Source organism: Callorhinchus milii, unplaced genomic scaffold (assembly GCF_018977255.1).
Source record: "Callorhinchus milii isolate IMCB2004 unplaced genomic scaffold, IMCB_Cmil_1.0 Scaffold2, whole genome shotgun sequence".
NCBI lineage: Eukaryota > Metazoa > Chordata > Chondrichthyes > Chimaeriformes > Callorhinchidae > Callorhinchus > Callorhinchus milii.
In genome coordinates, this window is record NW_024704743.1 from 99,861,162 (window position 1) to 99,990,287 (window position 129,126).

The 129,126-nt window shown below is 39.9% G+C and overlaps 1 protein-coding gene across 2 annotated transcripts; it reads left to right on the top strand.

Moving 5' to 3' along the window:
- Positions 1–12,881: 12,881 nt before the first annotated feature.
- Positions 12,882–106,521, top strand: smchd1 (structural maintenance of chromosomes flexible hinge domain containing 1). Of its 2 annotated transcripts, none has more exons than XM_007900936.2 (48): positions 12,882–13,075; positions 17,178–17,253; positions 18,393–18,554; positions 19,870–19,952; positions 20,040–20,173; positions 23,658–23,772; positions 24,747–24,866; positions 25,425–25,591; positions 25,915–26,008; positions 28,466–28,676; positions 32,172–32,289; positions 33,569–33,752; positions 35,077–35,274; positions 36,504–36,617; positions 38,046–38,152; positions 38,538–38,620; positions 39,944–40,057; positions 40,919–40,996; positions 41,081–41,200; positions 41,311–41,455; positions 42,980–43,079; positions 43,388–43,460; positions 43,675–43,814; positions 45,834–45,968; positions 46,946–47,173; positions 47,396–47,544; positions 48,540–48,628; positions 56,030–56,148; positions 58,743–58,910; positions 60,221–60,346; positions 61,428–61,507; positions 74,464–74,621; positions 76,950–77,065; positions 79,348–79,409; positions 81,245–81,326; positions 83,489–83,620; positions 86,094–86,246; positions 89,237–89,369; positions 90,386–90,505; positions 92,294–92,379; positions 92,815–92,937; positions 95,730–95,920; positions 96,718–96,827; positions 100,675–100,745; positions 100,970–101,141; positions 103,616–103,774; positions 106,016–106,127; positions 106,249–106,521. In XM_007900936.2, the coding sequence occupies exons 1-48, from the start codon at positions 12,887–12,889 to the stop codon at positions 106,355–106,357; spliced, it is 6,108 nt and encodes a 2,035-aa protein (XP_007899127.1). In that variant the 5' UTR covers positions 12,882–12,886; the 3' UTR covers positions 106,358–106,521. The 2 variants fall into 2 exon arrangements, with proteins under 2 accessions (XP_007899127.1, XP_042202823.1); XM_042346889.1 differs by lacking the exon at positions 12,882–13,075 and adding an exon at positions 13,335–13,355.
- Positions 106,522–129,126: the final 22,605 nt, after the last annotated feature.

A 129,126-nucleotide genomic window follows, 5' to 3' on the forward strand; every position in this document is an offset into this window, starting at 1 on the left:
TAGCATTCGATAGTGATCCTTTCTACTCAGGAACCTAAGATGTTGTCACTGAAGTCTTTTCTGCCTTAATAGGGCACTAAATTGGAGAGATTTCAATTCAATACAATTTACATTTATATAACTTTATTACCAGATTTATTTATAATCTATTCCAAATAGATAGTAGAGTCCTGTAGCTCAGTGGTTAGAGCACTAGCCTTGAATGCGAGACACCTGGGTTCAATTCCAGGCAGGGCGAAACTTTGGGCATGTTTCCTTACTCCACATGTCTAATAATAATCCCTCCAAAAAAATAAATAAATTGGTCATTTTTAATCCACAACTGTTTGTGGGACACTGCTGTACGCAATTGGCTGCCGCGTTTCGCCCGCAAATATACAGTTAATTCACTTGACAGTCTATTCTGTGAAGCGCTTTGAGACGTCTAGAAGACGTGAAAAGCGCTACATCAAATGCAAGGATTATTATTATTATTATTAACTTCTTTGACATCAGGAAGATATCTCCAAGCACCAAACACTGCTGATTGAGCACCTGATCCGAGGGTCGGGGTGGGGGGGTGGGGGGAAGGTGGAGGTGGGGAACCTGAAGAAGGGGAGTAGGGAATGACATTCAAAAGTGAGGTCAAATCTAGGATGGAGTTCCAGAGAGCATAAGCAGAATGGTTCGAAGTCTGCCTGCTACTGGTGGTAAGAATCAGGTGGGGATGTGAAGCTATTTCAAAAGACACGTTAACACCGTTCATTAAATGAAGAATGATCCGTGTTTAGGAATACCACAATTTTGACTCCAATGTGTACAAACAGCTCTCAGATGCAAACTGACTGAATCTCCTGTGATCTGGAACTGTGCCCTCTCTTGGTTGACCCAATCTTCCTGGTTAGCAAAGCCTTCACCAACCTCACAATTCAACATTTACTAACTGATGTAATATATGGATTTTAAAAGATCCATCCATTTCAGTGAACGTTACTTTAGAGACACAGAAACTTCACAACCAATCAGAAATAGATTTATTGAACTGAGATAGATTTAAATACATTGATTTAGCAAATATCTATAACACAAGAGAATAACAGTCATTTAACAAGAGTAATATAAAATATAATACAAAATCACATTTGTATAGTGCCTTACACATCGGGAGGACGTCCCAATTTCAAACTTTTAGTTACTTACTAAAGTGTCCAAATATCTGTCAGCTTGGATCAGTTGAGAGCCCTCTCAATTCTGAGTCAGAAGATTGTGAGTGTAGCTTGCCAGTATAGCTTAACACTCAAATGCAGAGTTGGGGGGTACTGCATTGTCAGAGATGCCGTCCTTCAGGTGATATTTTAAACCAGTTCTGTCTTTTAAAGATGGATATTCACAAAAGCTGGTGAAAAGTTTCTCCCTATGTCCTAGCCAACAATCTCCCATGTAATGTTAATCATTCTCTTCATGGCTGTTTGAGCTGCAACGCACATTGGCTGCTGTGGTTGTCTATAAAATACAGACACTACGCTCTAAAGTAAAGTCCTGTGAAGAGCTTTGAGACATCTCGACGATGTCTCAAATACAGGAATTATTATTATAACCATTTTAGAAGTAAGTGGAGGAGGGAATGGGGGAAATTAGAAACAATTAATTGTACACTAAAGACTAAATTTAGATTAAAGAAAGTTGGGCAATCTTAAAACTTACGACAAATTAGACTTGGTGATTAAAACTATGACTAGCTGGAATTTCAAGCCTCATGTTGGCAGAAAGCAGCCACACTGTCTATTTGGAAATCTCCCACCTTTGTGATGCCCGGGAATTAAGCTCCTGCCACAGAATTAACATTTCTGTCAGATTCCAATATCTTATAATATAATAATAATAATAATCCTTGCATTTGATATAGCGCTTTTCACGTCGGGAGGATGTCCCAAAGCGCTTCACAGAACACACTGTAAAGTGAATTGACTGTATATTTGTGGGCGAACGCGGCAGCCAATTGCGCACAGCAATGTCCCACAAACAGTTGTAGATTGAAAATGACCAATTTATTATTGTTTTTGGTTTTGGAGGGATTATTATTAGGCTCTGTGTGGAGTAAGGAAACTTGCCCAAGGTTTCGCCCTCTGCCTGGAATTGAACTCAGGTCTCTCGCTTGCAAAGCGAGTGCTCTAACGACTGAGCTACAGGACTCCACAAAGTCCTGTAGCTGTGATCTTAGCTGTGATGTCACGCAAAATCAGATGTTTCTGTTTGCCATCCCAATACAAGACACATGGAATCTCTCCTACTTACCTCCCAGCACAATTCTGCATGTAATACTCCTCAAAGGGAAGTAAGCAAAAACTCTACAATGTTCATGTGCCCATCTCACCGCTAACTTGGCTTGCCACCCTCTGCAGTCACCAATGCTAAATCCTGCTTCCACCAACAAACTTTAATGCTAAACCTAACCCTATTCCACTGATATAGAAACATATGATGAAATGTCAACATTCCAACCACAATATGCTGCTGAGTATCCCCAATGATTATTATTATTATTTATTATATTTTATCTACACTCAGCCTGACTCAGTTGGTAGCATTCTCACCTCTGAGTCAGAAGATTGCAGGTTCAACCACTAAGTCAGCACTTGAAACTCATATAATCTTAGCTGACTCTCCAATGCAGTTCTGCAGGTGTGCTGCATTGTTGGAGGAGTCATCCTATGGATGAGATGTTAAACTGAGGTCCTGTCTGCCTGTACAGTTTGATGTTAAAGATCCCATAACATTATCCAAAAAGATAAGGGAGTTTCTCCCATTGTTCTAGTCAACAATCCCCAAATAAGATTAATCATTCACTTCATGGCTGTTTGTTGGACACTGGCTTTACACAAATTAACTGTTGCATTTGCGTACAAAACACAGTTACTTTATTTCAATTCCAGGCAGGGTGAAACCTTGGGCAAGTTTCCTTACTCGACACACCTAATAATAATCCCTCCAAAAAATAAAGCAATAATAAATTGGCCATTTTCAATCCACGACTGTTTGTGGGACATTGCTGTGCGCAATTGGCTGCCGCGTTTCATCCACAAATATAGTCAATTCACTCTACAGCATATTCTGTGAAGCGCTTTGAGACATCTGGAAGACGTGAAAAGCGCTATATCAAATCAAGGATTACTATTATTATTATAATTATTATTTACAGTAAATCCTGTAAAGTTTTTTGAGATGTCTTGACAACACGATAAGATTATTATTATATATCTTTGAATTGTTATCCTTTTTTTCTCTGGAGTTATTTAACAACATCATCTGGAAATAATGTCATAACTTTTTGCCTAAGCTTCATTTTGTTCTTTAAATGTGTGAAACCTCTGTCTAGTCTGTGAGTGGAAAATATCTATTTTTATTTTGCCAAATTGCAGAATTATCTACTTAGCACAGAACAGAGGACACCAAACAGGAAGTGTCTGACAAGAGGAAGTGGCAGAGTTATGCACATCAGTGTTGCCGCAGTTCATACACACAAGTCCAATGATAAAATCAGCTGAAATCTAAGTTTGCTGATATTTACAATAATAATAACCCTTGCATTTGATATAGCGCTTTATCACGTCTTCAAGAAGTCTCAAAGCGCTTCACAGAATATACTGTAAAGTAAATTGACTGTATATTTTATGGGCAACATTTCGCCCTTCGGGGAATCGAACCCATCAACAACAACAAAATTACACTTATGAGCGCCTTTCATGTCGGGAGGACGTCCCAAAGCACTGAACAGTCAGGTGTCAGGGCCTGAGCATGCGGGAGGGGTGGTATAGGGGTGAGGGAAAGCAGAGAGGTGGGAGGGAGACCAAAGGCACAGTCGAAAAGATGGGTCTTGAGACCGACCTTGAAGGAGGCAAGGGAGGAAGCGAGGCGAAGGGATCGTGAGATGGAGTTCCAGAGTGTGGGGGTAGAGAGGCTGGAAGCTCTAACCACTGTGCTACAGGACTCCTTCACTTATCGTTCTTTTTCCTTCTCCCTTTCACTATTAATCAAAGCCAACTGTTACTGCTGTGGAGTCACTGCTGTATGTGGCAAGCTCATTGACTGATAGGTCCCTGAGAGATCTAACTAAGCCTTTCATAAATTCTTCTTTGAATCATCCCACTGGCCTGGGAATAAAATGAGAGTGTGTGCAAGATACTCACAGGCATCTTGACATTAAGAGCTGCAACAACAGCAAATGAACAACAATGATGAACAGATGGTTGGTATGTTGACATTTCATCATATTATGGGAGAAAGACAAATGAGATGAGCTTGACTCCCAATATACCATGGGTCTCTTGTGATCTATAATCCCTATTCTCTTCCTCATTTTTAATATATAACATTTGTATTGTTAAGAAGTGTGCAGTGAAGCTTGGATTTAATCATGGAGCTGGGATAATAATAATACTAAACCACAAGAGCAAAGCTCCAGGTCATTAGGGATGACATTTGAAACTTGAAATTAAATTGTAGTTTTACTTACTTGCAAACATTTGAGGTCTGAAATCTTACATAATCTTAGCCTGGGAGACCATTTTGTCTTAAATTAAATATTGTGCAGAATTGTAGAAATATAGAAGTTTTTCTATTAAGAACTGCAGAAAAACAGCTTCCAAATTCAGACTGATTTTAAACATTTCTAAAATGGTGCAATACAGAATTTCCCAACCACCCAAATCCAACGGAAAACAAGCTGGAATTCCTTCTGCTGATCCCTCTATAGCACACATAGCACACAAGAGGAGTCGGACTTGGCTGTGAAGCCCTTGAGAGTCAAGTACCCTGCTACCCTCACTGTCAAGGCAACCTCTTGCCAGGACCTCAAAACAGGCTGGGTATGAGCACATCATTTCTCCACCTTGCAACCCAAAAGCCATAAGGATATTATCTGAAACCCTGCTCTCCTTGCTCTCCATGTCAGCTCTCCAGAAAATCTGCACTCTGCAGGTGTTTTACTGAACAATTCAACACAAAATATTCAATCATATTATCTTTCCCATGGGCTTCTCCAGTTATGGCATAGATGCATCTCAGAGGCCAGTGAACAAATAATACTTGCATTTTATATAGTGCCTTATCACATCATTCAGATATTTCAAAGCACTTCACAGGATTCAGTGTAATGTTTAGTGACTGTATATTTTGTATATTTCAAATTCAAGATCCTCATCCTCACCTCCAAGGCCATTCACGGCCTTGCTCCCTCCTACCTCTCTGATCTACTATCCCCCTACTTACCTGCCTGTACCCTCCATTCCTCTGGCTCCGGTCTGCTCCACATCCCCCGCCCCAACCGCCCTACCATCATTGGCCAGGCCTTCAGCCTCTCAGCCCCTAGGCTCTGGAACTCCATCTCCCAGTGCCTTTGCCTTGCTTCCTCTCTTTCCTCCTTCAAGGCCGGTCTCAAGACCTTTCTCTTTGACCGTGCCTTCAGCTCCCCTCTCGACTCTCTACCCCCTCCTTGCTCCACTCACCCTGACCATTTCCCCCTTGCTCGGGTCCTGACCCAACTGTCCAGCGCCTTGGGACGTCCTCCCGACGTGAAAGGCGCTCTATAAATGAAATCTTGTTGTTGTTGTTTGTGGATGAAGGTGGCAGCCAATTTACACACACAAATATCCCACAAACAGCCATTAAGTGAATGACCTATTTCAGCTGAGGGATTATTGGCCAGGACACTGGGAGAAACTCCCTTCACTTTTTGAATAGTGACAATGCAATCCATAATGTCTATCTAAACAAGCAGATGGAGGCTCAGTTTAATGTTTCATCCAAAGGATGGCACCTCCAACGAGGCAGGGCACCACCAGCACTGAACTCACTGTGTGAGTTCAAAATCCTGGTACTTGAATCCACAACCTTCTGACTCAGAGGTGAGAGTGCTACCAATTGGGCCAGGGTGATGCACAATCCAGGGGAAAAGAATGTCATGAGGGCAAAACCCCCCACCCCCAGTGTGTGAGTATACAACCTTCTGACCCAGAGACAAACGTGGGACAGTGTACTGTGATCTTGTAAATTAAAAGTGTTCAGGCCACCAGGTGTGATTAAAGAAAATATCCAGCAGTCAACAGAAGGGGCTCCAGTCCATCTGGTCAAACTCAAGTGTGAACATGTTGAAAGTTAAGATAGCCACAGGTAAAGCCTGAGTTCTTTCATACCTCTACTTGATTAAGTCCCTTGAAACCCTGACAAACCGTTTTGGTTCATTAAGAGAAAAATCTTTGTTGAGGTGTGAATACATTTCAGCAATAGTTTAACTTGTGAGGTTCTGTGTCTGAATGAAACTGAAACCAAGAGAGGAACAGAGAAAGAGGAGTCATGACTGTTTTGTTGTTTGTTTGTTGTCTTTTATAAAAGAAAACTTTGCTGCTAATAAGTTTGAGTTAATTTCCAAGAATCCTGAGTAAAACGTGTGAAGTAATTTTCATTCAAAGAGTGGTAGAAACCTGGAATTCTCTCCCCCAAAAGGCTATGGGTGCTGGATCCATCGACACCTTCAAGAGTGAGGTTGATAGATTTTTGGTAGGTCAGAGTATTAAGGGATATGGGGAGAAAATGGAACTGAAAGGATTAGTTGAGATACAGATCAGCTATGATCTAACTAAATGGCGGATCAGGATTGAACGGCTGAATGGCCTACTCCTGTTCCTATGTCATATCAAAGGAATCTTGCTTCTCCAGCTGGTATGTGCAGTTCAATGATTTCTTCATATTCTGAACAAAAAGAAAATCATTGATGCTTTTATTACAGGCTAGAACTAGCAGTAATTTATTATTTTTAAAAAAACAAGGTAGGATCTCAACCATTCAAGGACAGAATCATGAATGTTGAGGTGAGAGGAGATGCAGTGAATGAGAATAGAGTGGTCAATGGTATCGAAGACAGAAGAGAAGTCAAAGAGGATGAGGTAGGCAGAGGGAGCTCTGGTCGCAGATGGACTAAATGTCATTTGTCACTTTGACTAAAGCTGTTTCTGTGCTGTGGGTGGAAAGGAAATCTGATTGGAGGGGTTTGTGAAGGGAATGGTGGGAGAGGAAGGAGCGAAGCTGGACCTTGGAAAGGGAAGGGAGGTTGGAGATGGGGCAGTAATTTGAGAAGCACGGTCCAGGGAGGGTTTTTTAAGGATAGGAGTGATGACGGTTCATTTTAAAGGGGTGGGAATGGTGCCAGTGGACATGGAGAGGTTTATGATCTCTGTGAGAAGAGGGGCAAGGAGGTGGAGCTTGGAGGTAAAGGGGTAGGGATGGGGTTCAGGGAACAGGTGGTCGGTTTCATGTGGGTTATAATGGTGGTGAGAGAGGAGTGGGAGATGGTTTGAAGGTGTGGAGAGAAGGATGGGTAGGGGCTGGGGTGGGAGGGGTAGATGGGGAGGGGGTAGTCGACAGAAGGGCAGAGGCAGCTGAGCAGATCCCCTTGATTTTGGTTTCAAGGAAGTCCAGCATCGCCTCACAGGTGGCGTTGGAGGAGAGGATGGGCAAGGCGTGAGAGGGTGGCAGAGGAGCCGGTTGGTGATGGAGAAGAGGAGCCTGGGATTGTCGTATATCAAATGCGTTATTATTACTCCCTTTTTATCTTAAGCTTTTAGCTGCAAGCTTTGTGCTTTGCACACAAATTCTTACTTTTCTGCTGATTCTCCACTTACGATTACTAGCCTTTTATATGCCCTGTAAATATTTATTTTACAAAATGAGTCTAGCATTTTAATCCTTGCCATGCCTTTTGTCTGTTGGTACATCGTAAATGTAGCATGTAATAACAATAATAATAATCCTTGCATTTGATATAGCGCTTTTCACGTCGGGAGGGCATCCCAAAGCGCTTCACAGAACACACTGTAAAGTGAATTGATTGTATATTTGTGGGCGAATCCATGTAACATGGATTTTATACATCAAATCAATTAATCTTATTTTCCTAAAACACACATACATTACAACAGTTGTCCTTACAGAATGTCTGTCAGACATCAAGTCCTGGATGAGAGCTCACCTCATACTCATGTTCAAATCCATTCACTCCCTGGCACCTCCCTACCTCTCCGACTTCCTCAATCCCCAATTACCACCTGGCGCCTCCGCTCGACTGGCACCGGCCTCCTACTCATCCCTCACACTCTCCGTTCCATCATCGGAGGTCGCGCTTTCATCCATTATGCCCCCAAATCTGGAACACTCTTCCTCAATCCCTCCACCTTGTCCCCTCTCTCCCCTCTTTTAAGTTCCACCCGAAAGCTTTCCTTTTCAACCGTGCTTACGGTCCCGCCTCCCCCCGGCTCGGAGTCAGGTTCCGTCACTGTTAAGCCACCGAGACACTACCCTGCGTGGAGGACGCTATATAAGTGCAAGTTGTTATTGTTGTTGTTGAGCTAACCTTCTTCAGTTGAATGTCAATAAGACCGACGCCCTGCTGATTCGCTCCTGTCAGTGCCACCACACCTCAGGCGCGAGCCAGTCTGGAACCTTGGCGTCTTGTAAATCCTGAGCTTGATTGTCCAGCGCCTTGGGACATCCTCCCAACGTGAAAGACACTATACAAATGTAATTTTGTTGTTGTTAAAACAGAAAGTAGCCATTAATGAGCAGAATGCGCATACCAGGCAAGAGGACCCGGGTTCGATTCCCAGCAAGGCGAAACATTAGGTAACTTTCCTTGCTCCACACACCTCTGTTTACCAGCAGTAAGTAGGAACCCGTTTGTTAGTCAATTGGCGGATCGCTTTTCTGGGCTTAAAAATCCCTTCGAAAACGTTTTTTTAAATAATAAATTGCTCCTGGTTCTAGCCAGTGGTAAAAGCAATCAATTATTTTCCTTTTGTTCAGAATATGTGGAGTCCTGTAGCTCAGTGGTTAGAGCACTCGCTTTGCAAGTGACCTGAGTTTCAATTCCAGGCAGAGGGCGAAACCTTGGGCAAGTTTCCTTACTCCACACAGTGCCTAATAATAATCCCTCCAAAAAACCCAAAACAATACTAAATTGGTCATTTTCAATCTACGACTGTTTGTGGGACATTGCTGTGCGCAATTGGCTGCCGCGTTCGCCCACAAATATACAGTCAATTCACTTTACAGTGTGTTCTGTGAAGCGCTTTGGGACGTCCTCCAGACGTGAAAAGCGCTATATCAAATGCAAGGATTATTATTATTATTATAATATGAAGAAATCACTGAACTGCACATGCCAGCTGGAGAAGCAAGATTTCTTTGATATGACCTCACACATCATTGCTTTTGCTTCCACAGGTCTACTTATTATGTACATTCTGATGACTTTCTGTTTTATTGAATGAGGATAGCTTGTTCCAATTTTAGCAATAATTCAGGGAACATTCTCTGAAAACGAGTTTAGGACCTTGGTGTTCAACTCGCTGCTAAGGTTGAAGCAAAAAAAAAGAACATTTTCCCTTCTTCCCCCAGTGTAAAATACTCCATATCTGAGGTAAGTGGATATTTTTATTATTGTATCATTCTATGTAATAATTCAAGCAAAGACTTGTGCAGTATGTACTTAGTTCATCCCTATTTATCAAGGTGATCCAAACTCTTCCTTTCACAAGCTGCAGGTCATCCAAAACTGTGCAGCTCGTGTACTTTCACACATCAGACTCATGACCCTATTACTCCCATCCTAGCCTGACTCCACTGGCCTCCCCATCCCCCACAGGATTGAGTTCAAGATCCTCGTCCTCACCTTTAAGACCATCCTTGGTCTTGCCCCCTCCTACCTCTCTGACCTGCTGACTCCCTACCAACCTGCCCGCTCCCTCCATTCAGTGGGCTCCGGTCTGCTCCATGTCTCCCACCCGACCCGCCCTACCATCGGTGGCCGAGCTTTCAGCCTCTCTGCCCCCACACTCTGGAACTCCATCCCATGGTCCATTCGCCCCGCTTCCTCCCTTGCCTCCTTCAAGACCAGTCTCAAGACCCTTCTTTTCGACCGTGCCTTTGGTCTCCCACCTCTCTGCCTTTCCTCACCCCTATACTACCCCTTCCCCACGCTCAGGCCCCGACACCTGACTGTTCAGCGCTTTGGGACGTCCTCCCGACATGAAAGGCACTCTATGAATGTAATTTTGTTTTGTTGTTGTTTTTGTAATAGGACACACCTGCAATGAATGAAAATGTTCAATCCAACTGAGTGATTTTCTAATTCGTGTACAACTTCAGATGAATCTATGTTCAAAGTTAATGACCAGAAAATCTTGTTTGGCTGTGCCTTCAATAGCAGGATTTTCTTCGATATTCCACTGAGATTCTTGGACTTGTTAAAAACAGAAATAATAACAGGATATTTAATGTTTTACGTTGCAGCACCACCTCAGCACTGGACAGTCAGACTAGATTAAATCTTACCGTGGATCTTGAACCCAAATTTATTATAAATACAATACTTCAGGTTGATAGCATTCTGAAAACACACCTCTAAAAAGTGTTAACCAAACTTTTTTTGTTTAGTGAGGGAAAGAAAGTAGAAGAGCTGTATAACATTTCCATTATAATATAAGAATACTTGCATTTGGTATAGTGCCTTTCACATTGATAGGACATCTCAAAGCATTTCACAACATTTACTGTAAAGTGCAGTGATTGTATTTTATAGGCAAATTGATTTACTAAATGTCATAATGTATTCAACATATATTGAGTTACTACATTTTATAATGTATTCCACACAATACATATATTTACACATTATGAAAGACCACTTAGATCCAGCTATTCCTAAAGATTGACTGTATGGCATCCCTCCAAACGCCAACTTCCACACATTAGATGCATTACTTTCATGCTGCAGTCAAACACCAATCTCCACAATTGAGAGCAGCACTATTGCAGTGGGAAAATCCCCAGTTTCAGCAATTGCACTGAGGCTGCATGGTATAATGGCTGCACTTGGGCTCATTATTTTGCACATGAAACCAAGAGCATGTGACTTCCTGTGGCAGCTTTTCAAAAGCATTAATTACTGTGGATTGTGGTGATCCTCCCACAATTTCCTGCTATTAGGTGGGATGAACTCAATCTCATCTCAAAAGTGCTACTAAACGGATGCTAAAAATGCTGGTCATTGAAGAACCAGAATGGAGTCACTAACACATAAAAATAGATTAGTGTATATATCATGATGAAATGATGAATTCCTCACCACAATGGATAATGTGGCATTGGGTCTTAATTACCTAAATACTCTTATTATGTTGAACAAGAATTCCAGTATCCCAATGAGTTAGCATACCGTAGATTTTGAATTCAAAGTCCCAACATGAAAGGCGCTATAAAAATTTAATTTGTTGTTGAAGTTATTGAAGTTGTTGTTGTTGAAGGACATCCTCCCGACATGAAAAGTGCTATACAAATGTAATTTTGTTGTTATTGTTGAGAGAGAGATGAAGACGCCATCGAGTAGAACCATTAAAACCAACGGCTGAGCTAAGCCCTGAAGATGCTCCTCAGACACTTCTTGTCAAAGAAAAATGAAATATTCTATGAATGTAATAATCTTCAAAGGATTTCAAAGGTAACGTTACATGGACAGTTAAATGCATGAAATAATCTAAATATTACAATTTAATAATGTGCTCACTCAATCCACAACTGTTCATGGGATACTGCTGTGCGCAATTGACTGCCGTGCAAAACACACAGTCACTACACTTTGCAGTAGATTCTGTGAAGCGCTTTGAGACGTCTCGAAGATGTGATAAGGTGCTATATCAAATGAAAGGACGATTGTGGCGGAGCCTGACCCTGAGCCGGGTAGCGGTGGGTGGGAGGTGACCGTAAGCACGGCCAAAAATGTTTTCAGGCCGGACTTGAAAAAGGGGAGAGTGGGGCAAGGCGGACGGATTGAGGGAGTGTTCCAGAGTTTCGGGGCGCAGTGGTTAAATGCACCACCTTCAATGGTGGAGCGGAGGGCACGAGGGACAAGCAGGAGGCTGGTACCAGTTGAGCGGAGGCGCTGGGGGGGGGAATTGTGGAGTGAGGAGGTTAGAGAGGTAGGGAAGTGCCAGAGAGCGAAGGGATTTGAACACGTGTGGGAGGATCTTGACGTCAATCTGTTCGGTGATTGGGAGCCAGTGGAGCCTGGCCAGAACTGGTGAGATATGGGTATGGAGTTTGGTCCGGGTCAGTATGCGGGCGGCAGAGTTCTGAATGAGCTGAACAGTGGAGCTGGGGAGACCGGTGAGGAGCGTGTTGGGAGTAATCCAAGCGGGAGGTGACAAATGCATGCACGAGGATTTTGGCTGCATTTGGGGTAAAGTATGCGCGGAGGCGGGCAATGTGGAGTAAGGCGGTCCAGGTCAGGGATCGGATGCGGAGGAGGAAGGACGGTTGGGGGCCGAGCCGGACGCCCGGATCGCGCCGCGCACTGGTTCGGCGAGTCTTGAGGACGTGCCGAGAGAGCTGGAGGAGTTTCGAGCCGCAGGAGGAGTGGGGACGTCGACGGGAGCCGAGGAGAGTGGCTTCCGTCTTGTCCACATTCGGCCGCAGGAAGTTTGCACTCATCCGGGGCCTGACGTCTGCCGCACAACCTGACGGCACAGCGACGGACCCGGAGTCGACGCCGGAGGAGGAGGCAAAGCAGATTTGTGCGCCACCCGCGTACGTGTGGAAGTTTTCCCCGGGGCCTGCGGGTGACGTGATAAGCCGCTGTATCAAATGCAAGGATTCTTCTTCTTATTCTTCTTATTATAATAATAATTATAATGACAGTGATATTTATTATTATTATTATTATTATTATAAACCGCCCATTCTGTCTGCGGGACAGAAAGGCGATCAATTGTGGCGCGGGCGGAAGTGACGCAGCGCCCCCTCCCCCTCCCCCTCCGGACAGGAGGCGGCGCCGCGATCGAGCGGCTCCTGTCCCCCCCTAATGAAGATGGCGGCGGCCGCCGAGAGCCAACCGCCCCCACCGCAGCCAGAGCCAGAGGCAGAGCCAGGGCCAGGCGGCAACCAGAGGAAGGTCTTCATCTTCGACCGGCGCCTCGGCAACTCCTCGGAGAAGACGGAGGACGTCGGCGAGCAGTGCACTTACCAGGAGTTCAGGAGCTCCGTGTGCCGGGTAATGAACGCCGCCCCCGCGCGCGCCCCTGACACCCGGCACCACAGCAGCCGAGACAGGCCTCTCCCTCACTCCCTCCCTCACTCCCTCCCTCCCTCCCGGCGTCCAGTGTCCCGCCGAGCCGAGCCCCGGCCACCACACACACACAGCCCCGCTGCGGGCAGGGGGAGAGGGAGGGGGGGAGGGAGGGAGAGGCCGCGGCTGCTGACGGGGGAGAGGCTTCTCGGAGGCTCTCTGACAGCGCCGATGTGGAATTACAATTGCGCAGCATAAAATGGAGGTGTGTCCGCGCGCGGGTCCTGGTCCCCTCTCCACACCCGTGAATGTCTTTACACCGCGGGGGGACGGGACGGGGACGGGGACGGGGGGGAGAGAGAGCAGTGACTGACTGTTAACTCGTGCCTTCGCCTCTGCCTTTACACTGGGGGTTGCGGGGCAGGTGTTTGCCCGTTTCTTCCGTGTCACTGTCCCGTGTATACCTGCCATAGGGAGGGAGGGAGGGAGGGAGTGGCGGTGCGCCGTGGGCTCCCGAGACAGCCACATTGGCTCTAAAATAGGGAGAGAGCCCCTTCATTAATGAGAATAAGAGGCTTTTGATGGATCAGTTACCGGGTGCACTTTCCTGATGGACCAGTTACCAATTCAAGATACACTGTCTTGACTGGACGGTTGCAAGGTGCGCTTTCCTGATGGACCAGTTACACATACATTTTCCGAATGAGTTAGTTACCTGCATGGCTGTGCTTTCTTCAAGAGGTGTGTGCACCCATTAGTTTCTTTGAACAGGCTTATTTGCATTTCTTTATTCCTTGTAAATGTTGTGAGGCAGGATACAACAAATTGAGTTTGTACAGCGCTCTTCACTTCGGGAGGACGTCCCGAGGAGCTGAATAATTGTCATTTGTAGTTGAGCTTTAACCCGATGAGCCAATATGCATTCTGTAGACATCAATGACATATTTATTTAACCTTCTCCAACTCCTCTCAGGCTTTATTTTCTCTCAATGGATATGGTCTTAAGAATACCCAGCTTCCATGGTGTGATGTGAAGCAGAGATGTTTCATTCTGTCTTCCCATCCAGGCACTTGCATCTTTTTGCATAACTTTAAGAAAACATGAACTAATTGTGGTTTACGTACTTTAATACTCAAATTATGTCTTGAGAATTTGGAATTCTGTTGTAGTGTCTTTGTTAGTATTGGTGCGTTTTTAACATTTTAATATGCAGTTAGTTACTGAACAATAATAAAACATTTTGGTCAAAAATTCTCGCAGAACAGTGTCAGTATCATAGGAGTAGATCATTTTGCCTCTAGTGAGCTCTGATATTTTCTTATGCCATGGCTGATCTGTAACTCAGTGTCAGTTGCTTGCCTTTTCTTCATACCCTCTGATACTATTTCTAGCTGAGTATTTTATCTACTTTCCTCATGCATATTCCCATAGATTCTGCAATAACAGTCATTTGAGAAAGTGAATTCTATAATACCACAATGAGTAAAGAGATGTATTCTGATTTCACTACTAAAATCAAATTTTTAGATTATGCTATCTTGTGTTTCATCTTTGTGCAGTGGTAGCACTTTCGTCCCTCAATCAGAAGTTTAAGCCCCACGTCAAGACTTGGAATCACACAGACTAACGTTCCAATGCAGTGCTGGGGGAATGTGCATCGTCGGAGGTGCCGTCCTTCGGATGTGTTGTGAAATATTAATCCCTCCAAAACCAAAAACAATAATAAAAAAATTGGTCATTTTCAATCTACGACTGTTTGTGGGACATTGCTGTGCGCAATTGGCTGCCGCGTTCGCCCACAAATATACAGTCAATTCACTTTACAGTGTGTTCTGTGAAGCGCTTTGGGATGTCCTCCCGATGTAAAAAGCGCTATATCAAATGCAAGGATTATTATTAGGATTATTAAGTATTGAATAATCAGTTCCTGGTGAAAGTATAAAATAATTGAAATTAAAATGGATTTTGCATTGAAAGCTAAACTAAAAAATAAGACCTATGACAAGAAGTTTGACCTGTTTATAACCTGTTTCAATAGACAGATTATAATTCCCTTCCAGTTTTGTTTGGGTTGATTGCAAAGGGATGAAGAGAAACTGTAAATTTCTCATCTGTAAAATGAAATTGACATGTACTTCATGGGAGATGTACACTATTTATGCATTTTTAGCAGCATAAAAGTGGGCAGATAGAATTTTACAGCAGGAGGATTTGTTTCATTGTGTTTGCCGGCTCTAGTTCCACTTACGTAATAATAATAATCCTTGCATTTGATATAGCGCCTTATCACATCCATGAGACGTCTCCAAGCACTTCACAGGATATACTGTAAAGTGGATTGACTGCATACTTTGTGAGCAAAATATGGTAGCCAGTTTGTGCACAGTAATGCCCCCAAACAGCCATGGAATAAGTGACCAATTTTACTTGGGGGATATGTTGGCCACTGGGAGAAACTCTTCTCTTTTTGAATCGTGCCATACTCTTATGTGTTTTCAAATGTACTTTTCAAAAATTTGTCTGATTCTGTTTTTAAAGCTGTTGCAGAATCTGCTTTGATCACAATTTTTGTTAGTGCATTCCATGTCTTAATAACTTTCTGTGTGTTTGTGCGAACATTTCTAATCTCTGCCTTTAATATCTGTCCATTTGTTTGGAGAAAATAACAAGAAGCAGAACCTGTTTTATAGAATAAATGCCATGAAACATTTCATCCCTCATCCAGGATACCTGATGGATTATATATCTACACTCATTGCATTTTTAAAGCACTGGTATGGATGGCTTTTCTTTGTATCCATATCCTTGCTAGCTGGCTTACATTTGCCTGATGTATCTTTATTCTTTTTATCCTATCCTGCACATTAGAAGACAATGTTGGTGACCCATTATATTTTTATGTGAATTGATTGTTTTAGTAACATTGTAGGATGCATAAACCTAGGCTATCATAACATAAATGTTAGTTACTGTAGAGATCAGGAAAACAAGAACAAATTACAGATGATAGAAAACCCAGAATTGGATGCCAGAAAACGGGGTTTCAGGAGAAAGTTGAGCAAGGATCAGGCTCACCTTCGGCTGCTGTATTCTGCTATGCATATCAGGAAGATGTATAGTTTGTGAAGATGACACTGTGAGGGAAAATACTCAATTTCTCCTTCATGAAATCCATAGAAAGTGCCTATTCTTGAATAAATTTTGCAAATGTATGACTTGAGTAGTTTGACTTTGTGCCCACAGCAGGCCTTAGGGATATCAATCCCCAAATGGGAAAGCCCTCTAACTGGTTGGTGTTGTCATATAAAAATATGTTCCCGGTTCTCTTTAATATTAAAGTTTCCATATCAAATGCATGGATTATTATATGGAGTTAACTTAAATTATATGCATTGGATTGGTAGTGCATTCAATTGATGTTTAACTTAATATCACTAGTAGTAATAATAATAATAATCCTTGCATTTGATATAGCGCTTTTCACGTCGGGAGGACGTCCCAAAGCGCTTCACAGAACACACTGTAAAGTGAATTGACTGTATATTTATGGGCGAACGCGGCAGCCAATTGCGCACAGCAATGTCCCACAAACAGTCGTAGATTGAAAATGACCAATTTATTATTGTTTTTTGGTTTTTGGAGGGATTATTATTAGGCTCTGTGTGGAGTAAGGAAACTTGCCCAAGGTTTCGCCCTGACCTGCCTGGAATTGAACTCAGGTCTCTCGCTTGCAAAGCGAGTGCTCTAACCACTGAGCTACACAGACTTGCACTGATAAATGCTATCGTCCCCATCACTAATATGGATAGTGTATATTTTGCAATATGAGATATGTACGAGCAGCCTTTGTGCCACAACTCTGTAGTGTAAATTCATGAGTGAGATTCAGTTATGTCCCACAGCACCCCTTGATGTATTCTGCTCACTTTACGCCCTGAGGAAGATTTTAACTATAGAGCTTACTGTGAACTTCTCTCTCACATGCCTCCATGTTATTTTGTATAGAACTTGGATTAACTCATGGCAGTGCATGACTCAATTAAATATTTCGTTTTAGTTTGACATGAATTTTTATTTCTTCCTCAGCTTTTTGACATTAAACCAGAAGAAACATTTGTAATTACAACAACTACTAGGAACGAAATCAAAGATAAAAATTTCGGTAAGTAATTTAATCTCGTTCACATGTGAATAAAAGTTGATATGTGATGTAATTTCTTCAATAAGATGCAACAATAAGATATTGCAGATACATTGCATCCAAGTTCCTGCTGACAATGATTAAAATATAGTCATTTGTTTTCTGGTCAGCCGATTGTCTGATGTATGCAGAAGCCCATTACTATGTTCAACAGTATTCAAACCAGATTCAGAGCTCCACATATGGAAGCCACCTCTGCATGGAACTTTCCTTGTGTCTGGAATGGAATGTGCATTCTCTCCCTTCTTTCCTAATTCCAAAAAGTATTAGGCTCAGATTGGTGAGAGGCAAAGTTTAGGGATAGTTCTGGAATTTAACTAGTTTGGAATTTGTCTGACACCAAATAATAATAAAAATAATAATCCTTGCATTTGATATAGCGCCTTACCACGTCTTTGAGACGTGATAAGCTCAAAGAGCTTCACAGAATATACTATAAAACCAAATGACAATGATATGCCAATGAGAACACTGTTTGGCAAGATTCTTGCTGCTTGTCCAAGAAGGGCCACCATATGCATTAGAGCATTGGCTTCCAGGGTTAACAGCAGCTAGTTGGCAAGATCCCTGCCCCAGTAACTGTGTCTACCCCTCCAAATCCTACCATCAAGCCAGGCAGCCTGGTCTGTCATCAGCAGTGCCTTCGAGTACAGTGGATCTGTCTGATTCAGAATTTGAACTACTGATACTACCAGTGAGGATTGATTTAATTCTGACATTCTGTTGCCAAGCATATCATCTTGGAGCCAGCTTAGCTCCAAGCCGACACAGCTTAGCTCTCCAAAAGAGGATGGTCACTGGTTGGTCATTTGACATCTGACATGTACAGGTTTGAGTCCCCTCCAAGTGAACAATGGGTACCAGGAACTCTCTTACGACACTAACCCCCATGGTCCATATTATCAACATAAGTTTGAAACCTCTTATTTTCTTTTGTACAAACAATTCACACAATAAACTAATTACAGCGTTATTGACTAAAGCACTGTATATTAAATATGTATTTGATGGAAAAACTAGCTTGTTAAATTGTACATAAAAATGCATTTTAGGTTGGAATACCTTAATCAGAAATGTGTCTGGAAACTTTTTAATCTTAGACAAAAGCGTTCAGAATGGCACAACTTTGTATGTGCTTCACTCAGTGGACCAAATGCTGCCATCGGCAACAAGAGAACGAATTGAATTTCTTCCTCACTACGATACATTGGTTAAAAGTGGCATGTATGAATACTATGCCAGTGAGGGCCAAACTCCTTTACGTAAGTATAAAATGCGCTTAGTTTGCAACATGCATAACTTTACTATGTAAACTCCCTGTTTGACGGTCTCCCCAACTCCTCCCTCCATAGGCTGCAGATCATCTAGAACTCTGCAGCCAATGTCCTCTCCTGCACCAGGCTCCGTGAACCTATCATTCTCATCCTCTCCCGACTCCACTGGCTTCCCATCACACAGAGGTTACAGTTCAAGATCCTTGTCCTCACTTTCAAAGCCCTCCGTGGCCTTGCTCCCTCCTATCATTGCCACCTCCTAACCCCCTAACAACCTGCCTGCTCCCTCTGCTCAGCTGGCTGCAGCCTGCTTCACATCCCCTGCCTCGCCCTCCCCCCATTGGCAGGCGGGCCTTCAGCTACTCCACCCATACCCTCTGAAACTCCATTCTGCGGTCCCACCACCTTGCCCCCTCCCTGCCTCCGTCAAGAACTGTCTCAAGACCCTCCTCTTCGATCATACCATCAGTCACCCTCTTGCCCCCCACCCTTCCTGATCCCGACCCCCAGCTCGCGTCCAAAACTCTGATTGTCCTTGGGACGTCCTCTCGATGTGACAGGCCCAATACAAATGTAATTTTGTTGAGGTTGAATGGGTGTGAAATTTTTGCTTGAATCTTAATTGTGACAATCCTTTCAAATTTGTGTTTGAGAGCATTTTGAGTTACGTAAGTTTAAGTGATGTTAATGTTACAAGTTATTAATGGGAACAATTAAGAGTAACTGGCACAATATAAAGGCATTTTCCCCAACTCTCGTTGAACCTCTTGGATTGGAAAATTTGTTTATGAAAATCTAGCCTCGCGAGTTAGAGAGATGCAGGAAGGAAGTCCAATGGAAATAAGTCACTGTGGATTTATAAAATGTTTGCAATATTAATATTTACTCTCGACTTCTTAAATGCCCGCTTTGCTGGTCTCCCCAGCTGGAGCTCAGCTTGGGTTCGGTGTCATGCTCTGCCACTGTCAAGAACTCTGGGACGCTACCCTGCATGAGGGGCACTATATAAATGCCAGCAGTATACTTTCTATGTTCTTGTGAATGTGTGCTATTTGCTGACCTTACGTTAAGAAAAGATGTTGGTGGCAACCTGGAATATGGCGATTTTTCGCTCTTTTATAATGACTCTGGATATCGAACCCTGAGAACTGCATTATAATGGTTTTCCCTGTAGAAGTACTAAAATGAACTTAGTATGAAGGTGGAATGTAGAAGCAAGCACATTTGTGGCATGTTAATTTTATCTTAAAAGTAAAGCTATGAATATCTACCTGAAATAACTTTTTGTGTTATTTTTAAACAGCATTTGCCTTTGCAGAATTGGTAGATAATTCTTTGTCCGCAACAGCGAATACTAAAGGAGTTAGAAACATACAGATCAAGCTAGTGAGTAAAACTACTTTATTTATTGAATGGTCTTCTGTATTTACATCAATATTCTAGTCTTAATGGTTTGTTTTCTTTTTGTTCTAGTTATTTGATGAATTGCAAGGTAAACCAGCAGTAGCTGTAATTGATAATGGGAGAGGAATGACATCTAAACAGCTTAATAACTGGGCAGTGTATAGGCTTTCCAAGTTCACCAGAACTGATGAAGACATTGAAAGGTTTGTTTGATTTTACTTTCCCCAAATGGATCAAATAATTTTGTTTTTAATATATGCTTTTGAACTGCTTTAAATTCTTAATTACACCTTGAATATGTAAACTTGAACAGCTATTGTATAGCTAAGCAATTATGGCAAATTACTAAGGGAACGTGTACTGTGCTGGATTTCTTCTTCTTGTGGTAAAATTGAAGCGTAACCTATTTTGTTATGTTTGGCTAGCAGTTAAATGTGTTTCCTTGTGAAGTACTGAGCCTTAAAGTTCACATCACTGTTTTCATGTCTGCTGAGTTAATTGAACTCGAGTTGTGTGGAGGGCATTGTGGTTAGCATCAGCAGAATGGGGATTAGAGGAAAAATTACCAGGGTTCTTGCTCGTGATTGCCCTGCAATGAGCCCTGCTGGAAAAAATGTGTATGGGTAACTGGTGGGGATTGATCTTGTTCTGGGCATCTATCTATCTTAGTTAGTCTTTTGGCACTTGCCATCACATTGTGGACTGTACTGGGAGTTGATCTGTAGTACCTTGGCTCCAGGAAGCACTGTATGTTCCATGTATGCCACCTGAAATGTGTAAATTCCTGTGTCTGGAATGGAATGTGCAATCTCTCCCGCAGGGATGCACCCTGCTTGCTTAATATTGGAGAATTTTAGGCAAAGATTGGCAAGAGCCAAGGCTTGGAGAACCTAGAGTTTATTCAGCTAAAACTGCTAGCTTGTCATTGAAAGCATTGTCTGGCCATCTTCCTGTTGTTTGTCAAGCTAAGACCATCCTATCCATTAAGGGTTTGGCTTACATGGTAAACAGAGGCTAAGTGAGGAGAGTTCCTGGTGACTGATCTGCCCTTTCCGAGACTGGCTAAAGTCATCAGTAACTGTAGACCCGTCTAACTCTAGAACCAACTAACAAGATGTCATAGAGGATTCTGATATTCTGCTGCCACACATATCACTTTAAATCCAATCCAGCTTCAAGCAGATCCCACCAACACCCCCCCCCCCCCCCTCAAAAGGATAGTCACTAATTAGTTATTTGACAAGAGTTGATGAACAAAGAGAGCACCAGGTTGGCATGGTTGAAACATTTGGCACAGGTAGATTGCAGAGGTAAGTTAATAATTTGACAGGCGATGGCAAGAGTATAGTGTTTATACAACTAATATCCACTATATATATTAAAATATATATATATATGACAAACCCAAAGTTCAACAAACCCAAAGTTCTGTATTCAAACCATATGACTATATAACAACACAATAGTCCTCAATATACAAGAATATGGATATACATATCAAATAATAGAGAAACAACAGCATGCACTCAGGAATTGCTTAGTACTCCAGACAAAACAATAAGCCCGAGAATGCACCTCAACATACACAGCAGAGGTCAGACCCTGGAAATCTCTCAGGGACAACTTGATTATGCAGTTCAACACTTAATAGGGACTGGTGCCCTGTAAACCCTCAGACACAACCATTCCTATAAAAACAATACTTAATCACAGAACTATCACACAGAATCACATAGTGGCTCCTGTAAACTCAACAGAAACAATCAGCTCTTAGTCCAGCACCTCATTCGTGGTGCCTAACTTCTGCGTTTCAAACGGACCAACCACTACTACTGTTATTACTTCTCTGCCTAACAAACAGAACTGAAAACGTTACCCACTACTCCTCGTCTCACTTTTAATGGTCACTTTCTTCCTGGAGGTAAATTCCCTCACCCCTGTACATATACATAGATACAGTATAATTGATAATAATAAATAATAATAATCCTTGCATTTGATATAGCGCTTTTCACGTCAGGAGGACGTCCCAAAGCGCTTCACAGAATATACTGTAAAGTGAATTGACTGTATATTTGTGGGCGAACACGGCAGCCAATTGCGCACAGCAATGTCCCACAAACAGTCGTAGATTGAAAATGACCAATTTAATTATTGTTTTTGGTTTTGGAGGGATTATTATTAGGCGTGTGGAGTAAGGAAACTTGCCCAAGGTTTCGCCCTTCCTGGAATTGAACTCCGGTCTCTCACTTGCAAAGCGAGTGCTCTAACCACTGAGCTACAGGACTCCACATTGATATTGATTCCACTGGGAAGTGTGCTGACCCTCTACACAACTCCAACTATTTCAGAGTTACATCTTTTATGTGTTTCTAACTCCACCTCCCCTTGTCACAGAGATAGCCCCACCCTTCACAGGCTGCTTTGCAAAGAGAGAGAGAGACGGACAACTTCTGGGCAGCTTTCCACAGCCTGCTTGCTTCTCAGCCTTGAGATAGGCAGATGTCTGAGGCTGCAGCCTTTTCTTTCTGTGGTCCATTGCTCTTACATCTGTGTTCAAGGACCCGATTGCTCATTATCTCAGAACATCTTCCCAGGAAAATGTAATCAGCAGCTGACCTCAGCCCGCCCAGCAGTTACATTTAACTATCCTTCTGGAACACTCAGAGTGTTGGTGTTTGAAATATATCAAGGCACCCTGAAGTGATAGTCGGTATATTTCCACATAAACTTGCATAGATTACAAAACTACTGGTCAATTTAAGGACAAGAATTCCTTGTAAAGTAGGTTGATTTTCAGCATGTTCAAAAACAAAATCATTGTGAAATTGGGGTTGAGCTGTACAATCTGGAGTCCTGTAGCTCAGTGGTTAAAGCACTCGTCTTGCAAGTGAGACACCTGGGTTCAATTCCAGACAGGGCGAAATCTTGGGCAAGTTTCCTTACTCCACACGCCTAATAATAATAATAATAATCCTTGCATTTGATATAGCGCTTTTTACGTCGGGAGGACATCCCAAAGCGCTTCACAGAACACACTGTAAAGTGAATTGACTGTATATTTGTGGGCCTAATAATAATCCCTCCAAAAAACAAAACAATAATAAATTGGTCATTTTCAGTCCGTGACTGTTTGTGGGACACTGCTGTGCGCAATTGGCTGCCGTGTTTCGCCCACAAATATGCAGTCAATTCACTTCACAGTCTATTCTGTGAAGCGCTTTGAGACGTCTAGAAGACGTGAAAAGCACTATATCAAAAAAAGGATTATTATATTTATTATTAAACCCAATCCTGCTGAAGCTCAGCTGCCAAGTCTACTGAAGGATGTGGTGTTGACAGGACATTAGTTTCACACCACTGCAGAATAATTTAGACTGTAAATTCAATTCAGGATTTGCTCAGGTATATTAAATGTTATGGTCCCAATTGATACAACTTATGTGAATTTTACTGTCTAATACTAAAGGTGTAACTAACATTAGAGGGATAGAAGTTCTTTCAGATATTATGGGGGAATTTGGAGATCTGAAATATTTTTTGTCTATAGATTTCAACCAGCTATAACGTTTGTGTTTAATTGTCAATGTTCCACTTATCAAACTATATAAATAATTGACTGAGCTTGATCGCCTTTTTACTTGTTTTTGTATACAATCAATTACAAAGAAAAGCTTTTTTCCTCAGTGACCATTCAGGGTATGTTCGTCCACCTATGGTGCCTCGAAGCCTCAATAGTGACATTTCCTACTTTGGTGTTGGTGGGAAGCAAGCAGTTTTCTTCATTGGTCAATCAACTAGGGTAAGTGTATACATTTCAGTCAAAAATAACAAGACTTTGCTATCCTTAATATATTAACCTAGTTAAAGATAGCTTGTTGTCAAAAATAAAATGGTGATAGTCAATGTTCTTTCATGAAATTGGTTTGCTGATCTCTTTCTCATTTCATTGCTGAATAACAAACTTTTATACTAATAGGCAAATTATAACCAGAACACAAGTCCCAGGATTTTGATTGCTGCAATCATAAATACGCATGTATAATTTGTTTCAGGATTTCTGGAGAGAAGCCTAGCTAGGCTCGTCTCCTAATACATGATAAACTATTACACGTGTGGAGAAATATTATCTATAAAACCTTAATTTCCAATTTCTCGAGACTAATGAAATACGAGGAAGGAGATGAGGAGGAAAGTCTTGAGCTTATCTCAAGCTGTGGAATTTAGTGTAAGGCATAATGGAACAATTAAAAATGACAAGTATTCCTATTTTCCTTAAGCTTGTTCTGTGATTAGCATGAATTCTATAAAGTGATAGTTTTGAAAAATACAGTAAATTCTGATGACACCACCGCTCTTAACTCGTCACTGTCACTTAAGTCATCAAATATCATGACTGCTTGCCATATAAACTATTAATAAGAGACATTTCTTTACTTATCAATCCGCTTAACATGTAACCTGTCGCATTATAAAATACTACAATATATTATAACAAGGTTTCCCTGTGGAACTTAATGTCTAAAATCTTTTGAGTCGGATTCTTTGATTCATGTTCATTGTTCTAAAGAATGGAATTGCAGTTGGTTAGGTACAGGGCAGTGTAGCTCATGAAATAGGCAGGAAATGAAGAGGAAATTCTCAAGTCTGTTGAAGTTGAAAAATCTAGCGTCTGAGAAAATGTTCAACTGAAAACAAATTATATGTTTTATAAGATATTTGCGTGTGTATCAGTTCGTTACTCCAGTAATGTGTCCTGTAATTTTTTTTCTCAAGATGATAACCAAGCCTGTAGATTCCCAAGATGTGCATGAATTCATACTTTCCAAGGATGATTTTGAAATGAAGGAAAAAAACAAAGAAGCTATATACAGTGGCTTTATCAGGAACCGAAAGGTAAAGTAGCATTTTAGAAGTAAGTATGTTGACACAATTTACTACAAACCCTTTGTTACTTCACTTAAAGGGGGTAAAAAAAAATTGTGTTCAATTCTCTCTCTTTTATAATTTGGCTTTGCTTGTTGCACAAAATATATGCTGAGAGGATTTTTTTCTCAAAAGTAGAAAACTTGCATAAGTAGGTAACACCTAACTGAGTTGTGTTATCTATAGCTAATCTCTCCAGAGCTGAGTATTAGTTCTTCCAGGGAAAGAATGGATATTGCATTTCAAACGAAGGGAAATTTCAATGTGTAGGTGGTGTGTATATATGTGAAACTTTTGGGATTCTATTAAATAAAATGATGGGTTTTCGCACTTGTCAGATATTTGGCTGCCAAAAAAAATGTATTCAAGTAATTTGGGTAAAACTATGCAAGAGATGTGCTTGAAAGTAGCTGTGTTGGTTTAACAAACAAAAAAGCCTTTTCAGGTAAATTGACTTGGGTTTAAAATAAAGTGCTGAATCTTATATTTCTGAATTTGTGAACCTTTTTTTCTTTTTTAAAAAAACAGGCAACTGATTCATTCCATATCACCAACGATGATGAACGATTCCTTCATGGCCTCATTTTGGAAGAAAAAAATAAGGAGAGCTTTACTGCAGTGATTATCACAGGTGTTCAGGTAGTCCATATACAGTATCTGAAGAACTACTTTCATCTCTGGACAAGACAGTTAGCGTAAGTGATTTTGTTTCAAAACTGCAAGAAAGTTTTTGTATGATCTATCTTCAACCTTTAAAAGATGCTTAAATACTGTACATACAAGACTGGCATGAAACCTAAAATATAGCAGAACCCCATTATAATGCACTATAAGTATGTTGGTGCAGATCAGATCCTTCGGAGAGGGTACTTTAATTGTAGAGTTTATTTTTAAAGGACTATCTTTGCACTTCTTTATTCCCTTCTACTCCAGCTTCACCACAAACCACCGCTGAGTGGATTGTGCATCACTTGTTGCAACTTGTACTTAAGCCAATGATGCTTTTACTTCATTTTAGCCACATATACCACTACTACATTCATGGACCTAAAGGAAATGACATGAGGGGTACAACAAAAGAAGTGGGATCTTACAACAACATCGATATAGAGGTAAATTAAACATTACTTTTGATTTAATATTTTTCATCAGTAATAGGAAATAATTTTACAGCTAAGTTATCTATTGCAAGCCAGAGCATTTTTAAATTAATATGTTGCTTCATAGAAGAGTGGATCACGAGTGAGGATTTTTTTCTCAAATGTTTTTTCAAGAATTGATGCTTAATAGATTTCTCATTGCTTCTTGTCCCAAAAAGCTGAGTAGTTTGATTTACTGTTTGTTTAATCTTGAATACTGATGAACTCCAGGAGGAAAGAGGTATTGGTCTCAACGATGTATTAAAATACCTTTAGTTAAAATTGATTGAACGTGAAATAAAAAGCATTTGTTATTCCTAATTCTAACTACAGTAAAAAACATTATAACACCCTGTATTATAATGACCTGCTCTGCCTTCTGCCACTTCCGCAACATCGCCTGGCTACGCCAATGCCTCTCCCCTCAGGCCACCGAAACCCTCGTCTACGCGTTCGTTACATCTAGGCTCGACTATGCCAACTCTCTGCTTGTCGGCCTTCCTAACTCTTCCCTCCACAAGCTGCAGATCATCCAGAACTCTGCAGCTTGTGATCCTATCATCCCCACCCTCACCCAACTCCACTGATTTCCCATCTCCCAGAGGATAGAGTTCATAATCCTTGTCCTCGCCATCAAGGCTCTCCACGCCTTGCTCCTTCCTACCTCTGTGATCTACTAGCCCCATATTAACCTGTCTGCTCCCTCCGCTCAGCAGGCTCTGGCCTGCTCCACATCCCTTGCAGGGCATGCCCCACCACCGGTGATCCCACATTCACTTTGCCTTGCTCCATCCCTTGCCTCCTTCAAGGCACGTCTCAAGACCCTCCTCTTCAATGGCGCCTTTGGCCACTCCTATGTGCCCTGCCTCCACTCTCCCTGATCACAACCCCCTGCTCGGGTCCAAATTCCTGACTGTCCAGTGCCTTGGGATGTCCTCCTGACGTCAAATGTGCTATACAAATATAATTTTGTATTGGGATTAACATACTGGATATCAAAACAGTTAAATATTTTTATATCTGATGATAAAAGGCCAATGTTTTGATAGATAAACATTGTTTTTTGTATGACAGAGTGGCCTTGTCCTCCACAACAGTTTATTTGTTAAAGCCCGTTTAAGTTAAGTACAGTATAAGTTTATTTAAGTCTATAAAAAAACTTTTTTTTAATTTTGCTCATATTTACAACCTGAATCACTCAGACTTTCGCCATCAGAGAACCAACAGTTAGAACCTCACAGAAGGCAAGGCTGTTTTGACTGTTGTGACAAGATCTCTGAGTAGAAATTTTAGATCTTGCCTTCTGTGAGGTTCGGCCTGATTGTTAAGTAAGTTCGTTTGGATGATATATCCAATATTTTACTTATTGCGATGTATAGAATGTGACTTTATATGTTCTAAGCGAGTGGTGAAATAAAGAGGAGGGGGGAGGAGGGGCATCCTTATTCAACAACAACAACAACTTGGATTTATATAGCGCCCTCCATGCCGGTCGGAGTCTCAGAGCGCTTATTCACATTGTGCATAGGAAGCGGCTGGGATATTGACAGCATAATGATATAAACCAGGGTGGTCCAACCTTTTGGTCCAAGCAGATTCCCTATTTGAGAAAGTTCCAAGGGCTCCATAAATAATATTTTGTGTTTCCCTTCCAGAAACATAACATTCATATACCTTTTTCATATTGGAAGGACATCTCAAAGCACTCAACCCTGTCGGCTAGGCACCTGAACTAGAAGTAGGAGCTGAGAGAGGTGGGATGGGGAGGGGAAAAAATTACCAAAGGAGAGGTCAGAGAGTTAGGACTTGACATGGCTTGAAAGAGGGGAGGGAGGGAGCGAGATGGAGAGATTCCAGGAATGGACGTTTGCTAGGGTTTTCCCTTCCAAAATGTTGAAGTTCAGTCCAAATTGCATAACCCTTAAATTATTTACTGGCTCTTGACTTTTTTGGGAGTTCCTAATTTAACATTAGTGCAAGTACATTAATTTGAGCAAGGTTCAGGATGACCACATTATTATTAAGCATATCATCAGAAAGCTGATTTGCTTATAACAAGGTCTTCTATGGTAGAAGTTGTTACTGGAAGTGTGATACACTTTTGGCGCTGGCTTCCTGTGCATTCGACCTGCCTGATCAACAGCAATATTTTTGTAACTTAATCATTATGTTATAAAGAGGTTGATTTGTACGTTCAATCTTCTTTTCCTCTGATTAGTTACACTGATCATTCTATTGTTGTTTAGCGTCCAAACAGAATGTTTAATTTAAAAGTGAAGAAAACTAAAGTAAATGAAAGTATATATTGATCAAACCTTGTCTGGAATTATTTCCTTTTTCTGATGGATATGATGGTGAGACTGCCTCTTTAATTGTGTTTTTTCAATGTTTACAATTCTGTTGTGCTATTTTATATTTTCTTTATATCAGATCTCAATGTTTGAAAAGGGAAAAGTTCCAAAGATTGTGAATCTAAGAGAAATAAAAGACGACATGCAAACTCGCTTCATCAACACTGCTTCTGACAGCTTTGAGTTTAAAGCACACGTAGAAGGAGAAGGTGTTGTAGAAGGAATAATACGTTATCATCCTTTCCTCTATGATAAAGAAACTTATCCAGAAGATCTGAGCTGTCCATTGAGTAAGAGTGTTTTTTATTATTATTGAATGGTTTAAAGTAAGATGGTCGAATTGCAGAGAGGAATATCAATCTGAACCTCGTTGTAGATCAGTTTAAACCAAATTCTTCCATTTGCAGGCTTCATGAGGGAAGGAAAAGAAGTTACGAGTATGCTGATTTACATGTTGATCAGAATCTTCTCCTTTATTTTCCATCCCCCTCTTACCTTTGAGTTTTGATATCTGCATATATGGTTTGTTGATCATAATCCTAAATACTGTAATGTAGTTTTCAAAGGTTAATTTCCATGGTTTCCCTGGTCTAAATAATGAATGTGAAGTACAGTTGCTTGTACAACAACATTTCTGAAATATGAAATTGTTTAGGGATTTTTTGCTTCTGGCTAGCCTACGCAGTATTAACCAAAAGAGGTGCTGCTCCCAAAGTAAGGTTGGGGAGAAATTGTCGATGGGCAAGAATTTTGACCTTAAATCGCAGCTTTACATGAATTAACACACTTGTGCCTGCTATTCACTCTTCTGATAAACTTTAACACTTATAATAATATGATGGCCAACACACTGTGTGACCTTGCATTGAATAAAACCATGGACTAAATGCACTGAATGGGTGATGGAAGCATTAAAATGGTTTGTGATTTTGGAGATTTTTTTGACTCTTGATCTCCAAATACATTTTTCTGCTGACATTTTGATTTCAATGTATGCCGGCATACAGGAGAATTTAGAGTTTAATTTTGTGTTGTTGCAAGAATTTTTCTTAATTTAGGGCATACTTATTTACACAGATTTGTTTCAAGTCCCAAGTTGTGGAAGGGAATGAGAGAAAATGAAGTACATAAGAACATAAGAATTAGGAGCAGGAGTAGGCCATTTGGCCCCTCGAGCCTGCCCCGCCATTCGATAAGATGGCTGATCTTCAGACCTAACTAATTCCCTTCCCTATCCCCATATCCCCTAATCCCTCTATTTTTTAAAAATCTATCAGTCTCAGTCTTGAAGATGTTCAACCCTTCTGGGTTAGTGAATTCCATAAATTCACTACCCTCTGAGTGAAGAAATGTATCCTCAACTCTGTTCTAAAAGGCTGACCCTTAATTTTAAGACTGTGACCCCTGGTTATAGATTCTCCTACCAGGGGAAACGGACCCTCAGTGTCTACTTTATCCAGCCCTTTAAGAATCTTATGTTTCAATAAGATCTCCCCTAATTCTTCTGTACTCTAGAGAATATAGCCCTAGTTTATTCAGCCTATCCTCATAGGTCAGTCCCCTCATCCCAGGAACTAACTTAGTGAATCTATGCTGCACCCCCTCTAGGGCAAGTGTGTCCTTTTTTAAATAAGGAGACCAAAACTGCACACAATACTCAAGGTGCGGTCTCACCAAGGCCCTATACAGTTGCAGCAAGACGTCCCTACTCTTGTACTCTAAACCTTTTGCAATGAACGCTAACATGCCGTTCGCCTTCTTAGTTGCTTGCTGCACCTGCAAACTAACTTTTTGAGACTGGTGTACAAGGACACCCAAACCCCCTGAACACTAACACGTATCTAATCTCTCCCCCTCTAGAAAATAATCTGTTTTTCTATTTTTTCTACCAAGGTGAATAACTTCACACTTCCCCACATTAAATTCCATCTGCCACCTACTTGCCCACCTCCCTAGCCTATCTATATCCCGTTACAATCTTTTTGCATCATCCTCAGAGCTTACTCTCCCACCTAGTTTAGTGTCACCGGCGAATTTAAGTACGTTACATTCAATGTCCTCGTTTAGATCATTGATGTAAATTGTAAATAGCTGAGGCCCAAGCACTGATCCTTGTGGCACTCCACTAGTCACATCCTGCCAATTTGAGAATGACCCGTTTATCCCTACTCTCCGTTTTCTACCCGTTAGGCACTCTTCAATCCATACTAATATGTTCCCATTAATCCCGTGGGCCTTAACCTTGTGTAATAGCCTTTTGTGTGGCACTTTGTCAAATGCCTTTTTAAAATCTAAATATACTACACCTCCTGGTTCCCCCTATCTAACCTGCTATCAGTGGAGTCCTGTCGCTCAGTGGTTAGAGCACTCACTTTGCAAGCGAGAGACCTGAGTTCAATTCCAGGCAGAGGGCGAAACCTTGGGCAAGTTTCCTTACTCCACACAGAGCCTAATAATAATCCCTCCAAAACCAAAAACAATAATAAATTGGTCATTTTCAATCTATGACTGTTTGTGGGACATTGCTGTGCGCAATTGGCCGCCGCGTTCGCCCACAAATATACAGTCAATTCACTTTACAGTGTGTTCTGTGAAGCGCTTTGGGACGTCCTCCTGACGTGAAAAGCGCTATATCAAATGCAAGGATTATTATTATTATTATTATTATAGATACATCTTCAAAAAACTCTAAAAGATTACTTAAGCATGACTTCCCTTTTGTAAAGCCATGTTGACTCTGCCTAATCTTGTTATGGTCTTCCAGAAATCCCATAACGACATCTTTAATTAAGGACTCAAGAATTTTCCCTACCACTGATGTCAGACTAACTGGTCTATAGTTCCCCATCTTTTCTCTCCCACCCTTCTTAAATAGTGGTGTTACGTTTGCAATCTTCCAATCAAAGGGAACCGTTCCAGAATCCAGAGAATTTTGGAAGATCAAAGATAAGCCATCCACTATCTCAGTAGCCACCTCTTTTAAAACCCTAGGATGTAGGCCATCAGATCCAGGAGATTTATCAGTTTTAAGACCTGACAATTTACCTAAAACCATTTCTTTACTAATATTAATTCCCCCAAGTTGCTCGCTAACATTGTTTTCTTGGTTCTCCTCTACTCTTGGTAGGTTTTCAGTGTCTTCTAAGGTGAAGACAGTAGCAAAGTACTTGTTTAATGACTCTGCCATGTCTTTGTCCCCTACTATAATTCCCCCCGTCTCTGCCTGTAGCGGACTCACATTTACCTTTGACAGCCTCTTCCTCTTTATATATTTATAAAGACTTTTGCAGTCTGTCTTTATGTTCTTCACTAGTTTGCCCTCATATTCCATTTTCTCCCTCTTAATCACTTTTTTGGTTCTTCTTTGTTGATCCTTAAAGTTCTCCCAATCCTCAGGTTTACTACTCATCTTAGCTGTTTTATAAGCTTCTTCCTTTAACTTTATACTTTCCCTAACTGCTCTAGTTAACCACGGTTGGGCCACCTTTCCCGTGGCATTCTTATTCTTCAAAGGAATACGTGCTCGCTGGGAATTTTGAACTATCTCCTTAAAAGTCTGCCATTGCTGGTCTACTGTCAAATCCTTAAGTCTAACTTCCCAGTTTATTTTGGCTAAATCCTCTCTCATACCAGCAAAATTGGCTCTACTTAAATTTAAAACCTTTGCTTCGGACTTAACTACTTCTCTCTCACTTAATGCTAAATTTTATCATATTATGTATTAGTATCTCTAATTTAAATTCTTTAAACTAGTAGGTGAATATTTGTGTCTATTTTTGTCTCAGATGTGATGGATGATGAAGATGAAGACTGCTTTTCTGTTGATAAAGCTGCAAGAGGGAAAAGGCCAATATTTGAATGTTTTTGGAATGGAAGATTAATTCCGTACACCACAGTGGAAGAGTAAGATACTTTGTTACACCAGTTAATTCAATGTCTTGTTTTAATTGTATGTTTGATATTAAAAAAATTGGTCATTTAATCCACGACTGTCTGTGGGACACTGCTGTGCAAAATCGGCTTCCGCATTTCTCCTGTAAAATATACAGTCAATTCACTTTACAATATATTCTGTGAAATGCTTTGAGACGTCTCGAAAATGTAATAAGACACTACATCAAATGCACAGATTTTTATATATTATTTTAAATTTTCCCCTTTGTAGATTTTAGTTGAGGATGGGCTCCCAGACCTCTGCCAGGACAATTATGTGCACAAGAATCTCTGGGTCATTTCATTTTAAATTGAGAGGATTCGCTCTGCTGTCTCTATTTTTTGCAACCTTCCCACATTTTTAACCCAATCTCCTTTATCCCTTTCCTCCCTCATCTGCTGTATAAACCCAAAATATGCTCCCTGCTGATGGACATCCTAAACCTGTCTTTGTCCACCGGTACAGTTCCCACATCTTTCAAAACCGATGTCATCAATGACGCCCACGCACCACCCCCACCCCAACTCCTTTCAAAAAGTCTTCCCTCGACCCATCCTGGTTCCCTTGCTACTTATCTATCTCCAAATTCCCTTCCCTCTCATAGGTACTGGAACGAATCGTTGATTCTCAGCTTTGTTCCCATCACTCCCTGCAAATCGTTTCCTTTACTCCCAGCATGAGTTCCCACCAATCATCCTCTTTGACCACGCCTTAAATCATCTTTATTTGACTAGATCAGAATTGGATTTTTCCACTCCATAGTATATTTTGAATTGTTAAGTTGTTTGCAGGTTTTATTAGTGTATTTCAAAAATGTATTGTGGATATGAAATCTAACTATCATAGTCTGCAGCCTCACACTTTAGTTAAATGTAGTTAGAAGATGCTTTTGGATTAAATAAATCTAATATAATCAGATTCTGCTCCATAAGGACTACTGGAGTTGTAACATTTTAATAACCTGGAATTTGTATGTTTTAACAATTTGTGTTCATGGATACAGTACTTGATGATTACCCAATGTTTTTGAGAGGGAGAGAAAGAGACAAATAGATTCTAAAATACTGTATTCAAGTTGCATGTTTGTAAAATGTTATAACGATAAAATCATCTGGAAATAATGTTGTATTCCTGATAGAATATTCTTCAAAATTGTTACAAAGTGTTTTGTATATGTTATGAAATGTATTGGTTGTTGCTAAAAATTGTATCCTAAAGTTAAGTGGACAATTGTTTTTCTTTTTCTAGCTTTGAGTTTTGTGCTCCTCCCAAAAAAAGAGGATTGGTACCACTAGAATGTTACAACAGGATCTCGGGTATACTTTTCACCAATGATAAATTTCAGGTCAGCACCAACAAGTTGACGTTCATGGATCTAGAACTGAAGCTGAAGGATAAGAACACTCTTTTCACACGTGTTGTGAATGGCCAGGTACTGAAGTTTATTTCATTTTCATTCTTAATTTAAGGCAAACAAAAGTACTAAATTGTGGCAAATTTTATCAGGTCTCCCTGTTCAAGTAAACATTAACCATCGCATGATAATTCAAAAAAGGGTAGGTTCTCTTTGGGTTTTGGCTAACAATGCTCCAGATAAATGGATTATTAATTTTGTGACAATCCGTTCAACCTTACTTTGTGCAAATTGGCTGCTGTTAGCCTAACAGTCAACTAAACTGACAGTAATTACTTACAATGTGATTTAAGGTGTTTCAACTTTAAAGATACTATATCAAATGAAGGGATTATTATATATTGCATCTTGAATACCTCATGCATTAACATTTGTATCAAGATGAAGTTTCTTGGGCAATATTGGTATCGATGGATGCCATGATTAGGGTTAACTCCCGCATAATGAGACTCATGGACTTGTACTTTAAACTGTATTGGTAGCACTGTGACCTGTCTTAAGAGCCCTTTCGATTTTCTTGATTAGTCTTTCCACAGACCTTTGTGAGGTAGACAAGTCCTTGATGAAAAATGTTCCTGTTGCTCGCCACTCTTGCTTATAACTCCATTGTGTAGAGACTTCAAGCAAGCTTGTTTCTTTTGTTAGCTAAGTTCTTTAAAATAATAGCTATCATTAAATATCAGACTTTCAAATTGCTCATTAGTGTTGTACAGATATGTTCTCTGGACTGCAGGTTCTTTGCTTGTGGATATCCTAAGAAAGAGGAGATGGGGAAATGATTTAACTTTTTCTAGATCCATGTGGTTGTGCATTTTCCTATTTGCTTGCATTCTTTTAATAATAATAATATTCCTTGAATTTGATATAGAACTTTTCACATCTTCTAGTTGTCTCAACTGAAACTGTAAACTGAATTGACTGTATATTTGTGTGAGAAATGCGACAGCCAATTGCGCAAGCAGTGTCCAACAAACAGTTGTGGATTGAAGTGACCAATTTTATTATTTTTTTACTTTATTATTGAGGCTCTATGAAGCCCTTTGAGACTTTCTCCTGATATGAAAGGCAGAATATCAGTGTAAGATTGTTGTTAACTAATTAAACATCACCTCCTATTTGTGTTTGGTAAACAACAACATTACATTTGTATAGTGTCTTTTGCTGCACTGTTTTTTTAAGCTTTATTGCCTAATCTTTACATTACTATTGAATTTTAATTCTGATTTATGTTTAAAAGTAATTCACAATTTTTCAACAGTGATTTGCATACATTCCATGCTAAAGGTTTTTTGCACAGGAACATTTTAAATTTTTTGTTGTAACTTGCCATTTAATCTTTTAGGAGCAACGGATGAAAATAGACAGAGAATTTGCTATGTGGCTCAAAGAATGCCATGAAAAATATGACAAGCAAATAAAGTTCAGTGGCTACAGAGGCACAATTGTAAGGTCTGATTTGCCATCTAAAAGAATGCAGGCTCCTTGGGCTGTATATGCAGCGATTGAGTGGGATGGAAAAACATTCAAAACAGACCAGTTGGTGAGTTATATAATTTGAAAAGGCTGAAATGCTCAAGTTTTGACAGTAGTTGAAACTGGAAATTACTGATCTTGTTCCCTGAAGTCTTTTGAAATGCACAATCATTAGCAGTGATTTGCCATTTAAAGGAAGCATCTTGGCACAGTTATTGAATGGGGCAGGAAAATATTTAAAACGGGATCAATGATGAGTTATATAATGTAAAATGGAAGAGAATGCTGGAGCATGGAAATCTTAAAATGCTTCTTGTATTTGCTTGGTGCATTTTCAATGTTAATTATTGCCACGTTTAGTTATTTTAAATGTAAAATAAAATTGTAGAAGTACTTTTTTAAACGGAAATTTGCAGTTTAGACCAACCATAGATATGATCATGTGATCATTTATTGACTGTAGATGTTTTTAAAGTTAACTGTATGTTTAAAGTAAAAGGATGTGGGGGAGTGGGGGGCGGATGAGGTAAGTAGGGTCTCCTTGGAGCTAAACTGGGGCGGAGGGTGCGAGCAATGAGCAGGAGCCCGTTGCCATTCAAGCAGAGTCGCTGGGTGGTGGAGTGGGGAGGTTGGCGGTCCTAGCTGGACAAGCAGCAGGAAAACTTGTCAGACATTGCTATCAATGGCAAGCTATGCAGTTTTAGCTGAATAGACTCCAGCAGTACCCCAACACACACTCTGAAGTCCCCAAGCCTTGGCTCTTGCCAACTTCCGCCTAATGCATTCCAGAATTAGGTACGTAGCATGTATCCCTCCAGGAAGAAAGTGCACATTCCATTCCAACAATCTACCTATGGGATTTCCATGTGTAGGTGGGATGCATGGAAATCTCAGCTTGGGTTGGATACTCTTAAGCAGGTGATGGGTTTCCGCATGTGTTAGACATCTGGCTGACCCCCCAAAAAGTAAAAGGATGTTTATCATACCTGTACAAAATCTCTATTACTGTAGTAAATACTGTAGTCTATTTATGAATACCTTTGCTTGAAAACAGGAAAAATCTTGTTTTTGATACTGATTACTTCTGAATATTAAAGTATAGAATACAATTTTTATTTTAGAATGTAAACATAGGCTGTTAAAATTAATTGGAAATCTGAATTTAGTGGACATCTCCACTGTCTGATCAACTGGAGAATGAGTGTGAAATACCAATGCAAGTGTAGAGACATTTTAAGTGCTCCTTTTATTATTTAAATGAACTTCAGGATGTAATGCTACATTTCTTTTTTCTAGGTTAAAACCATTAAAACAGTGCCAATAATCTATGGAAGCATAGTTCGTTTTCTTCTTTACGGTGACCACGAAGGTGATGTGTTTTCAACTGGAGGAGAAGTTCAGATAGTTGTGGTAATATATGAATAACAATCTGACAGAATTTCATAGTTTAATCATGAAACTACTGTGTATATAAACTTTGTCATTTATTTTAATCCATGATTTAGATAGCAACCAAATGAAAATTTATGCATTCAGCCATTAATTCTAAAAAAATACATATTGTAGCTTTTGTTTTCAAACAAATCAGGAAAATGTCATTATTTCTAAACTAGTGACGCCATCAATTAAAACCTGTGGACCACCTCTTAATTCCAAAGACTTGGGAGAAAGCCCATGCCTGAAGCTGTAGAGAGAGAATCCTAATAAACAGCCTTTTATGTGGGAGAGAAAAAAAATTCCTCTGTTTCTCATCTCACTTGAGGCTTGTTATTTTAAACTTATGTCTTACTCAAACTTAGTTCTGCTCTTCTTTGAATAGTCTTTCTATTGTACCACTGCCTCGATTTTAAAGGTATTATTGTGTCTCCTTCCCCCCACTAAACATGATTTTCGTTCAGATTTTTAGAATTTAGAGCTTTAAATCCCTGAAGTATCCTTACACTCTAAACCTTGCTTTATCCAATGGATCAATATGTTGCCCAAAATAATGTTTTTTTTTCAAAATGTGATCTATACAAGGTTAGAATTTCTTTCTACTTTCATTCAAATGCCTTCAAAGGACACTAGAAATTGATTCGTTTTAACAACTGCGGCTATTGGTGCATGATAAACAATTCTTCAAATTATTTTCCTCTCTTCCATTACTAACACACAGCTCTAACAATCATTTTCCTACATTTACCTACTTTAAAAACAATTTGCATTATTGGTCCATGTCTTTTTGAATTTTATTTATCTTGAAAATTTTAGGAGGACTGTAAATTAAATGTTGGCAATAATATGAATTTCATTGGCCTAGGTGTTGACATGGCTGTTTTACTGTAGGAGCACAACATCTAAGCCAGATCTTGCAAAGGGCTCACTTGATCTTTTTTGGGAGCCGTCACCCTGGCTGACTCTTAGTGTGTGTGTATTTGAGTGTCAGTCATATGCATGACAGTTTGATGTTTGTTCTCCTGACTGGACCTGTTTAAATAATGATTGTGTAAGCAGAAAAAGGTCTTGGCTCAAAGATGCCTGATGTTTAGGCTCCACTCCTGATTCAACAGCAACCAATCATGACAAACAGTGTGTATGATATACATACATGGAATAAAAGCCTGGGAACATAAGGAATTTTAAAACATAATGTTTAGGCTGCATATAACTGACATTCCCAGGGTTGGCACTGCCAATTGATTGTGGTTCATCGTATAGCAGACGACTCAACATGAACCCAACAGAAAAGGGATTCAACAGTTTTTCACGACTTTGTAGTGCAGATTTAAACGTAATATGTGGATATGGTGACTAAGTTACTGTGGCTTAGTGAACTATTTACTTTATGTTTCCACCTAGGAACCCAAAGCCTTATACGATGAAAAGAAAACCATTCCAATTTCTAAACTGGATAGAACTGCAGCTGTTTTTATGATCAAGAAATACATAGAAGATGAAATGGCAAGGTGCTGCACATTTATATTTATCGTTTATTATTTGGTATTTGAAAGGAGTCTTTATGGCTGTCTTGCCTTTGGGTCAGAAGATGTGGGTTTAAAGATCCATGTTGGACTTAATCTCATAGTCTAGGCTGATGTGAAATGTTATAGGCACTATAGACCCAAAATTTCATCAGCTCTTAGTCTATTGAAATTACATTGTCTTTAAATTTAAATACTTATTAAATTTGTATTCAGATTGATATATGTACATATACGTTTTGCCCACGAAATATAGTGAATTCACTTTACAGTATATTCTATAAAGCGCTTTGAGACGTCTCGAAGACGTGATAAGGCACTATATCAAATGCACGGATTATTATTTATTCCTGGCATTTGTTTAAAACAGGCTCCCTGACAAACTGTCTGTAACTTGGCCAGAAGGAGATGAACTTAATACAAATGAAACCAGACCAGCAGGGGTACCCATAGGTAAGTAGAAAAATTCTTGCAATTTTTTTTATTTCATAACTTCTCCAAGTAAATGTGGTAAAAGTTTGAGCAGCATAGTCACAGATTTACTTCTGTGGTACCCTACATAGTTCACTATATTTAATTTTAGATGTTTCAGTGTATCTGATGTATGTGTATGCAAAATTGCTCTATCATAGAATTACATATATTACATATAATTATGTAATGTATAGATAATTATTTGGGGAAGACAAGTTTGCAGGGGTATGGGGAGAGAGCGAGAGAGTATGATTGATTTGGATAGCTCTTTTGAAAAAGCCAGCACAGACACAATGGGCTGAATGGCCTCCTTCTGTGCTGTATAATCCTATGATTCTATCAATCAGCAACAACAACAACAATATTACATTTGTATAGCGCCTTTCACATTGGGAGGACAAGGCACTGGACAGTATACAGCATTTCAATCACATAGAATATACAGCACAGAAACAGGTCATTCGGCCCAACTGGTCTATGCTGCCGTTTATGCTCCACATGAGCCTCCTCCTGCTCTTCCTCAACTAAGCCTATCAGCATAACCTTCTATTCCTTTCTCCCTCATGTACTTATCTAGCTTCCCCTTCATCAATGCATCAATGCTATTTGCCTCAACTACTCCTTGTGGAAGCAAGTTCCACATTCCCACCACTCTCTGGGTAAAGAAGTTTCTTCTGATTTCCCTATTTGATTTATTGGCGACTATTCTATATTGATAGAATAGCCCCTGGCCCCTGGTTTTGGTTTCCCCCACAAGTGGAAACATCTTCTCTATGTCTAACCTATCAAAACCTTTCATAATTTTAAAGATCTCTATCAGGTCACCCCCTCACCCTTCCCTTTTCAAGAGAAAAGAGTCCAAGCTTGTTCAGCCTTTCCTGGCAGGTGTAACCTTGCAGTTCCAGTCTTATTCTTGTAAATTTCCTTTGCACCTTTTCCGGTGCCTCTATATCCTTTGTATAATATGGGGACAAAACTGTACACAGTACTCCCAAGTCTGGTCTAACCAAGTTCGATATAAGGTTAGCATAAGTTCCCTGCTTTTCATTTCTATCCCTCTAGGAATGCACACCAATGCTTGGCTTGCTTTTTATGGCTTTATTAACCTGCATCGCTACTTCTAACGATTTGTATATCTGTACCCCCTACGTCCCTTTGCTCCTCTAGCCCATTTATATTCTTATTCTTATATCAGAACACTATTGTGCAATTCCTTAAGAGAACTGGCTACATTGGAACTGACCGATATATCTACTCGTTTAAAATTTTCTATCTCACTTTACAAATACTTTTTACTTGCAGGTGCAATGAGGATAGAAATTTTAAATAAAAGGGGTGACACTATGCAAAAACTTCCAGGAACAGTCCAGGGTGGATCTAAAAAGCTGCTGGTTGAACTGAAAGTCATCTGGCACTGTAAGTATGACACAATGATTGAAAGCTTGACACTGGGTTTCCTTGGATTATTACAATTTTGCATGTAATTAGTTTCAGATTTTATAATTGTGAATGACTGTACACCCTGGTTTCCTCAAACTACTAAAATCAATGATACTCACTATATTTAAACATTTTGTTTTATTCTGTACACGACTCACAAATTGTTCCCCTGTGAGGAACACAATATCAATGCAAGTTGTTTGAATTTTTTTTGAAAATTGTGTAGAAGTATGAATTTCACTATGGAATATCAACTGATTGAGCAAGTATATTCTGTGGGAAATGCAAGTCAACTTCATTTTCCTTGAATTGTTCAAATCATTCTTGCCAATTCTTTCAACCTCTTGATTCAAATAGAAGTTATATTATTTACCCAGTGGCATCATCTCTAATATTCCTTAAAGAAATTTAACATAATGAGTCCATTGTCTAAAGTGACCCCTAATTCAGCAATACATTTCTTCTCAGAAGGCACAGTTTGGCTACCCTTGTATTGCTTATCCGTGCTTACTGTCTACCTTTGGTAGCAATGTTACTCGGAAAACCTGTGCTATTTAGATTTGTGAAAAGTAGCAGAAAAATATCCTTCATTTGGCTGACATTTTGCTCAGAATGGCATTTAGTTGCCAGACGGAAGTAATGCAATGCTTCTCCTTCAATATCCATAGGGTAATGCATCTAAATTATATAGAGCATCAACTTTATTTCAACAGTGGAAAAGGCCATCTTTTACTCAAGTTACACATTATGAAATTGTGCAATAATATTGCTAAGGTCAGTAATTAAGCTTCTGTTACTTTTATAGATGAGGTGACAGATTTTGTTATTGTATTATAGCTTCCACCGGTGACAAGGAAATAGTTTCTCACATCAGTCAGCATGGTGGTAAATGGCCATACTGGTTCAAAAAGATGGGTGAGTATTCTTAAGACATTTTCAATAAATGTTCAACATTTCAATATAGTATATTTATTCAAGGAATATTCTTCGATTTTTCAGAAAATATCAATAAACTTGGAAACTATATGCTGAAACTGCAAGTGGTGTTGAATGAAAGTAATGCAGACAAATATGCAGAAAGGCCACTACCAAATAGGATTTTCAAATTCACTGTCACAGGTAAAGAAATTCCATTGTTTCATTTGAAACCATACATCATCGCTTTTTGTTTAATTAGGTTATACTGTACGATGGAGTTAATGCTTAATCTTTTTTCTTGTTTTTGTAAGAGGGCAAACCTGATAAATTTACAGTCGGATTGCTGGATCCTCCGTTTCGGATTGGAGTTCCTTTCAACATTCCTCTGGACTTGCAAGATGAATTTGGGCATTCCACAAAAATGTCTTTTGGTATCAAGCCAATTCTGGAGGCAAGGTATTATAAATATCAGAAATGTACAATTTAAATGGTATTATGAATACATTTCAATTCAGTAACCATATTGCTTCTCTAGTTAGTTTGTTCCCTTCTTCAAGTGTCTGAATTTCTGTACCATTTTGGTGTAGAAGAAAATTGGAAGGCTTAGAAGGAATTCCTTTACTCAAAAGAGTTTGAAATTCATTATTAGAAGTTTCCCGTGAGGCTATTGATAGAATCTTTCAAAAGGGAATTGGAATAAGCAGCTGAGCAGTAAACATTTAGTGATATCGGGAGAGAGATGAAAAGTGAGATTAATAAAAGAAGATTCAGAAAAATAGGTAACAGTTGCACAGACGTGATGTGCTGAATGGTCCCTTCTGTTCAGATCGTTTCTGTTCTGAAAAGTACATAATATAGAAATGTTATATTTAAAGCATATGTAGTAATTACCATCATTGTATTTACCTAACTAAACAACTGTAAAACTAGCCACCATTCTCCCTGTAGATTTACGCTTACTGTAATCTATATAATGTTAGTTGGATAGAGCTGAAGTATATACTAATAAAGACTAAATGGCTGTCTGTGTGTCTGTCTGTCTGTCCGCTAAGAACGCAATAACCAATTGACATAGAGCCCAATTGACGTATACCTCATTGGAATGGTCTTACATGGACATATATGTTTTTGGAGATCTCCTATCATTCATGAACTATGTTAAAAAGTGTTTTAATTATACCCCAAAATATGAGGTATGCATAGTATTCTGCATCAAAGTAGTGACAGGAAGTCACACACCCTTCTAGAGAGATACATCGAGAGAGGGAAAGAAGGGATTGGTGGAAAAATTCAATGCTACATTTTTTAAATTAAATCTCTCCCCCTCCCCCCAAAAAATATGCTGAGTCCCTCAATCTCTCGAGGGTAAGGGTGAGAGAGGGTTTTTTGGGGAGGGATTGGGGAGAGAGGAATTGTTATATGAGTGAGTGTTTCGGGAGGGAGGAGAGAGGGTTAACGTAAAGCCTGAGGCCTGCTCAGACTGACTACGTACCAGGAGCTGAGAGAGAGATCCCAGCACAGCTCACACAACGCACGTTTGTCCGCCAACAACCGATTGACGTTATATTATCTCATTTATACCTCAATAATTTATATCTCATCGTAAAGATCTTGCTTGGGGAAGTGTCATGGGCATATTTTTGGGGGAGGATCTCCCATCGTTGATGAGCTATGGCCTAAACAAGCTCATCACACATGTATGGCAGTTTTGCTTAAGGTGTACACACCGTGTTTATGGAATGTTAAATGGTTTGTGAGTTGCACTGAAATCTACATTCCATATTGGACCTTTGATTGCAAGCTGCAATGGGTACAGATAGTTGGTTATAAAAATTGTTCAATGTCAACTCTTAAATTTTCTCTTTTTGATCTAGTAAGCATATACTTTACCATCAAGAACAACTTAAATGTTGCAGTGATTGCTACAAACGTTTGTGTATAAGGTGACAATTTCTTTATATTAAAAAATATATCTTGCAGTGGATTGGAGCTGCGAAATGAAGGCTTTATGTCAAAAGGGTCCACCTACATTATTAAAGGTGCAACAGCCAAGGGCCATGTGAACAATTGCCAAGGCAAGGTATGTTGAATTAATGAAACCACTAAAATTGGTCTTATTTTTGTTCAATATAATAATAATACATGCATGTGATTATAGTACTTTTCACGCCTTCTGAACGTCTCAAAGTGCTTCAAATATATATTTATTATATTGCAAATAGAACACTGAATGTTGGTAAGAGTAGTCCAAATTTATAATTTTTAAATGTACTGTTGATTGTCTTTATTACCACTGAAAGTGAGTAAATGCTACTCAACAATTTCAGTAAACTGCTATCTGTATTATGAACATATTATCCTGTTTATCGTTGTATTATTGTTTTACAGAACTTTAGTCTTAAAGTAATTTTGCCTGGATTGAAAGAAGATTCGCAAACATTAAAAATTAGGCTTTTGCCTGGTAAGTTTTTCAATACTTATAGTGACTTAAAATAATCCTTACATGTCTATCAAACTGTTCTGGAATATAAATGGATTATAAAAATAATAGTTGAGAATCATTCTGATGTGAATGATTGAATAGTTTTTAAATCTTCTGGGGGAACATAGCTCAAATTGGAAGGAGTTATTCATTGCTGCTTCAGACCTATAAACCTAATAACTGTTCATTACAGGGCCACCTCGTGAGCTCAGGGTACACCCTAGTTCTAGCAAAGTAGTCATTGAAAATGGCACAGTCTTTCCTTTCCAAATTGATGTGTTGGATCAAGCAAAAAATATTACAGCACAGCCAAAGTTGGTGATTCATTGTAAGGTATGTTAGTTTAAATTTGAAGAGTTATTTTTAACTTTTGATTTGCTACTTTTGTTCGCTTTTCCTCACTCCTCTAATGGCCTTCAATTTTATATCTGCCGAAGTCCCTATTTAAATTTCCTGTTAAATCCACTTACATTTCTCTGCACTAGTCATATTAACAATTCTCAACTTGTAACACCGATACCGAACTTGCCGGCTGTCGGTCAAAACTTTGTTTCCCGTGCCTACCTCAAATGGAAGACCGCACATTTGCACCCCGACGCTCTTCATGCCTTCCCTCTCAGGTGTGTAACTTCAACGTCATAGTGAAAGTCAGCGGGGAGACAGGAAAGAGCATTACCTGATCACATTGGAGGGGGTAAGGAATCTCTGATCACATGGAGAGTGAAGAGGACCCTTCACCACATACGCACTTGTCAGCTTTGAAGCAGTATACGCAGTGCTCCAAGCGAGACAATCGCGGAACCTAGCTCCTTACCCATCCTGCGCACTTGCCGGCTGCAATGCCGAAGGACCTCACAAACAGTACAGAACAATGAACAAGTACGAAAGGCGAGGTTTTGGCCAGACATCAGGCAACTAAACACAAATTAGTGACAAGGACCTATCAGGAGAAGTACCAAATTCTCCCAATTTTGCAAGGCAAATCATGAAATGAAAAAGGACATTGCCTCCAAATTTGATTTGAAGCCACAGACTTTGAATGGTTACCTCTAGAACAAGAAGAACATTAATTATGCCACTGAAACATGCTTGATTGTACCATTCATTGTATAGTACATGTTTTCTGCACACTGCAGTACTGTATATGGAAAGATTGAGCTACCATAGCTTTACTATGCATGGGTTAAACATGGTACATAAACCTTGCCTTAATGTCACCAGCCAGTTCAGAACATGTGGTGTATTCGTTATGTGTAAGTCATATGAAATCCGACTTACACATAACTTTACATAAGTCATATATGATCCAATACAAAATTACATTTGTAAAGTGCCTTTCATGACGGGAGGACATCCCAAGGCGCTGAACAGTCAGGGATTAGGAACCGAGTGGTGGGGTAGAGGACAGAGGTTAGGAAGGTGACAGAAGGCATGGTAGAAGAGGAGGGTCTTGAGGTGAGGTGTGCCTTGAAGGAGGCAAAGGAGGGAGCAAGGCAAAGCGATTGTGGGATGGAGTTCCAGAGGGTGGGGGCAGAGAGGCTGCAGGATCGACCACTGATGGTGGGGCGGGCCAGGCAGGGCACTTGGAAAAGGTCGGAGTCTGCTGAGCGGAGGGAGTGGACGGGTTGAAAAAGGTTTAGCAGGTAGGAGGGGGCAATGCCGTGGAGGGCCTTGAAGGTGAGGACAAGGATTTTGAGCTCGATCCTCTGAGGGATGGGGAACCAGTGGAGCCATGCAAGGGTGGGTGTGATGGCATCATGGAGCCTGATGCGGGAGAGGACACGAGCAGCAGAGTTCTGGGTGATCTGCAGGCCAGTGTATGGTGATAGGACTTGTGCAAGTTTGACATAACTCATACTTTGCATAAGTCATATTAAATATATGGTCCCAACTGATACAACTTATGTCAGGTTTACTGTACTTGCTACATTAGTGGTTGTTCTTTTTAATTAATTGGAATAAAGGAAATTGAGAAGTCATGCAATTGAAATCCTGTGACATTATTTAATCGTTAATTTGGATGCATTGTACAAGTGGAAACCGTTTAAGTATTGTTTGTTGTTAAATGCTGCAATCCTATTCAAGACAACTTTCAGTTTTTCAAGAAAAATTAATTACAGTAAAGAAGCAATTATACTAATTGGGACCAGCCACATTGTTGATATGCGAACAATGTGGATAATTGATCAGGCAAAATACAAATGGGCTATAGTGCTATCCAAACAATTCTTCCAACAAGAGTTATGCTGTTCGTATAATTCCACATTCTGTTGGTCTATTTTCTATTTTTCTCAATCTCCCGCCTTTGTTCTTATTTTGTTTCTCATGTAATTGTACATTATTTTCTTGCAGTTTCTGGGTGCACCAAACCTGCCTGTTTATACAGTGGACTGCAGCAACACTGGTACAGGAATCTTAACTGGCCCCGTGATACACGTACAGAATATTAAGAAGGACCAAACATTGAGAGCGAGGTTTGAGATTCCGGTAATAAAATATTTTGTCTAAAGACTCTTTAGAAACTACAACAACTACTTGCATTTATTATAGTGCTCTTTAAGCTGGGCAGAGTCTCAGAGCGCTTAAAATCATTTGGTTCAAACTGCAGTCAAACTTCTTAAAGCAACCACCTCTATTCAGCAACCATCTGATGTCAACAATCACCCTAGCACAGTCCGGACAGATTTTCCATAATAAACAACCTTTATTCAGAAACCACTTGTCTAACGCAGCCAGTGGACATTCTTTTTTAGCCCAGTCGGTATACAGACACCCTTTTTAGCAGCTAGTTCCAGTCCGATGGGCTGCTCAGTGTGGTGTTGGCCCATGCTAGGACTTCAGTGGGAGTCTACACGTGGGGTCCCTATGAAAGTTTTGGCCCATGGAAGCAGTAACGATTTGGATTTTGTAATTGATTTATTACTATATTAAAACTAGTTTGATTTAGGAGTTTGCATGCACTGAATTTTTCTATACACTTACAAATTCTACACAACAACAAACCCTTACTCAGTGGCCACCCTAATTTATAGGCCACTTTGGTCCACTCCCATAAGCAGTGGTGAAAACAGGTTTGACTGTATAAGATTGTGGATTGTATTTAAGTGGTTGTGATCTCTTTTATAGGACTTTGAACGGTAAACTGGAAATAGTTTTGCAAAACTATTGCAAAAAGTAGTTTTGCTGGCTACTTTATTGGAAATTGTGTACAACAAGTGATTTGGCCTAACTGGTTGTTAAATAAAGGATAAATAAAGAACATTAAATTGTATACAACAAGTGATTTGGCCTAACTGGTTGTAGTGGTGTTTATATTTCATTCCTTCCTAAACCAAGTTCCTTTCATATTTATGCCCCTCCCTGCATCTTGGACTCAACAAGTGGAAACAACCTATTAATTCCCATCTTATCAACTCTTTTTCTTATCTTACAAACCTTTAAATTTATATCTGTTTATCCCATAGAGCTGTAAAGATGTGTCACCAGTGGAGAAGATAATCAAATTGCTTCCTAGCACTCATGTAGCCAAACTCCAGATCTTTGTCCAGGATGGAGTGAAAGCTGTTCCCATCAAACATCAGGAGGAAATCAACTGGATTGCTGCTGACATCATTCACCATCTTATCTTTCGAATGTATGATGAGGGTGACCGGAAAATTGTAATAACTACAGCACTGGCTGAGAAAATCAAGGTAGCTTATATGGTTTTTTGTTAAATTCCAAAATTGATTGGAAAATTATGATTTTATTCTTGTGGGTTTATTATTCCCACAAAGTTTGCTAAATTAAAATTCCACCAAAGTCATTGTTTTTTTACAGTAAAATAAGCCAAAATTTCATACGGGTTTTGTTGAACCCCTTTTTTCCTAACATTTCAGAAAACAAAATAGACTATTTAGAATTTTTTATTTTAGGTCAACTGGACACCACGGATAAATAAAGAACATTTGATTCAAGGATTATTGCCTGACGTAAAAGTGCCAAGCTCTGTTAAGGATGTACGATACTGTCAAGTCTCATATCAAGATGATCATGTTTCACTGGAAAGTGCCTTTACAGTCAGGTAATAGAAAAAGATCTTGTCTTTTATTTCCAGACGTTCCTGCTCTGTTCCTTAAGAGCGGGTCAGGCAAGCATTCTATGTCATTTTAATTTGTAGTTTAATGAAGGTATTGGTATGCGATGTATAGATAACCGATACTTTCAGTTATTTTTAGAAAACTATGAGAAGGTTAAAATGATCTTTACCTCCTCCCCTACTAAACATAAAGGTGTTGCTCTAAGACATGCTTTGACATCAATGATAACTGAGTGCCTAAGAATCGAGGTAACTGGTACCTGGCTATATAGAAAAGAAAGAAGGATTCTATCCTACATGTATAGCTTTCAAAAATATAACTAGTGGGTGAATTTGAACAGAAAGTACTCCCACTACATTAGAATTTTCTTCCCCTTTTTAAGCGGGGTGTAGATTAGTCGTGTATACAACAACAACACGATTACATTTGTATAGTGCCTTTCATGTTGGGAGGATGTCCCAAGGCGCTGAACAGTGTACAGCATTTCAGTCCCAAGCTGGGGTCAAGGGGGAGAAGGGAGGGGAGGGGAAGAGGGGTGACTGATAGATAGAGAACCAATGGAGTCGGGGGAGATGGGGGTCACGGAGTTTGGTGTGGGAGATGACACGGGCTGCAGAGTTCTGGGTTGTCTGCAGCCTGTGGGAGGAGTTGGAAAGTACGCCAAGCAGGTATAAGTGTATAAGGGAAGATTAGATTAGAGGAATGATTGAGGGAATAAGTATATATTGAACAGGTTGATGCTAGAATATATTATTTATTTTCAGCAGTGGCACCTGCAACTTAATCCCTTTTAAACTTGCATGTAAAGTATAAACGGAATATCTATCTGGAAAGGGAATCTGTCAGACAAAGCTGTAAAGATTTTTGTGTTCAGAATGATAGAATATTATTGCAAATAGTATAACCGCTTAAAAGTAAGCAGCTAAGACATTTTGAAGAAGCAATGTTTTTTAATCTGCAGTTTTTAAATCTTTTTTAGACCACAGCCAGATGATCCCAAGCTTCTGAAATGTACCTTGAAAGGATTAAGTACTGTGCAGATGGGTGAACAATTACAAGGAGTAATATGTAAGTGGATTTCAGTTTTGAAATAAGATGAAGTGGTGCCACTGATGATGACCTGCTGCTATACATAAGCATTGTTTTCAGGAAATGTAATAGATTTCTCTTGAAGAGCATTTCCCTCAAATAATGTAGTCCAGGTGACTGAAGGAATAGTTGAAGAGGTAGGTTTTTAAGGCGATTGAAAATGGGGAAGGGGTGAGATTAACATAAGAGAGGATGTTTGATGGTGGGTCAGGGTTTCTGAAAGCTTGACCATTGATGGTGGCCCAACGAAGTACAGAAAACACAGTACACCTAAATTTGCTGAGCGTGGGGAGCGAGCAGGTGAGTGACATGGAGAAGGTCATAGCTAGGGAGATGCAAGGCCCATGAAGAGATTTGTCGCACCTCAGGCGCTGACACCATCAGCATCCAAGGCTGCACTCTCCACCTCTCAAAGCCGGTCAGGAACCTCGGTGTTTTGTTCGACCCTGAGCTGTCCTTTCTCCCTCACATCCGCACCACAACTGGCACCGCCTTCCATCACCTCCGGAACATCGCCAGACTACGGCATTACCTCACCCCTCACGCTGCTGAAACCCTGGTCCACGCCTTTATCACCTCAAGGCTGGACTATGGGAACTCTCTCCTCGCCGTCCTTCCCGCCACCTCCCTCCACAAGCTGCAGTTCATTCAGAACTCTGCAGCTCGTGTACTGTCCCGCACCAGGCTTCGGGACCACATCACTCCCACCCTCGCTCGCCTCCACTGGCTCCCTATCCCCCAGAGGATCGAATTCAAGATCCTCATCCTCACCTACAAGGCCATTCACGGTCTTGCTCCCTCCTACCTCTCCAACCTACTATCCCCCTACCTACCTGCCCGTACCCTCCGTTCCTCTGGCTCCGGTCTGCTCCACGTCCCCCGCCCCAACCGCCCTACCATCGGTGGTCGGGCCTTCAGCCTCTCAGCCCCCAGGCTCTGGAACTCCATCCCCCAGTGCCTTCGCCTTGCTTCCTCCCTCTCCTCCTTCAAGGCCGGTCTCAAAACCTTTCTCTTTGACCGTGCCTTCAGCTCCCCTCTCGACTCTCTTCCCCCTCCTCGCTCCCTCCCTTCCCTCCCCTCACCCTGACCATTTCCCCCCTCCTTGCTCCCTCCTTTCCCTCCCCTCACCCTGACCATTTCCCCCCTCCTCGCTCCCTCCCTTCCCTCCCCCTAACCATTTCCCCCCTGCTCGGGTCATGACCCAACTGTGCAGCGCCTTGGGACGTCCTCCTGACGTGAAAGGCGCTTTATAAATGGAATCTTGTTGTTGTTGTTGTTGTTGTTGTAATGCACCCGAATTTTGAAGTGAGGATTTTGATGTTGATCCACTGGAAGACTGGATCCTGGTGAGGACACGTGTGATGGATATACAAGCTGTTTTGCTGGTGAGGATGCGACAATACAGTTTTGTATGAGTTGGAGCTTGTCGATGGTGGAGCTGGGGAGGCTAGCAAGGAAGGCTCTTGAAAAGTCTAGCCTGGAAAAGTTAAAGGCGTGAATGAGGGTTTCAAAAGCTTTGGGTGGGTGTGAGACGAGTGATGTGGTGAACTAGTGGAGGTTGTACACTAGTTCAATGAGTTGGAAAGAGACATTGGGTGGAAATTCTGAGTCGACTTTTAGTTTCTGCAGCTTAGTAGGCTTTCATGTGGTTTAAGTGAATGAAGTAAGTTTTGATTTATCTATAGTTACTTATTCTTTGTAAATGGACATGAGACTTCAGTCAGAGTTCCTACCTAACCTATTCCTTTTTTTGTAACCTGTTCTTGGTTTTGAGTTGCTATATTTCAGTGCTTTTGCTGTTTCTTATATGTTCAGTGTCGTCTTTCATAATGGAGTCAGAAGTGGTCAATTTTAGACAAGCATAGGGTTTTTGATGGGACAGTAGGTCTTAGTGAGTTGTCCCCATATAACACCTGTGGAATAACCTAATTCCAGCTGTACGTGAAGTTTGGAGCCAGGAAGACCATACTTTGCTGTTGACGTTTGTTGTCATTCATTGCAATACAATTATGCCTTATTTTTAATAGCTGCAATACAGCTATATTTCCTGTTGGTGGTAGTGTTAAGCTGATCGAAGTAATTCCAGTTAGTGGTCACAGTTTATCTGGTGAGTTAATAGTACTGAACACCCAAAGCACCAGGTGAAATAGTTAATGTGTGAGATATAAATAACAGAACAATCCAGTCATTTGATGTTTCTAGGGTTTCTGCACACATTAGGGTATTGCTTGTCATTCGACAGGGAACGTTTTCCTTAAAAAAAGATTTAATTCTTTGGAAGCCAGATGACTTTTGCTCTCTTTATGATATTACTTTTAAACTTTCATTAAGAGTTATTTTCCAACTAATTTCGGCAACAATTTTATGGCGTTTGCCTTGAGTTAATTATGAATGGCTTCCTACTATGGCACTTTATGTGCTTACAGGTGCTTTTTTCCTTTAGCAGGAACTTTTATTCTTCCAATTTTGTTTTCACTGTTCAAGGTAGTTCTAACATTCAAGGTGATACTATAGTTAGCTTTACTGTTCGTTTATGTCATGAATATCAACTTGTTTTAAACCAGCCACATTTCACTGCAGCATTGATTGCCATAGAGACTTATTTTGTTGTTATTGACCACTTTAAGCTGAAGCATCAGCTAGTTTCATCGGAGCATAACTGAAAAAGTGATTTCAATTGCAAATATGCTTGCAATTCATTTATTTCACGAGATCTCAGCTAAATATGGTGTGAAATCCTTCCAAGGGTAGGAACACTCTACAGCTGTATATGAATAGCTTTGTTGAGAGCAGTATATCCAGCAATTCACTTGGATTACCTCACAATGAGCCAGAATAGCTGGTTAATAATAATAATAATAATAATAATCCTTGCATTTGATATAGCGCTTTTCACGTCGGGAGGACGTCCCAAAGCGCTTCACAGAACACACTAAAGTGAATTAACTGTATATTTGTGGTTAAGATAGTTTGGGGATTTTTACCCTATTTTTTCTGGCCTGGATTCTCGTATTTTCAACTGATTTCTTAAGTGCGTTCCTTTTCAAGTTCCAATGACTTCCAAACAATTTTAAGGAGCATGAAGAGAACTTCCAGGTTATTACAGAAATTATTTTAAAATTGGCATAAGTGATCTTGAACTGCTAGTTATTTCAACAGTGTCAGCTAGTTACATTAGAATCCTTTGAAGGGAGAAGCTTCTGTGAGTCTGTTTTTCATTTAAAACAAAATGCTGCTGGAATTTATATAATTTTGAAAGATTGGTGAACTATGCATTTTCTGGTGATAAATCTACATATCTTGAATGGCTTTCAGAAGTGAACATTTCTAGGCAGCAACTCTCATTTCAATTAAAGACAAATGAATTTAATTTCTTGGTGCTGAAGTTCTGCTGGTCATAATACTATTTCTACTGAGAGGAAATATTGCCTTTCAAAGAACATTGGTGTGAAGTACAAAGTTTTCATTGGTCTAAACAGTTGTGTCCTAGAGCTGTAGCTGTCCACATTGCAAACCATAAGTTAGCAAATTGCGTAGTGAATTACATCTGCTTGTATTCTTCCTTGGCAGGAAGGGACCCACCAGGGAAAAGTTAGAACGAATAAGATGGATGCTTGGGGCAACATGCAAGAAGCTACATCTGGAAAACATTTTAGGAGGTAGCAATTGAACCAAGTGTGATTGTCTAGGCTAGTTAGCTGAAGATAAATGCTTTGGGACAGTAGGGCTTCCTCTTGATAAAGGAAACATTTGGAAACTCACCATCAAAACTGCACCATTTAGTTTACTTCTGTATGTGTATGTCAAACAAATAAAAGTTGTAGTCTTCATTCTTTTAACATGTTGAACCACCCAGCCCTACCATATTTCTCTCTTCTGACCTGCTGGGCTTTAGATCTCCCTTTGTTTTGATTTTTCAAGTTTTCGGTGCTCTCATTAGAACTTTATGCTGCTTGCTTCTAGATAAGTCACAAAGTGAAGCTACATTAAAACAGTCAATGAGCGCCGGGCCGCTGAACTTACCTGCCTCAAATCTGGCCTAATGGTCCACCGACAAATCTGGCTGGACCTCCTCAAAATCTACCACTCCACTCTAGCCTCGGCCAAGTCGTCCTTCTACTCCAGGATAATCCCAGAGGCGAAGAACAACCCCAGGCTTCTGTTTTCTACCACATCCCGGCTCCTCCGTCCCCCCTGCCACCCCGTGCAGGTCATCTCCTCCAACCTTTACTGCAAGGAGATGCTGGATTTCCTTGAATCCCAAATCAAGGGAATCCGCTCCGTGGTCACTCCCCCTCCAACTTCCACCCACCCCCCACCCCTTCCCTCCCACACTCCGACTCCTACCCATCCTTCCCTGCACACCTTCGTACCCGTTTCCCCATCCTCTGTCACCAAACTCATCCTGTCCCTGAAACCCACCACCTGCTCCCTTGACCCCATCCCCACTCCACTCCTTATCTCTCAGCTCCACCTTCTTGCCCCACATATCACAGATTTCATCAACCTGTCCCTCTCCTCTGGCTCTGTTCCCATTCCCCTCAAAACTGCCATCATCACTCCCACTTTGAAAAAAACCCTCCCTTGATGCATCGCAGCTATCAACCTACCGGCCCATCTCCAACCTCCCCTTCCTGTCCAAGGTCCTTGAAAGAGTTGTCGCCTCCCAGCTGCGCTCTTTCCTCTCCACCCATGCATTATTCGAACCCCTTCAGTCGAGTTTCTGTGCTGCCCATAGCACAGAAACCGCCCTGGTCAAGGTCACCAATGACATCTTGACCATCTGCGACCAGGGCTCCCTCTGCCTCCTCGCTCTCCTCGACCTATCGGCAGCATTCGATACGGTCGACCACGCTATCCTCCTCCACCGCTTGTCCTCCCACCTTAACCTTCAAGGCCCTGTCCTTGAGTGGTTTAGGTCGTACCTCTCCCACCGTCTTCATTTTGTTTCCACAAACGGCTTTTCCTCCACCCCCCGCACTGTCTCGTGCGGTGTCCCTCAGGGCTTTGTCCTCGGTCCCCTCCTCTTCACCCTCTATATGCTCTCCCTTGGTGACATCATCCGCAGACATAGGGTTAACTTCCACATGTATGCGGATGACACCCAACTCTACCTTTCCTCCTCTACTCTCAACTCCACGACCACCGATGTCCTGACAGCCTGCCTGTCCGACATCGAGTCCTGGACGAGAGACAACTTTCTTCAGCTCAACGTACGTAAAACTGAGGCCCTCCTGATTGGCTCACGTCAGCGCCTCCGCACCTCAGGCGCTGACAGCATCAGCATCCAAGGCTGCACTCTCCACCTCTCAAAGCCATCAGGAACCTCGGTGTTCTGTTCGACCCTGAGCTGTCCTTTCTCCCTCATATCCGCGCCACAACTGGCACCGCCTTCCATCACCTCCAGAGCATCGCCAGACTATGGCACTACCTCACCCCTCACGCTGCTGAAACTGGTTCACGCCTTTATCACCTCAAGGCTGGACTATGGGAACTCTCTCCTCACCGGCCTTCCCGGCACCTCTCTCCACAAGCTGCAGGTCATTCAGAACTCTGCAGCTCGTGTACTGTCCCGCACCAGGCTTCGGGACCACAACACTCCCACCCTCGCTCGCCTCCACTGGCTCCCCATCCCCCAGAGGATAGATTTCAAGATCCTCATCCTCACCTACAAGGCCATTCACGGCCTTGCTCCCTCCTACCTCTCCGATCTACTATCCCCCTATCTACCTGCCCGTACCCTCCGTTCCTCTGGCTCCGGTCTGCTCCACATCCCCCGCCCCAACCGCCCTACATTCGGTGGCCGGGCCTTCAGTCTCTCAGCCCCTAGGCTCTGGAACTCTATCCCCCAGTGCCTTCGCCGCCTCCTCCCTTTCCTCCTTCAAGGCCGGTCTCAAGACCTTTCTCTTTGACCGTGCCTTTAGCTCCCCTCTCAACTCTACCCCTTCCTCGCCCCTCCCTTCCCTCCCCTCACCCTGACCATTTCCCCCCTCCTCGCTCCCTCCCTTCCCTCCCCTCACCCTGACCATTTCCCCCCCTCCTCGCTCCCTCCCTCCCTTCCCTCCCCTCACCCTGACCATTTCCCCCCTGCTCGGGTCCTGACCCAACTGTCCGGCGCTTTGGAACGTCCTCCCGACGTGAAAGGCGCTCTATAAATGGAATCTTGTTGTTGAGAGCATCTCAAAAGGGAAATATCCCCAGGTTATATTTCCATGTTGTATTGCAGTCAGTATGTTACCCAATTTTGAAGATTGAAGAATCGAGAAGAAAATACAATTTCTTACTTTAGGTTTTGTACGTTGTCTGGTACCATCCGATTTGTTTTTTTAAGTAATAGATATATGGTATGTGATGACCTTTGGAAGGCTAGAAAGATTTGTGATCTGGAGCTTGATCTATTTGTTGTCTAGACACTATGGGGAAACCCCATGATAATGCGTTTGTCTATCTCCAAGCCAGTATCTCCAAGCAAGGTTATAACAAAACTTGAAAAAATGACTGTCGTCAGGACCCCACTGTCATGACCTGGAACATTGTGCAATGGATCATTGTGAAATTGAGCACCTCTGTTGACCATAGGAACATAGGAATTGTGAGACGATCAAAGACCAAGGTCCATCTAGTCCGTCTTCTACTATCCTGGTAGTTGCATGCTACAATAATGGAGATGTTGACAGCATTTAATGTGTATGAATTTGTCTACCAACACAGGGGAAAGCTTTGGGAACCTTAAATCCAAAGTTACCTAGTTCTTCTAGGTGCCCCTTACATCGTGAAATGGATTGAGCAATTCTCCCTGTACTAAACACACATGTGCAGCTGACATAAAGTGATATCAGCAAAAGCTTCTTGTACCTATGTCAAGAGTAAATTGTGCTGCAAATTCAGTAGACCCACACTGTCAGAGAAACCTGTGCTCAACCTGGGTGCTATCAGATTGGCTTCCCTGTGTAGCTGTATTTGGTGTTGGACAAACATCATCTATGATATTAGGTTTTGAACTTTTCAAACATATCTGGTCATATAGATTTTATGCACTGAGACCATAATATGTCACCCAATTAATTATGCAGCATTTATAAAGTACCCTAGCTGTGGCTTTTTGAACAGACCCTTGCAGTTAATGAACGGGTAAAAGATCAAAGACAGAGGACTAGATCAATCTAACAATGTTTTGCAACTAAACAAAGAGTAGAGCCCACATGCAAATATCCGCATTAATCCATTGAGATCATCAGAATCTGAACGAGTGAACTTTTCTGGTCAAAACATTTTTGTAAGCATGTTTTGTAAGTTTGATGTTGATCTAACTTCACATTCACAATTTAATATTTTTATAAATTTGTAAACATGAATGTAACATTTTCCCTTTCCTTACAGATGCAATAGTCACTGATCGCCATGGAAATCAGATTCAGTCACTGAACTCCTCCTGTATAAATGTATTGGGAATAGCTGGAGATGGACTTGACAAATCTAAACTGAATGTTACTTGGCAGGTACAATACATTTTCATTGTTTGACAAATCTATTTAGAGTCCTGTAGCTCAGTGGTTAGAGCACTCGCTTTGCAAGCGAGAGACCTGAGTTCAATTCCAGGCAGGGCGAAACCTTGGGCAAGTTTCCTTACTCCACACGCCTAATAATAATCCCTCCAAAAAAAAACAATAATAAATTAGTCATTTTCAATCTATGACTGTTTGTGGGACATTGCTGTGCGCAATTGGCTGCCGCGTTCGCCCACAAATATGCAGTCAATTCACTTTACAGTGTGTTCTGTGAAGCGCTTTGGGACGTCCTCCCGACGTGAAAAGTGCTATATCAAATGCAAGGATTATTATTATTATGCTTAGGAGCAGATGTACAACCAAACTGAAAAGTTGATGCTGCACAACCCTTTCCAGAATTTGCCTTTCCTAATTATAATCTTAAAGGAATTGATATTGTCATTTTATTTATTCATCTGGACTGGGGGGAGGGATTTGGGTCAGTCCTCATTTGATATTAATAATAATGCTTACATTTGATATAGTCTCAAACCACTTCATTGAATATATTGTAAAATAGAGTTTAGTACATATTAAAACTTTCAAGTTGTTGGGTCCAGGATCTTGGGTTGGGTGTACATCAGACACTTATTTCTTGTCTTGATCAACTTAAAAGTTCTAACTGTCTTGGTTTTGATTTTATGGTTCCCTCTACGAAAGGGAAGAGTTGTTTACTGTTTAATTTATTAATTCCATTCATTATTTTAAATAACTCAATCAAATCACTTCTTAATCTCCTCTGCTCTAAGGCATCTAAACCCCAGTCCACCAAATTGCTAATCATAGCTAAGCCGCTACAGCCCAGGTATTATTCCAGTGAACTATCACTAGACTCCTTCCAAGACTTGTAGATGTTGCTTAAGACTGAATGCAGTAATCTAAATGAGTTCTGACCGGCATTCTTAACGCCATAAGAACATAAGAAATGCTAGACGAAAAAAGACCAAGGTCCATCTCGTCCACCTTCCTGGCAGTCGCATGCACGTATGTCCCAAACTACCTATACTATATCCCATAATGTTATTTCGTGGAGTCCTGTAGCTCAGTGGTTAGGGCACTCGCTTTGCAAGCGAGAGACCTGAGTTCAATTCCAGGCAGGGGGAAACCTTGGGCAAGTTTCCTTACTCCACACGCCTAATAATAATCCCTCCAAAAACCAAAAACAATAATAATAAATTGGTCATTTTCAATCCACGACTGTTTGTGGGACATTGCTGTGCGCAATTGGCTGCCGCGTTCGCCCACAAATATACAGTCAATTCACTTTACAGTGTGTTCTGTGAAGCGCTTTGGGACGTCCTCCCGACGTGAAAAGCGCTATATCAAATGCAAGGATTATTATTATTATTATTTCCTAAAAGAAAACTATCTAATCTGTGTTTGAAAGAATCAACACTTACTGTTTTAACCGTCTCCCTAGGGAACCTGTTCCACAGGTTCACTATTCGCTCATTGAAATAGTATTTGCGTAGATTTATTCTGAATTTACCCCCCTTCAATTGCAGGCCGTGTCCTCTGATTTTACTGTTCTGGACAAGTTGAAACAGCCTGTCATGATCTGTATTGTCTAGCCCCTTCAGAGTTTTAAAGACAGCAATCATATCACCTCTCAGTCTTCTCTTTTCCAGCATGAACATGCCCAAATTACTTCGTCGTTCCTCATAGCCCAAGTCGCTCCTCATAGTATAACTCCTTACTTCCATTATTCTAGACAACAACAACTTGCATTTATACAGCGCCCTTCATGCGGGTGCAGCACTTGGGACGCAGACCCCTTGTAATAGAAGTCAGCATCACATTTGATTTATTGACTGCTTTCTGCACTGGTGAATTCGATTTTAATGACCAATGAATTTGAACCCTTAAATCTCTGTGGATCCACTCTCCTTGAGCTTCTCCATTTACAATGTATTCCCATTCACTGTTCTTCTGTTCCAGATGCTCCACTCCACAACTTGCAATTTTAAACTTCATCTGCCATAGTTTCATCCACAAATATATAGTCAATTCACTTTACAGTATATTCTGTGAAGTGCTTTGAGAAGAGCTATATCAAATGCAAGGATTATTATTTTAGCTTTGCCTACCTGCTTAATATGCCTGTCTCTTGGTATTTTTTGCCTGTCCTCTTCACAATTTGAAACACCTCCTATCTTAGTGTCATCTACAAATAGTCCCTCTATGCTTTAGATCTATCTCCAAACTAATTTTAGCCTTCATAGTTAAATTCCATTTTTATACCATACTCTGATCCTAATGCACATGAAGGATAAATAAGGAATACATTCTCATTTTTATTTCCTACTTGAGTTTTATGACAAACTCTGGAAAAGGTTTTGCTCTTACTTTTCAGTCTATTGGCATTAAAATATAATGTTTTCATCTGTGAAACTGGGAGAATTAACTCCTGTGCAGACATTTTAAGTGAGTAATGAAATAATTTATTTGATATTGTTGGACTTTGGTAGTTCTCTTAAAATGTTTCTCTGCATGTAAACAGCTTTTATGCAAGCGTTATTACTTTGCATTTTAAATCATCTTAATAGGAAAGTAACCAATCCATGGTTATTCGAGGAATAATGTTTTCACCTGGAATCACTGGTCAAAAAGAACTTTGCTTTGCTTGGCGTGACTTTGTGGATTATGTAAGAATTCATCTGACTGCAGGACCCCCAACCCAAATTACTGTCCTGGAATGGGAAGATGTAGAAGAGGTAAGATCTGTGCTTTTGTACTGAGATTGGAGTATTTTTAAGTCCTTTTATTGTTGATTATTAGTCCACTGTTAATTTTACAGCGATAGTCTCAGTACTGGGATAATGAATTTGGTTGGGGATGGGGTGAAGCTAATCTTAATCTGTTAACTCAACGCTACACAGATTCTAAAATGATGTTCCTATTATTAACAGTGGTCACTGCACATGTTAGTAACACAATGCTGACTGGGAAATTTTGTTTCAATAGATCTGAATGTTGGCTGGTCTATAGTAAATCTGTGCAGACAAGATTTGTCATAACATGGCAAATTCAAAATAACAAATTCCTTCAAAATCATCATGTTCTTGTTTTTGGGTGTTCAGAAGTTTGGTTTAATGATGCATTTCATGAAAAAAAAACGAAATCTTGCACCTCAAGGTAATGACCACTTTATTGCTTCTGTAATCTAAGATAGACTCAGTTTTCGCACCCTATTTTGGCATAAAGGAATTTGGAATATCTCCTCAGAAGGTTCAACTGAACCAGAATTCTGATATGGGTCTGGACATCCATTACTGCATCTTTGCCAACTTCAGTATTGATTTTAGTTAATTTTAAGACCATATTCTCACTCAAACTAAACTCGACATTCCCATCACCCCAGTCCTCACCAGGCACTGCTCACTCCCTGATTCCCAACGGATCTATTCTAAGGCCATCATCTATAAATCTCTTCATTCCCTAGTGCCTCTATATGTCTGTTTCTCCTACCCCACTCTTTTGCTTGCTGCCTCTCTGTCTTTCAACGGCACCTTAAAAAAAACTTACTGTGGGATGGCACCTATTGTCTCCTTTACCCTTGCCCTTGCTCGACTTCGTGATATGCTCCAAGAACTTATCCTATGTGAAGGGTACTATATAAATGCAAGTTGTTGATGATTTGTCCTGGTCTTCAAATGCTTTGGATTTATTTTTCTGACCTGAAAAGACTGACTTGGTATAAGATGCTACCTCTTTGAAAAATATGGAAGGCAATGAAAAGGAAAGATTTTGTTTGCAACCTAAGGAAAACTATGTTCTCACGTGACTATTGTTAAGGCTCAAACTTTTGAAGAGCACTCACCTGTTTGTGTTTGGGTGCCCCCCTATTTAATTGTATAAGGTGAACTATATTCAATTTATGAGGAAAACTACACTTAACGTTACTTCATCTGACAATTAATTGATTATTTTTATCTGTAAGAAGAACTTGTTTAAATACCAACCTCTAGTAAAGTATTGTTTTTCTTTACACATTTTTGATTTATGTTTTTTCTGTTTTTTTTAGCCTGTCACTGTTATAAATGGTAAGGCTCTTGATCAGGTTCTTGTGGCACAGCTTTGTGATACGTGGGGGAATCCTTCTCCTGAACCACTTATTAAAGTTGTCCTGATAAAGGACTCCGGCTTAAAGGTAGGATATTTATTGAGAAATGAGTGGTGCTTTTCATATTGGTTACATAAGTGTTTGTAGAAAAGCAGTTTTTAGAATTTTAACAATATACTTTTATCCCCGAATCAGATGGGCACTTTCTGCTCTAATATGATATTTAATTTCCTCCTGGTGGTATATTTATTATTTATGATTTATTCTATCTTATCTATCAATGAAAAACCTAATTTAGGTGACGTAAAATACCTGGGGCATTATCCCTTTGGTAGTTTGCAGAACAGTTATGTGTTCTTCTGCACGTAAAACTGTGATTGCATTCATTTGCTACATTTACAAGCTGTTATGGGGAAAAAAGCAGAAGAATAGAACATAGGAGGCAGAATTGGCTGACTGGCCTCCTTCTGTGGTATAAATTTTTATGTGAATACTTGCCTTCAGTTGCAGAAACATAAAACAACAGCTGGAAGTTCAATACTGAAAGCCAGTTTTTATTTCTGCAGAATAAAAGATTAACTAGATCTAAAATTCCATAGTTAAAGTGGAGAGGGGATTGGAAGATCTCAACAGCTACTACCTGCTGGTTACAGAGGATATGGAGATCTGATATTTAGTGTTCCCTCACCTTGAGGGATCACAATTTTCTCCAACTGGGCTACTTCCAAAGCTTGTTGCCATAGCATTATCACACAGAGACCGCTGATGCAGTTCTACTTCTGTATGGCGTGATCTAATCAATCCAGCTGAATATTGAACTGTTTAAAGCATACAGCTGAATTTTACTAGATAAATGAGGATGTCTAAAATAAACAGAACAGGGTTCTAATTCTCATATTCCTTCTATCAGTCAATCTCTAGCATTTCATCTATTAAACTGAGCCAGAATATTTGTCATGTGGTGAAGGATTGTACATTGACCTAATTATAGTCAGCTGAAGGTTGTAATTTTTAAGGCTACCGTACAGATTTTGTGAGTCATTCAGACACCCTTGCCAAAGCAAAATTTTGCACCAGGCTACTTTGAGAGAATGTGATGAATAGTTCTGTATATTTCAATGAAAAATTAATGCATCTTCTATTTTATAAACCGATTATTTCCCTTCAGCTCTTGCCATCGCCACAACAACAAAAGACTGATGAAAATGGTAGAGTGAACTTTGGCACATTTCAGATCTTTGCAGCAAGGTGAGGTTATTCAGACACTAAAACAACAACTTGCACTTATATAGCACCCTCCGCGCAGAGTGGCGTCTCAGAGCACTTAAATAATTACTTTGTGTGGTCTTTGATCTTTTTTAACACTGGGAAATATTTTCAAAACTTCTCTTGATTCAATTATGCAATTATCCAACTCTACTTCTCTGTCTCCACCCTTGACTCCAGGACCACTGCTGTGCTGACAGAATGTCTGTCAGACATCAATTCCTGGATGAGAGTTAACTTTCTTCAGTTGAATGTCAACAAGACCGAGGCTCTCCTGATCGGCTCCCATCAGCGCCTCCTCACCTTAGACACTGACAGCATCACCGTCCATGGTTGCACACTCCACCTTGCTAAGCCAGTCCGGAACCTTGGGGTCTTGTTTGATCCTCAACTATCCTTTCTACCCCTCATCTGCGCCATGAACCACTCTACCTTCCCTCACCTCCACAACGTGGCCCGGCTCCACCACTGTCTCACACCGCAGGCCACCGAAACCCTCATAAATGCTTTCATTTCATCAAGGCTCGACTATGCAAACTTATTGCTTGTCGGCCTCCCCAACTCCTCCCTCTACAGGTTGCAGATCATCCAGAACTCTGCAGCTCGTGTCCTATCCCGCACCAGGCTCCGCAAACCTATCACCCCCATCCTTGCCCAACTCCACTGGCTTCCTATCACATAGAGGATACAGTTCAAGATCCTGGTCCTCACCTTCAAAGCCTTTCACAGTCTTGCTCCCCCCTACCTCTGGGACCTCCTAACCCTCTACCATCCTGCTTGCTCCTTCCGCTCAGTGGTCTCCGGCCTGCTTCACGTCCCCCGCCTCGCTCGCCCCACTATTGGCGAGCGGGCCTTCTGTCACTCTCCCCCTACTTTCTGGAACTCCATCCCGCAGTCCCTCCGCCTTGCCCCCTCCCTTACCACCTTCAAGACCCATCTCAATAGCCTCCTCTTCAACCCTGTTTCACCCCCCACCCGCCATCCACTCTCCCCGACCTACTTTATATATTAGTGGGGGGTGGGGTGGGAGTATTTGAAAACGATTGGAAGAAATGAGTGATGAGCTTTTCTCCTATCTTCTGAAGTTGTTTTTATCAAACTGCCTGATAATATGCCGACAGCATTTTAAAAAGTTGTGAGCAATATTTGTTCTACGTACTCTGAAGAGAAAACGTCGATACATATATATTCATGCGCATACAAGGAGTGCTCCTTTGTGGCCTCTGGCTGCCAATCAACTATTCTCAGTTATTTCATTTCAATAATTAGAAATTGGTGTTACAAAGAAACACCAGGAATTTTATTATTCGTTTCTAATTTCAATAATGTTATTTTCTCAAAAATATTTTAAGGTCAATTTTTAAAAAAAAACTTAATTGAAGGCTCCCTGCAAAATGAGTGTTTGAAGAACGTTTTACCATCAATGTTTGTACATATACTATATATAATTTCCCTATGGAGTAAATTATGTTTTTTCATCTAATTTTATGGTGTAAGGTAAGGCTGTGCAAATTAAATTTAAAATGTTTTCTTAAGCATGGTATTGTGGCTGAAAGTAGTTTTAAATATTGGAATGTTTTGTGCAGTAAAGTAGCTGTATTAAAATGCTAAGAGCATCTATGTACGATATAAACATTTATTTACATACTACTAAGACAAGCCCAGGTTACTAATTGAAAGAAATGGGAGTGATGCCCTTTTCTCCTGTCTTCCGAAGATGTTCTTTCCAAAGAAAAAAAATAAACAATTACTCATTGGTTGGGGGAGATTGCTGTGCTGCAAATTGGCTGTCATGTTTGCCTACAAAATGCACAGTCACACCTGTTTATAGTAAAACTTGTGGAAACCCTTTGAGACATCACGATGTCTTGATAAGGTGCTGTACCAAAAACAAAGATTATTATGTTTTATTGGCTGATAATATCCCTCCTGTATTTTTTTCCAAGCAGCAGTTGTTTGGTTGTACCCCAAGGCCCAATCCCTTTGGCCCTTTCCTCATTTACATGATCCCTTTCAGCTATATCATCCGCAGACATATTTGTATGCAGATGATGCCCAAACCTACTTCTCATCTAGGGGTGACTCTTCCACTATGCCCCAAAACTTTGGAACTTTCTACATCAATGCCTCCTCCTTGTCCCCTCCTTTTTCACATCATGCCTGAAAACCTTCCTCTTCGAACATATTTATAGTCAACTCCACCTTTTTGGCATCAGGCTCCGCTGCTGTTAAGCACTGCCAAGACGGTACCCTGCGTCAAGGCTATAAAATTGCAAATTGTTGTTCATTTGTGAGTTTCAGTAGTGAGTACTTGCAGTAATTTAATTGAGGTGGGTATGTGGGTGGGCAAAACATCAGAGCTCTACCTGTGCATGTTCCTTTAGAACATTCTTACTGGCTACTGGATAATGACCCTGAGAAAGAATTTGAGATGAGTTGAATTCCTGGTGTGGATGACTCCATACCACATCAGGCACTGCATAAACCTCCAATTTTGGTATCAGCCTGAATACACAAAGCAGACAAGTTAATTGTTGATTAAATGCAGTTCCCAATTGATCAAGATCTGTTCTTCGAGGAGTTCTGGTTTCAGATCACTCTGGCCATAATTGGGAAATTGGGTATAGGTTATACTATGCAGGCAACTCACCATCTTTGTGATTGTAAATGCAAGAGTGTTAATGAGATTGCAACTACTACAACAACAATTTGCATTAATATAGCATCCTTCATCCAGGGTAGGTCTCGAAGTGCTTAATTTAAATCGGGCTGGGACAAATGTCCTAGCTAAACAAATTAATAGGAGGTAAATAGGAATTTAAACTAGTAAAGGGGGGGGAATATATAGGTAAGAGAAACCATAAGTTAGCATTAGAAAAAGGAAAGATGACAGTGCAGAATAGCATGCCAGATAATATGTTAACTAGGGGTAAGAAGCTTGGCAAAGCAAATAAAGAATCAGAGAGTAGAGGAAATGGTAGGAAATTAAAAATGTTATATCTGAATGCGCGAAGCATTCGGAATAAAACTGATGAATTAAAAGCACAGATAGACACATATGGGTATGATCTAATAGCCATCACTGAAGCATGGTTACAAGGAGATCTGGGGTGGGAGTCAAAGGTTCAGGGTTCTCAGTTTACAGGAAAGATAAGCACTGTGGGAAACGAGGTGGGGGGGTAGCCCTGTTAATTAGGGATGAAATAAAAGCAGTGGAGAGGAAGGATCTGAAATCCGATGACCAGGAGGTAGAGACAATATGGATGGAAATAAAAATACTAAGGGGTAGAAAATACTAATGGGAGTGGTTTATAGACCCCCAAACAGTGATCACAATATAGCACAAGGTATTAATCAGGAAATCAGTGGAGCATGTAGGAAAGGTAAACCGATAATAGTGGGTGATTTCAATCTCCACATAGATTGGGAAAACCAAATCGGCAAAAGTAGGTTAGAAGAAGAGTTCATTGGATGTATGAGACATAAATTTCTAGAGCAGCATGCCGAGGAACCAACTAGGGGACAGGCCATCCTAGACCCTGAAAACAGGGCTAGTCGGCAGTGTAGGTATTAAGATTCCTCTAGGGCAGAGCGATCACAATATGATTGAATTCTGCATTAAGTTAGAGAGGGATATAGTTAAATCCGAGGCAAGTATTCTGAATTTAAATAAGGCCAATTTTGTAGGTATGAGGAAAGATTTAGGTAAAATAGATTGGAGAATAAGATTAAGAGGTAAGAATGTAGACCAACAGTGGCAAATATTTAAGGATGTAGTGCATAATTCTCAGCGGTCGCATATTTCCTTGCGGAATAAGAGTACCGCAGGGAAAGCAAGTCATCCGTGGCTAACTAGAGCAGTTAGGGAAAGCATCAAATTAAAAGAAAAAGCTTATAAAACTGCCAAGAAAAGCAGCAAATCTGAAGATTGGGAGAGTTTTAGAAACCAGCAAAATAAAACTAAAAAAGTCATTAAGAGCGAGAAAAAGGAGTATGAGGGTAAGCTAGCTAGGAACATTAAGTCAGATTGTAAACGTTTTTACAAATACATTAAGAGGAATAGGCTAGTGAGGGTAAATGTAAGTCCACTTCAGTCAGAGATGGGAGAAGTTGTAATGGGGGATAAGGACATCGCAGAGTCCCTAAATGGGTACTTTGCATCTGTCTTCACCCTAGAAGACCCAACAAGTCTGCCATCAATAGAGATGGACCAAGAGAATAAGGACAGGGAGCAACTCTAGGGAAATTTTCATTAGTAGAGAATTGGTGCTAGGGAAACTGTTAGCACTAAAAAGTGACAAATCCCCTGGTCCGGATGGCTTGCATCCCAGGGTTTTAAAAGAGGAGCTTATGAGATAGTGGAGGCGTTATGTCTGATCTTCCAAAATTCCTTGGATTCTGGAAGAGTCCCCATGGATTGGAAGATCGCAAATGTCACACCACTATTTAAAAAAAGGTGTAAAGGAAAAGATGGGGAGTTATTGGCCAGTTAGTCTAACATCAGTGATTGGAAAAATTTTAGAATCATTGATTAAGGATGTGATAGTTCGGTATTTAGAGGAGCACAATATAATTAGGCCAAGTCAGCATGGCTTTACAAAAGGGAAGTCATGTGTGACAAATCTCATAGAATTTTTTGAGGATATTTCGAGTAAACTAGATAAGGGTGAATCAGTGGATGCGGTCTATTTGGACTTCCAGAAGGCATTCGATAAGGTGCCGCATAAAAGGTTAGTCCAAAGGATAGAGGCCCATGGAATTGGGGGGAGCATATTAACGTGGATTGGGGAATGGTTAACAGGTAGGAAACAAAGAATAGGGATAAACTGGTCCTTTTCTGGTTGGCGGGATGTGACTAGTGGAGCGCCACAAGTATCAGTCCTTGGGCCTCAGCTATTTACCATCTACATCAACGATCTAGATGAGGACATCGAAGTTAATATATCTAAATTTGCGGATGACACAAAACTAGGAGGAAGTGTCAACACAGAGGATGACATTAAAAAAATGCAGCGTGACATAGATAGGTTAGGTGATTGAGCAGGTAGGTGGCAGATGAAGTATAACGTAGGGAAGTGCGAAGTCATCCACCTAGGTAGCAAAAACAGTAGAGCGGGTTATTTTTTAGAAGGGGAGAGACTGGAATGTGTTAGCGTCCAGAGGGACTTGGGTGTCCTTGTATACCAATCACAGAAAGTTAGTCTGCAGGTGCAGCAGCAATTAGGAAGGCGAACGGTATGTTAGCATTCATTATGAAAGGATTAGAGTATAAGAGTAGGGAAGTCTTGCTGCAACTGTATAGGGCCCCGGTGAGACCACACCTGGAATACTGTGTGCAGTTTTGGTCTCCTTATTTAAGGAAGGATGTTCTTGCCTTGGAGGGGGTGCAGCATAGATTTACTAGGTTAGTACCAGGGATGAAGGGGTTGAGTTACGAGGATAGGCTGACCAATTTGGGCCTATATTCTCTCGAATATAGAAGAATTAGAGGGGATCTTACAGAAAGCTATAAGCTCATCAAAGGGCATGATAGAGTAGATAGTGGGAGATTGTTTCCCCTGGTTGGAGAAACTAAAACCAGGGGTCACAACCTTAAAATCAGAGGCCAGCCCTTTCGCACTGAGTTGAGAAAGAACTTCTTCACTCAAATGTATGGAACTCGTTACCCCAAAGGGCTGTTGACGCTCAGTCCTTGAACATATTCAAGACTGAGATAGATATATTTCTTATTGCAAAAGGGATTAAGGGATATAGTGCAGGGTTATGTTATTAACTGGAGTTAGATTAAAATCAGCCATGATTGAATGGCGGGGCAGAGGCTCGAAGGGCCGAATGGCCTACTCCTGCTCCTACATGTTATGTTAACATTGGCAAAGCTGGACACCAAACTAGAAAGAGGGGAAGTAACCATAGGCATGGTCAAAGAGGAAGGTCTTCAGATGTAATCTAAAGGTGGAGTGAGGGGGATGAGGGATGTGTAGAAGGTCGTAGCCAACTGAGCGACGAGGATGGTTGGTGGAGTGGGTTCTAAACTGGTCGGAGAGGAAGGGAGGTGCTCGCGCATGTTAATTTTTTATGTTAATTAGGTTTCCAGTACTTTTAAGGCAGTGCATTATTATTTTAAATAATATTGATAATCATCCTTGGCTGTGTGCGTGTAATCATGTGTTTAAAGTAAAATGGTTTGACAATAAAACATGTTACTTCTGCAAAACAAATCATGGTGCCCATTAAGACAGGAGAGAAGGGCATGGAATAATATGACAGAACCTTGAAGGGGTTTTTCTCTTGCAATTTTCTTTTTTGTAACCTGGTCCTATTTTAATGGAATGTAGAGGATGCTTTCAATGTAAAGAATGAAGGTTGCCCTATCAGGTAGTTAGTCTGCTTTCTGTTGTAAGTAATGTTAATATATATGACTTTACAAAGTGCAGAACAAGAAGTTACATACAGGGTGATGCAATAAAAGGTAGCCTTTTTAGTTCCAGGATTAGAATGTAATTTTAAATGAATTAAGTCTTTTTTAGATGAATGTGAATAAGTCTTGATCTATGAAACAAAATTAAGTTTAACAAACCTTTCTACACCCTCTGATTGCTTTAAAACCACCTTTTTTATGCTAACATCAGTAAAATTAGTTGGATTTGCCAAAAAGGTAATATTAATTTAGGTTCTCGCAGAGTGAAGAAAACATGAATTACATTAGTTGGTTACTTCCAGTATTTCAGTCTATGTGTTGTAGTGCAGAAGTACAATCCAAAACTAGATGCTCCCTACTGACCCAAGTAATAATAATAATGCTTGCATTTGATATAGCGCCTTATCATACGTTTGAGATGCCTCAAAGTGCTTTACAGAATATACTGTAAAATGAATTGACTATTTTGTGGGCAAAACATAAATAAAAGTACGTAAAGGGCCTTATTGTAACACTGAGCCATCCTATTTTATCTTGGGAACAATGTTTTTTAACAGTTGGGATGCTATATTTCATTTTAGCACCCAAGGACTAGTTGGGGGTAAAATGGCCAGATTTTCTATTCTTGATCTCACTACAATGATGCTCTGGTAGAAATTGACATGTGGATGTTGAATGAAAGAATCTAATGCCCTCCAATTGAATAGCCAAGTAATCAATTCTCTGTCTATTCATTTGCTTGCATCTGAAAACTGTCCACTTGGGTGAGTCCCTGAAGGTTACTTTAGCCCTAAAAGAGTCTTACAACTTTAGCCCTAGAAGAGTAAAATGGCACAAAAATGTTGGGAGTTTTCACCTCGCATAAACAAAACTGATTTTGAGTGGCTACAACAAGTGTTCCTTCCATGAAACCGATTTTTCTTTTCACTTTAGAACACATATGTTCCCCACATTGATTGGGGCCCTAATTCAAAGCCACAGCTGGACAGCATTATATTGGTGCTGTACCAGTTTAATTTGTGTTAGTTTTATGGGAATTTGATTCCCAGTAAAGGAGCAGATTGGTGTAATTCCTACACTGCTGTAACATAGTAAGATAGCAATGTCTCCCCCCACCCCCCCAAAGAAACTCGTCTGTTTAATGGTCAACCATGAAGTTGCAAAAAAAAGACGCAAAGGTTGTGATGTGTGTAAAGAAAATAACATGGTTATCTATTTTTAATATGGAGAAATATGGAGAAACCAAAGTATATTGGGTTCAATGCAAAAATACTGTATTGAGAGGCTTCAGTTAATACGTTTATTGCATGGTCAACACTTTGTAATAATTGGGGGATGTAGCTACTTTAAATGATCATGAAGATTACAATTTTATAAAACCATATAAATTTACAATGCAATAGAAAGCCCTTTGACCAGAAATGAGGAACAAGCACCAAAATTCTACCTATTCTAATCCAAGTTCCTTGTTCTTTCCCATTTCTTCCAATACCTTTCCTCTGCATGTGTTATTTAATTAACTTTTAACTCTCCAGATCAACTCTGCTTACATTTCTTATTTTACTGTTATTTTAGGAAGGAATATATTCTGGATGCCCTTCAAACCATACATTCTGGGTTGTCATTCACTCTGCTTTCTCTCACCTCCCCAACATTGCTTGCTTCCACCACAATTACTCCCACCCTCCCCAATGCTAATAAGACTCTAATCCAGAGTCAGTTGGTAGCACTTTTGGCGCTGAGCCAGAAGGTTTTGGATTCAAGGCCCACGTCGTGACTTAAAACTCGTATTGTCTAAGTTGACACTCCGGTTCAGTGCTGCAGATAGACTGCGTTGTTGGAAGTGCTGTCCTTCAGATGAGATGTTAAACCTGTCTGCTTGTTCAGTTGGACGTTAAAGATCTCATGGCACTATTCGAAAAGAGAAGTGAATTTCTCGCAGGGCTTTGGCCAACAATCCACAAAAAAATTGTTCATTAACTTCATGGCTGTTTTTTGTAGAATATTGGCTGCCGCATTCGCCCACAAAACACACAGTCACTGTGCTTTACAGTATATCCTGTGAAGTGCTTTGGGACGTCCTCCTGACTGAAAGGCATTATACCAAATATGAGAGTGATTGCTATTATTGTTGATAATAATAATAATCCATGGTTTCAGGACATCTAGGGTCAATTCTTTCAAGAGCTGCAGACCACCTAGAGCTCTTTTGCCTGTCTCATCTCAAACATTAAACTCCATGAACCCATTACCTCCATCCTCACTTGGCTCCACTGGTGTCTTTTTGAAAAAAAAAACTGCTTTTCAAATTTTACAAAAATCAGTCAGGACATTCACTGCTGATCATTTGTTCTGTGTTACTCCTAAAAACATGTACTTCTAACAATCCTTGCATTTGTGGATATAGGGTGAGAATAAGATTGGACATGAGTGTCAGGTCGTGAGCTAACATTCACTGTAGCCACAGTTGTGAAGAATAATTGACTGAAAACGTTATTAGCTTTCTTGGAAATGTGCCTTAGCCAGAATCAGCATCTTCAGGAGGCAATTATCGAACAAAAATTCAACAAGTTGGCAAAAAAAACTTCATTAGTGGGTAGCTATTAAGATGATAAAATTGTACAGGGTCCAACCTTACCATACCAAGAAAATCAAGGCTATATTATCAGGTTTGTGACCAGAAATTTGGAGAAGTAAAGGTGAGTGAGAGACTGGGAAAGGGTTAAGGAAATTTGAAGGATCTGATGGAAGTTATGAAAAATGAAGGTACTCTTAAATAAAGTAATTTGAGAATATTTAACTTTATTATTGGGAAAGATGCTTACTAGAAAACTGTTTTTAATTAAGTGCCTTACTGAAATAGAACTGAGGTCAGGAAGCATTATTTTACACACTATTGTGAAGATATGAAATATCGTGCCCCAGAAAGCTGTAATGGCAATTACTAAGGATGTTTAAAAGACAGATGGACAGATACCTAGATAGTAGAGGTGTTTGTGGCTATGATAAAATGCCAGAGATTGGGAATAAGAAATCTACTAAAATCTCAGAAATCAGTGAAAGACTTGATGAGTAGATTGACCTCCTCCTTATCTAGAAGATGCTCATTGTTGGAAGTGCCAATTGAGCAGGGTTTGGAATCTGCTTCCCCAATGATAACAGACCCAGTAACATGAGGTCAAGTCTAAGGGAAAGTGAATCCTACTGTTTGTTGGTGGCTTTCAGGGACTCTTATCAGAAGGGTTTGAGCTGAGAAAACAGTATAGAATATGTGCAGTACTGTGACTGTTTGTGGCGAATGCTAACAAAACATTGACCAAAGATTCTAGGACGGTTGTTCAGATCTGGAATGCATTGCCTGAAAGGGTGGTGAAAGCTGATTCGATAACAACTTTTAAGAGAGAAGATAATTATTTGGGGAGGTTAAATTTGCAGGATTACGGGGAGAGCGCGGAGGAGTGGGATTGAATTGGATAGCTCTTTTCAAAGAGGCGGCACAAACACGATGGGCTGAATGACCTCCTTCTGTGCTGTTCAATTCTATGACTGCCCTACCGCACATTCAATATTAATCCTTTCACAAGTACTGATTGCTTGTTTTTAAACCAATTTCTTATATAGTTATGTGTTCTACCCTTCAGTGGCTTTTACTGAATTAACAGCATCACAGGGAACCTTATTGAAATGCTTCTGAAACCACTTTATAAATCATACGAAAATCCATCATCTTTTATAATTCCAAGAAGCAGCAAAAAAAAACAGTTACTGAATATGGATTATTTCATTATTTGCTTGCCTTGGCATGACTTCACTGGAAGTAAAGGTTTCCATTTGAATACCATATGTCTCTTGAATTTGCCAACATAGTGCTAAATTGTAGACATTTTTGTTATAGATCCATATGTTAGGCTTATTTGATACTAGCAGAAAATTTAAAATAATATTTTTCAGCTAAGAGAAAACATTTTTATTGCATTAATCTGGTCTGAATTTAAACACCTTTCTTTGAAATAAAAGAGACATACCAACTGGACCCCATAGATTCTGAAACTAAAAGCCCAGCTAGTATTACCTGGAACCTAAAGACATGTATGTGACTACTAAATTAGATGGCTTTGATTATTATCGTTATCATAACATTGATATATGGTATTCCCGAATGCTTGGAAGACAACAGTTTAATTTCCCACAACCAAAATCTTTTTTACAGGATTGAGCAACCAAATGAGCTTTAATGTTAAATTAGAGGTAACCAGTGTTGGTTGTCATGTACAATGAGCAGTTGGCACTAAACTGCAACGTTGGCAATTTCAATATTTTTTTGCCAAATTAGATGATTTCAGTTATTTCATCCACAAAATACATATTCAGTCCACTTTAGATTATATTCTATGAAGTGCTTTGAGATGTCAACAACGTGATAAGGCTCTATATCAAATGAAAGGATTATTATTTATTGTCTCAGATTACATTTAATAGCACAAGATTTGTGAATTAGATTGGATATTTAAACAGACCACTCCACTATCTCCCTTTCAGTGGGTTAATCCTTTGAGGATTCACTGAAGAAACCTTCAGTGCCTTGTTGCAACTTCAGGAATTGCATGAAATTAGAATTCTGGAGTTGAGTTTTAGGAAAGGTCCACTAAATATGCAGCATTTATCTAGAGTTTGTACCATCCACTAGTAAAATTGTTTATTTGACATAAATTGTTCTTTCTAAGAATGTACAGTAAACTCCTGGTGATAAGACACCGACTTCAATAGTCGCACAGCTTAAATCACTAAGCTAGCAATATCTCTGCTGCTTTCTGTGCAAAATGTGATGAAGGGACTCTACTTTATTCATCACGCCACTTAAAATGTAAGTAGTTACATTCTAGAAATTCCCATAATTAAAACAGATTGGATAAATTGCTGGAACTCAAAGCAAACTAGTCTGTACTGCGGGAAAATATCACTGATCCTGAAGCAAACTCACGATGAGCGGCCTGGCGCAGGGAGATGTGGCTGAGTCATTCAGCCAGCCGCTAAGGATTAATGCTCCCAAGTTGTATATGCTTAAAAGGAACACAGTTTTGAAATCTTTAAGCAAACATATTAAAAACACTTACTAGAATGGACAGAACAAAATAAATGGAAGTGATTATTATTCTCATGGTCATACTAGCTCGCTGGAGAAAAACATCTTCAGATTGCCTTATTGGCTTAGCCTTAGAGAGTAGATTGCAAGCCAGTACAATAAATACTGAGTCAGTTGAAACTTTCTGAAGGAAACTCAACAGAGAATTAAGGGATGTGTGTTTAGGATATGAAAATACAGCAACAGAAATAAGCAATAGAAAATAAGCACATTTATAGACCTGTGGAGTCCTGTAGCTCAGTGGTTAGAGCACTCGCTTTGCAAGCGAGAGACCTGAGTTCAATTCCAGGCAGGATGAAACCTTGGGCAAGTTTCCTTACTCCACACAGAGCCTAATAATAATCCCTCCAAAAGCAAAAACAATAATAAATTGGTCATTTTCAATGTATGACTGTTTGTGGGACATTGCTGTGCGCAATTGGCTGTCGCGTTCGCCCACAAATATACAGTCAATTCACTTTACGATATATTCTGTGAAGCGCTTTGGGACGTCTAGAAGACGTGAAAAGCGCTATATCAAATGCAAGGATTATTATTATTATATGCCTGTACATAAACATACTGTACTTAAATGAGTTTTCACAAATAAACTGACAGTCTTGGAGCCGGAATTGCTCTGTCACACTGACAACTCTCTCTGCACAGGTAGAATTTTGGGGTGGGCCACAGCACCCCCTTGGGGACCCTGGACCACAAGGACCCTACCCCACCCCTCCCCCATGCTTGGATTCTGACCCCTGACTGTCCAGCGCCTTGGGACGTCCTCCCGATATGAAAGGCGCTTTATAAATGTAATTTTGTTGTTGTGGAAGACTTGTGCTTAAATAGTCACTTCAGATAAATGGTTGCTGAGCTGTTTTCACTTGGAGTGATGATTTATCAGGAGCTTATTGTATTTCATAATGTATATGATCAAATATAGATAATTAGTATAAATAGTTGTCTTTTTTGCATCACCCTGTTTTTAGTTTTCACTGGGGTCTGTTTGTTGAGTTGTGTGAACCATGTATACAGAGAGAATAGTTGTTTTGCCAACAACTGATGAGACTACAGTAGATTCTGTAAAGCCTCATTGATTGTAAACCTGTTCATTGGTGTTAATTGCATAATTCACTTTACATGTGTAGGAGTCGCATAATAAACTGAAATAATTACATTTTTAAAAATCACTCTTAATATTTGAAGTTTGTCTTTTAATTTTATAACTTTATAGTTATAACATTGGATTTTTTTAAAGAAAATGTACATGAATAGTATGGGTTTGCCTGCAGTGTCTGGGTAAAATCACTTGGTATTTTTAGATTTTAGCATTTAAGGGGTAATATTTCTCACATTTTGAAAGGGAACGACTATATGGGTATACGTTTTGTATTTCAGGGGAGAATACACATTGCAAGTTAAAGCCTTCATTAATAAAAGTACATTGGATGGTCCGGTATTCAGATTGAATATAGTACCAGATCCTGAGAAACCTGTCAGCTTGCTTGTAGACTACGACAAAAATGCAACTTTTGTTGCTGGTGGAATTTTAACAGGTATGCAAAACATTCTCATTTATAAAAGGTACAGTAGACCTCAGGATGATATACTTTGGTCAGCCAAAATAACGCTTGCAGAAATCCAGCGCCATTAAGTATTTATACTATTAAATAATTTTATGTGACGAAAATACAGACTAGAAGATGATATTGCCCACTTTAAACCAAATCTAATCCAGATTATTAATGTGAATAACCATTATTGTATCTACATTCTGAGTTTAAGTAGTGTAACAGCTGTAATCTGCTTCAACCCTAATTGGGTATGCACATGACATTGTCTAAATTCGTTTTTCGTATAAAAATATATTTTTGTTGAGTGAATTACTAAATATTTTTACTTTACTTTTTAGTTTGTATAGTCTATTCAGCTATATTTATTATTGTATAGCCTTTTAAGATGTCGTAATTGTATTTTGTCTCTACCCATTCAATTTCCGAGGCTCTCCAAAACAGTGTAAGGCAGCAATAAACGAAGCAAATGGGATGTTGGCTTGTATTGCCAATCAGATCACATCAAAGGCTCAATAGTCATACTTAAAGTGTATAGTTCTCTGGTCAGGCTGTATCTACAGTGCTCGATACAGTCCTGATTGCTGTGACACAGGCCATATTAGGCCCTAAAGGGAGTGCACACGGTTGCAAAGGGAAATTTCAAGATGGATACCAGGAAGTATTTCTTTACCTGGTAGGTAATTAACATTTTAAATAGTTTACCAGAAAGGGTGATTGGGTCCAGGACATCAAACTCATTTTTTAAAAAAAAAACAGTTTGGTAACGTAGTGGGAGAATAGAAGAGTTGAGTATTCTGGAAGAAAGATCAAATACGTCAAAGAGCCTTCTTAATCCGAACCTCTCGTGATCACATTGATGGCTTTTAGAAAGTGGATAAGAAACATATACATGGATGATGAGTAAAGTAGATGTGTGCATCTGTTCTCAACCATGCATAAGGTAATGAATAATGTTATCCAGATTGTACATATGGGATCCAAACTGGAACCCATAAAGAATACAAAATAATGATTACAAAACAAAGTTAGATAGATGTGTATAGTTTGTAAAATGCCTTCAATTTTGTCCAGTTCTTTGGTCTCCAGTATACTATAGTGGATGAAGAAAAGATGGGCTGCACATGTACACTGCATAAGGATAGTGTGTACTGGTAGTTCATGTTTTATTCCCTTTTCCCAAGTATACTTGTGAGAGTGGTAGTTTTCATAGTTTAATTAATACAAGTGACATATATGTATGTGACTTCAATTTTTTTTAAAGTTGTGCAACTTTTGTGTTTTTATTTTGTTTGAATACATTTTAAATATTTATAATTCATTTAACCGATGGAGATGTTTAACCTGAAAGGAAGAGCAATGTTTTAATTACCCTTTAATTGTGCTCCTGTATCTTTACATTCTGAGTTTAAGTAGTGTAACAGCTGTAATCTGCTTCAACCCGAATTGGGTATGCAAATGACATTGTCTAAATTTGTTTTTCTTATAATAGTATATTTTGGTCCTAGTGTCAATTCTATATTCTGATGCTTTCAATACTTTAATGTAATTTAATGTAGGATTGAATTATTTGTAAATGAATGGAACGCAGAGAGCGTCTCCTTGACAGATATTGCTGTATTTTCACAATTCTGATCTAGCTAGTCACAGTGAACCCTTTTAAGGTTGTTACTCATGAGAAATGTAGCAATGTCATATCACTGATTTTTTTTCATGGCTTCCAAAATACATTTTTTTAAAGAGAATATGAGTCCAAATACACTCATTGGTCATGAGTAACAACCTCAAAAGTTAAAACATAGAACATTACTTTCTGCAAATAAATATCCACCTAATAATGGAAGGGGCATGCTTGGTAGATTGAACAGAAAAAGTGCATGTGCCTCCTTAAGGTCAGTAACAATAAAATAATCCTTGCATTTGATATAGCGCTTTTCACGTCTTCTCGACGTCTCAGAACGCTTCACAGAATAGACTGTGAAGTCAATTGACTGTATATTTGTGGGCGAAACACGGCAGCCAATTGCACACAGCAGTGTCCCACAAGCAGTCTGGATTGAAAATGACCAATTTATTATTGTTTTGTTTTTTGGAGGGATTATTATTAGGCGTGTGGAGTAAGGAAACTTGCCCAAGGTTACGGTGGAGTCGTACAAAAATGCCACTAAAAGAAACAAAATACTTATTATTTAAGCTTATTAAACTGCCAAGTATAACTCACATTTTTTGCATAATATTGTTCACATACTTTACTAAAATTTGTTTGAAGAATGAGACCACTGTTTATTACACTCTTGTTCTGTTGTTTTCTAGAATTTGTGGTTAGTGTTGTTTCTGAAGATGATACTGTCATGAGGACCATCAGTCCAGCAGGACTTACCATGAGAATGTGGAGGGGACAGAGCTCCACTCAAAGACCTCCTGCCAATGTAAGTAGAAAGAACCTCACTGCTGCTGTAGTAATGCGCATTAAAGTAGTCGGTTCTGACAGTCACCCTTCACTGACAAGCATGACTAGTATTTTGAAAAGGTAAGGTCTTTGGATGTCACTGCAATCCAAAGATATTCCATTTTATGCACAATATAAGTCAAATTCGTTCTTGCCTTTGATATATATGAGCAGAATATGCTGCTTCAGTATGTTGATGGAAACTGAGTAACAAGATATCTGATGAGGAAGATGTGCAGTTGATTTGCAGTCAACAATGAATTCTGCGGTGCTGAATATTGAATAAAACTCATTCTGTGTCCTGGGGTCTCTGTATGTCTAGAGGGAGAAGGTTTAAGAAGACTGCGTATTTAGATGATCAACTGTCTAGATCAGCCACTCAGGAAAAATATATGAGTTATCCGACAAAACTTGACAGTGGGCCTATTGCTTAAACGTGGAATATCTCAGGAAAAATCTTTATGAATGTTGCTTAATAGATATCAGATTCAGACTTTCGGAAGTAATTATTCTACCAATGGAACCCCTTACTGGCAAAAGGTTCTATTCTCATAAGGCTTCAATAATTTCAGCCAAAATTTACTTCAGAACTTGATGTTGATCGAGGCAGCCTTCTTTATTCTCCTTGTTCTTAAATTATATATAATGTCCTTATAACTGAGTATTTAGGCACAGTGGCTGATGGCTCGGCCGCCGAAGATTAATCTGAGATCTTTAGAGCTAAACCAATACTGTACAACAGTACCTCATGTGAAGAATTATCCAGCCCTGCAACATTTCCTTGTCTGACTTAATCAGCCTCTCTCACTGACTCACTGAGCCAGTTCTCAACCTTGCCATTTGGTTCAACCTTCGGCTCTCCTTTTGCCCTCACATTTAGTCTTGATCAAGATCTCTTGATAAACTTTGCAACATCGCCCACTTGTGTCCCTATCTCATTCCACTACTTCCAAAACTTTCATTCTCGTCTTTGTTATGCCCGGACTCAACTTCTCAAACACTTTCCTTTGTTGGCCTCCCCAGCTCTTCCATCCCACAAGTTCCAGTTTATCCAAAAATCTGCTGCCCACTTACTTGCTTATCTGCATGAACCTTCACATGTTCATCACTCCCATTCTCTCCAGCCTTCACTCTTCCATGGAACATCTTCAAGAAGCTTACTCACCTACAAAATACCTGTGCACCCTCCTGCCTGCCTCTGCGATCTTCTCCAGTCTCTCTCCTGCATGTGACATGTACTATGCCCCAGCATCGGCCTCTATGGTCCCAGTTTCTGGAACTCCTGCCTCAACCCCTTTCTTGCCCATCTCTATCTTCACACATTGTCTGTGATTAATTCCCCCCTCCCCCACCCCACCATTCTCTACTCAGTCTCTAAAATGCTCCAAAATGTTACACTATATTGACACTATATAAACGGAATTAAACGGAAATTAAATGAATGGGGAAACTGCAAGATATTTAAATGCATCATTCGAGACAAGTTATGTTAACTGCTGCTGGCTCTGGTTTCTGTACAATGTTTGGCTGTAATCCTGCAGTTTGCAGAAATATGACAATCTCTTCTGAATATCCACAAAATGTTACTTTAGTGGAGCAACTGTTCCATGAGATTCGGAACCTAGTAATGCTGAAGATGCCTTGTAAGTTGTTCTTCTGAGATTTTCTATGCAGTATTTTCTTTAAATTATATTTAATTCAACCTAAGAGAATAGTAGTTTGGAAAAGTTCAGCATTTGTGGAATTTCTGTACAAATTCCTCACGCTCTCTCTCTCCAACCTGCTCACACCCTACTCTTCTACCCATCCCCTTCTCTCAGACCTTTTGCATTTCCCCTGACTGTTCCAATCCACGTTCGGCAGCCGTGCCTTCAGCTACTACACTCTGAACCTCTTGAACTCTATGCCTCAATCCCTCTACCTTTCCTTCTCTTTATCCATCTTTAAATTACACGTGAAGACTTTCCTGTTCGACCTTGCCTATGGTCATCTCCCCTTTGTCCTGGCTCGGTGTCACATTCTGCCATTGTTCAGTCCTACACCACGTGATGATTGTAATGTTAATGCAAGTTGTTAATTTTCATGTTGTAAAATGGGAAATGTTTATTTTTAATCGGTTTTGAAGAAGTGTTGATTTGGAATCATTATAGTCTGAATTCACATGGTATCAAATATTAATCCTTAACAATGTAATTCTTACTTCATGTGAAATTCTACCAAAATGGAATTGTTTGTCCTTAGCCTCTCTTTGGCTTTTCTCAGGCCACTGTTCTGAACCGCAGCAAGAGCCGGGAGAGTGACAAAGAGGACTGCGTTTATTTCAGGTATTCATAATTCAATTTTGATTCGTCGTGACCTTGATGACTAGAAATTATTAAATATCGTTTTGTTGTAATTTTGAAACTGAATTGCTGACAAGTTATGCTATAAACACTTGGCACGGACTAGTTGAGCTACATTGCCCCTTTTCCTGCTGTGACATTGTATTGTTGGGGTTAGATTGTACGTGATGTTAACACACAGGGCACAGCTGTGTCAGACTAAGTTCAGTCAGAAGTACTACAATACTGTTAATGAGAACAAATAAAGTGACCATTTGGGTAATTATGCCATTAGTGTAAGTTTGAGATAATGATAGCCTATATAAAAGTTGATGATCATTGTTTTATCTGAAACTGACCTATACAGGTACATCGTTCATCTCTACTGAATTACCTGACCAGCTGGTTGAGTATGGGGTGCTATCATTTTCCATCAGTAATTTATGTAGGGGGTAGAAATTAGCATGGCTCCTGACTGCTACCCAATGATTCCCCCCTTTCTTGGAATGTGGCCACTGAACAAGGCCAAAATTAGGCTTGGCTTTAATACCAGCCAAGGTTAAATAGTCAGTTAATGTGCTCACTGTCGAGTCTCGCACAAGAAGAATAGTTACTTTGAACATGAGAATTTCTGATCTTCGTGGTTTAGTGCTGCACTTTATTAGGACTCAAAGGAGCAAGAACTTAAAGAATTTAAATGGGGGAATCTTGTACACTAAGGCTGACATTTTTTNAATTGCTCCAATATGCCCAATGGAATAAGTACAATAACAAAACTTGCAATTATATAGCGCCCTCGACGCAGGGAAGCGTTTCAGAGCGCTTAACAGTAGCAGAGCCTGACTAAGCCAGGTGGGGGAGAGAGGGGGCAAGGCAGAGGGAGAGTGTTCCACAGTTTCAGGCGTAGTGGCTGAAAGCGCGACCTCCAATGGTGGAGTGGCAGGGTGCCAGGAACAAGCAGGAGGCCGGTGCCAGTCGAGCGGAAGCGGTGGATTGGGGAGTAAGGAAGTCGGAGAGTTGCCAGGGAGTGAACGGATTTGAACACAAGTGTGAGGATCTTGAAGTCATTCCCAAATAGTGGATTGAAAGCAGTGTAACTGCACTGAGATGCATATGACCTAATAGGGCTGGAACAATGGAGGTCTCTGAGGGTTCAAGAACTAATGATTTATAATTAAGTTTAAATGCTTTTGGGGGGGAATGGGGGTGAAACCTCAGAAAGGGGATATAATCCCTCTGCCATTTCCTGCCTTCTTTCACCCAAGGGGAATATCTGTATAAAATTAGCACATATTCTATTGTTTGCCTTTTTAATGGATTAATTTAAACTACTAGTTACTGTTTTTTAATTAATTGTTCATAGCCTCTTATTACAAAGGCCTTGGCCAGTTGTTTAAATCAAGTGGACTTCTTCACTGTATTCTTCAATATAGTGATCATATTAGCTTTAAACAATGTTTTTAAACATTGCTACAGGAGAACAAACCAAATGTCAACAGTTGTTTTTTAAAAAATACGGTACTTCTTGATCACCATATTTCCAAACCTGCTTTCCATAATTCTGTGCATATTTCCATGGACATGTATCCATATGATGTTGTGGGAGAGTATCTGTTGAATCTATATGACTAAACTGATTCTTAGCTTCTCTGACGAACCCAGAAACCAACTACATTTAAATGTGTCCCAAAATGTTAGTGTTTCAAAATTACCTATCATTTAAAAATAAAAAATACTATATTGATGCCACATTGTAAGGAAAATTTGAAACTCATGCCTATATTTATGCAGCTATGAAAATTGTTCAAATTCTACAAATGCTAACTGTACCTTTACAGGGAAAAAATCATTCCAGAACGGACAGGCTTGTACTCCATTCAGTTTACATACTCACAAGAGAAGTTACTCTACAGTCAGCAGGTATGTATTTTGCTTTTATATTGCAAATCCTTTGAAGGATTCAATGAAGGTGTTCAGTGGACCTGCTGCTCGGACAGCTGTGTCGAGCTTTGAGACGTCCCAATGAGAAAGGCATATAAATCTAAATTGTATTGTAGTAAACCTGATGTATGTTCTGAGCAATCTCATCCTCTCTTTGCTGTCGTGGAAACTAGACAATCAAACAAATCTCCCATAACACAATGGAACCAAAAATATTACAGCACCCAAGTTTGTTATGAAAGATAGTATTTGCAACAGTAATATAGTAGTAATAAATTGCTAGGAATCCAGTATATTATTACTTTGCATCTAAAGAGGAGTCCTGTAGCTCAGTGGTTAGAGCACTCGCTTTGCAAGTGAGAGACCTGAGTCCAATTCCAGGCAGGGCGAAACCTTGGGCAAGTTTCCTTACTCCACACGCCTAATAATAATCCCTCCAAAAAACAAAAACAATAATAAATTGGTCATTTTCAATCTACGACTGTTTGTGGGACATTGCTGTGCGCAATTGGCTGCCGCGTTCGCCCACAAATATACAGTCAATTCACTTTACAGTCTATTCTGTGAAGCGCTTTGGGACGTCCTCCCGACGTGAAAAGCGCTATATCAAATGCAAGGATTATTATATTATAAAGATAATTGGAGCCCTCACATTTTGAGCTATGTGTTACACAATACTACTTTAATGGTTTATGGTTTATTTTAATTGTTTGTTCAAAACAGTATAAAGCAGTCATTCAAACCAGGAAAGCCCCCAGACTGTTAGGTTAGCCAATCTCAGGCAGCATTCAGAGGTAGTAAGTTGACCTCAAGACTTCTAGCAGGAATTGTGACAGTATTTTCCCTTCTCAGCAATTCTATTTTAATTTTAGTCCTGCACTACATAATTATTGTACACCAACATTTTATTTTGTGGTAATCATATTTTCTCTTATACATTACTGTACTTAGCTAGTTACCTAAGGTGATACATTTGCATTGATTTTCACTTCTAAACAATACTGGTAGTAATGTGTTGCGTATGAAGCAGTCCTCCAGTTAATTTTTTTTTACATCTTGCTATTTGTGGGACATTGCTATGTGCAAATTGGCTGCCTTGATCGCCTATGAATACCCAGTCACTATACTAAGAATTTCACTGTAGTGCTTTGAGTCATTTTTATGTGATTTGATTAATTCAGAGCCAAGTATTGTTATCAAAGTGAACCATCTTCAATAGCAGATTTTTTACTTTTATTGTATATATTGCTGCCACCACATGCCACAAGATGTTTGGGGAATTTATCACTACCACAGGATCAGCCCATTATTGATCAACCTTTCAATATAAAGGAAAGTAAAATAATTAGATTTATTTATTTTTCACCATTCTAAATTTGAACTTCGTACAAGGCAAGGAACTGTAGTTCCCAGAATGTAAACTAGTTATTTTGAAAATCGCAGCACCAATAAATATGTAGCAGAAATGTGAGGGAAATGCATTGACTTCACGGATATTTGGGTTCTTCCCTCATCCCCCATTTGAAAGACAGTTAATCTTGCTCAAGTACTAGTGGCCACTATCTTGCCCAAGCAGCCATTATTTTTGGAAGCTTAGGCTGTGCAAATATTACTATCAAACCTAACTGTCTCGTCACCCAACTTTCATTTGTGTATTTAACAGCAGAGGCCATCAAAGCAGTGAATCTTGTCTCATTGTTTTGTCTCCCTTCCCAAATCTGGAACATTAGCTAATTTTCACACCCTTGATAATGCTGTTCTGCCTCTGATTGATTAATTTGTACAGGGCATGGATAAAGCTAAGAGCATCCTCATGTGCACAGCTCAGTGTCTCACCAAGTGTTGCAGCCAACTATTATCTTCACGTAGATTATGTTTAGGAGGGCACGTCTCTAATAGCTACTGAGGTATTGTCTGTAAGTATTAATGTGTCTGACTGATACATAATAATCCTTGCGTCTTTTACGTGGGCAGGATTTCTCAAAGCACTTCATAGGATTTACAACACCTGGATTTTCTGAAATATTGTGTTGATTTAATTATAAATTAGTCTGACCACAGATGTTCATTTTATTTCAATACAGTTTCTGAATCATGTATATAAGTAATAAATGTTTGTTTATTTTGTTGTTAAATTCTAGATTGTTTTCAGTGTGATACCAGGTGAACCAGTGAAATTAATGCCAGAGGCACAGCCAGCCACTCCTGTGGTTTCAAATGTCCGCAGTGTCACCAATCGTACTTTGGTTAAGAATTTGTGCCTAAAGATCATGGTAATTCTTATTTTTATGCAAACCAATATATGTTGCCAATTCATTTTAATTTATGTTGTGTTAGTGAAATAACTATTTAAACAGTAACCTTTTTCAAACTGGCAGTAACTGGAAGTTTGTGGTTGGCTGTTAAATATGCAATCAATAGCTTTTACAGATTGATGTAACTCGGAATCAAGTAGTTGAAGTTGGCCAGTGGAGGCCGAGAGGTTTAGAAATTGTGTTTAAAAAAAGAAGAATGTGTTAATTCTACATGTGTTATATCTGCCAGAAGTGTAGAAATATTTCTTCCTCGAGTTTCATTTTAAGAGTACTTATCCTATAATCCCTACATGGCATTGTGACAGGCGATTAGTTTTAAACATTAGAATTAAATTTAATTGGGAAATGAAGACAACTTTGCCCTTTTTAATTTTACTTGGATGAGTTGTCGTATTTGGTCAAAAGATAGAAGTTAGGCTTGATTAATCCTAGTTACATAGGATCATACGGGAGTCAGAAAAGACTGCTATGTTGCATCTGACCAGCCCATCATACCTGTGGACCATACACCTGACTTCCTATGCTGACGAGCCACCTTCCTGTGTTTAACAGACTGTCAACTTTCCAGGTCATCAGGTTGCCCCTGTCACTTCTGTGCAGAGGAAGGCACTGCATCATTTCCTGTGACTGCATTCTTTGAATAAGGAGCATACCTCGTGTCACTTTGAAAGAAATGACATCGTTGGTACTTCTTCTACATATTGTGAATGGGAGCAACAAGCAAGATTTGTTGTAATGGATTTACTCTATAAAGGAATCAAACTGTCTGTTCACATTCCCTCTTCTGAACTGAGTTTTGCATTAGTTTACATTTTTGTGAGCGTAAAATTTACTTGAGTTCAGTTTATGTCCTCTTGTATCTTGAATACTTCAATAAGATCTGCCCTGAATCTTTTTTTCCTCTTGCTCAGATTAGTTTTACACCAATGTATTTGCAAGCTGCTCATCTAGTAAATAATTTTATGATCTTAACATCACCAATTGAACAAAATCAGGATGATTTATTAAAAAAAACTTAAAATTTGAGCTGTGTTCGTAGATTAGAAAACATTTTGTTACCAAATAAATGTGAACTGGTCAATCCACTATGCCTTCGATTTCAGATACCCTTATTTTGGTAAACTATTATCACTTCCTTTTTTAAAAAAAATTAGGATTAATTTAAACCAAATCTTTTATCTTGTGGATCTGCTATGAAAATACAGTAGTTTTAGTTCAGAAACCTTAGGGTAGCATATGACACTCTGATTTAAATGCAGGAACTCTAAAATTGTACATAATTGACCCTTTTTTCTACACTATGTTTATACATAGTTTTATCTATTGCACAAAAAATACACATGAAGTGGCAGGAATTATCTATGAGAAGTAAGATAGCCATTACATGCTTTGTTATCAATGGATGCCCTAAAGCAATTGAATAATTTCATGGTACTTAAATGTCTTCCTGTCTTGTTAAAGGCTGTGAGTTCACAACCTTTATCTTACTGTTCATCACAGCCAACACTCCATTGTAGATTTGTTTCTAGAATCCAGATTTGTTCAGGAGAGGGGAAGGGAGGTGGGCATGTTATTGGATGGAAGGTCAAATAGAAAGCCTGAAGGCAAAAGAGAGGAAAATAATCAAATCAGGATAAGGAAGGACTGACTAAAACTAAAGTAAAAGCTAATTCACTAGAATATTATGTATGAGCTATTATAAATGAAAATATATTATTCAGAGTTGTTTTTTAAAAGGGCCTGGTGTCATATATATTGGAAACCGATCTCAATGCTTAAGACTATCTAAACCAGACTGACTTTCACACACACCACACTATACACACTACATATATATATATACATACATATACATATAATATAAATGGAATACGCATTCTTCCAAAGGGATGCACTCTGCTTACCCAATTCTAAATAGTATTGGGCACAGGTTGGAGAGAGCCAAAGCTTGAGGACCCCAGAGTACATGTCTGGGTACTGCTGAAGTTTAACCAGCTAAAACAGCATAGCTTTCCATTGTGAGCACTGACAGGCAAGCTTTCTGCTGCTTGTCCAGCAAGGACCACCCTAGGTGAAAATATTTTAATAGTAGGAGAAAAAATTAACAATCAATGGGAAAAAACTTAGAAAGTGGATAAGTGGCATTTCACTGTACTTTGAGACCTGAATTATTTCTAATAAAATTGCATACACTTTTGGTGCTTTTTTGCTTTATTATGTATTTAATTCCATTCCTGAACCTTAAGAATCTTACCAGCGCCTTTAGTTTATTTCCTCCTCCCTCAAAATCTTGAACCTTTCCAAATAGAATTGTCACTCAATTTTTATTAATTTACATAACTGCATAGACTATCATTTGCCTTTATAAGATATGTCTGGGAAAGTAATGCTTAGGTTTGTTAATTATTTTCTTTTTGTCCTTTGAAATTAGGATGCATATAACAATGCGGCTGGTGAGAATCTTGATGGCAAGGTGTTAGCTACAATTAAAAATGCCAGTGAAGATGATGGTGAGATTCCTCAGTTTCAGGGAAAAGTCAACTTTCTGGAGTTTGAACTCAAGCAAGGTTCTTCTTCTGTTTCAGTAAGTTTAAATTGAGCATTTAAAATCCAATTGTAGAACGTGGAAAAAAGTTTCATGAGTGATGGTATTTATAATGGTTGATTTATAGATTCTATGGTGTGGGTTTTTGTACTTCTTTCCCCTCTAAGTTTCGAACCGGCTAGGTAGAGGGGGCGGGAGTTGGCCGTAAGCACGGTCGAAGAGGAAAGTTTTCAGGCAGGACTTGAAAAAGGGGAAAGGGGGCAAGGCAGAGGGATTGAGTGAGATTGTTCCAGAGTTTTAGGGCGTAGTGGCTGAAAGTGCGATCTCCGATGATGGAGCGGTAGGTGCGAAGTATGAGCAGGAGGCCGGTGCCAATCAAGCAGAGGCGTCGCCGGGTGGTGGATTGGGGAGTGAGAAGGTCGGAGAGATAGGAAGGTCCCTGGGAGTGAATGAATTTGAACATGAGGATTTGAAGTTAATCCATTCAGTGATGGGGAGCCAGTGGAACCTGGCCAAAACTGGTGAGATGTGGGTGCATCTAGTTGAATGAGCTGGATCCTTTGAGTGGTGGAGACCAGCGAGAAGTGCGTTTGAGTAATCCAAGCGGGAGATGACAAATGCATGCACGAGGGGTAAGGTGTGGTCAGACACAGGCAATATGGAGGAGGTGGAAGAAGGTGGTCCTAATCGGGCACCAGATGTGAGGGAGGAAGAACAGCTGGGGGTCGAACTGGATGCCTAGATTGCTCACTGGTTCGGTGAGTCTGAGAGCAAGCCCAGGGAGGTTGAGTTTAGATCCACAGGAGTGAAGGTGTTAACAGGAGCCAAGGAGTATGGCTTCCATCTTGTCCACGTTCATCTGCAGGAAGTTTACACTCATCCAGGCCCTGATGTCTGCCAGACAAGCTGATAGAACATTGGCGGACCTGAAGTTGGTACTGGGAGGAGGCAAAGTAGATTTGTGTGTCATCCGCATACATGTGGACCCCTGGGGTATCCTGCAGATGACAGAGCGGGAGGAGAAACCATTGGCTGAGATGAAAAGGAGGCGGTTAGTTAAGTAGGACTCGAAACATGCAAGTGCGGTCCCACTAAGGTAGATGAGGGAGGAGATGCGGTGGAGGAGGATGGCATGGTCGACTGAGTCGAACGCGGCAGAAGGATCCAGGAGGACGAGGAGGTAGATGGAGCCCTTATCACAGATAGAGAAAATGTCATTTGTGACTTTGACAAGTCTCTGCTGTAGCAGAGTGAAAATCAGGCTGCAGGGGCTCATGGAGGGAGAGGCATGACTGAAGTTGGTCTGCAGCAATGTGTTCCAAGAGATTAGAGAGTTCGAGGGTGGGTTTTTTCAGGAGGGGTGTGGTAACAGCGATTTTCAGGGGGAGTGGAACAGAGCCTGAGGAGAGAGACTGGTTGACTGTCGGCCAGCAGGGGGAGAGAAGGAGGAGTTGAGTGACCAGCAGCTGGGTGGGGAGAGGGTCAAGGCACAGGTGGTAAACTTCATGGGATGATTGTGGTTGAGAGGGAGGAGGGAGAAATGAGGACACGGGAGCGTAAGGAGTGCGAAGTGGCAGGAGCTGTGGCAGAGGGAGAAGGCGGTGTGGATGGTCTGGGTGGGGTATAAAGGGACATGGGGTTGGGGACGGGAGGATGATGCAGCCAAGCAGATATTTTCAATTTTTGAGGCAGTCTAGGACCTCTTCGCAATTGGCGTTTGATGTGAGGATAGAGGGGGCTTGAGGGGGTGCATGGTGGAGGTAATGGACGGTGGAAAACAGTGTGTTTGGATTGTTGTTTGCCTCCAGGATAATTTTGGAGTAAAAGGCAGTTTTGACATGTGAAAGGGAGAGGCGGTAGGTGTGGAGGTGCTCGAGCCACAGCTGGCAGTGAATCGTGAGGCTAGATTTCTGCCATCTGCGCTCGATCGTACAGGTTTGTATTTTGAGTGAGTGGAGATGACTGTTGTACCAAGGGGGAGTGAGTGGGCTTGGAAACAACCCTGGATTTCAGAGGAGCCGGGAATTGAAGTTGTGGAGAGACGGTCATTCAGCAGGGTGCATCAGGATTGCTGCGGGTGGAGGGTCAAAGAGAGAGGAGGTCCAAAGAAGAGAGGACATTTGTGAGGGAATCGGAGAAGCTTTTCCCAGGGGCAGAAAAAAATGGTGGAGGGCTTGGAAGAGGCGAGGGGTAAAAGAGATGGGTCTGAGATGGCCTTGTCCGACGGGTCGAAAATGTCAAAGCCATGTGTGATGACAAGGTCGAGGGAGTGGCCACAGTTGTGGGTCAGCATGTTGATGTGGAGGGTAAGGTTTAGGAGAGGAGGGCAGTGAAATCCGAGGAGGTGGTACAAGGGGAGTTTAGGTGGAGGTTGAAATCGCCCATTATGAGCAGGTGTTCAGTGCAGAGGGACAGGGATGAGAGGAGCGAGGAGAGGCGTTGCGTCAGGAGAAAAGGAAGTGTTATAATAATTCTTCCATTTGATAAAACACCTTATGCCTAAGAGACATCTCAATGAGCTTCACGGTATATACTGTAAAGTGGATTGATTATTTTTTGTGGGCGAAATGCGGCAGTTGCACCCAGAAGTGTCCCACAAACAACTATGGAGTGAACAAACAATTTTTTTGTTTGGGGTATTGTTGGCCAGAACACCGGGAAAACTGCCTTCTCTTTTCGAATACTTAAACTGAAGTCTCATCTGCCTGTTCAGGTTGAACATCTCATCCGAAGGACAGCACCTCCGACAATGCAACCTCCCCTCCCCACCCCCAGCACTGCATTGGAGTGTCATCTTAGACGATGATTCCAAATCCTGACGTGGGGCTTGAACCTATAACCCTCTGTCTCAGAGACGAGGGTGCTGCCACTACGCATGCTGATTCATCATGCAAAGTTTTACACGAAAATAAATTTAGCTGAATTTTTGCCATTTAGCATTTGATAAATGTTTGAACATAACTATTTTTCTAGTAAGCATAATAAATTGTTAATCTCTGAGAGTTTTTTTTATTTTCATCCTTTTTTAGAATATGGTGCTGGCAGAAAATAGTCCTGGCAGAGATAGTGGTGAATATATTCTGGTATTTGAACCAATTGTTTCAACAAAAGCCAAGAAGTACTCTTTGCCACCATACATTTTACCTTTTATGTTTTACAACGGTGAGTATAACAATTTCTTTGTTCTGCTTATTAATTACGCTGTGTAACTAAGCAAGGTATGTTTAGTTGATGCATACAGCATTGTACAAGTTTTTCAGTGTAGTATGAAAATCAGCCAGCAGAATCGCTCTCTAGAGGTTGTAAAACCTTGAAAGCCTCACAATTCTAGAGAGAGCCTTTTTCTCAGGTGCCCCAAAGGTTGGCATTTTCAAAACAGCATTTGGGTTATGGAGAGGGAGAAAGAAAGCCTTTTTTGCGTTAAATTGTGGCATCTCAGCTGTGGGGTTGGGGAGAATCTGGATCATTATTTAAAGAGAGTATATAATCTCAGAATCTTTCAAGAACGGTTACAAATCTTACTAGGCCTTCAATGGGGGAAAAAACTTCAGTTTGACCAAGGTTAATTTGTGTTTTTGCATTATCCACATCCTAATTAGTTCAAAGATGTAAAATGTATCTTGCTTTAAATATGCACTCAGTGTCCTGGTCCCAGAACTGGAATAAACCCCAACCACCCTCTGGGTGATTATCCTCCTAGGGGATGGTGGAGAGGAAAGTGGGGTCTCCTTGGAGCTAAACTTGTCCTGGCTGGACAAGCAGCAGGAAAGTTTGCCAGACAATGCTTTTATTGACAACCTATGTGATTTTTATTGACAAACTATGTGATTTTAGCTGGTTAGATTCCAGCAGATCCCCAATGCAGACTCTGGGGTCCCCAAGCCTTGGTTCTTACCAACCTATGTCTAATACTCAACAGAATTGGATAAGCAAAATGCATCCCTCCAGTGAGAGTGCACATTCCAGTCCAATAAATGTCTCAACAATTTTTACGTATAGATGGTTATGCATAGAACTTTCAGTTTAGGTTGGATAAGTGTGGTGATGGGTTTTTGCATGTGTCAGACTCCTGGCTGGCCAAAATTACATAAAATTCTGCTGAAGTGCCACAGGTTAACACACCCTCACTTGATATGATTGAACTGGATAACTGTGTTTGGTCTTATTTCTTTTAACAGATTTTAAGAAACAACAGCAGATGGCAACCTTGACCAAAGAAAAGGACCAGCTATCTCAGTCCATTGTTGCATACAGGAGTTTGTTTGATACGACCAACCAACTCATCAGTGAGATGAAATGTAAGTTAAATTCTGAATCTGACTATCTATAGCTATGTGCAATTCTGTACACAAGGAAGAAATTTGTTGCTGTGTATTATTGACCATGTCCATTGCAACAGCTTGGTAACTTCGTATGGCAGATATTCTATGGAGGTATGTAAAACTGTTTAGTGTCCACAGCTGAGAAAGATTTGATAACTGAAAGGAGGAGGGGAATTGACATCTTATTACTTGATTTACATTAGAATACATTAGAATATAGAGAAACAGGCTATACAGCCCAACTGGTCTATACCAGGGTTTAGACACATGAGACGCCTCCTGCCCTTCCTCAACTAAGCCTTCATTTATAATGTTAATAATTTAAACATCAGTAAACTACTATTTATCAGTAATAAACTTTGTTAAAAACTCATTTACTGGTGTCAAATTAGGGCATCTTTCAAAGGTAGAATCCATATTAGCTTTCAAAAGGAGTAGCTGGCTGTTTTTCTCCTCCCAAATCCTGGGAAACCTGGGTTCAATTTACCCTCCTCGGGTAGTCCTCACTAACAAACTCATCGTGGTCTGTAAGTTGTAGCTGTATCCACTACACCAGGGACGGCCAACTTACAGCCTGTAGGCTTTATTATTCATGTTGAAAATAGTCATATTGGCCATCCCTGCACTACTACAGTGGGGTTGCCCCCTTTCATAACATCTTTATCCTACAGCTTTATTCAATTTAACTATCTAAATAAAAATTTAGGTCCTACCATTTATCAATGCATTTAGATTCTTGGATCTACTTGCAACATACTTGTGCCCCTGTTTCATTTTTAATTCAGAAGCAGTTTAAATTAGATTGTGTCTGCCAGGTTTTCCAATAGGTTATTAAAAGTAACTATAAACTTAAAAGTTAAATGGTGGGACTTAAAATAATTGGAACATTCGATCCAGTTCAATGGGCATGTGTCCACAGCACAAAACCAACTAGTGTTGTTTCACTGAATAAACAAAAGGATGATAAATGTGGAATCTCAAAATATCTTACTGGAGCAAAGGAAGATACTATGAGGTTGGAGATGAGATGCTTAAATAAAATTGTGGCTTACTGATGAAAGCATTTTGTAGAAAACATTAACCTCTTTCTCCTTCAAATGCTTATTGACATACTGTAGATTTCTAGCTTTTCTGTTTGTTTGTGAAAAGTTGATGTATTTTTCACAGCCAACATTGTTTTAAAGAAACAAAAACAGAAGTCGCTGGGAACACTCAGCAGGTCAGGCAGCATCTGTGAGAAAGGAAAGTGAGTCAATGTTTCGGATCCACGACCCTTCGTCAGAACTTCTGTTTTTGTTTTAGATTTCCAGCATCTGCAGTATTTTGCATTTTGTTTTAAAGAAATTTTATTTTCTTTCTGTTTGTATTTCTTTGATTTTCTTATTTCTTCATTGTTTTTCTCTTATGCTGTTGGTGGACATGCTAATCAATCTCCCAATGAACCTTGTATTTCTCTACTCCAAGCTCAATACAACAGCGTTTCTTTTTCCTCAATCTCCAGGTGACTTAATCCAAGCAATTGCTACCTCATGAAGGTTGCAAATTAAAATGCATTTATCTTATAGGTTATTAAAAGTTAAAATATCTTATTTGAAAATCTTTGCTTAAAGTATGCAGATTGAATTTTAAAGGTGGCTTTGATATTTGTTTTCATATAAATTGGTGCCACATGATATAACAAGTAAGATTCATAACTTAACCTTGTCCTTCACGGTGGATTTAGAAGTAAATGATGAATAGTATTTGAAATGTACACTTGTTTAGGTCAAGCACAAGAGGCTGAAGAAAAGGAATTTCACCTAAGAAATGAACTTCAAAAACAGAAGGTCAAGTTTTCAGAGATCAACACTGTAAGTCTACTTTTATGTGAATTTTGAGGTTTGTCGTGCATCATGCTCAGTCTATTTAAAACAGAATTGGAGATGCTTGGTAAATCTACCTCTATAAAATCTAAACCTTGGTGAACCAGTTCAAAGGTGATGATGGTGGAAAGCGAAAGCACAGGGAATAACAAAGTAGGTAAAACTGCATAATATCAAAAATATAGTACCATGGTGAGGTTTGGAAAGATATGTGCAAATGGTACACCATAAATGTTTACAAATATATTTTGTTGAGCGAGTTTATTTTTTATATGCTGTTACTATTGGTTCACAGTGTGATATTAGCAGAAATACAGTGGTATAGCTTTTAACAACATTCTATTTCACTTGTTAAAGATGTTGATTTTTTTCCCATAGAATTGTTTTGGTGAATTGCACCTTATTTTTGCTTTTACAATTCAGCTCCAAGGTATTGACGCAGTTCTGAAACTGATGATGGAGGACCGAGAGGTGATGATTAAAAATCCCAGAAGAACATGTTCTCTCCCTAATTATCCAAGGGGTAATCATGACATTTTAGGCAAGGTATGATCTGTATGTGTGAGAATCCAATTGCAATAAATTGTGCAACTGTTGTGAAAGCAGGCAAGCCATCAGACTGTTGCAATGAAACCATCTTGCACGTCTATATGCCTGTTTTTACAGCAGTAGTGTTTTTGCCTATTCATTGCCAATTTATAGGGGACAAACCTTGATTAGTAGTGTATCAATTTCAAAATTTCGCCCACAATTGCAGCCAATTCTCTTTACCATATATTCTAGACTGAGACTGATAGATTTTTTAAAAAAAAGAGGGATTAGGGGATATGGGGCTGGAGCTGGTAATTAGAGTTAGGTCAGAAGATCAGCCATGATCTTATCGAATGGCAGGGCAGGCTCGAGGGGGCGAATGGCCGAATGGCCTGCTCCTAATTCTTATATTCTTATGTTCTATGAAGCATTTTGAGATATCTCAATGACGTGATGAAGGCGCTATATAAATGTAAGGATTATTATTATTAAGTGCTGGAAATCCTGGTTAAGGAAATTCTGGAATGTGATCATTTATTTTGCGATGTTTTATCACTATTCTGTAATCAGAACCTGATCAGCAGCTATCTGGCACTATCTAATGGCCTGTTTCCATGCTATAAATTTTATGTAAACTATTCTTATCGAATGGTAGAGAGGCCAGGCTGGAAGAATGAGATGAAATGGACTACAGAACTTTCTTTATACATTCTTTTCTGTGATCTTGTGAGAATATTTTTATTTGTTCTTTAACTTCATTAGACTGAGAAAATAGAATTGGGAATGAAATAACATTTCTAAAATGGAGTGAAAATTACAAGGATAGAGTTATTATTTAGGAGCTAAGAACTGCCAAATGTTTTGGAAGGGGAGAGAGAAAGAAGGGAAATGCCTCAGCCTCTCTGCCAAAAGTACCAAAGTCACGGCTTCTGTGCCAAGTTGCAGCCCTATTCAGTAATGGGTTCTGTGCCAGGTTGCAGCACTATTCGTGACCAATTGTAATGCTGGGTATTTAGAGGAGAGTAATAGTATGAGAGCTTTTGTTATTCTGTCTTTCCAATTTGTTATTTTCCATATAACTAATTTGTATGGTTAGTCATTTTATTTGCATTTGACATAGCGTCTTATCATGTCGTTGAGACATCTCAAGCACTTCACAGTATATACTTTAAAATGATGTGAATGTGTATTTTGTGGGCTAATGCGGCATCTAATTTGCACACAGCAGTGTCCCACTTTCAATCATTGGAGTGAGTTACCAATTTTATTTAGGGGATTGTTAGCCAGGGTATCGGGAGAAACTCTTTTCGATTTCTGTTATGTCTACTTTCTACTAAAACTTTCTTTTCTATTTACATTGCTTGGGTCATGATAATGAAGTAACCTAATGTTGGAGGATGGAAAGAGAGGAGAGGATGTCGAAAAGGGAAGATAGGGTGCCAGAAAGGAAATCTTCATGATTGTGTCAATTGTTCTTAAATAGCAGTGCCCTTGGGTTTCCCCTAAGTTTAACTTCTGGTATGAACTGTTTCCATCTGTTTTCAGTTCTACTACTGCCAGTTTTGCTTTACAGAATGTAAACTTTTATGGAAACATTTTCGCAGTTTTCCTGGTGGGAAGGTGTATAACCTGAGAGGTCACTGGTTTGATCCACAGTCTTTACTCAGTAAGCTGATTTTAGCCAGGACAGCACTCAGCATGCTACAGTTGCCCATTGTGATCCTGGGTAGGGAAGGGAAAATCAGAATGGGCTCAAGCTCAGTTAACAGGTGCCCCTAAATAACCTAAAGGCTCTCATCTTCTGGACTCGTACAAAAATAATGACCACTCTGAGATACTCAAGCTGACCAGTACCCATGAAGATGTATCTATGTAAATAGACAAAGGTGTTCAATGCCTTAAGAAGAGAACACAGACATGATGGGCTGAATGGCCTTCTTCTGTGCTATAAAGTTCTATGGAGGGGAGAAAATTGGCAAGAAAAAGGTGTTGGCGTACAATTTTTTTAAAATATTGGGTTTGATTTTGTTTCACAGTAACTATTCAGGAGATGCATTGTTTTTTTTTTAAACACATGTATGAGACTTAGAAATAGCTGATCTGTAATTTAGCCATCTATGCCTTGCTTCCTTTTTCCATCTCCCCCACCTAAAAGGTTGTAAAATAGCAGGAGAAGTAGTTTCCATCTGAATTGATTAAACACAAATGTCTGCCTTATTAGTATTTTCATACAAAATGCAGTTACAAATTGTGAGTTGACCTATAACATTTCGGGGTCTTTATCCGTAAGAAAGTAGTTCTTTTGGCTAGTTTATCATGAGCATAATTTTTTTAAAAATCGAAATAATTAAAACCACAAGAATTTAAACTTGTCAGTATGTAGGAGGCAGTAATCTGAGATTCTTGTTCCCACATACTGACCACAGCTTAAATATTTGTTCCTTCCAATTCATTATTTCAGTCAAATTATCCATTGCACTGCTTTACCTCAGATATGTGGGTTTAAACAGAGGTTCGAATGATGAAATGAAAATCCTTATTCTCCCGATTGTATTAGTGTTCCACGTGCTGGCTGGCCATTCCCAACTCAGTTGAGCAGATTGAGAAAAAAATATCATTGGCGCTAAATGGACATCAGGGCTATAAGTGAAGCTTCTCCATATTGAGGGTGTATTTATTTAAAATGTTGTTGCAATCCCAAATGTAATTGTTGATTTTCCATCTGTTGATTAGGATTAATCTTTATGATAAACCAGTTTATTGATATTGCAGTAAATTGTTTAACCAAGATGAATATTTAATTACAGATTGCACACTTAACAATGATAAAGGATGACGAAGTAGCCAAAGTTATCTCTTGGCACATGGCTAGTGACATGGATTGTGTGATTACTCATACCACTAGTACTGCACGACGTATTTTCGATGAAAGCCAAGGGCGCCAACAAGTAATGCCCCTTGATTCGATATACAGAAAAAATCTTCCAGACTGGAACAGGTATGTATTCATAACCAAAACCTCATATCATCTATTGGATTTAAACATCTATTTGCAGCATTAGTTGTCAGGAAATGGTGGTTTACTGCATTTGTTGATTTTCAGAGCAAGAGTTAGGACTGAGATTAGCTTTTAAAGGTGTTAAATTCTAACATTTGAATTCTAGAAAGTAACCACTGATAAGCTGTTCAGTTTTAATTAGTGCAATATTAGCAGTACCCCAACTTTAATTTTTGCTACCAAATGATTTGGCTACGAGTGTATTTGGGCACAGGCAAGGGAGCATGTGTTTACCGCTCCAGAATGGTTGTATGCTAGCAAACAAGATCTTCTTCATTGAGTTCTGAATAGCTATAGCTGGAAGCATTAACCCCTTGAAAATGTTTCGATGTATGTCAGGCACCCAGCTGTTTGTCTTTTTTAAAAAAAGTTAGAATATAGTTTTGATGCTTTTTTTTAAATCAAATTTATTGAAGCTTATATTAAAGAGGCATTGTTGTGGTCATGAGAGAATTAGAATAGCCATGTGTTGTAACAATGTCTTACGCAAGTAATGTAATGCTTTTGAAGTATTTTGCATGAAATGTTTTGAAAACAAAACAGTTTGCCAAGCTCTCGAATAAAGGTTGTGTCCCGTTCAACATATAGCATATTGGAAATAGCTGTTGTGTTCTACAAAATGTAAAAAAAAATGCAGATTATTTTGCACCAGTTAATTATTATATTTTAAAATTAGCATTGATGTCATTATAATTGCTCTTAGTGGACCTATTCATAGCAACTGATTTCACTTGCAGGCCTTTACCTCATATGAGAAATGGAAAATGCCATTTCAACCCCTCCGGAAATCCTATATTTGCTCGGGACCTACTTATTTTTTCAGAAAACATAGATCACTGTCAAATAGGTAAGGTACTTATTTCCTAAGCATTTTTTTAAATTATCAAATGTAGTTAATGTGAAGTGAAATTAATATTCATTAAGTGTTTCGTTTATAAAATGTTATTAGTTATCTACTGGAACTTTGTTTTTTTGGTTGATGACAAGACGTTCCTTTTAAGGTAATTTATGCTGTTACCTTTTACAGTCTCAATTTGCCTTAGATGGAGAGGACTGGTGACTTGTTCAGTGCTTGTTCTTATGATTGCAAAATGGATCGATTTCAAGATCCTCACACTCGCATATAAATCACTTAATTCCCTGGCATCTCGCTACTTTCGCTCAACTGGCTTAAGCCCCTCCACTCTACTATCAGTGGTCGTGCCTTCAGCTACCGTGTCCGAACTCTCTACCTCAATCCTTCTACCGTGAGTGCTTGCCCATCTTCAGATCGCACCTGAAGATCTCACTCTTTGACTGTGCCTACAGCCACCTTCCCCCCACCCTTCCCCTCTCCCTGGCTTAGTGTCCAGCTCTGCCATTGTTATATAAATTCTTGATTATTTTGGTCTTTGTAATCCAGAAAACGAAGCTGATGGTTTTTGATCTTTATCCTTTCAAAAAAAAATTTTTAAACGCTGCCATAATAGTAGAGATAAGGTTGAGATCATGCAAACTAAAATAAAGAAGGGGAAAAAGCTTAACATTTCCCAAATGGTGATCACAGCTGCAATTACGAAATCTGCAGATTTGGCAATACTGACGTGAGAAATAATGAAACACACAAGCTTTCCAAGTCTGGTAAGATTCAAATAGAGTACATCCCTTCCCACCACGAGCACATGAAGAAAGAAATCACAAAATATGCTGGATTGGACCAAGTCTGACTACTCCAGGGAACAGAGTACGAAATGTAACAACATACAATTAAACCAACCCTTCATGGTCTTTAGATTGTAAACTATCAGCACAACAGTAAATTTTTACCATAAATCCTAAATTAAGCTTTTTGAGCAATGGTCTCCAAAGTCTGAATTGAACCAGATCCCGCAAATACACAGTCACATCACTTCACAGCATGTCCTGTGAAGCGCTTTGAGGTGTCTCAAGTCACCATATCATATGCAATTATTATATTATCCAAAGATACTCTTTTTCAAGCAGAAATAATAATTAAACTTCATTCTAAGCTATCCAAGTCTGAGGTATAAATGACTTTAATCTGGAAAAAATTACATTCGATTTGGAACATAATTTCATAAAAAAGATGGGCGCAGATTTTCTTAGAAACATTTGAATGGGATATTATAAAATAAAGTGTGAAAGGATGTGTCAGTTAAGTGACTTCTTATGGTTCTCATAGGGAAGCCCTATCAATTTTTCAGTAATCGGTTTGATGTTCCTAACATTTGTGACTCTGTCAGCCATTCCAGCACAAAGCCATAAAAAACAGAGAACACAAATTCGAATCCTGCTGTGTCCTAAGTTAGGTTGTCTCCATTTAGCGGTCTAAATAACTTAGCTTTAGTATTTTGACCAAAGGAGGACAAACATCAGGATGTTGCTTCTGCTACTTATGCACTGACTCCGAGAAAGTGAATGTGAGGACATTGTTTCCCATTGCACGTTGGAATTATATTAGTTCAACATTGTAGATTTCTATATTAGCATAAAAACATATTTGAGCTGCTTATTAATGAAATGAGTAGGTACTACAATTAATTTCCTTCCCTTCCACATGTGCTTCAACCAATAGATTGTGTGTAGGTCTATGGTACTCCTGTCTCAATTCTGAACATTTTCATGCATTGATATCTGAACAAAACAGATCAGAAAAAATGTTCTCAAACCATCAACTCTGTCCACTTTGCTGGAAGGATTAAGCCTCACGTTGTTTACCATTCCACAAATGCAGACAAGCTATTAAATTTAACTCTAAAGACAATTCTAGGAATATGAACCATCCAGCAATATGAATCTGCAACAACTGGAACAGATATGTAGTTAAGGTAGAATATTGATTTTGAGTCAGCTGATCAGATTCAGTGGCCTATAAATTAGCAAATTGGCTTAAAACATGGAATGTAGGTTTCAAGTCATTCATATTCCCAAATAATAAGTTCATGTCATTGATTTAAAGGGATAGGATTTTTGGGGGGTTGGCTGGGTGTCTGACGCATTGCAGGAACCCTTCATCATGCTTAGGAGTGTCCAGACCAAACCGAGTTCCCTGCATCCTGCCTACACACATGGAAATTTCAGAGATATTTGTTGGAATGCAATTTGCATTCTCTTCTCAGAGGGACTCATTCTGCTTACCTAATTCTGGAAAGTATTAGCTGTAGGTGGGCAAGAGCTAAGGCTTGGCGACCCCAGAGTATACTTTAGGGTACTGCTGGAGTCTAACCAGATAAAACCAAATAGCTTGCTATTGATATCACTGTCTGGCAAGCTTTCCTGCTGTCAAACTAGATCCACCCTACCCTTTAGGACTTTGGTTTGGAGGATTAACAGGAGCTGAGTGGGAGGATTCCCTGCACCCAGTGACTGGTCTGCCCTCTCAAGTCCTCAGATGAGCCACGCTGGCAGTGCTATCATCAGCAGTGCCCTGCAATACTGCGGACCCGCCTGTCCCGCATCAAACTTCGTACCCCAATTACTCCAGTCCTTGCCAAACTCCACTGGCTCCCTGTCATAGAGCGGATCGACTTCAAGATCCTCGCTCTAGTGTTTAAATCCCTCCATTTCTTGGCAGCCCTCTATCTCTCTAAACTCCTCTTTCCCCACGCTAAGTTAGCAGATGACACCAAGCTAATGAAGGTGGTAGATTGCGAAGCTGAACAAGATAGGTTACAGGAGGATTTGAACATACTTGGGAATTGGGCAGACTGGTGGCAGATGAAATTCCATGTGGAGAAATATAAAGTACTTCATGTGGGGACAAAAAGTCCTGGAAGGGAATATTATTTGAACGGAAGGAAAATAATATGTATGGCAAATGAAAAGGACCCGTGGGTCCCGATTGACAATAAATTGAAGCTCTCCCAACAGTGTTCTGTCAGTGAGGAAAGCAAACCAGATGATGGGATGTATCAAAAGATCAATAGAAAGCCGAAATAGTGGGGTAATCCTGCCACTGTATAAAATATTGGTGAGACTGTACTGTGTACAGTTCTGGTTTCCGCAGTACAAAAAGGATATGGGAAAAATCAAGAGAATACAGAGGAGGGCAACCAGAATGATTGAGGGAATGGAGGAACTGAACTATGAGGAGCAACTAAGTAAACTGAGCTTGTTCACGCTGGAAAAGAGAAGATTAAGAGGTGATATGATTGCTGTCTGTAATATTCTAAAGGGGCAAGATAATGTATATCGCAACAGCGCGTTTCAACTAGTGCAGAATAGTAAAACTGTAGGACACGGCCTGCAATTGAAGGGGTAAATTCGGAACAAATCTACGACAACACTATTTCAGTGAGCGAATAGTAAACCTGTAGAACAGACTCCCTAGGGAGACAGTTGAAGCACGAAATGTTGATTCCTTCAAACACAGATTAGATAGCTTTCTTTTAAGAAATAAGATTACGAGATATAGTAATAATAATAATCCTTACAGTTAATATAGCACTTTATCACGTCTTCAAGACGTCTCAAAGTGCTTCACAGAATATACTGTAAAGTGAATTGACTGTATATTTTGTGGCCGAACTACCAGATTAGTACATAGATAGTTTGGGACATATGTGCATGCACCACCCACCCCCCAGAAGGTGGAAGGCGAACTAGATGGACCTTGGTTTTCTTTTCATCTAGCATTTCTTATGTTTTTATGTTATTTACGTTGCTGTTTTACATTATGAAAATTTGTTTTACAGTATTCGGGCTGCTTCTCGGAGATACAATTATTCTGGACAACTTAAATGCTGCTAATCAGTATCGAAAAGAGGTACGTACCAAGTTTGTAACATTTCCGCGTTCATTTCTAATTGACTACATTCCTCCTATGTAGTATTTTGCAATAGCTGGGAATCTGTTGGGTGGAATTTAAGCTGTTTTGCTTGAAAACTATTGAGACTTTTGAAAATGTCTTTGTAGAGTTTATTTAACTGCTTATGGTTGAAGATAGTGATGCTGCTTTTTAACCTTCAGGAACTTTTTAATCAAATTTAGGTTGTGAAAATCACACACTGCCCTACCTTGCTAACTAGAGAAGGAGACCGAATCCGAAGCAATGGGAAGTTTGGAGGCCTTCAAAACAAAGCTCCTCCAATGGAAAAACTCAGAGGAATGGTGTTCGGCGCTCCTCTCCCAGAGGCATACCATTCATTGAATTCACAAATAGGTTTGTATATAATTAAATTGGCAAGGATGTAAGATGTAAACGACTTTGTTACTAATGATGCTCAAAATATTGTCCTCGTCTCCATTTTCTTTAACTCTTACCACCGAAGTATCTCTTTTAAAACGTCTAACAACAACTTGGATTTCTATAACCCCCTTTTTGCAGGGTAGAGTCTTGCTTAACTGGCTCTAATTTTAAGATTTGAGATCCCTTTACAAAAGGGAAGAGTGATGCCTAGCCCACAAATCTTACTGTGCAATAGATGTCATACAGTACAGTATCAATAAAAAAAATCTGGAATCATGAGAAGATACAGTGAAACTGAGTAAAACAGTTTAACAGTACTTACTTAAAACAATTTTAATCTGGTTCTATTGATAGGTATAGTGATAACATTATTATTCAAAATAATCGTCTTACAATTTGCTGTTATCTAGCTGAGTTGTAGATTGGGTTTAAATTGGGTTTGAGGAAAATGGAGGATATAAAGATTGAACACTTAAGATTTAAAAGTTTTTTTTCCCACCCAAAATATCTTGGTTGAAGTCAGAATCTTGCTCCTTCACCTTTTTGTACTTTTGAATGACTACTTATGTCCTTTTTTATATCTTTAAAAAAAATCTGAACAAATAAATCTTAGAATGGCAAATTTAGATATGTTTGAATTGAATATTTTGGTTCAGTTTTAGAAAATGACATCTAAGATCATCCATAAATGCATATTTTGGATAGACAGCCGGATCATGTATGAGTGTATACCAACTTAATAAAAGGTACTAATGCAGTTTAGTGAAACGGTCAGTCTTCGTAAGTGGGTCCTAATCATTTGACTTTGTACAAGCAGCCCTCATTTCAACCTCGTTGGTGCCAATGAAAGGCAAGGTGCTTCCAACTCTACAAGAGGGAGAGCAGTCCAAATACATTGGACTGTTGTCATGTATCTTACAGCATTTAGTTATAGGGCAGCATTATCTGAAGCCTGAAAATAAGAATCCAATTTGTTCTTTCATCTGGGGAAGAAGGTTGTACATTCTGTAAATATTTTCATTAAACATCTTAAACGTAGACATTATGTCAACTATGCATTTTTCTGGAGCTTGTTCATAGTTCTAGATACAACTTCACTGGAAGCTGTGCTTTTCTGTAGCTTCAATGTTAACAGCTGGTAGCAGGGAAACACTCCCAAATTGCCAATTTAAAACTGTATTTACCCTTACAGTGCCAATAAAACAGCCATGTAAACTTGCTACTATTGTTGATTTGGAACAATTTTTTGGAACATTGGCTGAAATAGTTCTGCAAGCTGGAAGAGGAAGATAGTTTCCGTTTCCAGTCTCAAAAAATTACACAATAAAAAACATTCAGTGTTTTTTTTAAATGTGGCCTCAAATTCTGGATATACATACTGACTTATTTCTCTTGCACGTGCAATGAGGTGAATGGGGTGAGTCAGAAGTCAATCTGCTTGAACAGTGACCATGTCTTCAAGATCCTTTAATGGGAAGTTTCGGATGAGGAGAAATATTTTCCTTCTGTTCTCACATTTAAAAAATGCTTCTATAAAACCATAATGCATTGTGCTGACTCATATTGTACACATTTGCAATGATTTCCAAAAAACTATAAACAAGTCAGCATTAACATGCGATGAAATGTTTTAAAAGTGTTTATTCTATAATGTTTAAACTGAAAATATTTATTTCACTATATAAAGGGAAAATCTAAGTGCAAACTCGCATTCTATTATTTTTGGCAGTGTTGGTACACTGATGCATTTTGTCTTGGGGGCACTATACAACATATCCCAGTAGCTTGCTTAAAGATTGACCTGTGAACACATTCAAAGGAGGGACATATTAATCATATAATAACTTTAGTCTTCTTTGTACATCTAGAATATTGTTTTATTAGTGAATCTTACCTTATTTATTACAGTAGATCTCACATAAGCTGCAACTTTATAAATCATATAATCACCTACATTTTTTTGTTTTATGGTCAGTCGGGTGTCTGACACATGCTATATATATGTTATATATGCATCGTAGTCCCATTCAGTTTCCTATCAAAAATCACTTAGCATGAGTCTTATAAGCAAATCTCCTAACACATAACGCAGCTCCCATATCCTCCATTACTCCTGCTCTTATCAGTTGCATTGAATCATAGTAAATGGCACCCTGACCCGTCCGCACATGTTCTGAAGAACTTAATTTCTTGTAAATGCATATGTGGCAACTGGTCAAGACTCATTGAATCGTGGGAAACATAATTTTGACCAGGTCACCACATGTGTATCTCCCGGCTGCATTGAATTACATATGCGCATTGTAGATTATTGATTAAATCAGATTTTACACGAATTATACAAGTGTGCCTGTAACTTGGACTTTGCTTAAATCCTATTAAATATTATGGTCCTGACTGATGAGACTTATCTGAATTTTACTGAAGTAATTTTACCTGTTTTACAGAACTTATCCAACAGTATCACTCTGCTATGATCAAGCTTACTAATGTCAAAGAAGAACTAGAGCTACAACTTAAGTACATTAGTTCACCAGAAATGAACCTAAAGCACAAGGAACTGAATGACCAAGAGAATCAGCTCAAACAAATTGAGCAGAAAATAGGCAAGTTATCAGTTTCCTAATCACATCCTATTCTTTAGCTGCAGGATTGCAGTGTTTGATGTTAATTTCATCTGGCCCATCTGTGGGTGAGTATTCAGCCATTCTTCCCCCACTCTCTGGAACTCCTTCCTGGAGTCCCTCCCTCAATGTTCAATGGCTGCCTCAAGACGTAACTGTTCCAGACTAGATGGGTGTTTGACATCTGACAAGCGCAGGTTTGAGCCCTCATTAAGTGGATGGAAGGTATCAGGAACTCCCTGCGAGCTTCCTAGTGGGTAACACAGCTCATCATGTCTTGCATGAGAGCATTGCCACCATCTTCGTGTCCGCAGCTTGGGCACATTCCTTCCCATTAAGCGATGCTTCCACCAGTTGGAGGTGCGGAGTTTAAGTAGTAGTTGCTTGCCTCTTTGCAAACCAATCAAAGTCGATTCCGAACGCCGATGTACAAACTTGTGTTCACAATTTGCCTTTAACAAATCCATGTTGGCAGTCCTTTATTAACCCATATTTTTCTGAAAATTTATTTTGTCCCCGATTATAGTCTCTAGAAGTTTCCCCAGCACTGACATTAGGCTGACTGGCCTGTAGTTCTCGGGTTTATCCTTCTGCCCCTTTTTGTACAGGGGAGTAACATTTCCAACCCTCCATTCCTCTGGCACCACTCCAGTGTCCAAGGAGGATTGAAAGATTGTGGCCAGAGCCTCCATTATTTCCACCCGAACTTCCCCCTCAGTAACCTAGGATGCATCCCGTCCAGACCGGGCGACTTATCTACCTTGAGCACCGTCAACCTTTTTAGTACCTCCTCTTGGTTTATTTGTAAAGCACTTTGAGCAATTTACCTTATGTAAAAGGTACTATATGTGTTTTGATTATAGGAATTATTTGTGAAAAATGTATTTGAATAATTACTATTCTCAGATAATATCACTTAAAAAATATCATCTGTCCCTAAAAACTTCATACTCACAAGTAGGAATTAATGACCAGCAAGGTTATCAGAGACATAATTGTGAATTGAAAAGGCCCATTTTTTAATCTTATTTTTTCAGAATCCCCTCTCTTCTCATCACAGCATCAAGCTATTTTATAAATGACTAGTGCCCTGGCTTTAACCACCTATCCTAGTAACCTGTTCCAGTTGTTAATTGCCCTCTGTTTCCCTTGCTTGTTGCTGCCTCGCAATAAATAAATAATCCTTGCATTTGATGTAGTGCTTTTCAAGTCTGCTAGACGTCTTTATCCTATCCATGGAATACATGTGTTTCTTATTCTTACTTCCTATAATCAGTACCTTGCAGAGACTGCATACTCTATTAAATACAAGCATTTTGATAATTTTTTAATCAATGTTTCACAGTCAACAAAGAACTACCATTAAATTTGCTGTTAAAAAAACTAGTAAATACTGTCATATCTAGAAATAGTTGCCACTGACAAAGTGTACTCATACCACATTAATAAACCAGTTTCAGAAAGGTGTCATGCTGGAAGCATAACTAATTCTACTTTAAAATTATTTAGATTTGTCTGACTGTTTAAATTGTTTTCTGGTGTAAATTAAAAGCAAAGACTATTGTAGATTGGCTAACATTTGCTGTTAAGTTGTTTCCTTCCATTATTTGCATGGTTCTACAAAATACTTTTTCTATGTCTTTCCTTTAGTGGCTTCTAGAGGAGAAGCATGCATGTAAATTTGTTGTAGCACTATTAATTTGGGACTCCCTCTCTAAATAGTACAATTTGAATTGCACTCTAATAAACCAATTTATTGTAATTATTAGAACTGTATTTAGCCAAACAGTGCTTCAGTTGTAACTGTTTCTTACTTTCTTTTGCCAATTTTTTTATAATTATTCTTTCTCCTGAAGGTGTGAATTTGTTATCGGAGTAAACATCCATGTGTGCAGAATGCACTCCAGTACTTAGTTCAAGTGGCCATTCTTCTATTGCTGAGACATTGAGTATTGACTGGGGGGGCTTCAAACCAACCTCCCTTCCAATCTACACAGACTTTGCAGCATAGATCAATGAATAGCAATAAGAAGTCCTGGTTTATTCTCCCCTCCCCTCACCCCCGGATCTGTAAAAATATGACCAGTCCCTTAATATTGCATCTGTTCTAGGTTTTCTAGTAATGGGGAATATTTTCCACTGTAATTAGTGGCCAACAAACCCCAATTCTATGAATATGGATTACATTTGTAATAGTGCTGTTGCTGTTTTTTTGTTACCCAGGTATGACTCCAACTGGACCACCTTCTGCACCCAAAGCAACAGCTCTGGATTTATCTGAAGGGCAGACACCAAGCAAAAGGATGAGAAGAGAAAGTGCAAAGAAAACATATAGGTTTGTTTTTAAAGTCATTATTTTTATTTGTCATTGCACGTGTCTGCTTTTATTTACAAACTTTTTTGAGCATATTAGCACAAATGCCAATAGATAATAAAAAAAAAGTTTTTTTTTCTAGCTCAGAGGAATGGGTTTCAGCACCTTTGAGGAAAACACAGCTCTATTCAGAATCTGGATCAGAAACAAATGGAAGTTCATCATCATTATCAAGGAAAAGAAAGGCTTAAAGCAAACAAGACAAGTTTTTATACGGATGGAAGTCATAAGCAATAGAAATGCTTTTCAGCTGAAATAATGTATATAGTTTGAGTTTCAGAGAAAATTGGGCAATGTACGAATGTTCTACAGAGATTTTTATCCGACAGTCATATTAAAGAAATCTGTCAGCAGATAATGTGTTCATTTGAAGTTATTTAAATTGAAAAGCTTAATTTTTTTATTCAACTTTGTACTTTTTATTTTTAAAACTTTTTGGATGTTTACAGATCTTTGTCAGAGTAAGAAATAAAGCCTCTGCAATTTAAATGGTTTATTTCCTTAAAAAAAAATGAAATCTTATTGTATTCTTTAATTGACTGGTATGCACATTTGACAGAACAGCCAACCATTTATACACTTATCATTGTTAAAATTTTCTGCCCTTAAATGTTCAGTTAGTTTGATTTACTGGTAATCTTAAAGAATTCTATTTTGCTTAATATTACTCAATGGTTAAAACTTCAACAGTGTATTCTTCTAATGCCTGGAAAGAATTTTAATTCACATGTTTCTGTAAGATCAAACTGAGCTATTGAAAACTTATCTCCAGCTTGTGAAGCCACAACTGGTGACTGAGGTTTCAGTGTGGATCATATGATAACGCTCTTGTCTGTCAAGTCAGAAATTGGAGAGTTCAAGCCCCACACCGGGATTTGAGCTCATAGTTTGACATTATGTGGCAGTACTGGTGGAGCTCAGTGGTTAGAGCATTCATCTTGCAAGTGAGAGACCTGGATTCGTTTCCTGGCAGGATAAAATGTTGGGCAAGTTTCCTTACTCCACACGCCTCTGTTTACCTAGCAGTAAGTAGGAACACGGTTGTCAGTCGATTTGTGGATCGCTTTTCCGGGGTAATAATTCCTTCAAAAAAAAATTGGTCACTTCAATCCACGACTGTTTGTGGGACACTGCTGTGCGCAATTGGCTGACGTGTTTCACCCCCAAAATAGACAGTCAATTTACTTTACAGTATATTCTGTGAAGTGCTTTGAGATGTCTTGAAGATGTGATAAGGCACTAAATTAAATGGAAGGATTATTATTACTAAATTTTCAGAGGTGCCATTCTTCAAATGAAGCATTAAACTAAGATCCCGTCCGCCTGCGCAAGTGGACATTAAAGATATGGCACTATTTGAAGAGGGAGTTTCTCCTGGTGTCCTGCCCAATACTTGAGATAAAATTTGTCTTAACTTCACAGCTGTTTGCAGAACATTGTTAACTTCAAACTGGATGCCACATTTGCCTACAACTAGAATTGCTACATCATCACAGTAAAAACCCTCCGAAGTGCTTTGAGATGTTTTGATGGAGTGCTAAAGCACTTTATCAAATGCAAGGAATAGTATAAAAAAGTTGCTGGGCTTCTTTGCAAATTCCGGACATTTGAAACTCAAGTGCTTCAGGTATGGCTGCCTTACAAAATAAAATGTACAAAATAATTCTTTCTATACAATAATCGTTGCATTTGACCTAGCACCTCATCCTGCAGTTGAGACGACTCAAAGCGCTACACAGAATTTTACTGTGAAATATAGCATGCATTTGTAGGTGAATGGCAACCAATTTGCAATGTCCCACAAACAGTCATGGAGTGGCTAATCAATTTTATTTGGGGGACTGTTACCCCGACATTGGGTACAATTTGGGGAACTTAATGCAGAAATCACATCATAAAAGTAACATCATAGAAGTGCTTCAGGCACAGCTGCCTTTTGTACAAAATAATTCCCTCTTTGAATAGTGTCTTGGGATCTTCAACATCAACCTGAAGAGTCAGATAGGCCCTTGGTCTTGATGTCTGAAGGACAGCTCCAACGTTACAGCACACTCCCAGCAGTGCACAAGATTGTCAGCCCAGAATGAATTCAAAGTCCTGAGATGAAGCATTCAGTACAATTCTGTATTTGAATTATCCAGATTTGTCACAAGATTTGCATTCTATCACAGAATTGAATTGCCAACATTTGGATATTAGTTTACAATCAATATTTCTTTCTGCTTCTCAATCATTCAGCGGAGCCTCATTTAAAAAAATATTAGCTTAAAGTATGGAAAAACTGAATATTTCCTCCTGTAAAGTCTACAGATACAAACATTTATGGTCTAACCGAGAGTGGAATCTACTCTACATGCTTTACTTACTGAATGATGTTCAGCAAAATTTTTCCTTATAGTCCACAAAGGCAATCAAGCAAAGTTCCACAGTATCTATCCATTTGGTAGTTCTATCCAGTTGCCCTTCCAGCTTGACTCGCCTTTTTTTCATTTCTTAATCATTTTCTGATGTTTTTGTCAAGATCTTCTTATGTATATTTAACTGCTGACTATTTCTCCTTTTTGGGCAGTGGATTTTGAGAATTAATAGCACCTTCAAGAATTAAAGACCAGATGGCCATTTCCTCCATAATCGGGATTATAGAAATTGGGAGTACTGGAGGAAGATGTTTGTTTGGCTCATTGAACCTAATGATACTTGGTCATCCACTGGACAAGGCCTTCCATATTCTGATAGCCTTCTGGTTAAATAATTCTTCAACCTCCCGCTGAACTGTACTAGCATCAATCCTGAGTTTTTGCCCTCTTGTTATCAATTTACCAAGCAACCGGAGTAATCTCACTATCCTTCCAAAACATTTGAATTCACAAGAGCTCTACTAGATTTCCTCTCAACCTCTCGTAGAAGAAACTGATCCAATTTGGCATATATCTTAATATAAACTCCTCACTCCTCATAACTTCTATGATGTCATTTCTATGATGTGACTTCTGCATTAAGCTCCCAAAATTGTACTTGGTATTGTATCTTCCTCGTTCCAATTCTCTGTTCCTTAGCATCATTAAGAACTTTGTTATTTGGGGTATGCTTTTTTTCCTGTTTCCCAAAATATCTTCACATTTCTCAAAATTAAGCTGCTTTCTGCCCAGCAGACTTACAGCATTCAGCAGTTTGCTATCACTTTAATTTGGTATTAACAAACTTACTTATTGTACCCCCAAGCTAATTTCTAAAATATTAATAATAAACATCCACTGACTCAACACACATTCTACCCAGGATCATCTTGTTTTGTATAATTCAGTAAATTTGTGTCAATATTCCACAAACAGCAATGGGATGAATGAACAAATAGATACTTTTGCGTTTAAGTAAATGAGGACCATTGGCCAGGCCAGTGAGAGAACTCGAGCTTCTCCAGGGGAGTACTGAGAGCTTTAATATGCACCTGGACCATTACAGCAGGTAGTATCTCGTACAAAAGATGGCAACTCCAACAGTGCAGTACTCCCTCTGTAGTGCACTGGAGTATCAGTCTAGGGTATGACCTCAACCTTTTAACCCAGATGTGGAAATGCTATCAGTTGAATCAGACAGATAAAGTGAATTGACGTTTGCCAGTAGGCCCCTTAATTATTGAAGTTTATCTGTAACTGGTGTTTCATTTATGCTAGATTATTTTTCAGTATCGCTGGATCCACAATTCATTTATGAAGAATGTATTTGCCATTCCCTTATCCACTGTAAAATTCTTAACTCATCTTCAAAGGCCCTGTCTCCATACACGCCATACAATAATGTAGTTGAAAAATATTGTATGCAATGCATATTTTCTTTATCCACTATCCACTTTTCTATTGTCATTCACAAGTTTTTATTTATCCCCCATTCTCCACTAGCTCATTTGTAGACCCATAAATCTGATCACATTCTTCCCATCCAATGACAGTTAATATTTCATTGCCAGATAACATAACTCACTTCTCACTTTCTCACTTGAGGCATCATTGCTTTTGTTTAATCATGATCCACGTAGCACATATCCTCATCTAAACTTTTCCACATAAAAGCCATCAGTAGTTCCTGTCTTGTTTAATCCGATTGTATGCTTCAACCAGCATTAATTTTAAATTCTTCCAAATGCATACATCTGGGGCTAATTTCTGTTAATTACTTATATATAGCAAGAGTTAATGCCGAGACCTCTAATTTGCCTCTTTCTTGCATATCAGCATTTGTGTAGTCTTTGAACTGCAATTTTTCTTTTCAAATTTATTACGAATTTTGTCCATTTCTTCTAAATAAGTGGAAATACACTTTATAGAATTTTATTAGTAAATCTTGTTTAACTTCGTCTGCCAGTCCTTTTATCTCCCCTGCGAAATCCCTGGTTACATCTGTTCTGTATCTTTTATTATTGCTGTAACTGCTCTGTTTAATATACTCATCTGTTCTGATACTGTTCAAAAGATCCTTTAAAATTGGCCTGTCTATCTTCTTGCAAATCTTGCACTTTTAGATTGATCACGACTTTGTGGAGAAGGTTGTTAGTATAAGCAACAGTTTGCTCATTGGAAGCTGAATGTGTGATCAGTTTCAAGGGGAAATTGAATGGCCTTTTGGCATTGAAAAGCATGTGAGAAAAGGAGAATTGATAGAATGAAGAACTCAAAATCTAGAGTAAATGGGACCAGCTACAACAATGCTAGGCAATTCCTCTCCTTTCATAGTGACTCTATTTTTGACTGTCTATGTCACTTTCTCTGATTATATCTGACCTTTCTTCACACTATGTATGTATGTATGTGTGTGTGTGTGTGTGTGTATGTATGTATGTATGTGTTTCTGTAACTTTGTATCTGAAAACAATTTCTCAATGGTGCTGCTAGTAACAGTAGTCACTGGTCAAAATGCATGTATGCATTTAATTCAAAATTGCATTGGCATTACCTCCGAGATTACAACCTGTTACATATAAGCAGACAAGTTCTTATTCAGCGTGCAGCTATATAGTGCTCTACTGTATTTGAAAAGGAAACCGGACACATGGATTATAAAGGTCCCTTCCAATGCTGCATATTGTTTTTGCAATACTGTATTATTTTTAATTGCTTCACAACGTTATATGGAAATTGAAAGTGACATACCTACTTTACTGCCATTCCATGCCTCTGAACTGTAATGTGATTCCATTCATTGTATGCTTATGCCCCACATTTTTTCTGTCATACTCTATCTTTATCAACGATAAATTGTATGTCTGCCCAATTCAATAACCAATCCAAATCCAGTTGCAAATCTTTTGCTGTTTCCTCTGCTTCAAATGCTTACTTCAATTTTTGTGTCAGCAAATTTTATTAGCTTACGGTTGGTTTTAGCATCCAGATCATTTATGTAGATTAGAGACAATAAAGGTCCAATCATTGACCCTTGTGGGACTCTGCTCGGGCATTAAATACTTAAAACATATGCATATTTCCACTCGCAGAATCCAAAGCTAATGCATTAAGCTTAGGACTGTGAAGATTAATGGAATTCAACTTCAAATTCACTCCTTCCTCACGGAACCAAGAAATGAGTTGATTTTCTTGGGGGAAGTGGGAACGACTTGTGGCTTTGTGATATGTGCAGTATTTGATAAATCTGTTTGATTGGTGGTGAATCACTACAACTGTAGGAGCAATTTGTTGTCTAATGTAGAGTATAAATGGGGGCTCAGCGAGCACGAATCATGCTGAAACCCTGCTTCCAACACCACATGGAAAAGATGGATTTAGGAGTGTTGCCGTTCCCACCCACATATGGGGGTGAATGACACTGGCAATTTTTTATGTTTTTTTGCAGTTTGTTAGTGTCTGATATGCCATTGTTTTCTTACATTAAATATTATTATGAAATACCGCTGGATAAAGCAGCTCCTAATTCTCTGTGAGTCCAGAGTGTAGAATGTTATCCCTTTGATTTCTGGCAATTATAACATGTGTAAACAGTGCACCTTTTGTTCCTCAGGGGTGAGGAATCTAATATATGATTATTTCTAAAGATTCAAGATTGCTTACTGCAACCAGAACTACATCACACCATCTTGTTGGATTGAAATTCCCAATTTGAGTCCCATTGCTTAGTGGTTAGTGCGCTTGCTCTAGCAAGCGAGAGGACCCGGATTCAGTTCCCAGCGAGGCGAAACCTTAGGCAAGTTTCCACACTCCACCCGCTTCTGTTTATCTAGCAGTAAATTGGCAGTTAGTCGTTTAATGAATTGCTTTCCGAGGGTAATAACCCGTTCAAAAAAAAATGGTCACCCAATCCACGACTGTATGGGAGACACTGCTGTGCACAATCGGCTGCCGTGTTTCACCCACAAAATGCATAGTCGATTCACTACAATATATTCTGTGAGGCGCTTTGAGACATTTCAACGATGATATCAAATGCAAGGATTATTATTATTTGGTTTTATTAAGGAATCCCCTTCAAAATATCATTGCATATTAAATCCCACAAGAAATGTAATTGAAATAAACTAATAGTTTTGAAACTATTAGCATCTTTCTTTCCCATTATGTAGTTTCCTTATAAGCATGTCCAATAGAAAATTGCGGAAATATTTGCTTCAAATTCCGGGGAGTTGATTGGTGCTGTTTTACTGGCAACCTACATTTTTTCCACTTTATTGATAAAAACTAAACATGATAAAAAATAACACATGGTTGCAAAAAAATATTAATTATTACTTTAACAAAAACTGGGTGGCCCATTTGGGGGGAGGTGGGGACACACCAACCCAGCCCCAAAGGACCTGGAAATCCGCCAGAAAACAGCATAGTTTGCCAAGCTCACCAGTGTCCTGACTGGAGGGCCACAGGAGGTCACCACCTCCTGCCTCTCAGGGCTTGTCATCACACTGAGACCCAGAGAGATACACTTTTACAAACAGAGATACACACACAAATGCAGAGACATACAGTCACAGAGACACACGTACACACTCGCAGACACAGAGAGAAAGACACGCACACACTCATAGACACAAAGAAACACATTCTCAGAGACACACACACTTAGAAACAACAACAACAAAATTACACTTGTATAGCGCCTTTCATATCGGGAGGACATCCCAAGGCGTCCCAATAAGTGGAGACCTGTAGCTCAGTGGTTAGAGCACTCGCCTTGCAAGCGAGAGACTTGGGTTCGATTCCCAACAGGGTGAAACCTTGGGCAAGTTTCCTTGCTCTACACGCTTGATAATAATCCCTCAAGAAAAAAACGTAATAACAATTTGGTCACTTCAATCCACGACTGTTTGTGGGACACTGCTGTGCGCAATTGGCTGCCGCATTTCACCCACAAATATACAACAACAACAACAACAACAAGATTCCATTTATAAAGCGCCTTTCACGTCAGGAGGACGTACAATCAATTCACTTTAAAGTATATTCTGTGAAGTTATTTGAGACGTCTAGAAGACGTGAAAAGCGCTATATGAAATGCAAGGATTATTATTATTAAGACACAAAGGGAGAGGAGAGAGACATTATAAACAACAACTTGCATTTATAGAGTGCCCTCCATCGCTGCAGCGTCCCAACACACACATATAGAAGAGATACACAGACACTCACAAACATTTACAGAAGAGAGAGACACACTCACAGACAAAGTCACAGACACACAGAGAGAGACACACACACAGAGACACAGAATCACAACAGCGGGGCCTCCGAGTGGAGCGAAGCCTATTTCCCGCTCGTGCCACAGCACGCATGTGTGTCTGGAGCCGCCCCACCCACAATCGTGTCGGGTAAACAGTCGGCAACAGCACACAGGGGCCCCGGCACCAGAAACTTCCTTTTTCAGCAGAGGGTCCTGTTGAAAGTGATGATGTTGTTTATAGTGGAGGGGGTTGTTTACAGCGGAGGGTGTTGTTTACAGCGGAGGGTGTTGTTTATAGTGAAGGGTGTTTATAATGGAGGGTGGTGTTTATGGTGGAGGGTGTTGTTTATAGTGGAGGGGGTTGTTTATAGTGGAGGGTGTCTATGGTGGAGGGTGTTGTTTATAGTGGAGGGTGTTGTTTATAGTGGAGGGTGTTGTTTATAGTGAAGGGTGTTTATAATGGAGGGTGGTGTTTATGGTGGAGGGTGTTGTTTATAGTGGAGGGGGTTGTTTATAGTGGAGGGTGTCTATGGTGGAGGGTGTTGTTTATAGTGGAGGGTGCTGTTTATAGTGGAGGGTGTTGTTTATAGTAGAGGGTGCTGTCTATAGTGGAGGGTGCTGTTTATAGTGGAGGGGGTTGTTTATAGTGGAGGGTGTCTATGGTGGAGGGTGTTGTTCATAGTGGAGGGTGTTGTGTTGTTTATGATGGATTCCGAGAGAAATTTGCAGCCGCACTTTTCTATTGGCCCAGGTTATAAGCACTGATATTGCCACAGGGCTAACCCTAACTTTAAGGTAAACTGCATGAACTAGACATGGAACGTTTTAAAACGATATTCTATCCTCCAATACTTTCCCCTCTAATTTTCTAGCAGGACACAGTTGAACTACCAAAGCCATCACATTGAAGCCAAATATCATCCCTAACTGATTTCCACATACCTTCCAGCAGATTTTGGTTTGGAAAGCAATCAGGAACATTGGCTAAGTCTTCTCACTGTAGGCAATTGTAGCACTCCAACTGTTACTCCAGCTGAGATCAGTTAACTCAGGATAGATGGGGCTTTGAACCTGCAGGATATATGTACACATGTTGTAATAAGCAGTGCAACTAAGCAATCAGAGGAGCTCAAGGCACTTATTAATTCCTACTCAGTATTTTATCCACTGAGATTGTGACACTTGCTTCAGGAAAGCATGAGGTGAAAGTTTATATGTCACATCATATTTTCCTGCCTTTATTTTCTATTGACTGCTGGCTCTGCACTCACCACATTTTCTCTGTAAGTGGCAGCTCATTTATCATTGAGTATTGCTCCCAGCAATGCCACCTCTTACTTAACTTAAACTAGCGGCTGATAATAATATTTGCCTTTGATATAGCACCTTCTGACATTGTCAAAATTTCTCAAAGGGCTTCACGGGATATACTGTAAAGTGTAGTGACTGACCTGGTAGCTAAGCACAGCACTCAATTTTGGCAACAGCAATGTCCCCTACACAGCAAGGAAACAAATGACTAATTTTATTTGAAACAACAACAAATAGCAATAAAATTACATTTGTATAGCAGCTTTCATGTCAGGAGGACGTCCCAAGGCGCTGGAAGTGAAGCAGGCCAGAGTCCACTGAGCGGAGGGAGCGGGCAGGATGGTAGAGGGTTAGGAGGTCGCAGAGGTAGGCGGGAACAAGGCCATAGAGGGCTTTGAAGGTGAGGACCATGATCTTGAGCTGTATCCTCTGTCTGATGGGAATCCAGTGGAGTCAGACGAGGATGGGGATGATAGAGCCACGGAGCCTGGTGCGGGAGAGGACACGGACTGCAGAGCTCTGGATGATCTGCAGTCTATGGACAGAGGAGTTGGGGAGGCTGACAAGCAAGGAGTTTGCATAGTCAAGCCTCAATGTTATGAATGTGTGTATGAGAGTTTCGGCAGCCTGCGGAGGCCATGTCGTAGCCGGTCGATGTTGCGGAAGTGGGGGAAGGCAGAGCTGGTCATGGCATGGATGTGGGGTAGAAAGGATAGTTGAGGGTCAAACAAGACACCAAGGTTCCAGACTGGCTTAGCAAGGTGGAGTGTGCAATCATGGCTGATGATGCTGTCAGCACCTGAGGTGTGGAGGCACCAACGGGAGCCAATCTAGAGAGCTTCGGTCTTGTTGACATTCAGTTGAAGAAAGTTAGCTCTCATCCAGGACATTCTGTCAGGACAGCAGTGGTCCTGGAGTCAAGGGTGGAGGCAGAGAGGTACAGTTGGGTGTCATCCACATACATTTGGAAGTTGACCCCATGTCTGCGGATGATGTCACCAAGAGGGAGCATATAGATGTTGAAAAGGAGGGGACCAAAGACAGAGCCCTGAGGAACTCTACACGAGAAGGGGAGAAACTGTTTGTGGCGATGAAGTAGAGGCATTGTGATCTGAACCATTTAAGAACAGAAACATGAACCGTGAACAACAACAACAACAAGATTTCATTTGTATAGGACGTCCCAAGGGACTGAAGGTTGAGGTGAGAGAAGAGGAGGTGGATGAGGATAGAGTGATCAATGGTGTCGAAGGCAGCAGAGAGGTCAAGGAGGATGAGGCGGCAGAGGGAGCCCTGGTCACAGATGGACAGAATGTCATTTGTCACTTTGACCATGCCATCCCATCTCCATAAAGGATAACCATGTGGTTGGATAGGAAGAAATAAATCCTTTCTCTTTTCAATTAGTGCTGTGGGATCTTTATATACTTGAAAGCCAACGGAACCTCAATTGAATGTCTCAACTGAAAGATTGTACTTCCAAATTGACTGATAATAAAACACTCCAAACATCTGGTTTCGTCCAACAGAGCTAATCATTTTGAAATATAATATCCACTCAAAATAATGAACCAATCATTTCCCTCAATAATTTGGCATTAAATCTTTTCTGCAAATTTAGTTGTTTTATTTTGCTTTTTTGCTGTGTTTCCATACTTCATTGGAGAATCAATATTCATCTGTTAGGGAAATGCCATCCCATCTCCATAAAGGCTATCTATGTGTTCAATAAGATAGTGAGCAGAGCATTCAGTCTGAATAATTCTTTCCTATAACTTAAGTTAAATTTACAGTGATCCAGCATGTTCCCGTTCTATGATGTTTATCAATAAATATGGAGAAACAAATTGTCACTTTTTCCAGAGAAAATATTAGTAGAGAATCATGGAGTCACATAGTGAGATGGCCTGGGTTTGCTTCCCAGGCAGAGCGAAACCTTAGGCAAGTTTCCTTAATAATGTCTCTGCTTTCCTAGAAGTAAGTAGGAACCTGGTTATCAGTCAAATGGCGGATTGCTTTCTGGGGTTAATAATCACTCCAAAAAGAATTAATAATAATTTGGTCACTCAATCCAGGACTGTTCATGGAACATTGCTGTGCGCAATTGGCTGCAGCATTTTGCCCACAAAATACACAGTCAATCCTGTGATATTCTTTGAGAGGTCTCAAAGACATGATAAGGCGTTATATCAAATGTAAGGATTATTGTTAATTATTTCATTTTTATCTTAAAGAAACAGAGCACTAGGTATTAACAAATTTGTTTATAACTACAAAACTAAACTTAGTTTATAGATTGTATGTATTTTGCTTTTAGTTCAGATAGAAGTTTAAAGACATTGGCTTCAGTGTCAGTCAGTAAGTAGGAAAGATCACGTGTATAATAACCTACAGATGTCTTATGTAAAGCAACATTTGCCAATAAAATCATTAATAAAAAGCTTATGGAATATCTTTGTTACAGGGGGTAAAAATTATTTCCAGATTTAAGAAATTGTTAGTATGAAAGATCAAGGCAATATGCTAGCATGTAACCACAATGTAAGCAAGGAAGATTAAAAGAGTTAAGGAAATCTTAATGCAACAATTCAACTCCAAAAAAATAGGCTTAAATCGATGCACCATTTCTTTGTATTTAGATCCACCATTTGATTGTTAACGTATCAGAAATGCTCAATTGGTCTGACAGGCAGTTTATTTTTACATCAATTGCACCCTATAAAATAGTCATTACAATTTACAGTAAATTATACGATGCACTTTAAGGCATTCTCCCAATGCATTTGAAAGATAGAAATTCTAATTCCTTTGGGAGACGGTAATTTGAAAACTCTTTTGCCTTGTGTCCAACTTTTCAATAAGAAGCAATATTGTGTCACAGCAAGTAAAACAAATGTAATTTTGATGTTGTTGTTGTTTCTGACAGAAATCAGCAGCCTCCTGATTAAAACTCACAATGTCTGAGCCTGTTTGATGGAAATGGTGCTAAACCAAAAGAGGCAGACAGACCTTGTGTGAAGGAATTTTCAGTCAAGGGGTACATGACATCTGCAATATAGTAGCGCAGGAAATAACAAGACTTTAAAGTAATTTCCCACAAAATAATTTACAGAGGTCCCCCAATGGCCCAGTGGGTAAATGCCTGTACCTCCATAGTGCAATACCACACAGGGTTGCAGGGCTTTTCTGCCGTGTTAACTGATCTAATTTGGGCCACTATAATTGGCCTCACCGCTCTGAACTTAGAGAGAAGAAAATTCAGTCATTGTAACCTCTCCTGGTCAATATCCAGCAACTCTTGCTGAAAGGTATTTCTGTGTCAGGAGTATACAAATTGTGAAAATAATGAAGGAAACACAGTAAGATCATGTCACAGGTTTTGCCAATGGGGAATAAAGCTGGCCTGGTTACATTAATCAAACAGGAAGGAAGGCTATAGGAAATCTGGGGGAATAAACAAGATTAGGCTGAATACGACTGGGAAACAGTCAAGGATGTTCTAAAAATGAGATGTCAGGAAATTCTGGAGACCAATCTTGAATGGATTAGGGAGATTTAATCTTAATATAAAGATACACATCAATGAAAATAAAATCTTGAGTGGATTACTTCAGTAATTGTTACATCACTGGGGAGAATCAGAAATCAGAAGCGAGGGTGGGCTCAAGGGGGAAATCTGTTCTGAAGCTGGAGGGAAGACATTCAATTGGGAAATGTGGAATCTGGTAACTCCAGAGGAAATTGTAAATGCATTTTTGATTACACAAGAATAATAACACCACTAATAACTATCTATTCATAATAAGTGTATTGGACTAATGCAAAATAACAAAGAGCTCATGGCAATATTTCAAAGAGCAGAGAGCTTTCCCAGTGTCCTGGGCATTATTTTTCTATCATTGCTATTCACCATGAAACTGGCTCAATTTGGTTATTAGTTTCATTGTTGACGCTCAAAGTCCCAATATGGTTAGGGAATGTACGGTATTCATAGATTTTAAATTATGACAGAAATTGTTTAAACTGCATGTTGACTCAAAGATTAATCTCTGTGCTTCTGTAAAAAGAAGCCAGGTGTCAACCTGATTCAGTTGGCAACATTCTTGCCTCTGAGTCAGAAGGTTCTGGGTTCAAGTCCTGAACTCATAGTCTATGCTGACACCTCAGTGCAGTGCTGAGGCTGTGCTCCATTACTGGAGATCCTATCTTTTGGACGAGATGTTAAACTAAGGCCCTGTCTGCCTGTTCAGATAAATGTTAAAAATCCCATAAGAATATTCAAAGAGTTTTTTCTGGTGTCCTTGAATCCCATGGATGTTTGTTCAACACTACTGTGTATAAATTGGCTACTAATAAATATATAGTAACTACTTGTTACTGTAAATCCTGCAAAATGCTTTGAGACATCCTCCCGATGTGAAACGTGGTTATATTAAATGTAAGGATTATTATTATTTTATATAATCTATGGGGCAAAATGTCTGACCTGTGATGTGTTGTGGAGAATAGTATTTCAGTGCCTCAGGGTTACAGGATACTGATTTAATTTAGATTGAATTCATACTATGGTAACCCATAAAGAGGCATTGAACCGCCACACTCCTCATTCATCACCAAAAACTGCAATCTTCAGGTTCAACCAATTGTGTGAAGTTGCGAGAGGTGAGAGGAACTCATACTCTTAACCAGAATTCAGTTATCGACTGGAAGTTGCAATTTTTTTTTCAACTGAGAATTACAATGTTTCACAACAGATTTCAATTTGATAACAACATATTTATTATGTTAAAAAAATCACAATTTTCATCCTAGAGAAGTAGTGGCTAACCTGTGGCCCATGGGGTTGTCAAGTACCCTCCGCAATCCCCTGAACATTCGCAAGGGTCTAGGTAACACCGTGTTCAATCGTTAGTGTGTTTTCAGTTTTTTCTTGATTGAATAGTTCTTGCATAAATCCAGAAATATTTAACCAAGAAAATTGATTTTGTTGACCATAAAGATTGGCCACTACTGTCCCAGAGTATAACGTTTGAAGCAGCACTTCCCAAATACTCTCAGATTTTAAACAATATAAACAATGGTTCCTTCAAAAGTGTGTTCCAGCAGATGTCAGAGTGACCCCGGTTTTATGATGTTCATTTCACACCTAATCGACAGAACACAGTCTCTGCATTCTGTTTAGAAATTTCCCTTTTCACATCTTTGTGAGGCCAGAGATCTTAAAGACGAACACAACCCTTTCTTTCCCTTTTCATCTCAAAGTAGGAAAAAGTGTAAGCTCCAGAGTGATAAGCAACTCTGTGTTGTCGTGCTAGCATAAGGACATAAGAAATTTACTAGACAAAAAGAAGACCAAGGTCCATCTAGTTCACCTTCCACCTTCCTGGAGGATGCATGCACATATGTCCCAAACTACCTATGTACTGTATCCCATAATGTTATTTCCCAAATGAAATTACTATGTAATCTGTGTTTGAAGGAATCAATAGTTCCTGTTTCAACCATCTCCCTATCAGCCACCAATGATATTTTCAAATGTGGAGTGCAGTGTTTCACCCCCACTTCATAACATTACCAGCTTAATTCAATTATAGATCACTGGTTAACACAATTTGTGACAATGGTCATTGAACTTGGGACCTTTCAAGCCTCCCTGGTTCAGGTTGATACAAGGCTTTACCAACTGAGCTATCAAGGCTCTATTAAGTTTACTACCTATTGTTTTTACTGTATTTGGAATTGCTTGTACTATTCTAGAAACTATTGTAGATACTGTATTAAAATAAACTATATTGCTTTATAAATCATGTATCTAATTCACTTTGAAGAATGAACTACAGGGATATGGGGAAACAGCAGGTAAATGGGACTGAAAGAATTGTTCTTTAAAGAGCCAGCTCAAACACAATGGGCCAAATGGCTTCTTCGGTGCTGTGAATTTCTATTGTTTTATTGCTGGGACTGTCTAGCCTAGTTCCCGTTACAAAGGGAGAAAAGTTAGCCGAGCCGACTGTGACTTTGCTATATTGTACATGCAACTTCCTGATTGTCTGCATGTCTTTCCATAATGAATTTCTATTATATTGGTTCACCATAGCGAAAACTGCCTGCAAGCAAAGCTCTTTTGTCATCTGTGTGTTTATTTTCTGAGGTATGATGATGGCATGGGACCAAGTCAAATGACCTACTGCTGAAATGGCATTGGATTAGCTAAGACAGCTGATTAAAGTGTTATGTGGAGGCATTGCCAGCATGAAAGTTGAAGAGCTTAGGCCCAGATAAGGGCATAATTCAGCTATGAATAGCGGACTAAAGGGACATTGGAGAAAATTTTACATTGTGGTCTGATTAGGATCTGAAGCTTTAGTAAGAAATGAATTAATGCTTCCCCAAATGTCCAGGGGGTTAACCGTGATAGGTTTCGGTAAAGAAGGCTCTTCAAAACATTTTCTATACTTTTCGACCACGCCTTTGGTCACCTTCCCCCCTCCCCCTGGCTAGGTCCCGGGATCCTAAACTGTAAAGCGCTCTGAGACGCCGTCCGGTGTGGAGGGCGCTATATAAATCCAAGTTGTTGTTGTTGTTATACATAACACAATGTTACACAATGCTGAATTAGCTCATCTCAGCCAGCGCAGCAGTTAGGAGGCTACAATTGGCATCTGGTGGCTGTGTTAGGGTTCCTGCTCCTTATCACTTTTTAGAGATCCCAACTGGAAAGTGCATGCATGAATATCAAATGCAGACAGGATCGGGTTATGGTGTCCATCCCATTTCCTCTCTCCTCTGCAATCAAATAGTGTGTCAGCACGCCCTGCCAAGGCTCACACATGATGACTTAGCCAGTGGGTGAGGTAATGGAGGTTGGCTGAGGAACAATAGATGTAAAAAGGAATCAAGCAGCTTTGTGCTCCTGATAACTTTCAGACACTCCAATTTTAAATGCTCATCCATGTACATCAGCAGTCTGACATCTTTCATAGTTCACTATCATCCTAAAATGTAAGATTGCGCAGATTTGTAGAAAATCCTTAAATTCAGTTTTACGATGCTGGCATTTAATATTGTTCCTTATTATGTCATCGAAACATCTCAAAGTGCTTTACAGGAATTTACTGTAAAATGTAGTGACTGTGTATTTGTAAGCGAACACCGCAGTTATTTGTGCACAGCAAACTTAATTTGGAAGTCGCTGTTCTTAAAAATAACTTTGTAAAATTTCATATCTTAAGACAACAAAACACAACTTAAATTTATATATTGCCGTTCGCACAGATTGTGTGTCAGAGCATTTAACAGTGGCAGAACTTGACGCCGAGCTGGAAATAGAGGGGAAGCGTCTAAAGGCATGGTCAAAGAGGAAGGTTTTCAAATGCGATCTGAAGATGGACAAGGCAGAATAAATGAGGCAACGTTCCAGAGATCCAAGCATAGTGGCTCAAAGCATGGCTGCTGATGATGGAGTGGAGGAAACAAGGGATGTTCAGAACGCCAGAACCAGCTGAGTGAAGGGGTAGGTTATGATGTGGGGCGGGGTGTAGGCAGATCAGAAAGGTAGGTGTTAGGGCATGAATTGATTTGTAAATAAGTGTGACTCATGGCTTGAAATTGATCTGTTCTGCAAGACAATGCTTAGACCGTGAGACTTTCCAGGCCTTTGGTAAGCAGAAGGTAAGCCTGAGCTTTGCTAGGATGTCCATAAGCCTCCAAAGCTCAGATATGTACAATGGACGTTGGACAAAGTTAGAAACCTTCAGGAGAGAAAAGGATGTAAGAAAACGATGCAGAATCCACTTCTTCCTCTCAAATTATTCTCAAAGAGATGAGGTTTCTGGTTCATACAACAATAACTTGCATTTATATAACACCCTTCACATGGGATAGCATCTCAGAGTGCTTAAAACCCTCACCGTCCTAACCCTCAGTTAGAGAAGTAGTAGAACTTGTAATGAAACTCAGAATTTTCTATTTAAAGACTATTGTGATTTTATGAATGAACTCATCTGACTTTTTTCAGATGATGGAAAATTGCTGAAAAACAATTAGTACAATCCTCTCTATCTGTGACCAGGGCTCCCTCTGCTTCCTTGTCCTCCTGGACCTCTCTGCCGCGTTCAACACAGTCGATCACGCCATCCTCCTCCACCACCTTTCCTCTGTCATCCACCTCAGTGGGACCACACTCGCCTGGTTCAAGTCCTACCTCACAAACCGCCAGCAGTACATCTGCACAAATGGTTTCTCCTCCCGCTCTCACCCGGTCACCTGCGGGGTTCGCTAAGAATCCATCCTTGGCCCCCTCCTCTTTCTGATTTACATGCTCCCTCTTGGGGATGTCATCCGCAGACATGGGGTATATTTCCACAGACGATACCCAACTCTATTTTTCCACCTCTCTTTGCGACCTCCAGTCCCCTGATGTTCTGTCAGCCTGCCTGTCAGACCTCAGGGGCTGGATGAGCGCAAATTTCCTTCAGCTGAACGTTGACAAGATGGAAGCCATACTCTTTGGCTCTCGTCAACATCTAAAATCTCACGGCTCTTAACTCCTCCACCTACCCGATCTCCCCCTAAAACTCTCCGAACCTGTACGCAACCTAGAAGTCAGGTTCGACCCCCAATTATCCTTCCTTCCCCACATCCGGTCCCTCACCAGCACCGCTTTCTTCCACCTCCGACGCATCGTCCGTTTCCACCAATACCTCTCCCCAAAAGCCACTGAAACCCTGGTCCATGCCTTTGTCACCTTTTGGCTGGACTATTCTAATGCCCTCCTCGCCAGCCTCCCCTCCACTACCATCCATAAAATCCAGATCATTCAAAACTCTGCCGTCCGCATTCTCACTTGCACGAAACTCCGCTCCCCGATCACCCCAATCCTTGCCAGACTGCACTGGCTGCCTATCCCAGAAAGGATCGATTTCAACATCCTCTACCTTGTATTCAAGTCCCTGCACTCCTCTGCAACCCCCTACCTCTCTGACCTCCTCTTTCCTCAAAACATTATCCGTTGCCTACGTTCCTCTGGGTCTCGCCTCCTCCTCGTCCCCTGAATCCTCCGCTCCACCCTCGGCGCCCGTGCCTTCAGCCACTGTGCCCCGAGGCTCTGGAACTGCCTTCCTCACTCCCTTCGCCTCGCTCCCTCCTTTCCCATTTTCAGGTCTCTGCTGAAGACCTTTCTTTTCGACCGCGCCTTTGGTCACTTTCCTCCCCATCCCCCTGGCTCGGTCCCGGGATCCGTTACTGTGAAGCGCTCTGAGACGCCGTCCGGCATGGAGGGCGTTATATAAATCCAAGTTGTTGTTGTTGTAGTATACGGGTAGTAAATGTTATAGCATAGCCTGGCCAATATTACCACAAAAGGAGTCAATGTCCAAAAAAGTCTTGATTGACTTCTTTGCGTGACAAAGACAGCACCATCAGACTTAAGACTGGACATGCTGTAAGTTGTGATCAGATTTGTTTTAAAAAAAAAGTCTAATCATAAAAAGATAGGAAAATGGGGATAATGGACTGAAATGATTTGCAGTGAGGTGCTGAGCTCCTATCTGATTGAAACAGGCTGCTAGTCTCTGGGAATTCATGATTGGAGTCGTGGGCTGGTTTCTGACTCATGCTGGCACCGAGATTAGAATTTGATATTCAGTGCTGGAAACATTTATTCACTGGGGTCCAAAAACAGACCAGTCTTGGCAAAATTGATTTGGTTCTCAGGAAATCTGGGGAGGAAGGGAAGCAATAATGTTGTTATTTTAAGCTAAACGTTTACAAGAAATAATTCACTTAAGATCCATTTTGTTTCATAGGTATTCAGAAATAAAGGCTCAAATCATGCATTTCATCAGTGGTGGAACTACGATGGTGCAGTCACCCAACTAATTGGTGGCGGAATGTTGTGGCGGCTGAAACATCCCTCCCCCAAATATTTTGGAAATAGTTATCTGTCTCCTGGGCTTGGAATGGGACAGTACATTTCATTGTACAATCCTGGTACAATAAGAACATTTTAGATTTTGCAATGGGGAAGGGGGGGCCCTAATCCTAACCTAAACTTGTACCAGGGTATCGTGGGGCCTTGTTACACGACTGCAATTTGTATCGGTAACTGTTGTGCTCTGTACGGAATCTCGATTTCAGCTCCAATTTGAGGTTCTCTAACCTACTACAAGCAGCTTGTTTGGAGTTATCACAGTATCTACTGGCTTTGTGGGGTTCTGGGAGCAGACATATTCCTGAGAGCGTTGCCAATTCATTCACATTTTTGCATGATCAAAACATGTGAATCTCCTCCACCACCACCTCCCAAGGGATTCCCTTGACTTTACTTTCAATGCAATAAATGCTCAGTGGGATCTGCGTTCTCACTCTATTTTTTGTTTTTCAAAGTTTCGGGGATTTCTTTTTAAAATGTAATGAGGACTGACTTCCTCTCAGCGTTAAGTTAGTGTGATAAGCAGGAGTACAAAAAAGCACTAACAATAGGAGCACTAAAGGCTCAGCTAAGTTTCTGATATCCAGCCTGTTTCCTTGCTCTGACATTCACATCTTCACAGCCATCCAATGCTACTGTTACCAGAATCCTGTGGTATATTTGTGTGAAACTGCCTCTGGATATTGAGCAAATGCTTTCCCTCTCTCACTGTTAACTAAAGGCATTCTGGATCATCAGCACTTTTCTTGGTTTTCTTATTCTCTGTGACATTTTAGTTAGTGTAACATTTCATTTCACAGATTATATACTGAGGGACAAGCTGAAGTTGAGCTCAACCGTGGCTAAGGCCAGATGGGGTCTGACCCCGGCAGGAGCCGCTCTGACACAACCACTGAGAGCGCACCCACCGGGTAGCCCACAAGCGCACCCAAAACTGACTGAAATAAACGTAAAGGCACAGAAGGACGCTCAAGATGTAATCAAAGTGCGATCCAAAAATATATGTACAGTAAACGTGTGTACGTACAGTGCACATCGGGGAGCCTTCCTAAAGCGGCAAGTGCACCTTATCAGGGTGTGTGAGGGCGCGCACGTGAATGTGGTGTACACAGGGGCGACTCCAAACTCTTTTAAAGGGAGAGTCCCAAAAAAACTTGGGAACAACCTGTGTGCGGTGAAGGAATGTACCGTTTTGTAAAGGAGAAAGTTGTAACAGAAGATCTTGTACATTGTGTTTGTTTTAGATTTCTGTTGTACCAAATATTATATTTATAAATAAGTATATATTTTAAAAAAAACAAAGTGGACAAACTGACTGCCGTATTTCGCCCCCATAATAAATGGTCAATGCACTTTACAGTATATCCTGTGAAGTGCTTTGAGATGTCTCAATGATGTAGTAAGGTGATATCCTAATGCAAGGATTATTATTAATATATTATTAACATAAATGCAGTCAATTCACTTTACAGTAAATCCTGTGAAGCGCTTTGGGATGTCCTCCTGATGTAAAAGGAGTGTGTTTAGGAGGGATATTGCCGTCACTACATTGGCTGCAGTTTCACCCATAGATACAAAGTCACTTTGGGACTTCCTCTCAATGTGAAAGGCGCTATACCAAATTCACAGTTTATTATTATCACCATTACCATTATTACTATTACAAGTATTGCTTATTGTTATAAATTCAGAGGCAAAAGTGCTACCTCCTGAGTCAATCTACACTCTCACTCAAGGACAAACATTTTTAATTCCGCATAAGATTTCACAGTGAAGTATTTTATTTCTTGCTACTGTACTGCAGTTTGCTTCTTTAGGCATTTATTCTAGCTGAAAGAATTGCCTTTTTATATGTTGAACTGTTCTGATCATCAGGAAGCTCTCAGGGAGTTCCTTATTGGATGTTGAATAACCACTGTGACTATCCTGGGAGGTAGGGTGGGGGTTAAATTGGGTCTCCTTGGGAATGAGCTGGCTCCAAGTCGATTTGCTTAACAAAGAAATGGAAGGAATGAGTCAATGCTCTATGACGGTCCCTGTCGTCTGGTTCATGAGCCGGGGGTGGGGTGGGGGTGGGGAGTACGGTATTCCAAGGCACTGCTTGTGACAGCCTGACTCATCAGCAGGACTTGGAGGGGCAGAGATTCTTCCACTCAATTTCTGTAAACCCTGCAATCCAAAGTCCTAATGAGTAGGGTAGTAATAGCTGGACGAAGCTCACCAGACTAGTCTCAACAGCAAGCTATGCAGTTTTAGATGGTTAAACTCCAGGAATACCTCAACACACACTCTGATTTCTGAAACCTTGGCTCTTACCAGCCTATGCCTAATACTTTTTGGAATTAGGAAACTGAGTGCGTCCTTATGGAGAAAGAGTGTGTATTCCATTCCAGACATAGGAAAAGTCCATGTGTAGAGGACATATGTATGTGGAACTCTCAATCTGGTTTGAGTACTCTTAAGCATGATGATGGGGTTCTGTATATGTCAGACATTTGGGTGATCCCAAACACCCATTATTTTAGTATTAAATAAATTGACGACTGTGTGTGGGACAATCGCTGGCCGCAATTAGCTGCCGCGTTTCACACACCAAATACACAGTCAATTCACTTTACAATTTATTTTGTGCAGTGCTTTGGGATGTCTCAACAACGTGATAAGGCGCTATATCAAATGCAAAGGTTATTATTATTAAATATACATTAAAAATACAACACTTCAAAATCGTACCCATTTCAAACTGAAGTGTACGAATGCTGCCCCGGATCGACTTCAAGCTCTTTACTTTCACTTATAAATTCCTTCATGTCCAATCACCTCCCTATCTCATGTTCTTGTTGGATCCCACTCCTTTGGTCAGCTAACTCTACCTGCTGTACATCCCCACTCCACCATCAATGGCAGAGCCTTCAAATCACTATTCCCCCTAACATCTGGAATTTTCTGCTCTAACACTCCACCTCATCCCCTCTCTATCTGCCTTTAAATCACAAAAGCCTACCACTTTGACCACACCTGTGGTCACCTCCCGCTTTATACCGTGGAGTCCTGTAGCTCAGTGGTTAGAGCATTCGCCTTGCAAGTGAAATACCTGGGTTCAATTCCAGGCAGGGTGAAAACTTGGGCAAGTTTCCTTACTCCAGACGCCTAATAATAAACCCTCAAGAAAAAAAATCAATAATAAATTGGTCACTTCAATCCACAACTTTTGTGGGACACTGCTGTTCGCAATTGGCTGCCGCCTTTCGCCCACAAATATACGGTCAATTCACTTTATAGTATATTTTGTGAAGCGCTTTGAGACGTCTAGAAGACATGAAAGTGCTATATCAAATGCAAGGATTATTATTATTATTATTACCTTGTTCACTGTCTGACTGCCACTGTAAAATGCTCTGAGTCCTTAACCTATGTGAAGAGTGCTATAAAAGTGCAATTTGTTGTTATTATTATTATTTTATTTTATTATTTGTTGTACTGTAGAGTGTATTTGAAAATCATTCTCAAGCATACCATCCTATATCTCAATTAATACCATTGTATAGATTTCCTGCACTACAACAACATCAACAAAATTACATTTGTATAGCGCCTTTCACGTCAGGAGGACATCCCAAGGCACTGGATAGTCACTGGAGTTTTGAACCTGAGCTGGGGGGTCGGGATTGGGGAGGGTGGAGAGCATTGGGGGATGCAGGGTGTTCGAAAGCAGGGTCGAAGAGGAGGGACTTGAGATGGGTCTTGAAGGAGGCAAGGGAGGGGGTGAGGTGGAGGGACTGCGGCATGGAGTTCCAGAGGGTGGCGGCAGAGTGGCTGAAGCTGTGAAATAGTGGGGCGGGTGAGGCAGGGGACGTGAAGCAGGCAGGATGTTAGTGGGTTAGGAGGTCGCAAAAGTAGGGGAGATCAAGACTATGGAGGGCTTTGAAGGTGAGGACCCGGATCTTCAACTGTATCCTCTGTGTGATGGGATGCCAGTGAAGTTGGGCGAAGATGGGGGTGATAAGGTCACGGAGGCTGGTGCGGGAGAGGACACGGGGTGCAGAGTTCTGGATGATC

Excerpts from the sequence above, each read along its gene's own strand:
- smchd1 (XM_007900936.2), top strand. The coding sequence starts at position 12,887 with ATGAAGATGGCGGCGGCCGCCGAGAGCCAACCGCCCCCACCGCAGCCA. Across the intron at positions 33,753-35,076 it reads CACGTGTTGTGAATGGCCAG|GAGCAACGGATGAAAATAGA; the intron begins GTACTGAAGTTT and ends TTAATCTTTTAG. Across the intron at positions 61,508-74,463 it reads TTTCAGATCTTTGCAGCAAG|GGGAGAATACACATTGCAAG; the intron begins GTGAGGTTATTC and ends TTTGTATTTCAG.